At 50.3% G+C, this 130812-nt stretch overlaps 2 protein-coding genes across 5 annotated transcripts; one reads left to right on the top strand and one right to left on the bottom strand.

Moving 5' to 3' along the window:
- Window positions 1–66548: 66548 nt before the first annotated feature.
- On the top strand, window positions 66549–67430 carry Fam181a (family with sequence similarity 181 member A). Its single transcript, XM_052186703.1, has one exon. It carries the CDS (start codon window positions 66552–66554, stop codon window positions 67428–67430), a length of 879 nt encoding a protein of 292 aa, XP_052042663.1. The 5' UTR covers window positions 66549–66551.
- Window positions 67431–71676: 4246 nt separating this feature from the next.
- Window positions 71677–106352, bottom strand: Asb2 (ankyrin repeat and SOCS box containing 2). Of its 4 annotated transcripts, none has more exons than XM_052185177.1 (10): window positions 106070–106352; window positions 97862–98138; window positions 90642–90746; window positions 88401–88567; window positions 87048–87203; window positions 85317–85562; window positions 82177–82348; window positions 76403–76964; window positions 74527–74680; window positions 71677–72185 (listed from the first exon to the last, which is right to left on the bottom strand). In XM_052185177.1, exons 2-10 carry the CDS (start codon window positions 98065–98067, stop codon window positions 72049–72051), a joined length of 1905 nt encoding a protein of 634 aa, XP_052041137.1. In that variant the 5' UTR covers window positions 98068–98138; window positions 106070–106352; the 3' UTR covers window positions 71677–72048. The 4 variants fall into 4 exon arrangements, with proteins under 4 accessions (XP_052041137.1, XP_052041138.1, XP_052041139.1 ...); XM_052185178.1 differs by lacking the exon at window positions 106070–106352 and adding an exon at window positions 99371–99810; XM_052185179.1 differs by lacking the exons at window positions 97862–98138; window positions 106070–106352 and adding an exon at window positions 93626–93865.
- Between the last annotated feature and the right edge of the window lie 24460 nt (window positions 106353–130812).

Genomic DNA, 130812 nt, shown 5'->3' with positions numbered 1-130812 from the left:
CACCCTAGAGGCCGAGGACTCCCAGTGACAGTGGCAACCTGCTTCTGCTGTCCTTCTCTCAAGTTCATCCCCAGGCTGCGGGAAGGTGGTAATAAGGCCTGACTAGTGGGGACCCTGTCTGCCTCCCAGCCAACCTCACGGACTTCTCCTTTCCCCTCAGGCTCTGTGTGTGCTGAGCTGGGATGGTGCTGGCTAGCCCTCCAAAACAATGTGCCTAACCTCCCTCCTTTTGGCCTTCATGACCTCAAGACCTCTCTATTAACTAGAGGGAGTTGTGACATTTCAGGGAAAGCCTTTTCCCCAGGGCTTTCCCTCCACCACCTGCAAACTCCTGTTTGATGCAAGATTATCAACAAGTCTGTTCTTCAGGAAGGAGCTGGTTGCATCTATTCAAACAAGCTGCTTGCTGCTCCTACTTCACAGGAACCTTCCCAGGCGCCACAGAGGCGCCCTGCTCATCTGGTGATAGCGCTTTATTAAGCGCTCTGATTAATGTTCTCGGGAGGTGGGGGTGTGACAATTCCAGTCAAAGTCCCAAAGAGCTGGGCAATCCTGTCTGGTAAGAGAACCAAAGGCTTGTAGCAGAGGGTAGATACCACAGCGCACTGGTTAAGAAAGTTACTTAGTTCCCCTTGGCTGTCCCACACTCCAGGTAAACTCACACTTAAGTACAAAGTGATTTGCAAAGCAGGGTTCAGACCAATTCTCCAGCAGTTTCCTTCACCAGAGCACAGCAGCAAGGCCTCTCCTCTGTGCATGCCTAGTTGATGAACTCGTGAGCCCCACACATGCCCAGTTCTGCTAGAGATTGGTTCAGCAGCTGTGAATGAGGCCTTCCCCTACCAAGAGCCGTGGAAGGGGGACATCAGGGAACCATGTTAACATGTTGCCAACACTGTGATGTTCCGCTGTCATTGAGACAGGGGCCTACACTGATAAACAGAATTAAGACAAAGTGGCCTGGGGCTGTGGGAACACGCCAGCAAGTCTGGTAGCCCCTTGGATGAAAATACAGAGATCTTTGTCCCTTCGTTAATTCAGCCATTTGTTTTGTACAGTATTCACAAGCACCTAGTAGGAACCAGCAGAGTACTGGGTGCCGGGCACAGTAGAACAGTAACAAATCTTACATCTTTACAGCCAGGGAGAAGGGACAGAGACATGCTTGATGAGAGTGGAGCTTCCTAGAACAGTGACCAGGACAGTCTAGCAAAGGGCAAGGAGGTGTAGAACTGAGGACCGTGCATCAGCTGAGATTAAATAATGCTGAGTGCTTTCCTGTCTTTGTAGACTAAGCCAGTTGGAGTATTTTGCCCAGTACAGGGCTCCAGTCTTTAGCTAAGACAATAGCACCTGATTCCTGGAGCTCTTTGCTGACTTGAAAAAGCTACTTGAGTTACATTTTTGAATTCATTCTCATAGTCCTGGCTAAATCCTGCAAGTGTTCCAGTTGGGAAGTCCAGAGCTTTTTTCTAGCTGGGATCACACAGCTATTTCCCTAAGATTCACACATACTAACTTCCAATTGAAGGGGTAAGGCGTTCCGGGTTGGGGACGTAGCTCGGTTGTTAAGAGTGCTTGCCTACCACGCACAAAGCCCTGGGTCAGATCCCAAGTCCAGCATAAACTGGGTATGATAGTGCATATCTGGAGTCCTCGTACTCAGGAGGTACAGGTGGAGAAGGCCATCCTTAGCTACATAGCTAGTTGGAGGCAAGCCTGGTGGTTTGGGATGCTGCTATTCTGTTTTCTGATTCTGGACTGTGTGCTTCTGGAGAGTCGCCTGGTCCCCCACTTCCTGGCCTGTGAAACTGGGGAGTCTGACACTGGGAATGTCACAGCCTCCCTTAGAATGAAGATTATCCTCTGTAATAGGTCCTTCATGACATTGAAGGACCTGGACTGGTTCCTCAGCCTTTCCTGAGTCCCATGGCTTGTAATGTCTAATGGCGAAAATCACCAAGTGACTTTACACGGAGATAGTTCCCCCACCCCTTGGGAAAACACAGGCCAGCTAAAAACAGTAGTGAGGAATAGAGGCAGGCCTGGTGGCTCCATTTGGCCTATTCAGGGGTGTCCAGTAGGTGTGGCCGAGCACTGGACAGCCACTCTGAAGCTCTGGCCAGTTTGACAACACCTAATCGTGTGTTTGCCTCTGTCCGTTCCTTTCCACGGCACGCCACCACCACCTTATTGCTGCTCTAGGATTTTGTTCCTTGCCAAAGTGTATCTGACAGGTTTCTCCAGAGGAATGAAACAAACAGAACGGACTAATGAGAGGTGATTTATTTGACGGGTGTATACCATCAGAGGCCACATAGTCTCACAGGATCTGGCTGCAGGCTTCAGAGTCAGGAAATAAATTACCAAGTGCACAAAACTGGGAAGCTCAGAACAAGAGAGAACAACAACCCAGCCCCAGATGAAAGCAGGCAGTGGCTTGGAAGCTTAGAATGTCACAGATGCAAATCTGCAGTCAAATAGTAGAGAATCCAGAGGGTCTGATATCTGCAGGTGATAGTAACCGCCCTCCCCCAAACAACCACCTCTCGGTATGAGTAGCTGGTGCTCACTGGACTGAAAAACCCCCTTCAGCTTTTTCTCCAGTGTAGGCTCACAGCCCATTAGATCGTCCTTCTCACATTCAGGAAGTGTCTTTCCCAATCAGTTCTCTGATCCATCAATTATCTGTAGAGAAACTGTCACAAACACACCCAGGGTGTGCTTTCCCAGTCCTCTACACATCTCAATCTAGTCTATTAGACCTGCTGGGAGTGGCCTTGCTCACTGCAAGATCCAAGCCTGATGTCCCATGTAGGAAGTCTGTTTGGTAACACCACTTGTGGCACATGTAGGTTGTCTCTGCAAGCATGGCTGATCTTGGCTGTGAGTGAGACTAGATAGGTTCTTTTTGTAAATATTTAATTACATGTATGTGGGGGTGGGTGGATACCTGCACAGGAGAACTTTCAGAGGCCAGAAGAAGGCGTGGATTCCCTGAAGCTGGATTTACAAGCAATTGTAAATGACCCAGGGATGCTAAAAAGTGAACTAAATTCTTCTGGACAAGATGAAAAGCACAAAGCCAGCTCTCCAGCCCCGACATGGTAATTCCTAGAGCTTCGTCTGTGGCTAATGGGAATGAGGAACTGGTGGGAGACAGAGCCTTGAGGGATCAGAGGCTTCAGAGTGAGAGCGATGGTCCTTGTAAGGATGTGGGGTTGGTCAGGGACCCTTTTCTGGCATCATTGAACGTTGTAAGAATAAAATGATAGGCTTAGAGCATTGATTTTCCACTTAAGCTGTGCTTCCTAATAAAGCTTGAGGAACACTTACCAGCCACGAGACAGACTGAAAGCCAAGCCCGGGGTCTGGTTAGAAGGGTGACAAAAAATGGGACTAAATGCGCAGCTACTCCACCCCCAACCCCCACCCCCTCCCACCCCACTCCCCACCTCCAGTGTCTTGTGTCCAAACCCAGGCTCCTATAGGGAATAGGTTGGACCTTATAACCTTGCAGAGATGTTTGAATCAATAAGACTGAAAATGTTTAACAGTCAAAACCTCCCCTAATTTGTCTGGCATGTTGATGAATTATTCTTCCATTGCTAAAACAGAATTATTATACATATAAAGGTTTTGTGTCTTTTATTTGGGAACTAAATGATCTAAGGTGGAGTAGAAACCCCTCCCCCCATTAATGTTTATCACAACAAATGGCTATGCTCTAAAAGCTAGGAGCTGGACTCTATGTGGGTAGAAATTAACTCACTTGTATCAATGCAGGTCAGCGTGATGGCAAAGGCTGGGGGATATTCCAAGTCAGAAGACACAGCATGGGCATACTTATCACATGGGCACCAAGTCTCTCATGGCTGTGAGGATACCTCGAGCTATGAGGTCCATATAACTAGGACAGATTAAAAGCTAACAAGAGTGTTGATTGACAAATAACCCTTTCTGGATGAGTGTGGCCATGTATGTGTGAGGGTGTGCACGTGTAGGTGTGTGCACATGTTTGTGTAGTTCAGCCATCAGCCTCTGATGTTGTTTCTCGGGCGCCTTCCACTTTTATTTTTGAGACAGACTCTCGTGTTCCTTCCCTCCCTCCCTCCCTCCCTCCCTCCCTCCCTCCCTCCCTCCTTCCCTCTCTTCCTCTCCCTCTTTTTTCCTTACCCCTGCCTCCCTACCTCTCTTACACCTGGGGTTCACTGATTCCCTCTAGGCCACTGGCCAGTCACTGAGTCCCAGGGATCCTCCTGTCTCTGCCTCCCCAACACTAGAAATCTAAGTGTACAGCACCAGACCTGGATTTTCACATGAGTGTTGAGGACAGAGATTAGGGAACAGACATGTTTGTCTCCCCAGACCCATTGGTCCTTCAAAACAGCTCTGCCTTGATTTTGTTTTCTTTCAGAGTAGCTCATCTGTCTGTTTCTACGCTTAAAAATTATACATATCTGTGGACGATGGAGAGATGCCCCCCCTTGCCCTCTTCCTCCCCCTCCCCCCCTCCCCCCATCCCCCACCTATGGCAGGTGAGAGAGCTGGCCCAAAGTCCTGAGAACAGGAGAGCTGTCCCTGTCCCTCACTGGCTGAAACACTTAGGAGCGCCAGGCCCTGCACCTTGACTGGCACCACAGTAGAGATGACTCTGTTGGCATGGGCATGAGTGAGCTGGCCCTAAGGACAGGAGAGCAGGAGAGTTGCCAGCTGTGGCATTCGGTGAGCTCGCTGGAGCACTGCTGAAGTGCTCCCCCTGGTGGTGTGGGAGCAGGAGAGCTGGTGGGCTGACCAGTTCAGCTATCAACCAGGCCCACTCCAGGGCTTTGAGTTGGTCCACCCTAATATCTACCCTATGGATGAACTGCTGGAATGTTAGGGAATGTAAAGGGGCTGGGGGAAGATGAGTGGGATTGGGGTGAATGATGTGAAATTCACAAAGAGTCAATAAAAGGTTAAATAAAAAAAATATGCCTATCAGGGTCTGGGGACATGATTCAGTCAGTAAAGTGCTTGTCTTGTAGGCATGAGAATCTCGGATGCTCATGTGCATGTATACACAAATCATGTGTATACATGATTCATACACAAACCATGAACACATGCCTGCACATACACAAAAAGGAAAAGGAAGGACCACACAACTGGGCATCTGATGGACAGCAATAACACCAACCCAGCAATGTGTGACTTCAGGTCAGTCTTGAGTGGCTCCAGAAACAGCAGGTTAGCCGCTAGACAGTTGGCCCAGATTCTCACGTCAGAAATATCTCTTCTTCAGTTTGCAGCTCTACCTCAAGCAGGAGCGTCATCTCAAAGTCTAGTAATGGGGAGGAAAAAAAAAACAGACTTTCAATTATATACAGACTGATACATATTGGTGCTAGCTGGGAACAGACTATTGGTCCATACCATCTGTGATGGTCTAATGAAAATGGCCCCCAGTGCTCATAGAGAGTGTCACAATTAAGAGGTGTGGCCTTGCTGGAAGATGTGGTCACTTGGGGGCAGGGTTGAGGTCTCAGATGCTCAAGCCAGGCCTAGTGGCTCACTGTCTCTTCCTGCTCCCTGCAGATCCAGATGGAGAACTCTCAGCTACTTCTCTAGCACCATGTCTGCCTGCATGCTGCCTTGCTTTCTGATGGTAAAGGACTAATCTTCTGAACTGTAAGCCAGCCCCAATTAAATGTTTTCTTTATAAGAGTTGATATGGTCATGGTGTCTCAGCCCAAGGTGTAGACTTGAGTTGCTTTCTGTGAGGGAGGTAAATGGACAGTAGCTTAAGAATGTGCAAAACAGGCCAGGTGGTAGTGGTGCATGCCTTTAATCCCAGCACTCAGAAGGCAGAGGCAGGCAGATCTCTATGAGTTCAAGGCCAGACTGGTATACAGAATGAGTTCCAGGACAGTCATGGCACAGAGAAACATTGTCTCAACAACAACAACAGCAACAACAACAACAGCAACAACAACAACAACAACAAAAGAGGTGCAAATAATACAACTAAAGATCTAGTGGTGTACAGAGGCAGTGAATGAAAAGATTTATGGAGATAACGTGAAGTTATGGACATCTCTCACTCGAGGGCATCTATTGCCAACGTAGCTGTCAGAAATCAGTTAGGCAGAGTGGCAGGACCTCCCTCATTGGTCACCCTGTGCTTCCACAGACAACGGAACAGTCCGTGGAAGAATGAACTATGTCATCCAGCTTACAGATGAGATTTCCTGGACTAGAGGGCTGTTCTCAGGGAGATAATAAGAACCAGAAGATGTGACTGCACTAACGAAAATGTGCAAGTCAAGGAGGGGATGAGCAGCTCGGCCCATGAGTCCAGCTGCTGGAGAGAAACCTGCAAAGCTATTCCTTGTGTCTCAGCCATCTTGGACTGCAAAGAACTAATGGCCCTGGATTCCTAAGTGAGAAACATCTGCCGGTGGAGGGGTCCCACTAGACACTGACTGTGATCTGGCATCTTGGAAACCTCGTGCCAATGCAACAAGAGAAAGAGGGACTCCTGGGGGGTGGATGGCGGCTAGGATTGTTATCACACAGAAGAATATGCCTGGCACTGTGAGCTGATTCTCGTCTCCTCAAATGCATATAATGAAGCTCTAACTCTCGGTGTAGCTGTATTTGGAGATAGGGTTCTCAGGAGTAATTAAACTTTACTAAGGTTATGGATGGGGGTGGGGGCAATCACATCTTATTTTTAAAGGGTATGAAAATCCAGAGCATTGTTAGTTCTGTCTGTCACCCTAGAGGAAAGGTGAAAGGTCATGGTGAAAGCTGTTGACCTCTCTGGAGACTGACCGTGCTGAGTTTTGGTCTGGAACTTTCAGCCGTTGGAACTGTGAGAGAATCAGACCCTGTTGACTGAGCTGCCGAGCCTTGTTATGGCCCCTGGCAGTCAGAGATCTTAATTACAAGCAGCTCCAGAATCCAGACACCTTCAGGTTAAGAACTTCAGATGGAACCCTAGAATGGAGGATGGGGAAGGGAAAAATAATTGCTGTCAGTCATGGCCCCTGGACAGCTGCAGGAATAAAACGCCAGCCTAGCTTACTAATCCTTTCCATCATTTTTTAGGAAGTTGGAATTGACCACATCAAAGATTGGACTTTCTTAAATTTCAGATTGATGATAATTTTGTCCTTAAATTAGATGTAAATATCATAGGACAGAAGCTGCATCTGCCTCCGTCCATTTCCTGTCATAGAACCCTTAGGCCCAGAGAATTCTTAATGGAAGAATCTTGGTTCTGGCAGCCCAAGAATATGGTACCAGTACCTTCTCAGCCTCTATGCGAAGCCATGTGACAGGGAAGGCTGCTAAGGAAAGTAAACTTGCTTTCACAGGAAGCCACTCATGGGGACTCTCGAGCAACTCTCTAGATGGAAACTTCCTCCTTAACCCTTAAAGGCCTTACTTTGTCTTGATTCTTCCACATTGAGACAATAAGCTTCACAGTGAGTCTTAATGGGGACAAGAAAAAGTGAGCTAGACCATAGCAGATATCTGCCTCCTCCTCCGACTGCTAAGTGAAGGCCACCATTGTTGTCACCATTGTCCCATCTCCCAGATGCCTCCAGTGGTCCCATCCTTCCTCACATGGGCTTCTGAACACAGTTGCCATGGTACCCACCATGGGAGAGGCAACTGCAGCAATGGAGTCCAACCAGAGTGCGCTGGAATCAGAGAATCTTTGTCTCATCAACCTCACATGATGAGCTGAAGCAATTTCCCCTCAAGCTGTCACTATGGGCTGAGAAATAGGCCTAACGGTGTAAGAGAACTAACTCTCTAGGGGACAGAGTTTGATCAATGACAGGGTCCAGGAAGATCTGCGGATGATTTATCTCTCCTTCTTCATCTGCGGCTCCATATGGCTCAGTCCAGTATGTCTTGCGTAACTGAACAGCTGGCTGTTTTCCCTGGCAAGACTGACTGGCTCAGCATCACCCAGAAGTTTCCCTCCTTCCTAGCCTGTCTCCCTTGGGTTTCTCCTTCTTCCTGCCCTGGACTGCACACCCATGATGGGGTTAGTATGAGAAGTCTCTCCTCTAGCTCCTTGGGGGCACTTCATTTGATGTATACAGCCACAGTCTCTGGGGCACATAAAACTAAGAGGTTTATATGTGCCCCAGAGGTTGTGGCCATATATTTCAAATGAAGTAGAACACCGGAGCAGCCACGATAGTGTGTATCTGGGCCATCTGTGTCGCTGTGTGGAATCAAATGAAGCGGCTCCTTAAGTATGGAGATGATATTCTTTAGGTTCTCACCAGCCATTGCAGCATAGAGGAAGGATCACAAGTTTGAGGCTAGCCTGGCCTACACAGCAAAACTCTGTCTCCAAAACAAACAGAAAAACAAACAAATAGATCAGGACTCTGGAATTAGATACCTTGATTCTCACTGTATCAATCTTTGAAGAATTTTTAAAAACTTGACACCCGACTGCTCTCCCCATTGTGGATTAGAATGGTATTGAAATGTAATTAGTTCTTTTCGGAAGAGTTTTAACACAGATGATTCTTGAAGCTTATCAAACAGCAGCTGGTCGAAAGGGGACGCACTACCTGTAATGGTTTTAAAGGGTCAAGGGGAACCTGTTACAAGAGTGTGAATGGGCCTCCAGAATGTTCTTGAGCAAAACACAAAGAAAACAATGGAAACCGATTTGACTGGGAAGGAGGTGCTCATCATAGAGCTTGGAAATGAGGCAATCCTGTTTCTCTTTTAAACACTGCAAATAAACATGGTTATCTATAAAACCTTAGCCCAGCCGTTCACCACCTCTGGCTCAGTTAGCCTTGTGACTTCAACTGCACAACTGCTGTGCCTCCGGAGAGAGAGTGTCTCACCATTCGTGGGTCTGAGGGAGGGGCTCCATGTTTCTCCTGGGCTTTCTCAGAGACGTCATTGGGCCTTCTGTGGTTTGTCCCACCTTCTGTTAATGACCTAAAAGTGAAGCAGCAATCCATCCTCAGTGGTGTGTGGCAGATGGGTTTGCTCCACCTCAAAATGCAATTCTGTTCTTTTCCCAACACCATGTTTAGTCTAAATCTTGGAGGCTAGAAGTTTGCCTTCAAACGTGGGCATAAAGGAGCCAGGACAAAGCCTAGACTTTTAACCTTGGTTTAAAATTATTCATATCTTCCCTGTATGCACGCGCGCGCGCGCGCGCGCGCGCGCGCACACACACACACACACAGACACACACAGACACACACACACACTTTTTGGCAATGCTGAAAAACAAGCTCAGATCATCAAGAGCGGTAGGCAAACAGTCTACATGGAGTCACATCCCAAGCCTCCCCATTGCCCTTTCTTTACCACTAAGAAAGAGCGAAGAATTGGAGAAGTTTTCAGGTCTGGGCATAATGGATTGTCACTCTGGCCCAGTGCCATTTTCAACATCAAAGGGAAGTCCAAACGAGATCCAGAGAACATTTGGTTGGGCCCTTTTGGCTGACCAATCTTTTGGCCAGGGCAACTGAGTCTGAATGCCAGCCCGACAGGCAGAGCCAGCTCCAGCTCCTGGATTGAGCTGAGCACCAACATGTACTGTGGCAACTAGAAGACATCGAGTTCTATTCTCTGAGGTCTCACATTCTCATGCACAGCGCTAACCTGCAAATGGGACCATGCCTTCTCCCGGCTTAAAATGGTCCAGAAGACACCATAACAGAGCCTCTGAGAACCTTCCACCCCAGGCTCACTGCACCTTTATACTGTATGTCCCTTCTGCTCCCAGCACACACCTGCTGGCTTATGCCTCCTTGTCCTTGCTCACGATACTTCTTCTACCCATAATCCCTTTTCTTCCTGGGAACTGCACTAATTCCCATGGTGTCCTCCTCTCCCCTTCGCCCCATCTCAGGCATAGCACAGCACACCTCATAAGAGAGTCTAATTATATGATTGTGAGATGGGTTTAATATGGCTCATGTGTTTGGGCCTAGCCATCATTGTGATGATGCTAAGAGATGATGGGATCTTTAAGGGGTGGGACCTAGTGGGAAGTAGTTAGGTTATTGTGAGCACTGCCCTTAAAAGGGATCTGTGTGGCCTGCTCTGTATATGAGCACAGAGCTCATGAGACCTTGCATTAGTTCTTGTGAAAATGAGTTATCACGCAAAATGAGGAGTGCCTGCACTGGATCCCTGTGTTACATGAGTGTCCAATGTGATGATGTCTACCATTGGCCCTCACCAATCCTAATTTTAAATGTTTCAACCACTTGCAAGAGAAATGGTTCAGCAGTTAGTATCAAGTGCTGCTCTTGTAAAGAACTTGAGTAGTGATCCTAGAATCCGTGTGGAGGCTCACAGCCACCAACTCTCCAACTTTCCTAACTCTCTCTAACTCTCCAAAGGGATCTAACATCTCAGGCCCCCTCAGGAACTCACATGCCTATGGGTATACAGCCATTCCCCCACGCATGCTTAATTAAAAATAATCCCTTAGAAACATATTTAAAAAGAAAGTTTCCAACATCTGAAACTATAATCTAAATAAAACTCTTTTTTGCAAAGTACTCAGCCCCAGATATCTTCCTATAGCAACAGAAAATGGACTGGAAGAGTATAGCATGAGCTCAGAAAGTCTTCAGGGAGAAGTCTGATCTTGGTGTCACCTGACTCCAGGACAAATCTGGGAAGTTTTCTTAGATTTTCTGAACTTCTGTGTTGCTGACTATAAAATAAAGGAGGGGATAATGCCCTGCTTGCCTGTAATGAGAAATAATAAAAATTAATATCAGTAGGGTTTGTAACCCAGGTGCTACACAGAACAGGCCCACATCTAAGTCTTGGATCATTCAAGCTGCAGGCCTGCCCTCCTCTCCTAGCTGGGAATCTGCTATCCCTCTTTGAGTTTAGGAGCTTGGTGAACACATCCTAGAGGACTGGTGAGGCAGCATTACTACAAGCCCCATGTAGTGAGCCTATGGACCAGAGTCCCCCTCCCTCTCCCCCACAGCCTTTTCATGACCCCCTGTTGTGGAATGAATGAAGGTCTTTGTGCTCCTAGATAAGCAATAGGGGAAACTGAAATGCTAAGCACACAGATTGTTCCTTCAAGGGAAGGAATGGAATGTCAGTTATCCGCCCAGAAGTGCTGTGCACAGATATACTCACTACACCCATGACCATTGGCTCTCACTATGTAGTTGTTAAGGTCCAAGAATCACTGAAGAAAGACCCTAGACTCATATAGTGTGCAAAGACAAAGAGTGTTTATTCTGTAGAAATTACCAGCATGCAGGGGTCAACCATTCATCAAAAAGGCGACTACTTAGGGGCTCTTTTTAATGCAGGTCTAGGGGAATTTTCCAGAAGTGTTAGATATCCTCTAATGTGATCTTTAGGGGCTAAGCAGTGACCTTAATACACTTTTGATTGTACTACGGGTTCTGGGTTAGTTCTATTGTAATTGGTGAGACCTTGAAGAATTTTGGAAACCAGCTCAGTTCTGGTCTTGCTGTCTCTTCCACTCAACGTCCCTGAAGCTGACTTACCCTCCCTAAGTCGGGGCCATCACTAGCTAAAGACGTATTGCCAGCGGCTCCCTCTGAGTTGCCCAGGATACTCCCCAGTATGCTTCGATGGAGCCACGTCTGATTTGGAGTTAGTTTATTTTGTTCTTCAAGATTTATGTATGTTTTGTCGTGCACGGTGGGATTGAGTTATTTTCAGAAAGGTTTTCTGTGTGATGCTCTTAAATATGCCTGAAGTTTGCACCAACACCAGGTACTGGGTCCTGTTGAGATGAGCTGCCTTCTTGAACTCCCATGACCTGTTGAGGTCATAGACCCACGGCCCCTGTGACATGCCCACTGATGGTTCCAAGGGAGTTGAGGGGGATGCTTCTCTGTCTCTCATCCCCTAAATCCCTGCTGCAACACCTTGTTGTTTCTTTCCTGAAAGTCCAGTAAGCCTGTGTAGGAGGCCAAACCCCCATTCATGTGTTGGTGACACTTAGACTATAGAGCTACTTACACAACAGATCAGGATACTGTGAACATACCTAGACTCTCTACCTTACGCATTGGCTCTAAGATCACCTCTGCACTCCTATCTCGACAGCAATACCTTGACTCCTGCCCAGTCCTCTTGCCCCATCTTTCTTGCTTCTGGGCTAATTTCCCACCCCAAACCAGGAGCCCCCTGCCCATTCTCTGCTCTGCTTTGGGAGGACTTTGGGAGCTATGCTGCTATGTTCCTAAGATGGATTGGAGCTAGACTCACTGTAGCCTAACCTGTATTTGCTGAGTGAATGAATGGGAAGAGACAATTTGCAAACTTCTATATCACGTGCCTTGCTTTATGATTAAAGGTTTGGGTGACTCACTGAATTCTACAGCTTCTTGTTTACAGTGGGATTTTTCTGGGAATGGCTTCTGCCTGGAAACCTGTCTGGCTCCGGGCTTTGTAGATCTTTCAGGGAGGGAGGGCTTTGCCATTTACTTTAGTTAGAAATGTCAGAAGCCCCCAGGAGCTTGGAGACCTGCCGTTCACACCAGCACCAGCCAGCCGGGCACACAGCTTGTTCCTGACGACTTTTGGAAGTGCACAGTTTTCTCGGAGTCTGATGTAGAAAGATCAGTTGGGGTTCACAGCTCTTTAAATACTGTTACCACCTCCCTCGATTCACTTTCAAGCCTGCATTGAAGGCTCTGTACCATGCCTTGAGCCCCAGGGATCAGAATGGCTAAGCAAGGTCCCCCGCCTTCCAAGAGCTTCCATTGGGTGAGAAAGAAGGAACAGGAAAGCAACTGTCATAGTGTGGTGTGGCCACACATGACCACAAGCTGCAAAGCACTGGAAGAGCCTGGAGCTCTCAGCATCTGGGAGCCGATATGCTTTCCGCCTGGCACAGCCCACAGTGACTTCCTGTGCACATTCAGTTCTAACCTCAGCCTCACTCACATGTCGTACCCCTACCCAGAAGGTTTTACCCTTTACTTCCTAGCAGAGCCCTCAAAATCCTTTGGCTCCAACTCTGAGCTTCCCCTAGGTAGTGCTTCTCCCCAGTCCCATGTTGATTTTCCACCACCCCCCCTCCCGAGTTCTGTGCTTGAGCTGGGACTTACAGCTGCCCTTTACCCTCTATGAAGTTGAGGAAGATATTAAACAGCGGGGTGAAGTCCTAGGGTTGCTGTTCCCTGGGGCTGTGGCTTGAGTGTGGCATGCTCCCATGGCCTTATATGTTTGTTTGAGCACTTGGTCCCTGGCTGGTGCTGCTGTTTGGAAATTTGTGGAACCATTTGGACATAGGACCTAGGTGATAGCCCAGAATCACAGGGTGGGGACAGGGGGTTATGACCCCTGTAGGAGCCTAAGTTATCTGCTTCTGGTCTACCTCCAAGACGTGCAAAAGCAACTTCATAAACCCACTGTCATGGACAGGAGGTTCCCAGGGTTAGCTGTGCAGCCAGGAGCCAAAGCAAACCCTTCTTTCCCCAAGTTGATTTTGTTATGAACTTTGCCATAGGATGAGAAACGTAGCTAACATATCCAACTATGCTCTCTTGTGCGTGAGTAGAGAGAACGAGAAATGGAACTGGTAGAGGGAAAGATGACTGGGGGCAGGGGGACAGTGGCCTGATGAGTCTGGCTAGACTTTGGCAATGCCATGTAGAGCTAATGGTTTTTTAAAAAAAGAAATGGCCTCAGATATTGGTGATTTGGGAAGACCATGCTGGCAGTGTTGGCAGTAAGGATACAAAGATGCAGCTCCACATTGTCACCATCAGCCACTTCACACTGTCACCCTCAACTGCTTCACACTGTCACCCTCAGCAGCCACTTCACACTGTCACTCTCAGCAGCCACTTCACACTGTCACTCTCAGCAGCCACTTCACACTGTCACCCTCAGCAGCCACTTCACACTGTCACCTCAGCAGCCACTTCACACTGTCACCCTCAGCAACCACTTCACACTGTCACCCTCAGCAGCTTCACACTGTCACCCTCAGTAACTACTTCACACTGTCACTCTCAGCAGCTTCTTCACACTGTCACCCTCAGCAGCCACTTCACACTGTCACCCTCAGCAGCCACTTCACACTGTCACCTCAGCAGCCACTTCACACTGTCACCCTCAGCAACCACTTCACACTGTCACCCTCAGCAGCTTCACACTGTCACCCTCAGTAACTACTTCACACTGTCACTCTCAGCAGCTTCTTCACACTGTCACCCTCAGCAGCCACTTCACACTGTCACCCTCAGCAGCTTCACACTGTCACCCACAGTAACTACTTCACACTGTCACCCTCAGCAGCTTCACACTGTCACCCACAGTAACTACTTCACACTGTCACCCTCAGCAGCTTCACACTGTCACCCTCAGCAGCCACTTCACACTGTCACCCTCAGCAGCTTCACGCTGTCACCCTCAGCAGCCACTTCACACTGTCACCCTCAGCAGCTTCACACTGTCACCCTCAGTAACTACTTCACACTGTCACTCTCAGCAGCTTCTTCACACTGTCACCCTCAGCAGCCACTTCACACTGTCACCCTCAGCAGCTTCACGCTGTCACCCTCAGTAACTGCTTCACACTGTCACCCTCAGTAGCCACAGGAGGTTACCTTAATATTTTAGGGACTTTGACTCAGGTCAACCCAGGAATTGCAGATTTGGCACTGAAAAGAATTTCAGAACTTGGCAGTGGAAGAAGACAGAGGTAGGATTTCATTAAAGATGCTTTTTTAACTTTTATTTTACTTTATTCTGAGACAGGGTCTCATTATGTCGCCCTGCTTGGCCTGCATCTTAATGACTTTTCAAAACAATTGCCATGGCAGAGCACCATGATTGAGGCAAACGTATAGAGGAAAGCATTTGATTCAGAGCTCTTGGTTCCAGAGAGCTGGAGCCCATAACCACCTTGAAAGGAAGTATGGCAGCAACCAGGCGGTAGCTAGGAGCTTGTATCTGATCCACAAGCGTGAGGCAGGAAGAGCTAACTGGGAATGGTGTGGACTTTTGAAACCTCAAATAGTTAGACACACTCCTCCAACAAAGCCACACCTCCTAATCCTTCCCAAACAGTTCCTCCAACTAGGGCCCAACTGGTCAAATAAGTGAGTTTATGGGGCCATCCATGGTCAAACCACCACAGCCTAGAAGGCATTATGTAAATGGGGGCCTAGGTAGATCATGTTCCATATCCAGGGGCAGGGTCCTCCAGGGGAAATCACGACGGATTCTCTTAGCAGTGATCATATATATCATTTGGGTGGCTCTCTAGTTTCTAAGAAACCCTTTGACACATTTTCTCAAATTTTTTTGACAAGTGGAATTACAGATTGACTCTGGAGATGCCTTGGGTAGAGTTCTAATCTGACAGAGGATACAGGAGTTGCTAGGTTTACACAGGGGTTGTCAAATGTCCTTTCCCTGTACAGAGGATTTCTGGTGAGATTCCTAGAAAGCTAAAGCTTTGCTGTTGGGAAAGGAGACGGTCTTAAACAGTTGTTCCTTGTGCTACAGGTCTTGCTTCTAGCCAGATATCTGAATGAGGGGCTCCTTTCCCTTTCTCGTGTCCCCAAATTCTCCCTGCCATTCTCTCCTGTTTCAGTCATATCCAAGTGGGGGATTAAAGGATGGAAGTGAGGCTAGTGGGCTGAGTGGACCCTGTGTTGACGGGCAATTTGACCCAAGAGTCTCTTAGTTCAGGGTTTTGTCTAACACACTGATCTTGGGTTAACTCCCAAGCCTCTGTTTCTTCATCTGTAAAATGAGAACATAAATAACATCATTTGTTTTTCCTAGGAATATTATAAGAAAAAATAAATGAGAATAGATTTTGTGGATTTAAAAATACTATGTAAATTCAAGATGTGATCAGCAATGTCCAGAGAACCCTAGGCATGAATGAATTTTATTTTCTCTCTGGAAATAAAAGTGTGTGTGTGTGTGTGTGGTACAGTGTCTCAAGAAATAATATTTGTGTTCTCTCTTACTCAATGATTTGCCGTCTTTGGCATGTAGGAGTCTTCTTACCTTGTAGTTCAAGATGACTACTCAAAGTACAGCTGTCACATCCCCAGTCCTACCAGCAGGAAAAAAAGAAGAGAAAAAGGATACATCCTTCCTCCTAAAAGCCACTTTTGGAAGTCTCACATGACACTTCTGCATAGACTCTATTGCCCTGGACATAATCACATGACCATACCTAGCTGCAAGAGAAGCTGTTAACCAGGACAGCCATAAGTTCAAGGAGTCTCCAGTACTAATGAGCAATAGAGAAATGGGTATTGAAGGACTAGCAGGTGACTAAAATTTCTGTCAAATTTGTACTATGGTGTTCTGCCGGGTGTTTTTCATAAAGCATAGGTTCTCTGTAAGAGGTAGAACCTATTGGTAAGTCTTCTGGGTCCATGCTCTTGAAAGGACACAGGGACCACAGTCTTTTCCTCTTCCTCTCTTACATCCCACCATGAGTGGAATGGCTTTGCTACACATTCCTACCATACTGTGCTTCTGAGTCACAGGAACAGTCAGTCAGTCTTGAAAACTCTAAACCCAAGAGAAACACCCTCCCCCCTTTCTAAGATGGCTATCTCAGGTAGTTGGTGAAGTTACTAAGAGCTCTTGAGTAAACCTTTCTTTTTGATCCTTGGGTGCCATCCAGGCAGTGAGCGTGAAGACACCAGAACTCAGGGCCAATACGTAAGACAACAATGGCCAGCACTTGCTGTTAATAGAATTTGGGGCACGGCACTGATTCATAGTAGAGATTGTTACTGCACAGGTCTCTATAAGAAACTGGGGCTGAATTAGTGGTCCTGTGTGTATGTCCTGCTGTGTCTGATGTGGTTTGTCTCCAAGAAATTTATCTGCTAGAAACTTGGTGTCCAGATAAAGTTAGATATGGAGGTACCATGCCTTTTAGACGCAGGGCTCAGTAGAAGGTAAATGGTTTATGTTGAATCCTCCTTCAAAAGCTGATTTTCATGCTTCCAGATGAGTGGGATTCTGAAGGAATGAGGGATCCCTAGCAGAGGGGACTGTGACAAAGCCAGGGGAGCCTGTGTGTGTGGCCTGTTCTCCCCATGGTTCTCCCCCTTTCTCCTTCTCCACCAGGCAATGACTGCAAAGTGGAAATGTGTTCTTTCTTGTGACCAATCAGGACAGTGACTGTGCTCCACAAAGTTCTTAGGATTATGCAACATTCAGAGCATCTCCCATTCCTACCTCTTGATATGCAAGGCTTTAGATGCATACTCTGACCTCATGAAGCATGTTAGCCAACCAAAATATCTGATCTCTGAATTTCGCTCTTTAGCCTTTCAACTCAAATTCAGAAGCAGAATTAGAATCCAGGCCTTTGGTCTCCAGACCCAGAACACTTTAACTTTCAAAGCATCTGGTGACAAACCCATCCAGAGGCCTCTGGATCAAGTTGTTTCCAGGCCTCCCCTATCTTATCTTTCCCACGGAGGGTGATCACTTGTAGGATCACAGGGTGACTCACCCAAGTCTTCCTTCAATTCTCTGCCTCAGGCTATCTAAAACAAATTTGTGCTGCATGCCTTTGCAATAATTAACAAACTCTGGGCATTTAAGACGATTTATACTGGAGACAAGGACGGGTGTTTGCTCTCGAAGACTCTCACAATCTGGCCTTATAAGGAAAGAGAAATGGAATGGGAGAATTTGAGAGAAAACTCATTTCTTCCCCGAGTGTGTTAATGAGTTGAGCCACAGGAGGCTATGTGTGTAAGTCAGACTGCAAGCAGCTGTAAATTAAATTTATTACGCGCCAAGGGATTTTAATAAACATTACTTAAAAATAGCAACAGACAGTCATTTGTATTATATCATGTGACCTGGTTATGGAGACTTGTCGTGCCTCTGCTATTAATCAGAGTTACTTTGAGAGACAGTTGGTAAAGTCTTTTAGAGTTACTGGCACCTTCTACTTAATTAGGATTGTTCTGGAAGAGAGCAGGATGAATCAAAACTAGGCATAGTGTATATTACCGTGCCCTGGAGGCCCTCCTTGCTCATTAGATGAAGTTTATTAGGCTTTCCAAGAGACAGAAACTTAAGAGAAAATGTCACTTGCTTTAATGAAATCTCAGACCCTGGAAGGTTAGCACCAGAGGGCAGTTTCTTCACCAGGAGTGCTGAGCCTGCAGGGAGATGATAAAGGAAACCCTGCTGCCACTCCCACGCCACCCTCAAGGGGGCGCTGCTCGCTCTTCACCCCACTGACCAAGCAGTCAACTAGGTCTTTTCCTCTCCCACTACGGGACACTGGAGGGGCTATTGTAGCGATGTTCAGAATTCTGTTTAAAAATTTCTAAATCTGATCTAGTTGTCACCTTATTCAGACTTCTCTCATTTGTCCCTGCCAGTATCTGAGCGCCGTGGAGTCTTCTACACGACACTCCTGTCCCATTTACAGGTCCTGCAACTCAGACCTTCCAGTCTGGAAGCAAGGTGACCTATAGCTGCCGTTTTCATCTGGGTAACCACTCCTCCACATCTTCATCTGTAAAATGGAAGCAGTCACTGACAGTCCTTTGACAAACTCCGTGAACAAAGCAACTTAGCATAGAAAAGGGTTGTTTCTCCTTACAGGACCCAGGCCATCACAGAGAGAAAGCATAGCAGAACTCTGCTTCTAGATCACAGGCTCCTGGTCAGCTAGCTTCTTCATACAGCTCATGTCCACCTACCTAGGGATGGTACTACCCACTGTGGGCTGGGCCCTGCTACATCAATTATCAGTCAAAATCATCCCTCCACAGACATACCCACAGGCCAGTCTGACCTGGGAAATCTGCAGAGGCTCCCTTCTCAGATGGCTACATGTGTCAAGTTGACAATTAACTGAGGCAGTCACTCAGTCACTGACCCTCCACAAAGTTCTTAGGAGGATTATGTAAGAACAACTACTGGAAGGGCCAGAAACCTGAGAAAGGGTTTTAGAAATGTTCAAGGGAAGCTAGGAAGATGGCTCAGTGGTTAAAGCTCTTGTTGAACCCTGCAGAGGACCTGGGTTCAGTTCCCCGCACTTATGTGTTGGCTCACGGCCATCTGGTTCCAGGGGATCAGACATTCTCTTCCAACCCCTGTGGGCACCAGCCACATACATGGGTGTGTACATACATGCAAGCAAAACACTAACACATATAAAATAAATAAGTCTTAAAGATGTGCTAAGGGGGCAGGGCCTTACCCACTGAGCCATCTCCCCAGGCCTGAAAGCATGAGGGCCTGAGCTCAGCTCCCCTGAACCCACATAAAGAGCGGAGTGTGGTAGTTGGTGTCTAGAATCCCAGCAATGGTGAGATGGGGGAGGGGAGGGGAGGGAGGGAGGGAGAGATTCCTGGGCCCCACTCATGTGGCCAACAAGATAAAGCTGCAAGTTCACCGGAGACCTTGTCTGAAAAATCAGACAGTGGAAGGCACCTGAGGACCAACACCCAGAAGTTCTACTCTGACCTCCACAGGTGTGCATGGCGTGTGCATCCTCAGGAAGATGCACAAATACAAAATGGAGGGTAGGGGAGAGAAGGAAGAAAGAAGTTGGTAATGCACTTCCTTGGCCCAAAGCACCCTCAGACCTTTGTCTGTGGGGTGATTTTTTTTTCATCCCTGGTGCTTTGGCTGTGGCGGCATCTAAGATGCTTCAGCATCCTGTCTGCTTTCAAGGACCTTGCCCTGGGCCCCAGACACTGGGGCACAGGGACCTGGTGGCCCCCGCCTTTGTCTGGCCTGGCCATGCAGGCCACTGAAGGTCTTTGAGAGCTGAGATCATGTCTGGCCTCCCTTGCTTCCCGGTGTCAGCTGCAAGCACTCCTAAAGTGTCTGTGGAATAAAAAGAGGCCTTGGTGAAGATTATGAATCCAGACAACTGGGCCGAGAATGGATCTGAGGGGACCACTTACTCTTTTAGACAGGGTTCCCCTGACAGCAGATGGGGGACATTTTTCATCCAAACCACCACAGTGTAATAAGACATTTAGAGCATAGCAAATGAGTAGTAAACAAAAAAAATTCCACACTTTAGATAAAAACAAATGAATTTAATGAAATTGAAAGCAGGGGTTCAGATGCTTGGACACCGTTGCATTATTTACTGTAGCCAGAAGGTGGGAGCACCAAGAGTCTTTCAAGAGAGGACTAAGTAAACTGCAGGGTGTGCGGATCTGCAGAAGTTGCACAGCAGTTAAGAGCGCTTGCCGGGTTCTGTTCCCAGCACCCACGTTGAGGCTTGCAACTGTCTTCAGTTCCAGGTCCCGGGATCTTTTGGCCTCTGCAGGCACTGCACACACATGGAGCCCATACATACATGCATTTAAAACACTCGTACACACTTATTAGTTAGTTAATTCAATAACATCCTTATCTATATAATGAGCTCAAGGCTAGCCCAGGATTGCTCAGAAACATGCCTTCAATGTTCAGTAAACAGCCAGGGGGTGTGTTTAGACACATACATACACATAGCGACATATACACATACATGCATAGGCATGCACACACACACACACAATATTTAGACACACATACACAGGCACGCACAACGTGCAGATACACATACACAGGGGCATGCACATATACACAGAATGCAGAGAGACACATACACAGGCACATGCACACAGAGGCACATATACAGGCATGCACACACACACACAGCCTATAGAAACACACACCCTCATTCACCCATTCACGGAAACAGTTGGGTTGTTCGAGCTTTAGGAAGGCCCTGGGTTCACCAGAATTTTACTCAATGAGTTTCTAATGATACCATTTGTGGCAGGAAAGTCATGAATTAGTTATCAAACTTCTCAATAATTCATAGGTGCCACCACCAAGCTCCGTGGAGATATAACTGTGTGCCTTTCCTGATTGCCATGTGTGTGTGTGTGTGTGTGTGTGTGAGTACACGTAAACATGAGGCCACATCTCATTGCTACGTTAAATCGGCTTTAAATGTGCAGCACGTGAGAGCCACAAAGGTGTACGAACAATACACTGCATACGACATCAACTCAGTGCGCTGGCTTGTTCTGTTGTTGTTGGAAGGCAGGGTCGTTCCGTCGCTGAAATTACAAGCCACTACCTCTAGTTTATGCCAGCTGAGGTGGAGCCCACGGCGCCATGCAGGCTGGGCAAGAGAGCTCTACTAACCGGGTCACATCGCTAGCTCCTTCCAGCCGTTTGGTTTCTTGGTGTCATTGGAACTATGGAGCAAGCCGACCCCCCACACTTGTCTCCACCTTCCCTGGGCAGCCCGCATCGTTGCTGCACCCGAGACCCGCATCTCTGTTTCCAGCTTTGAGCCTGTGCCCTGGAAGAAGTGCTTAGATGTTTCCCAAGGCCAAGGGCAGCCACGGCTTCTTTCCCGGCCTGAGATGTGCAGCCTTGGGCTACCCAGACCCTGACCTTCACACTGGAAGCTCCTGACACCCCAGCCGCAAGGTTTAGAGGCCCCGCCTCCTGGTCCACAGCTACAGCCCTCTGGCTGTCACTCAGCCCCAATCCTGTATGCACACTGGGTTTTCCTTGAAAGGCCTGACAGACAGATGGCTTAGCCCTGTGCGGGGCAGCCATGATCCTGCATGCCCCGCTCCCCCGTCCCGACATCTGCTGCCAGGCGTGGCCAAGTGAAGTCCAAAGCACAGGGTGGAGGCAGCAGGTACGTGGTTAGATTAGTGTCAGCCAAAAGCTGGTCTCCAAGAGCCAGGGCGGAAAGGGGGCCCGGCATTTGTGTCAGACCCTCTTAGACTCTTAGACTCAGTCTCATCCCTGCCATCTGCAGGCTGAGACATCTTGGATGGGTGGGTTTGCTTCCCTGAGCTTTTCCTCCTGTGTTCAAAACCAGGATTCCATCCTCCTTCCTACTGGGCTGCAGGGAGGACTGACTGAGGAGATGGGGGGCACAGCCCACCTCAAAGAGGCTTGAGATGGAAGGGATTCTGTGGAACCTCCACTCCAGTGTGAGACCCAGGAGAAAGTACCTGGACACCAGGGGAGCATGTGACACACTTCCGGTGCAGGGAGGCTGGGATGAGGGGGGAGGGGTCAGGCCAGGGAGGCAGGGCAGGCAATCACTCCTCCAGAGCTACTGGGACTGTTGGCTGCTGTGGGTGAGGCTGCCTCTCTGGGGACAGTGACAGTGAAGGGCTTAGCGGCTCCTGACACAGCCTGGTATGGGAGAATCCTCTGTGAGGGGGGCCCAGGGAGGTTTGAGGGGCAGGACGCCTACTCTGGAGCAGCAGTGAGCTGGGTGGTGGGTGAGGTTTTGGTTTCCTTCTCAGCCTTTGGGTGCAGGAAGGAGACCCTGATCCTTGGAGTCTGAGGGATGTAGAAATGAAACCAACCAGGGGCTGGCTAGTTTTTATTTGTTGTTTTTTGTTTGCTTGTTTTATTGTTTTTGTTACTTTGTTTTGCTTTTTTTTGTTTATTCTGTTGGTCTTTGTTTTGTTGTGTTTGTTTTGTTGGTTTTTGTTTTGTTGTGTTTGTTTTGTTGTTTTTGTTTGTTTGTGTCTTTTGTCAACTTGACGCAAGCTAAAGTCGTCTGAGAGAAGGAAACTTCAACTGGAAAACAGGCCTCCACCAGCTTGGTCTGTGGGCAAGCCTGTGGTGCAGTTCCTTGACTGAAGATTGACGTGGGAGCGTCCAGCCCACTCTGGTGGTGCCAGCGCTGGATGTAAGACGCAGATTGTATGAAAACAAGTTAAAGAAGCCCAGAGGAGCAAGCCAGCGTCGTGGCCTCTGCTTTAGCTTCTGCCTTCAGGTTCCTGGCCTTCTGAGTTCCTGCCCTGACTTCCCTCAGTGTCAGAGTGTGAGCTGTAAGATGAAATCAGCCCTTTCCTCTACAAGTTTCTTTGAGCCGTGGTGTTCAACCACAGCAGTGGAAACCTTAACTAACACAAACACCTCGGATTCGGTTCTGCTCTGTGGACCCTGTGGCTTCATGGCTTCTTAACCGTAGGGGTAGAGGGAGCTGGGACAGGAACACTCTCTGACTCCAGAACTCTGCTTTGCCATCTCGAAGAGTTGGTGAGGATGCCGTCGGTTTTCTAGAGGAAAAGTTCTTAGCGCAGGACTGGGCACACAATAGGTGCTCAGTTGAGCCGGGTCTCCTCCCATCAGAGCTTCCATCATGGCTGCTAACCTAGATTTCCTTCAGGGATCGTCTGTTAAAACACTGTTAAAGGAACAAAAGGAAACTTCTAGAAACAAGTAAACAAGCAGGGCCTGGAGGGCTGTCCAATGGTCAACCACTAAAACACTGGGTGAGCTGCTGTCAAAGCTGGTGTTAGTAACCTTATTTTAGTCTGCATGCTTCTGCCATTCATGTGTCAGACACTGACCTGAGATGAACACCGTCTACAGATCAGGAAAGTGAGGTATGCAGAAAGGGCTCTTTGTGTGTCAAGCAGGGCTGCAGTTGGAAGTTATATGATTAGCACAAAGACTTGAGGTGATCTTTTAGGAGCATGTGTATGCGTAGGAGTGTGTGTGTGTGTGTGTGTGTGTGTGTGTGTGTGTGATACCTGCAGGTGTGTATGCATGTTCATGTGGGTGCAGTATGTAAAAGCCTCTGAGTCACGACTCAGCCTCCTGTGAGTGACAGGTCTCTAAGCATGTCCCGCCCACTTGCCTGAGCCTCCTTCTCCCCCTTCTGCAGTTTGCTTAACTTAGTCACTAAAGGCTTGGGGTAGAAGAAAAAATTTCATTATAAAATGACAGGCATCCTCCTGGACTGAACGCTTTTCTCTTAGAACTGATGATCAAGGCTGGGACTAAGGGACATTATCTCTATCCCTATCCCTATCCCTATCCCTATCCCTACCTCTACCTCTACCTCTACCTCTACCTCTACCTCTACCTCTACCTCTACCTCTATCTCTATCTCTATCTCTAACTCTATCTCTATCTCTTTATTTTGGATGTTACTTCTGTCCTGATCCTGAGTCACACATCCCCAACCCAGAATAATAGGGCATCAGTGGTCCAGGGCCTAGGTCTGCCTTCCTGTGTCTGTTACCATTGTTGCCTTGTGGTCAAGCTGCACACTCTCTCTGAGCTGCTTGCTTCCTCAGAGGAAGACAGAGCACATGTGCCTTACATACATCCTGCTACTACATACTTTGAACTATCTATGTCTCACGGTGCCTGGCGCCATGCACACGATGCATCAGAACTCCCACTGCGTGACTCAGGGAATGTCTGCAAAGCCCGGTACAGATACAGTCGGGGTTGTTTTCTCCAATATTTATAACCCACAAAGGCTAACCTCACAGTGTAACCAACCAAATTTATACCAAGTACCTGGTGGAGCCAATTTCTCGAAGCTGGATGCCAAATGGCATTTGAGGAGGGCTGGAGGAAGGGAGTTGGGGACTTTGAAGAATTAGAAGTGCCCAACTGGTGAGATGAAAAGTCTGATGTCCTGTGCAACTCTGCAGATGGATCTACCACGATTGTACTGTGCATTTTAAGATGGGGAAGAGGAGCTAGGAATGTGATTCAGTTGACAAAGTCATCTGGCATGCACAGAGCCCTGGGTTCAGTCTCCAGCCTAGAAACTACAAACTATAATCTAGGATTTGGGAGGTGGGGCAGGAGGACCAAGAGTTCAAGGCCAGCCTCAGCTGCATATCAAGTTTGGGACCAGCCTGATCTATGTGAAATTCTCTTTGGGGTGGGGGGGGAGGAAGAAAATAGCAAAGATGATAAATTTTACAACTTTTTGAAAATTGCTGTTTAAAATAAAAGTAGTAGAGGAAGCTTTCTTGAGACTGTGAGGCATCTGTGTGTCGTGAGTACTTGTCTTGGTGACTCCCTGCTGCGTGGACCTGTCAAATCCATCACACTGGACACCCAAAGCAAGGAGAACTGGCTGCATTCCTGACCATCATCAACCGACTTCAAAACAAAACAAAACAAAACAAAACAAAACAAAACAAAACAAAAGCAAACCCAAACATGCTCCAGTGCAGAAAAAGACGATGCGGCCTCTCAGTGTCTACTCCTTTTCTTTTAACCTTTTGTCTGCAGAGCTCAGGATGAAACCCAAGGCCCTGAGCCTGCCAGCCATGTGCTCCACCACTGAGCCACAGCCTCAGCCCTCTCTTCAACTTTCATTTTGAGACACTGTCTCACAACCTTGCCCAGCCTCTCCTTGAACTTGTAGATGAAGTTGAACTTTAAATCTTCCTGCCCAGCAGTCAGAGTGGCTGTAGTGGACAGGACTGTGCCTCGAGGCTCCGCTCAATAGATAGTTGTTAATTAATTATGTTAGACCACACCCTAATCTAAGTCCAGATGGTCCTGGGAAATTTACAGGTTTAAGAAGACATGATAAATCTACGTATCAGACAGGCTAATGGAATAAAAGAGACAGTCTAGATCTGTCTGTCTGTCTGTCTGATGCATCATCTATCTTGTCTACCTGTTAAATATCACCTGAGTTTAATAAAGGTTAAAGACAACACCACAAAATATAAAGGAAATCAAATTATGCCATAATTTTTAACATTATACTGTATCCCCAAATAAATTCCTTGCTTCAATGTAAAAATTACTTTGGGGAATATAAAAATCACAAAGAATGAATAAAATATAAATGTTTATGTAATTTTGGCCTGGGAAAGTAGCTTTCTAAGTATGAAACCAAAAGCAAACACATAAAAGAAAAGATTAATAGATTTGACCACTTCTAAATTGAACAGCCCGACACCAAAAACACCATAAATAAAACCCAATGTCAAGGCACAATGTGAAAATATTCCCCGCAGCCCGCGCTATACTGCAAGGATTAATATCCTTAATGTATAAAGCAGTGCTGAGAATTGATATGAAAAAGGCAAATGTTGTAATAAAAAATGGGCACGGGAGACATAAAATCTGACATCTTAATTATTTTAGCGTTGTGTTTCAACAACTCACAAAACAAGCAGGAGCTTCGAGGCCAGAAGCCATACACTCGCTGACCGGGGCTGAGGATGAACAAGGGGCAGAAGACAGAAGCTGGATCTTTTCTTGGCCAACTGAAAATGAGGCCATCCATAGGCTCTTTGAGATTCGGGGACTGGGAGAGACCCTGCACCCAGGGTCCTGTGGGGAGCAGCAGCAGTTCACTGCAGCTTTCTGTAAGGGGAGATGTATGCCAAACACCTTCAGAACAGTGTGAGTCACTGCTTTTCTACCGCCTCCACAACCACTCCCCTCCAGTCTATCATGCTAGCTAGAAGTCTGGAAGCTAATTTTTTTTTAATAAGATAAAAAAAAATCTGGCTTTTAGCCAGCTGGAGGGGAAGTTGGTCAAAGTAGAAGTCGAAGGGGAGCAAAACAGAGAAGGGACTCCCTACAACTTCTATCCAGGGTCTGCCTCCTGCCCACAGCGGTACAAGGCAGAATCCTTTGTTTCTAAGGTTCTCTAAGGCCTCTAAGCTACTGCCTTGGAGACCAGTGCAGGCCCCTCGCTCACAAGCCTGGCACCTGTGGCAGGTGCCCTCTGAGATGTCAGATGCTGGCCTTGAAATATCATCTAGGGGTCCAAGAGCAACTCCTAGTAGGGAGGGCCATAGGTGAACATCTGTCTCTCCAGTCCTTGAGTTGGAAACCTGATCCCTAAAGTTACAGCTCATAGCAGTGAAAGCTGTTAGGGGGAGTCTTTCAGATGCTGCAACAGATCTCTGACCAAAGCAGCTTAAACAAAGGGGGGCGTGTGTAAGAACAGCTCCAGGAGACACAGTCCATCTTTTTTTTAATTGTTGATATATATTTATTTAAATATGCTAATGAATGTTTGGACTAGATGCTTTTAAAATTCCGAGCATTATTTTTTTCTCTTTTTTTAATTTTTTAAATCTTTTTTTTTATTGAGTATCTTCTTCATTTATATTGCCAATGGTAAAACCTTTCCCAATTTCCCCCCTCCCAAAAGCCCCCTCCCCAATGATTCCCTACCCCTCCTCCCTTCCCCTGCCTCCATGTATATGCCCCTCTACCCAACACACTCCCCCCTTTCCCCCCAGCTCCCCCACCCCAGTCCGTTTCCCTTTGTTGGGGCCTTTATTGAGTCTTTACCTGACCAAAGACCACTCCTCCCACTGATGCCCAACAAGGCATTCTTCTGCCACATTTTTGGCTGGAACTAAGACACAGTCCATCTTGACCAGGCAGGTATGGCTGCAGGAACCTGGCTAGGCACGTGGCATCCACAGTCGGGAAGCAAAGAGAGGAAAGCTGGTACTGGCTGTCCTGGCTGGTTTTGCATGCCCACTTGACACAGGCTGGAGTTATCACAGGAAAGGAGCCTCCCTGGAGGAAATGCCTCCATGAGATCCAGCTGCAAGGCATTGTCTCAATTAGTGACCAAGGGTGGGAGGGCCCATTGTGGGTGGTACTATCCTTGGGCTGGTAGTCTTGGATTCTATAAGAAAGCAAGCTGAGCAAGCCAGGGGAAGCAAGCCAGTAAGGAACATCCCCCCATGGCTCCTGCTTCCTGACCTGCTTGAGTTCTAGTCCTGACTTCCTTATCCCTCCTACTTAATATCATCAAGACTATGAATACATATATATATTAATATATATGTTTGTTTTATATACATATATATTTTTTTTAGTGCCTTAATTTATGACTTTCTTTGTCGTGCTACTACAAAAACCTCATCAACACTCTACATGGTGCCGGGCAGTGGAGGCACATGCCTTTAATTCCAGTCCTTGGGAGGCAGAGGCAGGCAGATTTCTGAGTTTTAGACTAGCCTGGTCTACTGAGTGAGTTCCAGGACAGCCAAGGCTATACAGAGAAACCCTGTGTTAAAAAAAATAAATACCCCTTGTTCTGGAAAGACTCAATGAATCAGTATTCAGCAAAACCAGAATGGGGAAGTGGGAAGGGGTGGGTGGGAGGACAGGGGGAGAGAAGGGGGCTTACGGGACTTTCTGGGAGTGGGGGCCTAGGAAAGGGGAAATCATTTGAAATGTAAATAAAAAAATATATCGAAAAAGAAAAAAGAAAAATAAATAAATAAATAAATAAATAAACCTCTGCATGGAGTTTTGGGTAACCATACAGCCAAAGCTCTACAGTAAACTCTCAACCTATTTCAGGTGAGAGTAGAGATATTTTTTAAGACTTATTTATTTATTACATGTAAGTACACTGCAGCTGTCTTCAGACACTCCAAAAGAGGGTGCCAAATCTCATGGGTGGGTGTGAGCCACCATTTGGTGGGATTTTTTAACTGGCTAGTTTTATGTGTCAACTTGACACAGGCTGGAGTTATCACAGAGAAAGGAACTTCAATTGGGGAAGTGCCTCCATGAGATCTAGCTGTAAGGCATTTTCTCAATTAGTGATCAAGGGGTGAGAGATCCTTGTGGGTGGTACCATCTTTGGGCTGGTATTATTGGGTTCTATAAGAGAGCAGGCTGAGCAAGCCAAGGGAAGCAAGCCAGTAAGAAACATCCCTCCATGGCCTACACATCAGCTCCTGCTTCCTGACCTGCTTGAGTTCCAGTCCTGACTTCCTTTGGTGATGAACAGCAATGTGGAAGTGTAAGCTGAATAAACCCTTTCCTCCCCAACTTGCTTCTTGGTCATGATGTTTGTGCAGGAATAGAAACCCTGACTAAAACACTGGGTTCACTTTCTCTTTTACATTCTGTGTGAGCCCCCAGCCCCCAGAATAGTGCTACCCTCATTTAGGGTAGGTTTTCCCACTTTGATTATTCTAAGCTAGGTAAGCCTTCAAGGACATGCCCGGAGATTTGTTTCTATGGTGACTTTGAATCCCAGAACAGTGAGAAGATTAGCAGTCACATAGGAAGGGATACTGAGCCAGCCTCTCACCCTGCCTCACAATGTGAGCCCTTTTCTTTGTCCCTGGGTTAATGCTCCATGGTCCCATGCCATGGAGATATGTTACTATGACCAGGATAATAAAGGAGGAACAGAAGGTTCTAAGCTGTGAAGTTATCCATAGACTTAGGTTAATTTTATCAACTCTGCCATTCCAATGCATATCTCCTACGTAGCCAAGGCAGCGGGGCCAGCCACTAAGAAGGGTGGTCAAGGAAGTGCTGCGCTGTGCTGTTTAGGGAGATCACCTGGAGGATACATACAACATGATTTACAAGAATGAACTTAGTTACATGGCCATGCCTAGCTGCAAGGGAAGCCGAGAAATACTGGCTCCTTAGGGATTAAATTATGTTCCTCCCAATCCATATGTTGCCTAATGTCTAGTGCCTCTGAATGTGGCTGTATTTGGAGACTGGGCACTTTAAGAGGTAATTAAGGGGAAAGGAGAACATTTAGATAGCTTCAGATGCAATCATAGTGTCCTTATAAGATGAGACTAGAACCCAGACATGCACGGAGGGAGAAACACACAAATACCTGGGAAGAAAATGCCATCTCTAATCCGTAAGGGGCTTCTGAGAAACCACCTGTCTATGTCCTTGTTTGACTGTTAGTCTCCAACAATGAGGGAGTAAATCTGTTGTTGAATCAGTCCAGTCTGGGATTCTTTGTTATATGAGGACTCGTTCAGATAACAAGATCACACTCGGGCTCATGTACCTCAACAAACACTGGAGGAGGAGTGATAATTCTGTTCCTAACCAAAGAGATGGAAGAAAGGATACTGGAGACAGTTGACAACATCACAAAGTCTCACTGGTGAGCCTGATCTAGTGCACACTCTGACCTTCCAGTTCCTTCATGTCCGGTCCTGTGTGATATAGAGCTTCAACATATATCTTGGCCCATTGGCTTGAGTCTTTCCTGGGTCACAGATCAGTTGTGCTGTGATATCTTTCATAAATGCCAGGACTCGGTTCAGACAGCCATCACCAATCCTGTTTCTACTTCTTGAAGCAGGAATGGACCTGCTCCTTGGAGAAAGAGAAGTTGACCCCGCTGCAAATAAAACAGGGTAACTGAGGGCGTGGCTCAGAGGTACTTCAAGGATGCTAGGCAAATGCTTTACCACCCAGGAGTCCAGGCTAGCTCACTGGCTCTGCCATACAAATCTGTTCCTTTCTCCAATCCCTGGCCCCAGGGGTCCTGGGCTTCTGTACAGCTTCAGGTTAGAGGGTGGGGTGAGCAGAAACCATCTGTCTACCAGCAGGGAAGTCCACACCAGATGCTGTGCTGGGCTCGCACTTCATCTCTTCACTAGGCAGAAGCTAAGTCCCTCACAGCACACCATGTCCTGCATGGCCCACTGGTCATGCTCCTCCAGATGTTCCTGGGTCAGTTTCCCTGCAGCTGCTCCCCTGGGCTCTGGCCTCTGTCATTCACTTTCACTTAAAGGTGTTCTGAACCATTGCTGGGCTATGCCCACAACCCCCCAGCACCATGCAGTGAAAGCTACGGACCTCTTGCAGAGCAGTCTCAGTCCAAAATAAACACAGGGAATGAGGAAATAGAGTAACTCTGATGGAGCGTGATACAGTGTTGGACATTCCTCTTTTGCAGTTCATTGGTAACAATAAACAGCAATCTGTGTAAAATAAGAATTAAATCATGGAAGCAAAGTAAATGTGAACATGCATGATGATTACAGACATCAGTGACAAGTGTCATATGATGTGAAAATACCTGTAGCATTCAGAATCCCTGTTTTGTTAACAAGGATTTGGATATAGTTGTAATTTGCAGTCCAGCAGATCCTTACATCTCTCAAAGGTAAAGTGTACTCATATCCCAGCATATATATATATATATATATATATATATTATATATGTGTGTGATGTGTATATATGATGTATATGTATATGATGTATATGTATGCATATATGTATATGCATATGATATATATGTATGTGTATATGTATATATGTGCATTAACTACTATCCAACTATTTGTCTACCATCCCATCCATCTATTCACTCACCTTTCCATACACACACACACACACACACACACATTTAATTCATCTCTCCATCCACATATCATCCACCCATCTATTCTTGTAGTCATCCAACAAATATTTGAGAGTAATTCTGAGTTGGGCTCTGAGTTAAAAACTCAGTTCCCAGATTGTTGAAAGAGAAGCCCACATATACATTTGGACCTGATACTGTAAATGCTAACACAGAACAGAAACCAGTGAGTCAAAAGCACAGCTGGAGGCAGAAGGAAGTGCTCCTGCAAAAATCCAGAGGTGAGGAAGGGCCTTAAGTGGCAGAAGACGAGTAATACTGTAGAGATAATGAGTCTGGTTCAGCCATGAAGGATAAAGTGGATCAATTCACAGCATAGAACTCATGGTGTAGCTGCTTTCTGAGGCAAGGGTATAGAGTGGAAAGGGTAGACAGCCAGCAGGGAGGCGCTTTGGAACATTCGGTGCAGAAGGTAGAGAGCCCTATGTGAGGGAATAAAAAGATGACAGACATGAGAGCTGAACCACATCTGCAGCAAAAAGGACCAGTACTGACGACCTGGGGCATAGGGAGAGGGGCAGGGGACCAGGAAGACTCTCCACTCTCTGAACTGGAGGTGGGACACCATTGATATGGATTTGGGGACTGGAGACAGAGTTGGAGAGGGAAGGAGATCATGAGTTTGATTTTGAGTTTCGATTTTCCCAAGTTAAGCCAGGTCCTATAGAATGCTGAACTGGGAGGAGTCATGCTAGGGAGGCAGCTGGGGATTTGGGGATCATCTTGGTCTTCAGTCCCATTTCCCCAGAGTAGGGATGGGCAGTAGGAGGCAAGCAACCTCCCAAAGGAGCCTCCCTGTACTGAAGGTCATGTGAACAGGACTACAGTTGGTCAACTCAAGAGGCTGTTGAGTAAAATGGAGCATAGACAGATCAGGGGGAAAGGTGTGGCCCAGGGACAACCCAACTGTGAGTTACAGAGCTGAGCTGGCCAAGCAGAGTGCCACGCCCTCACAGAGGAATGATCCAGCATTTACTGGGAACAGGGAGACATCAGCCTAGAGAATGTGTCTGAGAGCACAGCTGGGGCAATGAAGAATTGTGCATGAATATCTCCCCAGGGCTGAAGGCAGACTGGGGGTGGGGGCAGGGCAGCAAACAGAAGTCACAGGAGGTATCTGAGAGCAGCTTGGGGAGGATCTCCATGAATCATGACACTCAGGTGAGTCAGCCAGTCCGGAACTAAGGAGGTAGAACAGATGTTTGACCACCATGAATCTCCTAGTATATTTCTCCAAGAGCAGAAATGCAGGCAGCCAAATAGATCTGCCCCAGAGAAGACTTGAGCATTTCCATAGAAGTCCCCTAGGACTGTGTACAACCTCAAGGCTCTGGCCCAAGGGGTTTGAAGGAGGTGTCAGACTGTGGGCTTGAGTCAGCATTAACACTGGTGAAATACAGCCTCAGGGTCCCCCCTCCAACCTTTCTGCTGGAAGGCTCTTGCTAAGCTGTAGAATTAATGGCAAATCATTTAAAAAAAACAGCTTGGTGCCTCCGAGAGCTTAATGCTAGCTTTGCCCCCGGAAGGTGAGCCGTGGCTGTGGTGGATAACCCGTGACGCATGTCTAGGGTGCACCAGAAGCTGATGGATGCTCAGACATGTGGCTGTTTGGTGGGGTGGGAGGGGCTTGGGTCCGCTACTTGGTGACAGATTTCCAGCCTTCCTCTGAGAGTTGCTTAATTTGTTTGTACTGCAGATTGAGTGTGTCTCCCCGGGGACTTTGTCCTCTGGCTTTGGCAGGCGCTATGTCTGCTAGAGAGGAGGTGTGTCTGGGCCAAGTGCTGGTCCTGCATTCCACCACAGGCCTGGGCCAGCGTCGTGGGTACTGAGTCAGGACACCCTGCTCCAAGGCTTTCTGTTTTTGGGGTGGGGCAGGGTCTCACTCACCTCCTGGGTTGTTCCGCCTCTCACTTTCTGCCCCTGCCTTCTCACACTAGTCTTCCTGCTGCTCTTTCCACTGAGTGTTCTCTCTCTCTCTCTCTCTCTCTCTCTCTCTCTCTCTCTCTCTCTCACACACACACACACACACACACACCTCCTGTGTCTCTCGTCTTCTGTCTCTTCCTCCAATCTTTTTATCTCACCTCTGATTTCTGTCTGTATAGCTTGCTCTTCTCCCTCCTATCTTTCTTGTCTCATCCCTGCCTCTTATTTCTTTCTGGTGTCTCTGCCTCTCTAGGCCTTTGGCTCCCCCATCTCCCTGCTTCCCTCAGAGCCCTGGTGTTTGGATTCTCCCTTTTGTCTTCTGTGGCAGCCACGCCAAGACTCCCCCCATTCGTGCTGGCCTGCCTCTGTGGAGAGATTGGGAAGTTCCTGTTTGACTCTAATTTCTTCCTTCCTCTGTTGACCACCCAAGTATCTTCCCTCACTCCCGGGTTCTGCCTCACTTCTGTGGAATGGCCCACAGAGGACTGCCATGATGGGAATTCTGCTTTGCCCACAGCCCTGCTCCCGTCTCTCCCTCCCAGAGCCTTCCTGCATCTTTAGGCCTCTCATCTCTCTCCCCAACTCTGCTCTGTCCATCTGCCTCCTGTCTCTCTGACTGCTCCTTGATCGCCCTGCTCCTCAGGACCGTGCTGGTGAGGGCTGTGGATGGGGAGGGGGGTCCTTGAGCATCCGAACACTGGATACTGTGCAGGGAAGAGTCAGTTAGCCAGGGACGGCAGTGCTGTCGCTACTGGTGTGCTTCCAAGTCCCGATGAGAGGTGCAATCAGAGGGACAGGGAGAGTCTGCCACAGAATGGAGGATGTGCTGAGTTCCACTGACTTCACCATTCACTGCCAGGGACCAGACTGGACACACCTCTTCCCTTGCCTCGACCTTTGGGGTGGGGTGGTCTTTTGTTTCTGTCCTCTGCACAGAGCCTGCTGGTGAAGCCTGACATTTGTCCTGTCTCTTTCACTCATAGCTGCAAGGACCCAGTAGAGAACAACCTTGTTCCCATGTCACAGGGGCACAAACCAAGACCAGGGAGGAGCAAGGGGTCTACCCAGCGTCCCACAGTAAATAAGCTGAACTCAATCGATGCCAGGACGACCGACCACTTGACCACCTTGTGGAGCCATGACGTACTTGGAGCAGGGCTGCCGCCCCAGCTAAAGTCATAGGTGCTGGGATTCAGACCAGGGCAGCTCCTGAGCAGACATCAGAATCACTGGTCTCTTAAGACACCTCGGGAATCCTTCCCAAAGCCCACATTGCATTGTCACTGTGCCAAGCGCCTGTGTGCCTTAGCCCTGGCAAAGCCTTTGCTGACCTGTCTTCTTTTCCTCCACCCTCTGCTCCACAGTGCCAGAAGGCTGGAGGGAGGGAGGAGGCACCAGTCCTTTTGGATCCTGGAGCAGACCGTCAGCAACTTTGGTGGCAGAAGGATTTCCAGTCCTGTCTTACATAAGGGCCCACTAAGTTCATATTTCAAAACACACCGAAAGACAGCTTCTCAGCTGGCACCAGAGAGGGCAGGATGCAGACAGTGAATCAAGCATCCAGGACCCGACAATAAGCCTGGCCAGAGGTGGGCCTGGTCAGAGGTGAGGTCCAGCAGCCTCCAGTGTAGTGGCTCCTGGGCAAGGCATCGGTAGTGATCAGGGCCAAGCAGTTCAGGGCTCTTGGCTTCATGATTTTGTGTTGCTGCTATTGTTTTAGGTCTTTTAGTGACTTCTCTTTTAAATATTTACTTCATTGTGTGTGTGTGTGTGTGTGTGTGTGTGTTCACAGAGTTCATAAAAGGGTGTCAGATCCCCTAGAGCTGAAATTATAGACATTTGCGGGTGCTGGAAACCAAACTTAGATCCTCTGCCAGAGCAACAAGTGCTCTTAGCTACTGAGCCATCTCTCCAGCCCCTGGTTCTTGGCCTCTTATCCAAAGTGTTGAAATAAGAGCATACATCGATTTTCAAAAGTAGCAAGGAGACTTTATTTGAAGCAAAGTAATACAAAATATCGACTATACTCCAAGAGAGAGAGCAGTGGTCACAGGAGTGAAGACACTCAGGGACCCTGTTCTTGCTGCGGTCCCTTTTAGGGGATTTAAGGAGTTTGTTTACCAAAGGGCATAGTGGGGGAGGTTCCCTGGTTTTGCTTGATAGGTGAACTTATGTAATTGTCTTTCTACTGTACATATTCTTACCCACAATGCTTTGAATTTTAGTCATATGCATGCTCCATTATACATATGCATAAGATGATAAATAGGGGATACTTCCTAAAAATTCACTTGAGGACAGTATTGTCTCACTGTGTGTGCCCCAAAACTAGTTCTGGACCAACCCTTCTTTGCTTGGGCCAGGATGTCTTGGGAATATGTTTGAATGGAAACTGTGCAAGCTTGACAGACATCAAGAGGAGGAGAAATGTATCCCACTGCTCAGAGAGGCACACACATGTGGCCAGACACAGGCAGGGGCCTAAGGTTACTGGGTATGCTGTTTAGAGAGGGACACATGTATACACCACATTCAGGTAAAGGAATCAGGCTGCCAAGCATGCCATTACATCCTATTCATAATCCAACCAAGTAGAGATCCAGGCTGCTAAACTCTTCCTTATCCTAGCTTGCCTTAAGGGGATATGTTGTTTCCTCAGCCACTATGGGATATCGATCTTTGGAGATCACTTCTGAAATCAGGGCTCTAAATCCTAAGGTGCCACACCAGAAGTGTGGTCTGAATATCCCCCACTTTGTTTACCACAAAGCCACTGGACAGTAATCAGATACTGTTGTGCTGCGGAGACAGTGAGCAGACACACAGATCCTGGGGACCTTGGGGAGTCATCAACAAGGCACAGAAGGGGGGTTGGATTTAGTGTCTTTGTTCTTTGGAACTTGAAGACTCAAAGGACTCTCAGATCAGATTCTGGTGTGGCTAGAGCTCAGGAGGCTGCTGGACGCTGGGCTGTGGGGGCGGAGAAATGGGGGGCGGGGAAATGGGGGGGGCGGGGAAATGGGGGGGGGAGACAGCAAGAATCATAAAAACCGAATGTCTGAAAGAGGGCTTTGCCATATCACCTGGCAGAGAGCACAGGACCCTCCCCTGGGTCAAGATGAGTCTCAGTAAAGAACAGCAGCTCTGTAGCTGTGAAGGCCTATGGACCACTAGAGACGAGGGAGCCCGAGAGCTTCCTGATGGGGATCAACAACGAGCCGCAACCAGGGGCTCATTTATAGGGAGGAGCGCTTGAGATAGTGAGCCTTCCACTTCCTCTGTAGATGGACCCATGGCTAATGGTCTGGAGAAGACACACAAACTGGTAACAGCACTCCCTCCAAAGGAAGGAGGGGAAAGATGGGAGCGTGCCAGGTGGGATCGGGATACAAGAGTTTGCTTTGATCTGTTGCATTTGAACTGGTTACAGCCCAGATGCAGCCACGTGCTTCTTGAGCAACAGTAAGTAGGTAGGTCATTAAGAAAAATGCTAGTCGGCTGTGTGGAGAGTAAACACATGGGTGTCAGAATCTCACCGGCTGACTGAGTCCCCACCCCGTAAAGCACTTGTACATTTATGGGACAAGCCCCGTGCTAGGGGTTGGAGCATCAAAGATGAAAGAGATCTGTTCCCAAGAACCTTAAGATCCGAACAGAAAGGTGAGCGGCAAGCACAGAATGGCAGTTGACGACTTGTAACTGCCCCTGGATTGTATACCTGGACTGCCTACAAGTAGCCTGGGATGTGCATCTAAAAGGTGGTTTGGGTAGGGCATAGTCCGGTAAGAGATAGGAAGAAACAACACAAACACATGACAGCCGGAGGCAGAACCCAGAGCCATCTCCTCTGGGCAGTGCCTTTCAACCCATGGGGGGGGGGGGGTGCTGGTGCCCTATAATCTCTCCAGCCTGTCTGGACGTCGGGAAGAGGGAATCATTCCTACTCAGCCAAGCTTCCAGGGTCATCTTGAAGATCATGATGCTTGGACATGTGTTTGCTGAAGCATGAAGGAATGATTTGGAGTCCAGTCTTATTAGAAGCTGGGCCAGCGGCCTCAACTGAGAAGATACATTTAGAAGATTTCTGAGTTCAGCCTATCTCATCCCAAGGTCCCCATCAAACCTCTTCACCCATCTCCCAGGGAGGATGGGGTTGGGGTGGGGGTGGTAAGAGCTATAGGGCTGTGGGTTGTGAGATAACCTTGTACCACCCAGAGCTGGGGGAGGGGATGGCCAATCTCAGGGCCAGGTATGAAGTTGGCAGCAGGATTTAGTTTTCTCTTTCAGACTCAGCTTTCCTCTTTTTCCTTTTCCTGTGCTTTGCCAAGGAGTCCAGGTGCTGGGAGATTCTATAACCCTTCGGTCCTGCAGAGGAGAATGCCAGTCCTGTCCTCAGGGTATATATGGGATTTGAACTGACATACCATGGCTACCTCTGACCCTATCCTTAGCCTAATACATCAACAGGAATGCTACGCAGAGTTCCCATGGGTCACCAGAAATGGATTTTCCTAAGTGCAGTAGCCAAGGCTCTGAGACTCTGGGGCTCTGAGGCTTCGAGTCTGCATTTCTGGAGGCAGGGAAGCAGGCACTAGGATCATAATGTTGCATCAGACTGGGGACTCTGGTGCTGAGCCAGGTGGGATGGGCCTGGCAGCCCCTCATACCTCCTGCTGGCAGAGCACGTGTTAACAAACCAGCCTCACCAGTGCTAAGACATCAATTTCACTTTAACAAGATCCAATTAGTGTCTTCTCTGTGCAGCCCTGAGCCCTTCCAGAAGAGAGATGTGAACAAGGGGCCGCCTCTTCCTGTAACTCAGGGGCACCTTCCCTGCTTCTGCCTCTCTTCCAGGAACAGGGCTGCCAACAATTATTTCCTTAAATCCTTTGTCTCGTGCACGTCTGCTTTCCGCAGTCCTCCTCCATGTGAGGCTTCCTCGTGGATTACTCTGAAGGGTAACATGGAACAGGTCTTCATCTTTTACCTATCTTCCCAGTCTCTTCGTGTAGACACACGTGAATATCAACTGTGATGGTTTGTAATGTGCCTGGCCCAGGGAGTGGCACTATTAGAAGGTGTGGCCCTGTTGGAGTAGGTGTGTCACTGTGGGGGTGGGCTTTAAGACCCTCACCCTAGCTGCCTTCAGTAGATGTAGAACTCTCAGCTCCTCCCACACCATGCTTTGCCTAGACGCTGCCATGTTCTCACCTTGATGATAATGAACTGAACCTCTGAACCTGTAAGTCAGCCTCAATTAAATGTTGCCCTTATAAGAGTTGCCTTGGTCATGGTGTCTGTTCACAGCAGTAAAATCCTAAGACATCATCCCACCCCCATTTCCATCCAAACAGCCATTCTTCATTCATTCACACGATCCCCCAAAGACACATCCACTCAAACATCCTTCTAGACACCAACCCATGTACCCACCATCTGTCCAGCTACTCATTCCATCCAATTATCCATCTGCTCATCCATCCACCTCATCACTACACTGCCCATTTCACCCAATATCCATCCATTCTTCTACCCAACCATTCATCCATCTGTCCATCCCATCCAGCTGTCTCTGAAACACATCTGAAAAAACAAAACAAAACAAACAAACAAACAAAAAAAACATTTCCTTGAGGATCTACTTTATGTGAAGGCCTTTTCCTGACTCCAGGAATACAGTCAGGAATAAGACTGGCTCTTTCCTCTAGAGATGTTTCCTGTGTAACAACTTCACTGTTCAGCATCTTAGGACCAGGGACAATCTGCAGGATCTCAGGCAAACTTAATAATTTGCATGTGCATGCAATGAATCTTTATTGGGTATCTACTGCATACCCTGCCCTGTGCTAATAAGCTCTCTCACCTTTAAGAATTGAGAATCTTGTATAGGTGAGGCATGAATGCTTTCAGAGGCTTGGCAGTATCAATAGCCACCAGCACGGCTGCAGTGGCTTCAGGTATTTACCTAGTGCTTCTGTGACAGGTGTTGGTTGTACCAAGAATCTTTCTACACTACTAACACCTCTAGCTAATTTCCAGTGTTTTTCCATTTTACAGATGAGAAAACCAGCCAAGGATGGGGTGAGTCCTATCCAACATCACAGCTGACACGTGGAACAACTGGGATTTGGGGCTTGCATTTTGGAACTGTGATGGGAAAACTCCAGAAGGTGGGCTGAGGAGAGGGTGAGCAATGGGGAAATGACTTCCCTCTGAGGAGGAGTAACTAACTGAGTCCTTCCCCTAGATATGGTTATGAAGTGGCTATAACAGATCCACGTGTCCTTAAGCCCTCAAGAGAGACCCACATCATCAAAAGTGCTGGAGGCAAGGCAACTCACACCCCCATTCTGTTTCCACTCATTAGTGCTTGGAGCCCTGCTCTGATATGACAAAAGCCTTCCTCAGTATCACCACCTACCCCACATGGGGTTCCATTTCCTTTCTAGAAAGCAGGAATGATGCTAGGCTCCTCTTGGTGAGGTAGGGTGCAATGACATGGTGTGCTCAGTCCTTGGTCTTCCGTCGGACAGCAGCCTGTCCTCAGTGCAGGAGAAACCCATGTCTTCAGTGTCTGAGGATCTCTGTATGCTTTATGTATCTGGGTCTTTGCTCTTCTGTGTTGTGTTGTGACAAATTTTCCCTGGGAAGATACAGCATACACATCTACTCACCCCAGATAGGGGACCCACTACATACCAAAGTATGGATACCATCAAAGTCCAACGTGGGTGGACCAATTAGTTTTATTGGAGTTACTGATAGGAATCTAGGTGAGAGGTCACTTACAGAAGCAGAATTGACTTAAAGACAGGTGTCTTATTGAAGTTCACCACAACATGGATGGCAGATGCCAAACCTGGGAACCTGGAGCACACTACACTGTACAGACTGCAGGCAGCTCAACCGATCGCAGAATGTCCTTTCCAGATGCCTCAGTTGGTCTAAACCTCTCTCAGACAGCTCTGCTGGTTTCTGCTTTTGACATGTACTCAGAGTCTTTGCAGCTGAGCTTCTTTTTACCTGAGACTCTCAGTTTCTGTAGCTTACTCTGGAAGGGAGGGGCCTAGTGATCAGGTCAGTTTCAGGAACTTCCTGAAGCTCTTTTGAGTTGTTTACCTTAGTGCTTAAGGAGCTTCCTATAGGATGGAATGTTTCAATCCTGGACTTGTCCTAGAATCTGACTGGGAAACAGAAACACTCAACCTTCTTCAACCAGGAGACTTGCCCAACGGCTTCATCAGTAACATTCTTCCAGAACAAATAATAGGCAGAGCATCAGAGTACTGTTGGTTTCTGACAAGGCATTTCCATGGGATCCCTGGAGAAGTCAGCCGGCCACATACATCCCAGAAAAGCCATGCTCCCTCTGGCTTTGTAAACAGCAGATCAGGCCATGTCAGGATTCAGTCTCTGCTCCTGCTGGGTGAGTGACAAGGTCGCCTCCTGAGAGGGCTCTCTTGGGTGGGTATAAACAAGGGTCACCGCAATGGCTGAGAGAGCAAAATCTATCCACCCACATGCCTGTCATTGTGACTGTCACTGTGAGTGAACCTCTTCACAGATCTGCCAGCCATTCCTGCTGGCAGTGACCTGCCTTTTAGACTCAGAATGGGTGGGGGCAATGCTAAGAAGGTGTCTGGCCCAGCAAGGTCTACAGACATGACATTTTGAAGTGGGTTTGTCTGGGTTGAGAAGACAAGGCAGTGGTACTGGCGGATACTGGGGAAGTGGGGTGAACAGGGTAGGGGACAGAGGACTAAAGGATGAACCAACTGCAGAGTTTATGCCTTGAAGGTCAGGGCATCCGGGGAAGCCAAGCAACCTGGTGAGGCAAATAGGTCCCAAGTCTCAGAAGCCCTGAAGCAAAGCATCATGGAAGGCTAGTGAGAAGAAAGCTACCTTCTAATCGTTGCAGGGGTTTCTCAAACTGACAATACATATGCCAGAGCTGTCCTAACAAAGCACTCCAGACTTGGCTTGCACACACGGGGGAGGCTAGAATATTGCGCCCCTCTAAAAGTCACATGGAAAGTTCAAGTCCCCAGGAAGTTATCTTGTCATGAGAGTGGACTAGGACCAACTGTGGCGTCAATCCCTCAGTCTCTGTCCTTCGCCCACAACACCCATCCCTTCTGTGGGATACAATTTTAAGTTGCCTCCTTGGCAGCAGAAGGCAGTACTCAGCAGACTACAAACCAACCTGCAGAACTTTTGTGTTGAGCATCTGCCCTTTCTCTAGAGCTGTGAGAAATAAATTTCTGTTCTTTATGAATTACCCTGTCCAGAATATTTTGTTACAGCAGCAGAAGGCAAACTAAGACTTCACCTCACACTTCCAGAGGCCAAACGTCCTCCAGAGTGCTTAGCTTCTGCTGTCTGACCACAATTTTTGACTGTCCTTGACCCCTTCCTGCATCTCTGTCCATGCCTGTCTGTGTAGAAATTCCCCCTTCACACAAGGACATCGGTTATATTATATGAGAGACCTGCACCATTGGTTATATTATATGAGAAACCCAGACCATTCGCTTGTGACAACATTGTACCTAAATAGACCCTCTTCCCATACAAGGTTTTGTTCTGAAGTACTGGTGGCTATGACGTATGTTTTAAATGGTCAAAATAGAACCTGTAACTGAAGGGAATCCTGGGAAACAGTTCCCAGCCTTCCCGGGGATGATGGTAATCTCTAGAGCTGGCCATGGTGTCTCCCCAGCCCATCTCAAGCAGTTCGCATGCACATCCCTCCCTGAGCTTGGGCCCTCCTCCAGCCCCCGTGTTTTCTGTCTCAGCCTTTTCCCTTCAGTTACCCTAGCCTTGAGCTGACAAACAGATCAATTATTGCTTATGACAGATGGGTCAGGGGTACACAGAATGTAGGCAGAGCAAAGCTGGTGGCCCTGAGGAGGAGACTTGCAAGAGAAGCGTGTCTCTGCTGGCACACCGAGGGGGCCCACGGAAGAATACAAGGGAGGAGGTGGAGACAGGATGTTCCACACCTCCATCTGGCACTGTCCTCCTTGTTTCCTCTTCAATATGAGGAAGCTGAGACCAGGAAGGAAGTATCCTCAGGAAGAGGCTGACCAGTGAGAATGGTCTCAATGGCTGGTTCATGTGCCTGGGGCCAGGGACTTGACCATGTGGTACCACCGAGTCCTTTCATGTTGTGGATGTATTTAGAGCTCTTCTTGGACTAAACTCAGTCCCGTGGCTTTATTTTGCCACCCATTTTGCCACTCTGGGACCCTGACACCTAGCCCAGCAAAATATGGGTGCTCAGGAAGATTGAAAACCAAGGGGCACACACACACAAAAGTGGCGTCTTCAGGAGATCTCACCTTGCTGCCCCAGCAAGGAGCCCGGAGACTTCTCTGCACATCCAGCCTCAGCCCTGATTCCAAGTCTTTGCATTAGTTCACCTTAAATCAGTTTATAGCCTTTATCTTATCTCAATGTCAGAAGAGCAGGTGGGGCCATGAGCAGGTGGCTCCCTCCGTGCTGCCGATAAATGCCTGTGTCTAGACAGGAAGAGGCCCTGTCTGAGTCCAGACTGCAGAACGCTATAGGACGCTCAGAGGTGTAAGATGTGGAAACACCAGGCTATAGGGGCCAAGGTGATCTTGAAAACTGACTTCTTACCAGGATGGCGGACTCTTTGGGTTCGAAACGTCATCCCACCTTTTCGACCAACTGGAGAAAAGAGGGAGTTTTCCCCACCCAAGGCTCCCATCATCCTGAGCAGAATGCTGTTTTCATCTTACCCTGTAAAAAGCCAAAATGGATGCAAACACCTTCAGCTGGTTCTTTGGTTTTGTCTACGCGGCCACCTCAACTCCCCTAGGGTGGGGGTGGGGGTATCGGTGTTTACCAAGTTGTTCTTTCTTCTCACTGCCATCTTACTCTCTGGGATCTCAGGACAGCTGGTGATGCTGAGCCCCACCCTCCCTGCCAAGGGTCCCAGGGGCTGGTAGGTGTCATTCTTGGGCTAGAGAGAGGCAAGATCTGGACGAGCAGGCTTTGTAGAAATGTCTGACTACTGGAGGGAGACCACCTTCAACCTTCGACATGGACAGCACCTTCCAGAGGTGGTGGCACTGGTATAACGAGGTCAGAGGCACAAACCATGTGCCTGCCTCCCCTCAGCTCTTCTTCCTGAGGGGGCGTGTCTACCGTGGTACTCCAAAGACACCATTTGGCCTCCTAGCAGGGACTTAATATGAGTGATGCCCCAGGGTTCTCCCTGGCATTCAGACCAGACTGGGAAGAAAGGAAGGAAGGAAGGAAGGAAGGAAGGAAGGAAGGAAGGAAGGAAGGAAGGAAGGAAGGAAGGAAGGAAGAAAGGAAGGAAGGGAGGGAACCAGGAAACCAGGGCACCAGTTAGTTGCTTATATTGAGAGAACATTCTATCCCAATCTGTAACAGAGTCCTGGGGCTGAACAATGACTGTTCATTTGTGACCCGCCCTTGGCAGAATTGCTCCCCTCTCTTTGCCCAGCCATCTAAATTCTGAAATAGTTAGCACTGAAAGCTTAAGGGGCTATGTGTATGGACTGAAGGATTCAGGACCAGATGTATAGACCGAGGGCACAACCTTGCTGAGGTCTGGTTAAGCAGACGGTTTTTATTATAGACATGCAGGGAGGGACCGCTGGAGGTATAGGAAGACTCCAGAGCAGAAAACACAATAGACTGAACATGGCTGGCAGACTGGGCTTAGCCATGAAAGAAGAGAGAGGGAGGAAGACAGAGAGGAAGAGAAAGGGTCAACGAAGAGAGAGGGAGTCAAGAGAGCATAAGTGGGTTATAAGGAGAAATGAGAAGCTGGGGGAGGGAAGCCCATGAGCTGGAGAAACTTAGGGGAAGGGGAAGGGTGGGGAGAACCGGAGGCCAGCCACATGGACTCGGACGTGTACAATAGGTGCTTGTGATGCTGAGGAAGTGCAGAGGCCAGCATAGACTCTGGTGTTCTAATAGGCACCAAATAGCCATTTGTCCCTTCTACCAAAGGTAAGGAAATGGCTCCTCTGGCAGAGGGGAACCAGATTCACAAGTTCCTGACGAATATTGGCTTTCATCTAACCACCAGAATTTGAACCAGGCAGTAGGGAGGTAGAGGCAGGGGTATCAGGGTACCCCGGCTAGCTACATAGTGAGTCTAGACTGTGTAGACTATATGAGACTTTGTACAAAGGAAAGAAGAGGATGCTAAGAAGCTAGCTGCTAAATAACTTTCATTTTCTAGAACCTGAAACATCTGGCACTGTTCATATGACTACCATTATTATATTATTATATGCCCTTCCTATTATTTAGTCCTGAGTGTCGGCTAACATACAACGTGCAAACTGCTGCAAGGTTTAGCGTGTAGGAAAGTGGTATGTTGAAGGAGTGATAGGAGCTAGCTTCAGAAGGCCAGAATGGACTGATGCTCAGGCCAGGAAAAGAAAAGGGGAAGCCTGAGTTCAAATCCCAACAACCACGTGGTGGCTCACAGCCATCTGTTATGAGATCTGGCGCTCTCTTCTGGTGTGTCTAAAGACAGCTACAGTGTACTTATTTATAATAATAAATCTTTTAAAAAAGGGGGGAAGGGCAGGCAGATTGTTCTGGTTAGGAACACTTCCTGCTCTTGTAGAGGACCAGAGTTGGACAGCTCATAACTTCCTGTAAGCCCAGTATCTTCTTCTGGCCTCTGAAGGCACCTGCACACACATACATAAAAATAAATCTTAGAAATAAAAAAGACACTGTACAGGACATGTGCCCCGGATGCTGTCTTCCCCTGTAAGGAGGTCTCGTGTCCAATGCCCTCTGTTTTCTCCCAACCAGTACAAGCCCTTTGACATATCCAAATCCTCGAGGAGATTTTGAGGGTATCAGGAGTCTACCCTCCCATCTTCCCAGGATGCTAGCCCTTGACTAAACCTTCCTAACTCTTCTTTCCTAAGCATTCAGGCTGTGAGCAGATGACTCAGGTAACAGGAGGAAGGTAAAATAGCAATTCCTTTTCCTTACTCACAGTTGAGGGAACTGAGGCTCAGAGCTGGGCTGTGACTCGTTGGAGATACAGGGAGGAAGATGGATCAGACCCATTGGCTCAGCATTGGGTCACACGGTGTTCCAGGGGGTTGGATGGAGGAAGGAGCTGGACAGAGGGATAACCTACCATGTTGTGCCCTGGGTTCTGAACTTTGGTGGGGGTTGGGTGCTCTGTCTCTGGAGAGATTGTTGTCTTTAACCCCCCCACCACTGTGGAGATGCTACGCACAGACCCAGGATCAGTATCAGAGTCCTGGGTGTTGATGCAGAAACACTTCAAAAGAGACACACAATCATTTATTCTAGAGCCAAGTGTGAGTGACTGCGGCTTGGGAAGACAGATGTTGATTGCTTCAAACTTCATATTCCCGTGCAGTACCAATTCCATGAACTTTTATGGAACAAAGAAATTATAAATCATGATAGTTTTCGAGTCTATTGCTAAAACATCAGGGTAAATTGAAATTAAGATCTGGGCTTGCAACATTCCAACCTCTCCATGGTCATTAGGGCTCTGATCAGTTAGTCTTGGAGGGGGTTCAGTGAAAGGTCTAAATCTTTCCTTGCAGGAACTTTTCTCCATGTAGATAAACCCCACCCCTAGAGCAGGTTGAATTGCTCAGATTACCTGGCCTCTCAGAACCTGTGTCTCTTCCTCTTAGATGGGAGGGACATCATGCTTGCCTCATAGGGGAACCAGCCTGAGGGCTACCAATGCGTGGCCGTCACAGGCAGAAGCTTGTGGTAAATTCCTTCTGTCAGACCCTCTGTGGACAATGGTCTCCATCCTCCTTCCAAGGGTCCTGTGCCCAGCAGGAGGACCGTGCTCCAAGCAACAGAGGAATCCTCAAAGCTTCCACAGAGCTAAAAGCAGACACCCTTACTCTTTCTTTCTAGTGAGACTTTTGAGTCCAAACTCCTGAGCCTCAGTTTCCCGAATCTGGACTTGAGAAAGTGACATTTTCTGGGCCCAAACTCAAGCCTTTCAAAAAGATGTTCTGGGCCAGGGCGCTTGCCTCTTGCAGGCCCTTGGGGGCTCATTTGCATTCTTGGAATGAAGTGTTGACTGTACTTCAGCTTCAGTCACACATTAAAATGCTCCTGAGGGTTTGTTTTGGAGAAGGAAGTCTGTGGTGCGGCAGGCTGGCAGGCAGGCCCTCCACCTCCCCTGAGAGAGCAATCAGCCCCCTGCCTAGGCTGAGGGGAGGAAGGCCTGGGCTGTGGCCCTGAGAGGCACTGACCAATGAGAGGCTCGCCCCAGGGGCTGTCTCATTTTTATATGTAAATAAATCATTTCCAGAGATTGCCCAGATCCCAGCAGGTTGCTGCTAAAATGTTTGAAGTGGATCCTTTGCCACTGTGAACGCTGTTGAGCATTATTACCAAGTTTGGATGTTTTTCTCTGCTGATTTCACAAAATCACCCTCCTCTTTCCGTGGGCCCTGGTCTCTCTGCCATCTATACATTCCTCTTAGGGCAGACTGCTCACCCCCTACAGGTCACCAGCAAGGACTCCTAAAGGATCCGGAATCCAAACTCTTTCTGTAGCTTCACAGTTTGTTCTAGTCTTCAGAGCATGCTTGCTTTCCCCACCTGTGACCCTTCTGTGCATTGGACTAGGTCTGCAATCTTTTTCCTAAGGTTTCCACATCCTCCAGCACCTAACCCTGACTTATATTTGAAGGACAGAAAACCAATAGAGCATAGCAGGGTCACAGCATAACAAGCAGGGGTGGGAGTGGGTGAGTGTGGAGAGGTGGGCAGGGACAAGACATCTGGGCGGGGCCAAGACACATGGGTAAGACTAAGGCACAGAGGCGGGGCCAAGGTACATGGGTGGGACCAAGGTAAAAGGGCGGGACCAAGGTACAAGGGCGGGGCGGGGTGCATGGGCAGGGCCAAGGTGCCCCTTTTCTTCAGGCTTTCTTGAATTCCCTACTCATTTCCTTTGGTTCTTTATTTCAGTCATCTGATAGTCAGACTGAGGAACGTAGGTGTCTCTTTAAAATACCTTCATTTCTGCCAAGCCAATGATAAAAAGGAATCAGTGAAACAGAAAGGAAACTGTCATATTCTAGGTTGTAAGAACACATTTATACTTTACATTGTGTCTTAGCTATTTTTCTAATGCTGTAATAAGACCTCATGAGCAAGGCAACTTATAAAGGAAAGAATCTAATTGAGCTCATGGTTCCAGAGGGGCAGAGTTTATAATGGTGGAACGAGGGTGTAGAGGTGCAGGTGGCAGTAACTGAGACCTGGCAACTTGATCCCTAAACACTAGGCAGAGAGAGCTAACTGGAATGACATGGGTATTTTGAAACCTCAAAACCCTTCCCCAGCAACACGCCTCCTCCAGTGAGGCCACACCTCCCGATCCTTCCCAAATAGTTCCAGTGACCAGAGACCAAGTATTTTAATATATGAATCTATGGGGGGGGGGCATTATCATTAAGTTCAGTGGCACGTGCTTCTACTTGCTGAGTCATATCACAGACCGATATAGTATGTTTTGAGTTACTTTTCCTTAAAGGTGTAAAGTCAAAGTCTAGATAATGGTGATGGTGATGGTGATGATGATAGAAATGATGGTGACCAGGACACAACTCTCAAACCAGCATGGAAAGGAGTGGCCCCAAAGATAACAGTTGGTGGGGGAGGAACTCTGAATATGAAGACATGGGAAGACCTTTATTTCAAGATAGGGTTTCTCTGTGTAGCCCTGACTGCCCTAGAACTCACTCTATAGACCAGGCTACACTTTACAGCATGCGCCACCACTGCTCAGAAATTTTAAAATCCCTTTGGCTCACATCTTTAATCCTAGCACTTGGGAGGCAGAGGCAGGCAGATTTCTGAGTTTGAGGCCAGCCTGGTCTACTGAGTGAGTTCCAGAACAGCCAGGGCTACACAGAGAAACCCTGTCTCAAAAAACCAAAAAAAAAAAAAAAAAAAAAAAGAGAGAGAGAGAGAAAGAAAGAAAGAAAGAAAAGAAAAGAGAAGAAAAGAAAAAAAGAGAAAAAAGAAAAAGTAACAGCGATGGGATTACTGAGAGAATGGCTCTGCAGTTAAATGCTTGCTTGACAATCTGTGAGGACCAGTGTTCAGCTCTGCTAACACCCCCCCCCCCCAGGCTGGAAGACATGGCAAACCCCCTGTAATTCTGGCCTCAGAAGACAGAGATAGGGTGAACTAGCTAGCAAGACTATCACTATCCATATCAGTGAGCTCTGGGTTTGTTTGAGAGACCCTGCCTCAAAGACTAGGGAAGGAGAGTGGCTGGCATGATAACTGTCCTCCACATTCAGGTGCACGCACGCACACACACACACACACACACACACACACACTCATGCAACTACATGCATGGGACTTCTCCACACAGAAAAGAAAAATCTAGAAAGGTTGGAAAATGGCAGGAAGCATGGTGGCACTGCTTAGGGTCCAGTTTGCCCATCCTTTGCAGCAGAGCGGCGTGTTATTCTTTCTTGAGACATGGAACAGTGTTGTCCCCGACATTGTGCTCATTCTGGAGCATTTATAGCATTTACAGAGGGGACTGCCACAGTGCTGTGTGTCTAGGTTTTAGGATACAGGCTGATGACGTCTCTTGGGACAGAAACAGGAGTGACCACCAACCTGAGAGTTCCAAAAGACAGCAAGCAGGCTGTTGGGGCTGCTGTCCCAAAGAGAAGGAGGCCAGAGATGAAATCCCAGCTTAACCTTCTAGAACCTTCCAGCTTTGTCCCCAGGTCTCCTGTGTGAGAGCCCCGGAGAGACAAAGGTCAAGGTTTCCTTGAGTGTCCATCGCAGAGACCTTCCTTCTGGGGCAGTATATGAAGGTTCATAGGGTAGAAGGGCAAGTGGGAACTCCTTGAGGCAGAGCCAGGGTCCCTGTGTGTACAACTCACCCCCATGCAGTGTGAGGAGGGCCCGGGTGTGTGAGGGCCATTGAGCATGCAGACAGGACCTGGAGCCCTATCTCTGTGAGAGACCAGTGAGACACCATCTGGGAGCCGACGCAGGGATTCAGCCTCTCATGGGCCTCCTCCTCTCATCCACAGGCACCTGATTCATAATATAGGTCTGCGTGAGAGCAGAGGGAGCCTCAGTTACATCCGGGACTTAGCTCCAGGATGCAGACATCCCTGGTGATGGACAGCAGGAGCTCAGGTTGTAACAGGATGTGCACTGGATGAGTTATGTATATTTCAGTCTTGGCCCAGTGCCTCAGGCCCAGTCAGCTGGCCTGGCTGCATCTGTCCTGATTTAGGTCTCTGGCCCTGCCAACTTGAGCTTTGGACCGAACTCTTCAATTTGCTGAGTCCGCAGCAGGTCTGGAGTCATAGGATCTGTCCATGTCTGCATTGGAGCTGGGTCTTCTGGATGTATAAGGGGAAACTGAGGCACGGGAAGTAAAGACGTGGGAAGATGTGCATTGCCAGCCATGGTGGGTATGAGAGACACAAAACTCCAGGAGCTTACAGAGTGCTGGAGTTATGTATGGAGCACTTATACAGTGGACAACACAGCAGTCCTGGCTGAAACTGACAAAATGAACTCTTGTGCCTCTATCGTGGGTGTATCCAGAAGTCAGCATGGCTCATACGAGGTAGAAATTGTCCCATGTCCTTATTAGCTTTATAATGGAGATATTCCTGTTGGATCATTCTGGAAGGCCCATAGAGGAAGGGACTCGTGGAGCCATCTTATCTGGACTCTTCTTTTATGGGACAAAGAAAGCAGCTAAGAAACTTCCACAGTTAGCTTTTTTGCACGAATATGGAGGACCCAATCTTGGGCCCCTGTGCGTGTGCAGCAGGTGCTTGGCCCACTGAGCCATCTCCCACACCCACAGGGAGCCATCTGGAGGGGAACCTATCCTACTAATGGTGATCCCAGAGCTTGCTCTCAGTGTTGGTTGAATCAGTCAGTGAAATGGAAAGGTCGCATAGACTGTGGGGTACGGGAGACATTAGACTGTGGGGTACAGGGGACTCTGTGGGGTACAGGGGACTTTAGACTGTGGGGTACAGAGGACATTAGACTGTGGGATACAGGAGACATTAGACTGTGGGGTACAGAGGGCATTAGACTGTGGGGTACAGGGGACTCTGGGGTAGAGGGGACTCTGTGGGGTACAGGGGACTTTAGACTGTGGGGTACAGGACACATTAGACTGTGGGTACAGGAGACATTAGACTGTGGGCTACAGGAAACTTTAGACTGTGGGGTACAGAGGACATTAGACTGTGGGATACACAGGACATTAGACTATGGGGTACAGGGGACATTAGATTGTGGGGTACAGGGGACATTAGACTGTGGGTACAGGAGACATTACACTGGGGTACAAAGGGCATTAGACTGTGGGTACAGGAGACATTAGACTGTGGGCTACAGGGGACTTTAGACTGTGGGGTACAGAGGACATTAGACTGTGGGATACACAGGACATTAGACTATGAGGTTCAGGGGACATTAGATTGTGGGGTACAGGGGACATTAGACTGTGGGTACAGGGGACATTAGACTGTGGGGTACAGGGGACATTAGATGTGGGATACAGGGGACATTAGACTGGGTACAGGGGACATTAGACTGTGGGGTACAGGGGACATAAGACTGTGGGTACAGGGGACTTTAGACTGTGGGTACAGGGGACATCAGACTGTGGGATACAGGGGACATTAGACTGTAGGATGCAGAGAATATTAGACTGTGGAGTATAGGGACATTAGACTGTGGGGTACAGGGGACATTAGACTGTGGGTACAGGGGACATTAGACTGTGGGTACAGGGGACATTAGACTGTGGGTACAGGGGACATTAGACTGTGGGGTACAGGGGACATAAGACTGTGGGTACAGGGGACTTTAGACTGTGGGTACAGGGGACATCAGACTGTGGGATACAGGGGACATTAGACTGTAGGATACACAGAACATTAGACTGTGGAGTACAGGGGACATTAGACTGTGGAGTACAGGGGACATTAGACTGTGGGTACAAGGGACTTTAGACTGTGGGTACAGGGGACATTAGACTAGGATACAGAGAACATTAGACTGTGGAGTACAGGGACATTAGACTATGGAGTACAGGGGACATTAGACTGTGGGGTACAGGGGACATTAGACTGTGGGGTACAGGGGACATTAGACTGTGGGGTACAGGGGACATTAGACTAGGATACAGAGAACATTAGACTGTGGAGTACAGGGACATTAGACTATGGAGTACAGGGGACATTAGACTGTGGGGTACAGGGGACATTAGACTGTGGGGTACAGAGGACATAAGACTGTGGGTACAAGGGACTTTAGACTGTGGGTACAGGGGACATTAGATGTGGGGTACAGGGGACTTTAGACTGTGGGTACAGGGGACATTAGACTGTGGGGTACAGGGGACATCAGACTGTGGGATACAGGGGACATTAGACTGTAGGATACACAGAACATTAGACTGTGGAGTACAGGGACATTAGACTATGGAGTACAGGGGACATTAGACTGTGGGGTACAGGGGACATTAGACTGTAGGATACAGAGAACATTAGACTGTGGAGTACAGGGACATTAGACTGTGGAGTACAGGGGACATTAGACTGTGGGTACAGGGGACATTAGACTGTGGGGTACAGAGGACATAAGACTGTGGGTACAAGGGACTTTAGACTGTGGGTACAGGGGACATTAGATGTGGGGTACAGGGGACATTAGACTGTGGGGTACAGGGGACTTTAGACTGTGGGTACAGGGGACATCAGACTGTGGGGTACAGGGGACATCAGACTGTGGGATACAGGAGACATTAGACTGTAGGATACACAGAACATTAGACTGTGGAGTACAGGGACATTAGACTATGGAGTACAGGGAACATTAGACTGTGGGGTACAGGGGACATTAGACTGTAGGATACAGAGAACATTAGACTGTGGAGTACAGGGACATTAGACTATGGAGTACAGGGGACATTAGACTGTGGGGTACAGGGGACATTAGACTCTAGGATACAGAGAACATTAGACTGTGGAGTACAGGGACATTAGACTGTGGGGTACAGGGAACATTAGACTGTGGGTACAGGGGACATTAGACTGTGGGTACAGGGGACATTAGACTGTGGGGTACAGGGGACATTAGACTCTAGGATACAGAGAACATTAGACTGTGGAGTACAGGGACATTAGGCTGTGGGGTACAGGGAACATTAGACTGTGGGTACAGGGGACTTTAGACTATGGGTACAGAGGACATTAGATGTGGGGTACAGGGGACATTAGATGTGGGGTACAGGGGACATTAGATGTGGGTACAGGGGACATTAGACTGTGGGTACAGGGGACATTAGATGTGGGTACAGGGGACATTAGACTGTGGGTACAGGGGACATTAGACTGTGGGTACAGGGACGTTAGATGTGGGGTACAGGGGACATTAGTTGTGGGTACAGGGGGCATTAGATGTGGGGTACAGGGGACATGCTGCTTGTTCTGTTGTTTCATGTCAGTAAGAGAGACCTGTCCCTTCCAGGATGATGACCCTCACCAGACTTGTCCATGGGACAGGGGATCCACCAGACGTATACTGCCCTGCCTGCCACATGCCAGGACAAATCCAACTTCTTCCTAGTGGGATTTAAAGAGACATCGATGGATTAACCAGGAACCATGCAGCTGTCAGCGGTGGTGTTTGGTCAGCCCGGCCAGACGCTTAATGCCGACCTGACATCTGAGTCTGTCATAAAGCTTGGGTCATGGCCACAGTTAAGAGGAAGCGGTTGATGCTGGGAATGAGTCTCCCGGGGATGCTGGGAGGACAAGAGCTGGACTGAGCCCAGCCACTTCTCATTTCTACCGCAGGCACTCATGGAGGACTTGCTGCGTTATGGAGAAAGCAAGAGAGAAGCAGGGGAGGGGGCGGGGGGGAGAGCACAGCAGAGCATCCCGGAGCTCTGGCACCTGGCTCCCCATCCTCCCATCACCTTCAGGTAGACATTGTCCCATGTCCTTATTAGTTCTATAAAGAATCTCTGTGATAGATCATTCTGGAAGGCCCACAGTAGAAGGGATGTGTGCAGCCATCTTACCTGGCCCCTTTCGTATGACAGAAAGAAGGCAACTAAGGCAGAGAGGACAGAGATCATGTGCAGAACTGGCTCCAGGACTGCTCCTTACTGGCACCTGTGTTGTCTGTGCCCCTGCTTGTGCTCCCCGTGGTCCAGCCATCGCCCTCCCCACCCCCATCATGGGCTGGCGTCCCCTTTTTCATCTCTCCCCTTCCGTCCACACACACATGCCAGTAGCTAACGGTTCCCACCAAGGCACATGTTCTCGTCCCCATCTGGATTCACCAAGACTGCATTCCAGAGTCCTGTGCCCTCAGCCCAAGCCCACAGAGGCTGTCTACCCTGCTCCCACTGATTTCTGTGTCCCAGGGACACCACACCCCAAGCACATCCGGCATCTGGTATTTCTTCCCACCTCTGCTGCCATCCCCTCTACTAGAGACCCCAGGGTGACAGCAATGGTCCCCCTGGGCATCTCTGAGCAAGCCTGCCCACTTAGTGGGGCTTGGAAAGTGCTCCGAAGTTCAGGTCCTTGACAACCCCCTGCACGTGACACCCTCCCTGCCAGCTGCCCACAGATCTGTTCTCCTCAGCCCTACAGCCTCTTCCCCCTGCCATCTTCACCTGGTGTCCTTTCCTCGCCCTTGAAGAGCCTCCTCCCCCACACCCTCCCCACACCCAAGAGCTGCTCCTTAAACCTTGGAGTAGTTTTAATACAAATAAAACACACAGCCCTTTCTGCTGTCCCAGGGCCATCCTAAGGGGACGTCTGCTCCCAGTTCTCTCTGGGATGGTTCCAAGTGCAGCCCAGAACATTCCAGAAAGATTGTCACCTGATGTTTACATAGGACCATCCTGAAGTCTCTTCTTCCATACATGAGCCACGGATAAGCATCGTCTTCTAGCTGAGAGTCTTCATAACAAGAACTTCATTACACACTCTTCCACAGCAGCCACGGCAGTCACTGTACCCAGTATGCCACACCCCTCCTCCCAGGCAGAGAGGTAACTGCAGACAGTGGGACCTTGGTGTGTGAGGTATCGCAGCAACATTGCCCCACCTCCCAGGGTAGGCAGATGACAAAGGCAGGATTTTGCCGGGCTGTGGCCTAGGACTCCTGTGTGGTTCCCCATGTCCTGCTCAAATGGCCGGGGGAAGCTTAGGTATCTCCTGTGTTGTTCCTTCCCTCACACTGTCAGTATTTGACTCCCTAGGGCTGCACCTGGGCAGTGCCTTGCTGATAAATGCCCAGAGCACCTGGGACCTGATGCTGCCTCAGAGACTCTTGCCAGCATCACAGATCTGTGAAGCATTGGGTCAAGGAGCTCTGAGGTGAATATGCCCGCTTGTGTCTGGGCTGAAAAGACACATCCCAGCCTCTCTGTCCAGCACCCGTTCATTACGACACCGAGTCCCTGGACTTTTAAGATGTGAATTTCCCTTGTTGTTCTGATTAAATTTGAATGGGAGTTAAGCAGACAAGGGTTCACTCCACTCCCTTAACGACTGGAAGAGGAGACAGCATCTTTGGACCAAAAGCCCAGTTTAGCAGTGCCTGGGCCACCTGGTGGATGTACTGGAAATTGCAGTCAGGTAGCCTTAGGCTAAAACCTGAGCCCTCTGACACAGCAAGCAGTCTGAGCCAAAAGGTAATCCCATTTTATTTATGGTAGACACAGACTCACAGATGTGTCAACGATCTTAGGGGTCTCTTCCATGTGATAATGTTTAGAAATCTAGAACTGTCCATTCAAAACTGATTGGCTTCAAGCAACTTAGGGCTTTTCTGGGTCTTGGTTTCCAAATGTAGACGTGGAATAGGAATTCAGTCTCTGGGGACCCTCTCGGCTCTGAAAACCTTTTGTGTTACAACAGGGACACACAACTACACTTTGCAAAGATAAGATCATTCTTTTGCAAGTCTGGGCTTTGCTGTCTCTTGTCCCCTGCTTCATAGGACAGGAAAGGTAGCGATAGTGAGCTGATTCTGGCTGGCATCTGCCAGGGCTTGAGAAGATAGTCACCAAATCATACTAGACACGAAAAGAGGCGTGGCCAGCGTGCGGCCCCGCCCAGTCAAGCTCCACATCTTCACTACCGTGATAACGGTCACGTTAGCCCATGAGCCCATCACCCGCTCAGCCGCGCAAGGGCAGAACCTCTTCTGTTCTGTTTGCCAGCACCAAAGAACGCCAGTTAGTTTCATCCTCCATTCCAAAAATGCCCTTGGAGGTGAGACCAGGACAGGGACCTTGGGTGACCTGGGATAAGTCGGCAACCTCATCCGCACTGAACTGCTCCGGAAAATGGCAAGGGCAAGTCTTGGTCCGCCCAAATGTCCGCGAGGCCAGGCTGGTAGTGCTCGGAGTCCTGTCTGCTTTTCGTCCTTATTCTCTTTTTGGGAAATTTAGTGACAATAGAGAAGCCCAGGTGGCAAATAATAGATCACACTGTTTTGAGTTAAACTGTTTGTGCAGAGCATTAGGATGTGTCCGTGGGCACCATTCTTTCCCAGGCTGGAGTCAGGACACCTTGGGGTCAGGAGCCTCCCTCAAGGATCAGAGGTGGGTGTGCTGCATACAACCACGTCAAGGCTGAGGCTTGCAAGGAGTGGGTGAAAGACCCGTTTTCCTTCTCCCTGCCCTTGACTCCATGAATGTGACATCAGAGCCCCAAAGCAGGGACAGTAAGCTAAGTCTTGTGAAGCTGATGCCTCATCTGTAAACTAAGAATGCTTTTTTTAAAGGGTGAAGAAGGAGAGGGGGGAGAAGAAAGACGACGCAAAAACCCCAAACATAGCCCTCAGAGAGTGTGCAGGCCCAGGAACCACATAGGGAAGGAACGGAATAGCCCTCCCTGGACAGCTGCTAGGGAAGAGGCAAGAACACCTTCGTGCTGTCCCCCTGGGCTGTAAAACTTCGTTTTTTTTGTTTTTTTTTTTTTTTTTCATTTCAGCCAGAGGGACAGGAGCATAATTTTGAGATCTAGGTACTGCAGCTTAGCCTGGTTGAACTAAGAGGACATTTTACCCTTACACTCCTGGGAATGAAAATCTCATTTTAACCCTTAAGCCTAACATGAGGTGAGGCAGGAATAGAATTGTGGTACTCCCAATGTGCCCTAGGATTTTAGCCTGTGGAGGTCTGGCATTGGGGAGAGTCAGGCAGGAGGCTGGTTCTGGGGACACTGAATTCTGGAGCCAGGCGTACCTGCAATCTACTCTACATTGGACTTCTTGGTGTTTAAAAGCCGATGAGGTCTCCCCTTTCTTCACCACAGGCTGAGACTGTTTCTGTTGCATGACATTAAAAAGATTCCTAAAATGTTTGCTCTTTAGATCAAAATAGCTTTAAATCTTTTGTTAATCATTCAGGGAGAAATGACTCACCACAGACTTTGATGACGGAGCGCTGCTCTTAACGATATGATACCTAACCTAACAAACAGACCCTTCCAGGTATTTAAAGTGACAGGGTCCAGAGGTGCCAAGAGCCTGTCTCTTTGAGTAATGGCCATTGATGGTCTGATTGACTGTGGGCATAAATTCAGGCAAGCCTGGCACGGAGTTGTGATCAGAAAAGTGTGCTCCACTGTGTGCAAGCATACACCAGCTGGGAGTCTCACCCTTCAGAGGCTTTCCCATTCTTCCTAGAAGGAGCCCCAGAGGTGGAATCAGGGGTTGCCTGCAGAGAAGAACCAGGTGGCTGGAGCAAAGTGGGAGGGGCTAACCTGCTAACCTGCTGTGCATCTGTAGTAGTGGGGTGGACATAGAGAAAACACCTCTTTGTGCGTGTGTGTGTGTGTGTGTGTGTGTGTGTCTGAGAGAGAGACAGACAGACAGACACAGAGAGAGACACAAAGAGAAATACAGAGACAGAAACAAAGAGACAGAGACAAAGAGGCAGAAATAGAAACAGAGATAGAGAGACAAAGTCACAGAGAGACAGACAGATGGACAGACAAAGACAGAGAAAGAGAGAGACAGAGACCCAGAGAGAGACAAAGAGGTAGAGATAGAAACAGAGAGGGAGAGGGGGGAACTGAGACACTTAAGACCAGGGATGCTGCTAGACGTCTAGGGCTCGTTATACTTGGGAGCCATCTTTTAGGCCAGGTGCACCATGAAGGACCAGCCCAGAAGTGACCTGGACCACCTGTCTCCATGTGTCTCTGCCAAACCCCAGGTCCTTTCCGATGAAACATTTGTATCCTGGTAAGCAGATATAAATGGCTGCTGTGACTCACAACACATCTAGATAGGCATGCCCTCAGCCTGGCATTACCCTGTTTGTTTGTTTTTAAAATTTTGTTTATTTTATGTATATGAGTACACTGTAGCAGGTTGTGAGCCATCATGTGGTTGCTGAGAATTGAACTCAGGACCTCTGTTTGCTCTGACCTAAAGATTTATTTATTGTTATATCTAAGTACACTGTATCTATCTTCAGACACCCAAGAAGAGAGCATCAGATCTCATTACAGATGGTTGTGGGCCACCATGTGGTTGCTGGGATTTGAACTCAGGACCTTCGGAAGAGCAGTTAGTGCTCTTAACTGCTGAGCCATCTCTCCAGCCCATTGCTGTGTTTGTGATAATCAAGATCCTTTCCAGCTGTTGAAATACTGGAGATGTGCTTCAGCCCTGTCTGAGGGCTTAACATGGTCCCTGTGTAACTCCTTTCTCCAGGGAATGTGATGGAGCTGGCGCAGGAACAGTCTGTTTAGGGCTGCTGTGGGAAAAGGAGATGATGCTCTGTCTTGTCTTCACAGACAATGCTGGTCCATTCTCGGGCATCCTATTTTGAACCCCGTTCTCTGCTTCATGAGCCCCATAATGCTGCCTCTGGGTCTCACTAACCCCAAGAGCTGTGTGCTTCCCGCCTTCCATGCTCAGCTTTCCAGCTTGGGGTCGGGAGAATGAGGCTCCCCTACCGGCAGGAGTATGGACTCCCTTTGACCCAGTCTGCAGCTGCCAGGCTGTGCTCAGAAAAGATCACAGCGCCCTCTACTGGCTTCTGTTGGTTGCTTAGAAACTGCAGATTCTACCTTCCTGACTGCTTGGCATCTCCTAAGGCTCATCTCAGGATCAGCAGTTTTCAGGACAGCCCCAAGCCTCAGCTCTCGGGTTTTCTTCCTGCTTCCAAGCAGCACATGGAAATAAGCCGTGTGGCTGTTCTGCTATTTTGTCTATTTTCTGGGGATCTCTCACATGCTAGGCAGGAACTCTCCCATTGTTATAACCAACTTCTTACATTTTATTTGGAGACAGGCAGATCTTGGACCTGAAACCCTCCTGACTCAGCCTTCCAAGCAGTTGGGATTATCAGTCTGTCGTACTGATCCAGCTGGTTATAACCATGTCATCTTCTGCCACCATGCTTGTCTGGGAAAGAACTGAGGGACTTGCTGGCCTGGCAAGCCAGGAGCTTGCAGGTGCCAGGAAAACTTGAGTGATCCCGTGGGCGCCGTCTTGTGGCTAGCCAAGGCTGAGCACACAGAAGAGAATTGTGAAGGTGGGTTCAGAAGAGAGGGAGTTGTTTTATTTTATTATTATTTAGATGAATGTTTTCTTTTTAAGGGGAGACAGAAAGGGTGTGGATTTGAGAGAGGATTTAGGAGGATTTGGGAGAGGGGAAATTGTAATCAGAATATATTATATGAAAAAATATATTTTCGAAAAAAAGAGAGAAGGAAGAAAAAAGACGGGGCGGGGGAGGGGAAGACACAGTAGGTCTTGAGAAGCAAGATTCTATCAGCCCACCGAGTTGCTTAATGAAAGTCGCTGTACAACTCAGCATGTTCCCTCATCAAATGAGATGGATTCGTGGATGGCTCTGACCGGTGCCAGAGATAATCCTGCCCGGAAACAAGCTCTCTGTGTGCCTTGCCTTCAAATCCTCCAAGAACAGGCTAGGGGACCACAGCCTGACAGGAAGAACTGAAGGGGCTCAGGGTGGCCACCCAGGTGGTGAGAGGCGGGGCTAAGACCGGAAGCCAGGCGTGTGACGTCAGAGGCCCACCCCCGCGTGACCTCAGAGGCCCCCTTCCTCGCCCCGTTTGACTTCAGAGGCCTCTTGTTCTGCCCTGTGTGACTTCAGAGGCCACTTGTCCCCTCCTGTGGTGCTTCTCGGTGCTTCTTCTCATCCTTCCATCCATTCATCCACCCACTCACCTATCTATCCATCTACTCATCCATCCATCCACCCATTCACCCATCCTTCTATCCTTCCATCTATCCATCAAGCCAGCCAGCCATCTATGCATCCACCCACTCATGCATCCTTCCATCCATCCACTCACTGACCCAACTCACCTATTCTTCCATCCACCTTTCCTTCCATCCATCTACTCATCTATCCACTCACCCACCCTTCCATCCATTCATCTATCCACTTACCCACCTACTCACCCATTGATCCATTCATTCATCCACTTACACATACATACATACATGCTTACCAATCTGTCCATCCATCTACACACCTACATGTCCCCTCAACTCTCTACACATTCATTCACATACCCCTCCATCCAACCTTGCCTAGAACTTGCACAGACACTTTTCCTTCTAATAAACAGAAAATTGTTAGAAGAGAGTCACTAAATCCCATGTCAAGGGGAAGGTCTTACTTCCCACTTCCCATAGTCAGGAGCATGGTGGGGTTTTGGGATCCACTTTACACCAGCACATGTGTGAAAGGGGTAGTGATGGAGGTGTTAAGAAAGGAGGATATAAAAACAAAGATGGGGGAGGAGGGAGGTGCCTAAATAAAAAGGAGCCTCTTCTTTAGGAACCCGTCTCAGGGTCACCTAATTCCAAGTAATGCTCAATATCCCGGGATCTATGACCCTTTAGGGTTAATGGTCCTCGGCTGGTTTCTCCGGTGTGTGTTTGGTGCCTGGTTGCAGGCTGCCACCTCTCTGCCAGATTGCAGTCTGGTTGGTACTTATTTGCCTCTGGAGACAGCAAGATTACCACACTGAAAACACTGGAAGCAGGTGTGTGGTCATTTCTACTATTGTTCCTTTTAAAACCCTACCACAGAATTTTAATCCAGGAGGCAAAGCCTTCTATAGAGATGGTAGCATGTGTTTGCAATGTGCCACTGAGGGGGATGGTATGCCCAGGGTTCAAGTCAGGGACCGAAGGGACACTCAGGAGACAGCTGATCATTTTACTTCATGTTCTGTCCTTTTTATGCAAGTATTCATTCAGGCACTCTACTAGCTGGTTTTGTGTGCCCACTTGACACAGGCTGGAGTTATCACAGGAAAGGAGCCTCCCTTGAGGAAATGCCTCCATGAGATCCAGCTGTGGGGCATTTTGTCAATTAGTGATCAAGGGTGGGAGAGCCCATTGTGGGTAGTACCATCTCTGGGCTGGTAGTCTTGGGTTCTATAAGAAAGCAAACTGAGCAAGTCAGAGGAAGCAAGCCAGTAAGTAGCATCCCTCCATGGCCTCTGCATCAGCTCCTGCTTCCTGATCTGCTTGAGTTCCAGTCCTGACTTCCTTTGGTGATGAACAGCAGTGTGGAAGTATAAGCTCAATAAACCCTTTCCTCCCCAACTTGCTTCTTGGTCCTGATGTTTGTGCAGGAATAGAAACCTTAACTAAGACAGCCACCCAGCATTTATTATGTGCCTCATGAATGCAAAACACAGGAGGAACTTAACATTTCTTTCCTACCTTATATCACCCCATTCCTGCAGTGACCTCCTCCCCTGTCCATGACACTAAACTTCTCACTGTCTCGGCCTCCCGAAGTGCCCACACTCTCTGGTCAGGGTCACTGGTGTGACACTCCAAAGCGATTAGAAATATGCAGCCAGGGAGGTGGGGCTCAAACCCTCCCTCGTTCCTCCTCTAACCAGTGGATAAGTCACCTCTTCTCCTTGAGAGAGTTTTGACTGCCAAGTGTGAGAAAGTAATGGAATCCATCCCACAGAGTAGTTGTGAGGATAAAATAGCATTGGACATGTGGGACTGGAGAGATGCTTCAGCAGTTGAGAGCACTGGATGCTCTTCCAGAGGACCCAAGTCTGGTTCTCAGCACCTACATGGCAGCTCACAACCATCTGTATGTCCAATCCCAGGTGATCCAACGCCACCTTCTGGCCTCCATGGGTACTGCACACATGTGGTACATGTGCAGGCAAGATAATCGTATCCATAAAATAAAAGCAAAGCTAATCTCAAAAGGAATTTTTGAATGCCATTAGATGTATATGATATTTACTCTGGGTAATTCCTGGCTGGGCTGATAGTAAGTGTGTAGTCAGGCATGGTCACTGAGCCTGTAGCTCCCGTCTTTGAGAGTCAGAGAGAGTAGAGAGAGTCGCATGCTTCAGGCCAGCCTGGGCTTTATGGCAAAACCTTATTTCAAGGAAAACAAAAATCTGTTGAATTGACTGGGTGCACTCTCCCTGGGAAGCAAGAGATCTGGGTCCTGCTTAAAGGAATGTGTGTATGGATAAGTCACTGCCCTCCTGCAGTGTTCTATTAAAACCGCTTGACTTAAAAGTGCTTGATTAAAATTGCAGGAGTTGGATTACTAAAACACCAAGCTTCGCATCCTATCATCTTCAGAGGGAATCAGGGACCTGGTACCCAGAGACCATCACCATCCATCCTCAGGGCAGACATCACTAGCTGATCAAAGCATTCCAAATTCCATGCTGGCCTTGGAATTGTCCCGCAAGGCTCTTTGGAGGCATCACCAATCAAATCCGAATTGACAGTTGAGATTAAACTGACTTCTCATTCCTGGCCAGTGCCCTGACTGGACAGGACACAGCACGAGAAGGGCAGGAGAGGACACAGCCGAGGTGAAGTGTCTGTCTGCGGCAGGTCTGAGGGTGAGAATATAGAACTGTACCAGGAATGTGGGGCCAGGATCCACTGGGGACAGAACCCTGGGGCACAAAGCCACAACGACCAATGTACACCAGCCCCAATGTGCAGAGCAAGCTTGATCCAGCTCTGTGGGGAAGCAAGGAGAAGGGATGGGTGTCGGCTAGGTACTAGGCAGCCTCTTCTTTTGGTGGGATTTTAATAGCAGTGTGAATCTTGCCAGGGACTGTGATTCCCCCACCTTCAAGGTGAGGAATCAGAGACCGCTCATTGCCATCGCCCCCAGCCACTCATTTCTCCAAGTTTCATAGCTCAAGTCTCAGCGACCTCTGTAAAGCATGAGCAATGGCCACGCCCACGTGCATGCCACCCACCTTAAACCTGACTGCTTCCCCAACACCAGAGAGCAAACGAGGCTTGCTGTGTACAGACTCGCGCCTGTCAAATTCCTTCCAGAAGCCGGCCTTCCTGAGGCCCTGTGTAATGGAGAGAGGACGGCCGTGCCATCTCGGCCTTTTGGCCTCAGACTCCATCTCTGACCTCTTGCCATACTAGGGATACAGCCTGTGAGGTTAAATCCACCCTGATCTATATTGGGAGAAATCAAAGCATTTACCAACTAGAGACTCCTAGTTAACACCCTGCCTCTGTTGCTACAGAGACTGTCCACACCAGGCTGTAACTACCCACGGTCACCTGAGGTCCCAGCAGTTCTGCGGGCACAGTCATACCGGGGGCCATCATTAACCACAAAGTTGGGCAGCCAGGGCAGGGAGCACTCATCCCAGCAGCCCAGGGAGCACTCATCCCAGCAGCCCAGGGAGCTTACTTCCGCCCAGCAGCCTCCCCGTCCCTGCTCCGGCTGATCGCGGCTGACACTTGCTGCAGGCTGGATTTTGATAGAAAGGCCGCCGTTACGTAAAGGATTGCATAAGTCACCCTGTGATGCGTGTCCCCTGTTAACAGAGCTTCCGGCAAGCTGCTGTACCTCAAGTAGCCTTTGCATGTGGCCCCCCAAGTCAGAGCAATTGGCCACACTCATCCCCAAAGTCAGGGTGGTCAGAGTAAGCCAGCCCTCTGGGCAGATATAGTTCCTGGGGAAATTAGGTCTGGCTCCAGTTGACAGCTGTCAGACCGAAGCATATTGGGATGTCACAACCAAAGACTGGGTTTTGCTGCCAGCAGGAATCTGTCATTCCCGCCTGCACATGGACAGTGGCTCTTCATTGGAGAGTAATTCTTGCATCTGGGGGACATTTAGCACAAGTTCCTTTATACTGTCAGGTCGAGTAGGATTTTTTTCATTGCTGAGATCTGAGGTACAGGTCTCGGAACTGGCAGTGGGGGGGTCCCCAGCACGCAGAGCTGGGGGAGAGGAAGGTTGGCTGGCACTCTGCTCTCTGGTTGACTTAGTCAATCTGCTCAGCTCACTCACCGTTGGCAGAGCTTGGCAGAGACTCCTACCTGGGTGCAACCCGGAGTTTGCCCCCTGCTTTAAGCGCCATCTCCCTGGGGAAACAAGACAGCCTCGTGGATCTACCCGCAGGAGCTCTAAGGGCCCTTTGTCAAGGAAGCCTCTGCTTCCACAGTCCGAGGACAAACCTGCAGCCAAACCCTCACGGCCCTTACCTTGCTAAAGTTGGGCTATGAGCAAACAGAGCAAATCATTCCCAGTCAAGATGCAGCTCTTCAGTGGAATGGACAGAGCAGTTGCTTTCAGAAAGAAGCAGCCTCCCGGTGCCAAGCCTTCATAGGACAGAGCCCATCAAGGACTCTGGAGGGTCTGATGTGTGCTCAGCTAGGGCTTCACCACTGAACTATCCTATCCCTTTCTACTGCAATCCTAGAAAGACATTTTAAGACCGGATGCCCACAGAGCCCACTACCGTGAGAAGCATGGAGAACACACTACCGTGAGGTGCCTAAAGGACTCAGGCATGTTGCCATCTCACGGGAAGCTGAACGGCCAACCGCAGCACCCCTGGGAGCCATCTTTTTCTAGGGACTAAGGCCCACAGGTGACAGACCAGGAGCAGACAAGACCAGAAACGGGCTGGATGTGTGAGGTGCTCTCCCAGCTCGCATGGGAGATAAAGGAGGTCGTCCCAGGCACATGGAATGCACACGACCCGGGCGTAGGCAGCCAGGGTTCTGAGAGGCGCTGGCAGGGGCCTAGCCCTGTGGCCACCGGACCCCAGAGTATATCTCCAGCAGAGTGTCCCAAGGACTTGGAGCATGTAGGATGGTGCCCTCTCTTACCTGTCAAGGTGGGCTGGGGCATTCTGCAGAATTTCCCCTTCCAAATCCCTGACAATTAAGATAGCAGCGGTGCAGCCCCCAGTGATTCAGAGGCCACCGCTGCAGAGGAAGCGGAAAAAAATGTGATGGTCGCCATGACAGGGGTCACGATGCCATCAGCACACCCTTGTCTGCGCTGCTCTGGTTCTGCACAGAGGACACAGGGAGCTCTTGGAGTTAGAGCTGCAGCAGCTCATGAGCCCCCCAGGCTGTCTCCTCAGGCTACTTTAGGCAAGTGTCCCATTCCCACAGCCAGTGTCTCTCTCGGTGCCGCTCCTAAGTGAGGGCGTGCAGCCATGCCTGCCTGGCATTTAGGCTGCGGTGTGAAGGTGCGGGCCACTATGCAGATGGGGACAGAAGAAAGTGGGAGAAAGATGCGGAAAGGGGAGGAGAAAGGGGTTTGTGGGGGTGGGGGTGTCCACTGAGCTGGCCTGCATGGAGACCCTGCCTGTGGGCACTTCCCAGACAGCCGTCTTCACCGGGCTGCTGGCCGCCTCACCTTCTTTCTGGGCGTTTGATGGGCAGGGCCACGGCAGCCTGGGTTTCCTCACTTGCTCCAACTGAGCGGCCCAGCTTGAAGGCCTGCCGGCGTTGGCACGGTGACAGTAGCCAAGTGTGCAAACTTGTGCCATTGTCCCTGGGCCAGGGGGAGCCATGGAGACTAGCTAATATGACACAGGAAAATGTTTGCTGATGGCAGTTCTATGGGCTTTGTCCACCTCTCTCTCCATCATGACGACTCGATTTAAGTCCCTAACTGTTTGACTACAAACGCAAGGGGACCGTGCAACGCCACCCTTTTGTCCGGCCGCACTGAATGGGCAATTCAGGCTTTGTGCAGCTCAATTGAGGAAGCAAACATAAAGACAAGATTCCTGAGAGCCTCGGCTCCCTTCCCATGGATATCCCAGCACCCCTCAGCCAGCCCGGCAGGCCGGGCTACCTTTCCCCACATCAGTGCACCTCACGATCATCCATCCCAGGGGACTCTTCAGGAAGGGTGGTTGAAAGAGGTGAGAGACACGAGGCCAGAGACAGAGTCAGCGAACGCACACTCAACACTCAAGGGCAGAGGGAAGGCAGCCCACCCCGGCTTACCCCATCCGATTGTCTGTCTGCACTGGAGCATGGCAGCTGGAGGCCTGAAGTATCTGGGGAAGGTTGGGTGCCTGTCTCACTGCACCCAGCCCTCCTTGATCCTGAATACTTTTTTGCACACACACACACACACACACACACACACACACACACACACACACACCTCAAGAAACCAGGGTACTGAGGTCAAGGGGAGGAGGGGGGTGTGGAGGCTGGAGAAGAGTGGAGCTGAAGGGTAGAAATTTACCGGGAAATGATTGCATTTGGGAGCTGTCTTTTTTTGTGATGGTCCCCATGGTGACAATTTGTGACGGCAAAGAATGTGGGACCGGGGCTCCGCCGCCTGATTGGGATGCTTTGTATCTGGAGAGGCGCTCCTGATTGGCCTGAGGGCCCCCCAGCTCCGGACTTGTCCTCCATTCAGCCCACTCAAGGGCCGTGCACAACTGCTTCTCATCCCGCAGGGAGCTCACTGCACTGCACACCCGCTCGTCAGGCTTGCCGGGGGTCTACGGTGGGGAACCTGCAGGCCACGTTGGCGGGGGCCCTGGCCTGCACCTTCGGTCAGTGTGGAGTCCCAAGTGGTTTGGCCTGGCTGGGTGGAGGGCAGGGCGTGAGCGGGCTAGAGCCTTGGGGGAGGGGCGAGTACTGTGGGTGGTGGCCGAGGAGGCATGAAATTGCTGCAGATGCTTCTACAGGGGAGTCCCCGCTGCCGGCCGGCAGCCGAGATGAGCCTGGAAGGCAGGTCTAGATTAAGTGCTAGACAGAGATCCTGCTTGGCCCTGTGTGATAGTGGGGGGCGGGGGGGGGGTGAGGAACTGCAGAGGGGGCGGGGTGGTGGGAGGGGAAGGCCACCCCCAAGGAGGGGGAAAGGGGCTTAGCCTTTAGAGAATTTCTTTGGCTTTGAAAATAAAAACTTGAATGGTGAGTTGTGGTGCAAACTGGCCTCACGATAATGTGGGAGATGGGACCAACTGGGAATGTAGCCCCAGCAATGCCACTTGTAGCTCGCTGGGTAGCTTTGAGCAACAGACCCCAGAAGACTGAATCGAATAGCTGCCACCTGTCTCATCTCAGATAGTCAAAAGTTGCTGAATGACTCAGCAGCCCCATGTGGATTCTGTTTGGGACAGAAAGATGCCTGGGCGGGGAGATTTGTGCATTGGGTCCTGGTGGCCCTGGGGAAGGTGTGACTGCCCTGGACAGACTCCAGCTGCCTATTGTGTCCCCTAGGTCCGCCCCGTGCTCTCCTCCAGAGCCCACACTCTTCATGGAAAGCCCTGCGCAGTTCCCATGGTGATGGCAGCTGACAGTGATGTGAAGATGCTTCTGAATTTTGTAAACCTGGCGTCCAGTGACATCAAGGCGGCCCTGGACAAGTCGGCACCCTGCCGCCGCTCTGTGGACCATCGCAAGTACCTGCAGAAACAACTCAAGCGCTTCTCTCAGAAGTACTCTCGGCTCCCTAGGGGCCTGCCTGGCAGGGTGACAGAGCCCCACCTGCAAAGGGGGCCTGAAGAGAGGCCTGGACGGCTACCCCTCCATCCCTGTCCCCAATCCAGCCCCGGTGGGGGTGGGAGCTGCACAGAAAAGGCCCTGGGGACCCCCTTCAGGGAGGAGTGCCTTTCTAGGGAGCAGAGCTTCCGGGGATTGAATCCAGAGGCTGCTAGGCCTGGCCAGGTACCCATGAGGAAGAGACAGCTGCCTGCTTCATTCTGGGAGGAGCCAAGGCCCACCCTCAGCTACCCAATGGGGCTGGAGGTGGGCCTGGGCCCCAGAGAGGCATCTCTGTATGAGAATAAGAAAAATTGCAAGGGTCTGGAGTCCCTGGGGCCTGAGACAGCACCATTGCCCATGTCCCCAAGGGTTCTAGCTGACGCAGAGCCACTCAAGATGTCGGGGGTATCCTTGGTAGGCGGTCTTGATGCTTGGAGCTGCTGCCCTTTCCAGTGCCATGGACAGCCCATCTTCCCCAGTCTTCCTGGGGTCCTGCCTCAAGGCCCAGTACCCAGTCTGGGCTTGTGGAGGAAAAGCCAGGCCTCACCTGTGGAGCTGGCCCACTTCTGCAAGGATGTGGACGTCCCAGGGCCGAAAGTGTACAGACCCGTAGTTCTGAAGCCTATTCCGACTAAGCCAGCCGTCCCTCCTCCCATCTTCAATGTCTTTGGCTACCTCTAGCCAAACACCCTCAGCCCTCTCTCCTCTGGCCTCCAGGATGGGGTTACTGACAAGCTCTCCATGTGAGGAGGGAGCTGGGCAGGGGTCTGGCCAGGCTGCCTCAGGGACAAGGCACCTCAGACAGGTACCTATTTGGAGCTTGCAGCTTGTGGACCAAGGCACAGGAAACTCTTTTCTCCAGGAGATCCATCTCCCTGTCCCTGTGGAGACCTTGGGCAGTGGGGCCCTAGTGTGGCAGCTGCCCATTACACACCTGTTCATCTGGCCATTCACCGGGGGTGAGGGGGCATCTCACTTGTTCATTCTGTTCTTTGTAAATATTGAGAAAGTTAAAAAAATAAAAATAAAGATTTCTTTTGCAGTTTTCACCTCTTGGGTGTCATGAAGGTGGGATAGTCCCGGATGCAGGGTCAGCATAGAGAACAGCTACGGGTGGGAGTGGGCAGAGGCTTCTGAGACGTCTGGAGGTGGGTGCTGGGGAACACAGCTCAATCCCTAGGGGGACAAAGGTGAAAAGGGATGCGGGAAGACCTTGGGGAAGGATGTTCCGTTCAGATGGCTGAAGGAAGAAGCAGGTCGTGTCTGGACCCTGGCTGTGCCAGAGTGGTCATGCACAGTCCTGACCAGGACAAATGGGATGCCAGTCTCATGTGACCAAGACAGGTGGTTTGACTAAACCGTTCATTTAAGCATGAGCACTGATTATATGTCCACGGTGAACCAAACCAAACCCCCAATTCCAGAACTCCCAAACCCCAAAGGCACAATCTTTTGACTAACCCAATCGTATTTTGATTTCTCTCAGTCACGTCAATGAAATGTTGCCTGTGGCTGGACAGAAGTGTGTGCTGGGGGAAAGGAACAGGCTTATCCTGATAGTTCCCACATTGCCAAGCTTCCTGACCAGCACGGGTGTGGCCATGCTCTAAAGAGGATGGGCTACACAGTTCATCAAACTATGCTCTTCACAGCCAAGTCTAGTGCTGGGCAAGCCTCTGCTCCCCCCCCCCAGGGGATTCTGTCAAGTATGCTGATGTCTTCCCTTCCGCACTGGCTGTCTCCCTCATGGCCTGACTCCAAGACGGTCCTTAGCTAACTGGGCATCCAGGACTAGAGGTTGCTTGTGGCTCTTCACTTCTATCCCACCTTTCCCCAAGACCCCCGCCCCCAGAACAGGGAGTCCACTGGAAGGGGCCATTGGCCAAGGAAATGTGGGCAGTGTTCTGGATCTTTCTGTCTAAAGGCATCAGAAGATTTCAGAGTCACAGATGCTGACGCAACACATGTCCTAAGTTGTTTTCTGGCATGTGGTAGGGGCAGGTCCTTAGGTTACATTCAGTCTCGGAGATCTCTGAGGGCTCAGAAGCAACTGTCTGCCCTCTTTTTTTTACCCCAAAGCACCATCACAGAGACCATCTAAGCCCACTGCAATGGTCCTCGGGCTCCTCCAGACTGTGTAACTGGGAGCTCAGCACCCCAGTCCTGCCACCTACTAGTCAAGATACTTGTCTTGAGATTGGGCACAGACTTGCTACATGGGCTGTTTGTAGAGAAGAGTCTGATCCCCCTATTACATGAAGTTGCCTTCCACACTCAGGCACCTGGAGGTCCTTCCACGCTGGCAGATTAGAAATAGTCATACTTCAAGCTGCTCACTTTCGCAGGTGCCTTGGACACGCCGCTGTCCCCCAACACCACTCCTACATCGGCCATCCTCCAGAGTCACATGTTTGCAGGTGCTTCTGAGTCCCAGAGTCCTGGTATACCTACGTTTTCCTGCTGGGGCTTGGCTTCCCAGTGGTACCTGGAGATCCATTCCTTCCAAAGTCAGAAGACTTCATTTAGAAGCAGAAACTGGGACTGGAGAGATGGTTCAGTAGTTAAGAGCGTTTACTACTCTTGCAAAAATCCCAGGTTTGGTTTCCAGCATCCACAGCAGAAGGCTTAGATGTCTATAATCTGACATCAAGTCATCTGACACTCTCTGGGCTCCATAGGAAACCGCACAGATGTACATAAACATGATTTCACATTCACAAATATAATAAACCTTAAATGCAGTGGCTCCTGACCTTCCTAACACTGTGATCCCTTCATTCAGGGTACCTCATGTTGTGGTAACCCTCATCCATAAAATTATTTTTGTTGCTACTTCATAACTGTAATTTTGCTAGTTATGAGTCATAATGTAAATACATGTTTTCTGGTGGTCTTGGAAGACCCTTTCTATCATCCCCCAAAGGGGCTGAGAACTGCTGCTTTAATGAGACATGACCCAACAGGAGCCCAGGGAACCAGTCCCTCATATAGGAAGCACACTGCGCATCTGGGGAGTTTGATGTTGGAGAGAGAACAGCAGCCTTAGCTGCAGCAGCAGATACACCCCCAACCAGAAAGCAAGATGGCAGCTGAGAATGTAACATAGGGTTTGGTAGAGTGATTGGCTACCACGCACAGAGCCCGGGGCTTGGTTTCCATCATTGCAAAATAAACTGATAGCAGGGAGAGGGAAAAGAAAAGAAGAAAAATACCAATTTGTATTGGTCTGGATCCCAAGTAAAACCCAAAGGCAGTCGAGGTTACCCCATTTGTCCAGTCTTCTGTTGTTACCACCACGGCATTCCCTAAGACACTGTTGGCGGCTCTATGTGGCATCTCTAAGGCTGGCACCCTTCCTGGGCTTGGCGACGCAATGACAGCACTGACCAATCACCACTGGCCCACTGGGGCAGGCCGCGGACCAGACTTAGCATCTGGGCTGTGAACAGAGGCAGGAATCTATGAGAGCTCAAGGTGGAATTTGGTGCTGTCCAGGCCAGGGTGTCTAACACCAGAGAGATGGTGATTGCCAAGTGTGGTAGCTGAACTCCCCTCCTGTCCCTCTGCCTAGAGCTTCCATGGGGAACCACCTGGCCCAACACCTGTGTTTCTCAGGCAGAAGGATGCGTACCTGCTGCCTGGTAGGACTCTAGATTGAATGGGGACCCTTGGAGTGTTGTAACCTATCCACCTGTCTATATCCCAAACAGCTCATAGACCAATGAGCCCGTGCCTTAGCTCAGCCCCTGCCTCCCTCTGATTGCTTTGCTCCCTGGTTAAATGTAAGCAGGGAGCCTTGACCTGAACCACGCTTAGCGGCCTCCTCTGTACCCTCGAGGGTAAGCATCGCCAGGAGAGAGGATGCAAGCTTCCCTCCTGACTTCCCCCAATAAAACATCAAGGGACAAAGCTGGAACGAACCCCACAGGGACTTTGTCGTGTGTGCTCAGGCAAGTTCCTCCCTTTCCTTCTGTCTTATCAGGACCTTGAAGGTGTGGACATGATGCTGCTTAGCCCTTCTGAGCCTAGAAGTCTTTCCCTTTTCTCATAAACATCAGAATCTACTTGTGAAAACTAGGTGACAAGGCCATCAGGAACCATACAGCCCACTATACAGATAAAGAAACTGAGTCTCAGAAGAGAAAGTCAGGGCTGGCCTGAGTCATCACGCCACTACTCATCCAGCTGCTTACATTCTGAAAGGTCAGAAACGGCCCTTGCTGAAGACCTTTGGAGAAAGAGGCTGGGCTGTGCTGGGCTGTGCTGGGCTGGGCTGGGAGCCTGCTCTGTTGGTGCTGAAGATCAACCCGGCCTGGGAGGCAGTTTCACTGCCAAGCAGGAAGAGCACTGAAGAGCTCCCAAGAGAAAACTGTGTATGGGGTCTCAGCTTCTGGGTCCCAGGGGCCCTCGAACAGCAGTAATGACAGCGCTGGGCCTCAGTGCTCACCCACACCTCCTGCCAACAGCACACCTGTGCCTGCCTTGCTTGTCTCGTAGGAACATGGCAGCCAGCCTGGGGTTCTGTACTTGTTCTGGTGATCTCCAGCTCTGGGCTGCTTTTCTTATTAGTTTAACTTCCATAGCGAGAGTGAGGAAGAGGGTCATGAAGGATGGAAGACAACGCAGGTATCAAAGTGACTTGCGAGCACAGCCCCTCCCCCACCCCCATGGTAGTGATGAAACTCTGGTTTCCATGGCGATTGAACCTGTAGAAGACACCAAGTCCTCTCTCCTGGCCCATGAAGGACACACCCTCAGGAGTCTTTCAGAGCCCAACAAAGGTGACACATTCAGGGATCTGCGTGTATTGTAACCCCTCCACACACACACCCCCACCACCACCACCTAACCCCTACTCTTGTCAGGAGCAGAGCTGAGAACCTCAAGTCCGGAGCATCTGAAGCACAGGACTTCACAGGGCAGAAAATTCCGTATACAACGTTTATTGTCAATGAAGTACTCGGGCTGGGGATGCCCCTCCCAGCCTGAAAACCCAGAGTCCAGTAAGGGATTCCTAGGTGAACTCATTCCTAGAAGTTCTCCAGCTGAAGGCCAGGATTCCTGCCTGGGCCACCTTGCCCAGACCAGCTCTTCCCTGGCCCCAGGTTGCCCCAGCTCTGCTATAGCCAGAAGCAGAGCGGGTCTGCGGTCCGCGGAACGGTTTGAAAGTAGGGGTTCCACATCCGCTCCACACACCCTGCTCTCAATTTGGGTGAAGCTCTAGCAGAGACCCAGCAAATCACACTTGTTCTGACCCCAGGGGGTCCTGGATGCAGGCCACATCTCCTCTCCCGGCTGGCTACTGTGTGTTCTCATATTTCAGGTATCTGATTAGCCTGCCAGGAAGTGGCAGTGTATCCAGGAGTTTTATCCGGTATTTTCCTATGGCCTTCCGTACCCGCAGCCTGCAGAGGTGAGCCAGAGGTCTCGGAGGTTCTAGGAAGAGGAGAAAGGGAACACACACACTTATCATAGGGGTGCTTGCTGCTCAGTCCCCAAAACTGGGACTGGAAAAGTACCTTTACACCTTCAACCTGCATGGATTTGCATGATCAGGGTAAAAGCCACATCCACTTTCCAGGCTCCTGCTGTCACTGGGGGCTCCCTGAAGGCTATAGACTGCTACTTGGTTGCTCCCAGACATCCCTGGAATACCTTATGCTATGGTGTTTGCTAGGCTAGGAGGTGGAGTAAACAGAGGCATTTGGTAGTAGGGTAATTTATTTGGGCACAGGAAGTAGTTTGTCAACTAAAACATGCCATTCATGGCATCCATGCATCCATGCATCATCCATCCATCCATCCATCTATCCATCCATCCATCCATTCATCCATCTATCCATCCATCCATCCATCCATCCATCTATCCATCCATCCATCCATTCATCCATCCATCCATCCATCTATCCACCCATGAATCCATGCATGCATGCATGCATGCACCCAAGCATCCATGCATGCATGCATCCATCCATGAATCCATGAATTCATCCATCCATCTATCCATGCATGCATCCATCCATGCATCCATGAATCCATCATCCATCCATCCATCCATCCATCCAACAAACACCTGCTGGACCACAGGTGATATAGAGAGGAGCCATGAGGAGTGCTCCTAGTGAGGGGTGAAGGAATTCCCAGTGCATTCCCAGTGAGGAGGATGGCAAGTGCCTGTCTAGCTTAAGAGGCCACAGCAAGGAAGTGAGAGGAAGGCAAAGGAGAGTGGAGAGCAGGGGAGACCACACCCTGATTGCACATCCACAGGAGAGCAGAGGAGGTGGCACCCCCAATCGCACACCCACAACTCGTGTTTCTGACCAACACCTGCTGTTCCTGCCACTCAGGCAGGAGGCCTTAGCCTCACTCCAGGAAAGGCCCTTTACTGGGGAGAGGGAATTAAAGACCGCTGGTCTGTAGCACAGGACACAGAGAGCCTGGGGACTGGCTAGCCTGCTTTCTCCCCAGAATAATAATGTCATCTTCAGAGCACCTAGTACAGGGAGCTGGTGATTTTAAAGCAGTGGCTTCTCAGCCTGTGAGCCATTTGATTCATAATAGTAGCAAAACCAAAGCTACGAAGTAACAATGAAAACAATGTTATGGTTTGGGGGTCACCACAACATAAGGGACTGTATTAAAGGGTCACGCCATTAGGAAGGTTGAGAACCTGTGCTTTAAAGAAATTAAGGTAGGCTTCAGAATGGTGTATTGTCTGTTCACCAGTACTTTCTGCAGTTCTCTGTCCTTGGGGTGGAGTCTAGTTGTGAGACATGACCCCTTTCTAAGGAAAGTAGGAGCAAGGACAGAACTGGTGGGACCCATATCTGGGCATGGACCGCTCCACCCTCTAGTGGCCAGGGACCATGGTAGCAGCAACCGATGACTGATCTGTTAGTGAAGGGTATTGATGTGCCTGAGTGGGTGGTAGATAGATGACCACTGCCCCCTGCTGCTGCCCACTGACTTTGTCAAAGGCATCAGCTGAGAATTGCTTACCCAGCTCTGTGCCAGGGGAAGATCTTGTAGTAGTTAGGGCTCAAGGGAACAGCTGGGATCAGAAAGAATTGGGAACATTGGAGTCAAGGTTCTATGTTGGCATGGTAATAACTCGCGGCAGGCCAGTCTTTGTGTTACGTGCCTGTTGAGCCAGAGCTAACCCTCTAAGTGCTGGAAGGGTTGGGGTGACGAGCCTGCCTTCTTTCTCTGTTCAGGGATGACAGGCCATCCTCACAGCCACCCCGAGTGTCCCTACAAATGTTGCACAGGTCTTGGGCTGCTCCAGGTGACCTGCTAAATCTGGTGGGGATGCAGACTCCAGGTCCGCACGGCACTGTGGAGTCAGGAGCTGTCCTCTGGGTGAGATATGGGTGCTTCATGAACACTCTTTAGCTGCAAATACCCTAGACCACCATCCACTCCTCCTCCTGCCGTTCCTCCTCTCAAGTGTCCCCATATGTCAGCAACCCCAAAATGTGGGCAGTGGATCCATAATTCCTTCAGGGAACCAGGATTATGTCAAACAGACTGAAGTAGGGACTAACATGTTGTCAGACCTGGGTGATACCTAGCCTGTGACCACCTGGCTATGTGACATTGGCCCAGATGACATGATCTCTCTGAGGCCTCATGGCTACCATCCCAGGAAGGATGATCGCGTTGCGAGAATACTTCACAGCAGGGCTGGGCAGAGCCTGTGCTAGTATGGGTCACACTGTCTGAGGTCTGGGTCTCCGTGGGGCAGAAGATACACTGGTAGCAGCAGCCACAGCCCTACCTGCCTTCTCCTTGATGACAGCCCAGTCCTCAAAGCTGTCGATGTGCTCCTTCAGCCGGGAGCACAGCTGGACGTTGCCGACGTAGTCCAGAAGGACGTCGATGATGGGTCCCGCCCAGCGGCTCACTTCTGGGGCCGACAGGAACTCACAGAACTGGAATAGAAGCACACCACTCTTTCAGGCGAGGTCAGAGAGGTGTGTGACAGGTGGCTAAGACCGGAAAGGTTCCCTTCTACAAACCCCTCCCCTCTGGGCACTGCCATCTACTACCTGACATGCAAGACGGGCAAGCTGGGCCAGCCCCATCACTTCTCCGAGCCTTGATTTCCTTGTCTATAAATTGGGCCTATGGCATTAACTCCAAGGAGAATTTTAGGAACATAAACTGTTTTGTACGCAGTAGACAAGCAGTGCATGCTGGTTGCTAGCCTCAAAAATGACCTTTACCAGCAAAGTGTTTTTAGTTTCTAGCTTCATTTTCATTTTAAATGCTGCCTCGTGTGTGTGTGTGTGTGTGTGTGTGTGTGTGTGTGTGTGTGTGGTTTTGTTTTTAGTTTTTTGTTTTATGTTTTTTTTTTTTTTTTTGAGACAGGGTTTCTCTGTATAGCACTGGCTGTCCTGGAACTCACTCTGTAGACCAGGCTGGCCTTGAACTCAGAATTCCACCTGCCTCTGCTTCCCAAGTGCTGGGGTTAAAGGTGTGTGCCACCACTGCCCCGCAACTGTTTTTAAACTAAGGATGAACGATGGCATCGTTAGGTGTTTTGTGATCCAAACCCTGGTCCTTTCATATATATGTGTATATATATGTGTGTGTGTGTGTATATATGTATATATGTATATATATATGTATGTATATATATGTATATATGTGTGTGTGGATGTATATGTATGTGATGTATATGTATATGTACATATATATACATATATATACATATATGTATTATATGTAAGTACACTGTAGCTGTCTCAAACACACCAGAAGAGGACATCAGATCTCATTACAGATGGTTGTGAGCCACCATGAAGTTGCTGGGATTTGAACTCAGATCTTCCTGAAGAGCAGTCAGTGTTCTTAACTGCTGAGCCATCTCTCCAGCCCCCTTTCTTATATTCTATTTTATTTAAAAGTTATTTTGTTTTTCAAACATCTGTATACATATTGTGTGGCTATATGCATGTGAATATGGGTGCCTCCACAGGCCAAGGGCAGGGGATTACGTTAGAGCTGGAGTCACAGGTAGTTATGAGTCAACCCTGGTATTGCTGGTATTGCTGAGAACCCAGAAACAGTTCTCTGTGAGAGAATACATGTTCTTCACTGGTGAGCTATCTCTTCAGGCTCTCTCTTGCTTTTTTTTTTTTTTTTTTTTTTTTTTTGAAACAGGGTCTCACTAAGTTGTTAAGGATGTCCTTTAACTTACTCCGTGGCCTGGGCTGACTTCAAACTTGCAACCCTTTTGCCTCCGTCTCTCCGGTACTAGGGTTACAACAGGCCTACATCACATGCCTGGTTGTCCTGTGTCCTAGGAGCCTCCCCGGCCTGCTCTGCTGTCCCCCACCCCCCACATACTTCCTGTCCACTGAAGATCCTGTTGCAGGCGACTGGCCCTGAAGTTTTGCAGAGTTCTTTCGTCTCCAGCCAATCTCTTACCCCACCGTGGGTTCCTTTAGGACCCCCAAATCAAAGTGAGGACTGCGTGGTTGGCATGAGCCATGGAGTCGGCCGCTGATGAAGGTGCTAGCCATGGGTTCATTCTCTACCAGGCAATATGCCCTCCTAGGCCATAACCACTCTCTCAACTTGCTTCTGATGTATGGTTGTCGTCCAACCTTCCCTTCCATGAAACCCTACTGCACCCTCCCTCCATGCACCTGCACCACGCTGGGTGCCTTGTCATCCACGGGCGCGTCGTGGAAGCGGCCAGGTCGCGGGGCAGGCGGGTGCGGCCCGTTGCCGTACAGGCAGGAGAAGCAGGGCTCGCCATCGCAGCCGAGGTCCATGAGGAACTTGAGTAAGGACAGGCACTTCATGGCAAACATGATGGTGGCCGGGAAGGCGGTGGGGTGAGTGGCGATGTAGGCGTCGATGTTGGCGCCGTGGTCCAACAGTAGCTGCATGGTGCGCAGGCAGCCGTGGCGGATGGCCACCAGCAAGGGGCTGATGACGTCGCGGTTGGGGTCGGCACCCGCCAGCAGCAACAGCTCGGTGGCATACACGTTGTTGTTGACCACAGCGAAGTAGAGCGCAGAGCTGCGGCGGTCCTCGTAGAGGCGCGCGCGCTCGGGAGCCAGAGGCGCGTTCACGTCGAAGCGCGCGGCCAGCAGCGCCTCCAGCACCGAGTCGTGGTTGCGCTCCGCCGCCAAGTGCAGCGGGCTGATGCCGCTACGGCGCACGCGCGTGCGGCTGGTCACAGGCAACAGCATCTGCACTATTCTGTAAGAGGACGAGCAGGCGCAGGTCAGGAGACGGGGCGCACGGGCAGGACGCGGCCAGCAGAGGGCGCCCAGGGGCCTGTCGTACTTAGGAAAAGGGTTGGAACTGTCTGGTGAGTTCTGAAAAACCTCAGCCAGATGGACTGTAGCTTCAAGCATCTTGCACGGGCTCACCCTAACGTAAATAAAGGATGCTTAGAGATAGAGAGATGGCTCGGAGGTCAATAACTCCGGGTGATCTTCCAGAGGACTCAGATTCCCAGCACCTACAGGGAGGCTCGCAACCGCCAGATTTTATAACTCAGGTTCCAGAGAATCTGAAGCCCTCTTCTAGCAACCCCCAAGCACACCCGTGGTGCATGGACATACATTCAGACAAAATACCGACTCACTAATGCTAAAGACTTCAGCTCTCAGTAATCTGGAGAAAGTAATCTGAAAGAAAGGAAGCTCTTTCTTTCAGACACTCAGTGAAGGCTCACGCTACACTCTGCAGGAGGGAGTAGATAGAGCTGGATACTGAAATCTAGTGCCAAACCTTGACCTATTAGGGAAGAAAACACTGGGGATTTGGTTTTGTTGTTACAGGAGTCCATAAAGCAAGTCTTGTTGCTCCCACTCTGCAGATGAGAACAACTGAGACTCGGAAAGGTTAAGGAACTTGCTGGGAGGGGCACTCTGGGGCTGAATTGTCTTTCCTCCCTCTCTGCTCTGGCATCTGGTAGGACCTCTAGGCATGGCGAGGGGAGGAAGAGAAACTGTCTCAAACACTCTTACCCTGACCACTGTGCCTATTCCGTTCCTTCTTTCCTCTCCTACAAGACACGGGGTTCCCCCTCCCCCCACCCCCACCCCCACCCCCACCGCCCCTCTGCCCAGTTTTGGCGTGGAGAGCTCAGGCAGCCACTGCTGAAGCTGGACTCCCACAGCCCTGGCTCCTGACTGTGGGACTGGGCGTTGATCTCAGCATTTCACCTATTAACCTTCCTAGTTCTCCGAGTGACTCTTTGGGGCTGTATTCGCCTTACAGGTGAGGAAGCCCAGGAAAGGTGCGTGACTCCCCGAGGATGTACAGCCTGGAATTGGGAACACCGAGATTCGAGCTCAGATTGCCCGATCCCTTTGCCATACTCTTAACTACTCTCCTACTTTCGGTGTGGCAATCAGGGTGACAGCTGATGGGTCATGGGGTTTTGCAATTTTCACAGTGTGTCAACTTGCCTGGCCCGTTTTGCCCTCGCTGCAGTCCCATGGTGTACCCAGAGCACACTGTGTCTGTCTTTTTAACAGACATGGCTTGGAAAAACAGTGACAAATCAGAGGTCGTAGAATAGCCTCAGGGGTTTGACCCCAGGACCCCGCATCTCAGCTCTTGACCCCAGGATTCCTGTCTTGGCTCTTGTCCCCTGGATCCCTGCTGCCTTCCAGAACAAGCGCTCGGCTCAAACTGTTGATTTCAGTCCCTAATCCATCCAAGCCCCGCTGACAGGTGACCTCACAGCCTCCTGTGGAGCTCTAAGGAGGAGGCCATATCAAGGAGGGAGGAGAGGGAAGCAGGTGCCACCCATGCCCAGTTCCCATGTCTCTTGATTCCTGGCACTCTTCTTGCCTCTGACTGGAATCGGGGTGCCCGCGGCCTCCTGCTGGAGTCTCTGGGGACAGCATTATTGCATTCAGGCGATGCTGAGTTTGGCTAAGATCTGCCTCTGAAACCTCAAAAGGAAATTCACACACCCAGGGGAGCTAATTGCCTCCTAATTTCTATTTGTGCAGGCTCCAGGGGCTTGACCTCCTCTTCGGAGGTGCTGGTCAAAGGCAGGGCTGGGGCCCCTGGACCACCGCCATGAGCAACAAATGCAGAGTAACGTCCGTGACGCTCTGAAGCAGGAGAAAGAACAGGGACAGGGGTGGGCTGGGCGGCTGGCCCGTGGGCTGGGATCTCTGCAGGCCCCAGCTGCTCTCCAGTGATTCCTTGGCCAGGCCATGGAAAGGGGCAGAAATGTGGGAATTTTGACAGGCTCTGCCCCAAATCCCAGAAGCGTAAAGGCAGCGACTTAGTGAGCCTTTGGACCGTTGCTTACTTCTTCTCTAGGATTTAGCCATCAAGGGTCAGTGTGCTGTGCTGGCCATCTCTGACAGACAGAGACAGTGCTGCCATTTTATAGAGGGTGAAACAGAGACCCAGGGGCAGAATGGCGAAGCAGCTGGCTCTGCATAAAGCAGGCAACAAGCCAGGGCAGAGTGGAGACACTGGGTTCCCGGGGCCAGGCCTTTTCAAGGTCTCACATCTCCTTTTACTCAATTCTTTTTTCTCTTATCTGTTTTGAGACATGAACTCTTGCAGTCCTGGGTGGCCTCAGACTCATATAGAGGCGTGGATGACCTTGAATTTCTGGTCTTCCTGTCTCTACCTCCCGAGAGCTGCCATTACAGGTGTATGCCACTGTGCCTGGCTTAGGTCCCTCACTTCTAGCCATGGAGAGTGTCCAAGCGAACAACCCACTATGCAGATGACTTTTTCCTAGCAGACCATTTTGTGGGTCAGGAAGTAAGCAGGGGACTTCGAGAAATAGGTTAGCAGGAGCTGACTTCCCCAAAAGCCAAATAGACCCAGCCTGGGATGGTAACTGGGAGGTCCCGTGCGGTATCTAGGAAGACATCGCAGACTGTTTGGCAGCTTCTGACTTGGGACATCACTCTAGATTTCCTCAGGTTTGAGAACCTGCTCTCCTGGCCGGTGAGCTGGGATCCCAGTGAAGATTCTAGTTACGCAAGCATACAGTAGTGCCATGCCGCCTGACTGGGGTGCTCATGCCTTGACTTAACCCAGCCCAGGAGTAGTGACTAGGCAGGTGTACAAGCTAGCTGTCATTAGTATGGAGACATGGGGGATCCTGGGGACAGCACCGGCAACGAGGAAAGATCAAATCTGGGCCATCTCAAGCATGCCACTAACCTCCCTGAACAACACGCACAACAGATACTAGTGACAATGACAATGAATTTGTCACTGAGCACTGACTGTATGCCAGGCGACCTTTAAAGTGCTCTTCACAGTCTCACAGTCACCCCTTTAATTCAAAAGTGACCCCACAAACTGAGCCTTTTATTCCTCATGTATTCTTCATACATCCCAGCAAGGGGGGTTTTGCACCCTCATGGCAAAGCAGAACCTCACCGGCTCTTTTGCCAAGCCTGCTTGTGAGGCTAACACCTCCCACTTTCATTGGATCAGCACACAGTAGGCTGTTTGAAAGCAGTTAGAAGTCCCCGCCATCCTGAGCAGTGTCAGCAGGCCCTACCCTGCTGCACCAAGCTGGAGGAGATCTTAGACAAGAGGTCATGGTGGCCTGACCCTTGGCCAAGAGAGAGGTGCTAAGTTCCTGGAACTCACTCAGGCACTGTGTGGAAATCCTGGCATCCTGCCCCAGGCCAGCCCAGTGCCATTATCTAAGGTGGAGCCTGAATGGGGCTTCTACAGCCAAGGCCGAGAGCCCCTAACTCCAAGGGTTCTTGGCCAAATTCTTATCCAGCTCACAGGGTCTTTGAAAACCTACCTGTTCTGCTATATAACCCTGGAAATGGATGCCTGAAAATATGCCTAAGGGATGACTATGTTCCTCTTTCAGCCACGCCCCAGCATACCCCACCCAGTGCGCGGAAGAGCAGACGCATCTGGCAAGCGGCCTCAGGCTCCAGGCGCTCGGCTCCAGGCCCTGGGTAGGCAGAGTGTTTTGGCAGGTGGCGGAATGCCTATGGAATGTCACATCAAATCCCTGCTCAGCCTGTGGGAGGCCAGCGTGGGGAGGACCTCTAATGCCACATGCCCAGGGTGTGAGCAATGGGCCCAGCCAGGTGGCAGGGGCTGCTGGGAATCCAACGTTAACCCTTCCCTGGGAAGCGCTCAGGAAATGGGTTCTGTGCGCTTACAGAAAGATCCGGGGCTCTGGGGAAGTGTAGGCTTCTGGGCCCTTTGCTAATCTGTTCTCTGACTTCTGAGAGTCTGAAAAGTTAGAGCACCTCCCAGTGCAGTGCCCAGGGCACATGACATGGGTTTTCTAGTAACTGTAAATTACTGCCTCACTATACCACGGTGGTGAATGTTTCCTTTGAAGACTATTTTAAGAAATTTAAAAAGGTTTATTTAAAAAAAAAATGCTTGCCAGGGTCCGTGGCTGGGAATTACCCAACCGGTAGAAAATGTCCTAGGCGTGGGGCTGGTTCCACCGAGGCATGGGGTTCTTAGCTACCTGGTCAGTTTCTTGTTCTGTAAAAGAGGCCATCCCATAGCTCAGCAATGAGTCCACACTTTAGGAATGACCAGTGTCTGTCTGCAAGGACAAACAGCATCCCTGACCCCCCCACCAAGCACCCTCTCCCACCCACAGTGTGGGTTATAAATTCTTAGCAATTGGCTCTGGGATGAGTGGGGTGTTGGAGGTGCCAGAGAGAAGCTTACTCCATGGGGTCTACGCTCCCACCGTGGCCAATGCTATGCTACTGAGGAGGAGAGTGAACGTGTTCCTGGGAGGGGGCGCGCAGTGGATGCATGACCTCATATAGACAGCCTCCAGTGTGTTCTGCTCTGACTCTTAACAGGTCCCTTCTACAGGGACCACCATGGACCTCAGATCTGGATGATCTTTTATGACATCACGAATGCGTGTTTGTGGGAGAAGGGAGCACATACGAATGCACACACCTTCCCTCCCACAGATTGCTTCCAGAGAGGCTGAACTTCTGCTCCCTGAGCATGAAGTGCAGGGAAGTGCCTGGTGACTGGTCCGTCTCCGTTGCTATAGGCATCCTCATCAACCAGCTAGTTGCCCTGCGATTGTCTACATCCAGCTAGTTGTCTACACTCTCTCACCCCACCAAATAAAAACAAAACAAGCAAGCAAAGAAAAAGCAGTCAGGAGTTCAGACTCCTCTCTGCTCCCCAAGTGGGATTTCTGTAGCCGGATTGTTGGAAGCAAATGACCCCACCACCTACAAGTGTGTGTGACCTTGGACCAGTCACTAACGCTCTGTTTATACTAACCTCATCTGAACAACAGGGGCCATCATGACCTCCACCGTCATGACCTCCACCACAACAAGCTCTTGAGAGGACTTTATGTGTTGGCCATGGAGAGCAAGTGCCCTGCCCCACCCTGCCCTTCTGGGGCATCCCTGGAGAGCCGTGCTGTGCATGGTGAGCGCTATGAACTGACCTATAATTGCCCTTCTTGGAGGCGACATGCAGCGGGAGCAGGCCGTCCTTGTTGGCTTTGTTAGCGTCCGCGCCCTGCGAGAGAAGAAACTCTACCACGTCCTCATGTTCGTTCTTGCAGGCCTCGTAGAGGGCCGATGCGCTGTCACTGGCCTGCGTGTTGATGTCTGCGCCTGGAGAGGGAGAAATGGAGCCACAAACGATCAGGGGTTCTGCCATAATTCAGTGCCACTGTGTGGTGAGCATCTCCAAGCTAACCACTGTGTGCCATGCCTACTGTCTGAATCCACATGGATCCCTCAGACGGCAGAGCTAGGGTAAGTTCCTTATCACAAAGACAGGCCTACCCTGTTTCTCTGAATCCATATGGAGCCCTGGGCGGTCAAGTTTTTCATCACAAACCAGGACACGGGACATGAAAGGACCCAGGATAATCCACTCATAGATGTGAAGCCAAACTATGGGCCCTAGGCTGTGTGCCCTGACAGCAACACCAGCTCCTTAGGAAACCCTACTGACTGTTACTGGATTTGGGGTTGATGGTTGGCCATTGGTTGTTGGGTTGGTCTGCAGCATCATCTCATGTAGCCTAGGCTTGCCCTGAATTCCATATGTAGCCCAGGATGGCACTGAGCTTTTGAACTGCCTGCCTCTAACTCTAGAGTGTGGGATTACAGGTGTGGACCACCACACTGCTTGATTCTGTGCTGGAGACTGGACCCAAGGCTGTGTGCATGCTAGGCAACAACTCTACCAACTGAGCCACACCCCCAGTCCTGGGTTTGCTTCCTTCTCCATCAGAAACAGCAAAGAACTGGCTTCTGTTATCCTCTTAAGGAACCACGGAGGGACTGGAGAGATGGCTCAGCGGTGAAGACCACATTCACATCTTACAGGGGACACAGCTTCAGTCCCCAGTCCCCACACAGTGGCTCACATCTACCTGTACTCCAGCTCCAGGGATATTTGTGGATACTTATACTCACATATACATGACACACATGCACGTATATGCACATACACATACACATATACACACAATACATATACACATACATGCACACACATATACACATACATGCATACACATTCACATACACGCATACACACATGCATACAGACCTATATATCACACATACATATATACACACATTCACATACACACATATACACATGCATACACACCTATATGTCACACATACATATATGCACACACCCATTCACATACACATACATATACACAAACACAATACACACACATACATACTCACACATATATACATACATACACACATACACACACAGGTGCATACATGCACACACACACACATACACACACACACACACACACACACACACGCACACGCACACGCACACGCACACACACACACACACACTAAACACTAAACTAAACACTGAGCCATGCCGGTAGGAAGTAGTTGAAGCCTGGTAGCAGCTTCCGGCCTTCATCTTATCCTCTACATCTTCTGCATCTCATGGAGTGAGAGAGAGGGTGTGCACATGATTTCTCTGCAGAGGGAAGTAGGCTTCCCGCTGCAGATGCAGATGAGCTGAGGTAGTTCGGTAAAGGCTGAGATCAAAGGCTTGTGTCACCCACAGCTCCTCTGTCAGAGCCATCTTCTCCTCTCACCCTTTCCGATGACTTCATTTTCAGGAGCAGTGGACTGGCCCGGCCTTCTGAGAAGAACCCAGGCCTTAAGGACCATTAGGACCAGTGAAGGTTTTGTTTCACGACTCCCAAGCTCTGGGGCCTTAGACAACTTTTAGAAGCCTCAGTTTACCTGTTTGTTAGTCAAGAATCATAGCCCTGCCCTCTCCTGTTTACAACAAGGTGTAAATAAGGTGATAGAAACCCAGTGCCAGGCTCAGGCTGTCTGGACAGAGCTCAGGGCAGAGACTGTCCCTTCCCTCAGAGGAACAGTATAGGGACACCTTTAGCAAGCCTCTGGGCCTCCTGCTCAGGCTCCACAGGTCTACTCTTGCCAGCAAAGCCGCCTGCTCACACACGGAAAATATTTGTATAGGAACTGGCTTTAGCCCCCCCCCCCCCCGAAGGAAGCGGCCCCTGCCTCAATATGAGCAGGGGTTAGGTTGACTGCCTGGAGGGGGTTCCCCTCCCCCACTGTGCCCTTGCCCTCAGCGTGGCCTGCTGGCCTGGACTCCAGGACTCCACTGGGTTGTCAGAGTGTTCATTGCAGTCATCCCTGGCTAAGAGCCTTAGTCAGGCCCAGGGTCGATCTCCTAGGCTGAGAGGCAGACACAGGTCAAACCCAGGCTGTCACAGTGATCAGCTGCTTACCCTGTGCAGGCCTCAATCCCCTCAACTCTACAGTGGGGTTAGTACGGCACCTGGGTCACACTCTACCTATCTGTCACAGGTCCGTGCTTAGTAGGAGGCCTGACACACAGCAGGTCCTCACTGACTTGTTGCAGCACAGCCCCAGCACCTCTGCATAGCATCAGCCTCTTCGGTGTTCAAAATGGACCATTGAGAGGGAAAGGCACTCGCAGGGTAGCGTGGAAGGGGGTTGTCAAAATACACAGGTTTTATTCGTGTTTCTGAGGTCTTTGCTACTTGAACGTCACAGTGCAAGCAGTGTGGTTTTAGTTTCTCCTGGTTTTTTTTTTTTTAAATGGGAAAATAGGGCAGAGTCCTGGGTTCAAATCCCATGTGTATCAACTACCTACTGTGTGATCTTGGACAAATCACTTTCCCATCCTGGTCCTTCCTTGGTTTTTATCACCTGCAAAACAAGGATGTGATCTCCATCTGAGGTCTTTCTGGCCCAGTAGTGTGAGGTGTAGCGGTTTGGGCATCAAGAGTCCAAGAATCTAGATAGCTCTATAGCTAATTCTGTAGATAAGTCACTTCCCCTTTCCAGGCCTCAGATTCCTCTTTTGCGAAAGGAGGATGTTGAGCTGGATCTGAGGTGCTAAAACAGGAAGCACACAGCAGCACCTCGCCATAGCTCTGTGGAACCTGGCCTCAGAATCCTCAACACGGCCCTGCGGGGCCCTGCCTCAGAGGATGCCCACAAGATGATCCCCAGCGCTCAACTTTCCTTCCCAGCAGACCTCTGAGGCCCTCTGAGGTGGCAGCTTTTCTGTGTGGCCACTCACCGTGCTTGGCCAGGAATCTCAGGGCCTCCAGCTGCCCGCTCTGGGCAGCCACAAACAAGGGGGTGATGCTGTAGACGTTCTTGGCCTCCACCTTGGCCCCGCCGCTCACTAGGATCTCCATGACCTCCAGGTCATTGCGTGAGACAGACTCATGCAGCGCTGTCCAGCCCCTGTTACAGCGGTGGTTGGCGTCTGCGTTGTACCGCACCAATATCCTCACCGCCTCTGCGTTCTTGCGCTCACAGGCTGGACCCAGGAGAAGTGAGACAGTCAGTGTGGCCCTGAGGGGTTGGTGATTGACGAGTTTAATCCTTCCAACTACCCTTGAAAAACGCAAGGTCAGTCAGTCCCTACATCTGTAAACGAGGCGGGTGGAACACAGAGATGGCGAGTGACTTGACCCAGAGTCACACCAGAGACTGAGTGTCAGAACTGGGATTCAAACCCAGGAAGTCATGTCCAGAGACTCTGTCTCCTAGAATGTGCTAGAGTGTCCCTAACTCATAATCCTTTTCAGTGTTACATCAGACACTAGGTGAAGATATCTACAGCGCGAAGGCTGCTCATTTACCTTGGCTTTATCTTCTGAGTACAACCTATCCTTCTTATCCTCCTGAAACCTCCTCTTCAACTTCCTCTGTCAAAAGACCACAGTTCTCACTAAGGAGCTCTAGAGGGCATTGGAATGTGAGCCAACCAATGGCTTTTGAAGCCTCCCTGAAGAGGGGACAGCAAGCAAGGGAAGCAGCTGTCTATGGAATTCCAAGGGGTTCCTTTCTCCACCTTATGAGTGCCAATCCTCTCTCTGTAAGCCACACAGCTTAGAGGAGGCTCCGGAGAGGGTCCACAGGAGGCCACACCCAGGAGCCGGGAGTTGGCGGCTTTGGTACCTAATGGACCCAAGGCCAAACCACTGGGGCTGGTATTTGGCTCTTCCTACAGCTCTCTTTGGGACAGCTGAGGTCTCAGGCAACAGCTAAGGGCCCCACAGAAGACACTTCCATGTTGAGTTCAGGTGCCTGCTCTCCGGCCCTCCATGCCTACAGAATACTCAATGTGCTGGATGCCAAATCACAGATGTGCCTTTGGTCCTTACATATGAAGCGAGAATCCTAGCAACACTTACGGGTGTGGAGATGCATCTGAGGGCTTAAGGAAAACACCCCTCCCAGCATATAGTACTCAGTAGTTGTCGGCTATCGTGACGGGTTATCTGTCCATTGACACTGGACCTGGCTTTTGCAACCAGTGCATACCTTTGAACTAGTGCTGAACTAGCCCAGAGGCTTTTGCTTACATAAACATAGCAGAGGTAGGCATGCCTTCTCCTGCCCTCTGGCCTTTGCCCGTGCTGTTGCAGAAGCTTAGCCAGCTGGTAAATCCCTTCCTGTTGGGGTCCAGCCCAGGCATCCCTCTGTGAGCATGCCCTCCACACATTCCCACCCAGCCCCTTGCCAAACCCTGCATGCTTGCAGTCTGAGTGTGTGCCCATGCCTAATGTAAGCCATGGACACATGCCCCATCTTTTCAACCCAAGGCTTCAGTGCCCACCTCCCCCCCCAGCATGTTGACCTGTGGGAAATGTTGGGTGATCCCATGTGTAAATGCAAGATCTAATTAGTATGCACCATGCATCTTGGAGGGGTTCCCTCTGGAAAGTGGACCCCTCAGAGCTGGGCGTTCATGGGTACAATCTTCCTGGCTCATGAGAAGGCCAGCCTAGGGACTTACCTTTGTAAAGTGGAGTCTCCCTGGATTTGTTAGAGATGTCAGGCTCTGCCCCTGCTTGGAGCAGAGACAGGAGGCAATCCAGGTGTTCTCTGCATGTGGCCAGGTATAACGCTGTCTCTTCCTGTAGTGTGCGTTGGTCAATGGTCCCTGGGTAGGCTGGGGGAGACCAGGAAATCTGTGATGGAAGGTACCACTCTACCAACACTTGTGTTCTGACTTCCTCCAAGTTCTAAGGATGCATGGAACTGCTTCCTCTGAATTCTATTAAGCCCCGACTATCTTCATCTCATCCCCCATTATGGGCTTGGGTTCTTGGCAATAGAAATGTAACTAGATGCACTTCCTCTGGGAAGCCTTCCCAGGTTGAGCCCCCAGCTCTAAAGTGTCTGTTTTTCTTTTGCCCTCTTAGTCACTGTTAGAATGGCCATATCAGCCATTAAAAGTGGTGCACACCTTTAATCCCAGCACTCTGGGAGGCAGAGGCAGGCTGATTTCTGAGTTCGAGGCCAGCCAAGGCTACACAGAGAAACCCTGTCTTGGAAAAAAGAAGAAGAAGAAGAAGAAGAAGAAGAAGAAGAAGAAGAAGAAGAAGAAGAAGAAGAAGAAGAAGAAGGAGGAGGAGGAGGAGGAGGAGGAGGAGGAGGAGGAGGAGGAGGAGGAGGAGGAGGAGGAGGAGGAGGAGGAGGAGGAGGAGGAGGAGGAGAAGGAGGAGAAGGAGGAGGAGGAGGAGAAGGAGGAGAAGGAGGAGAAGGAGGAGAAGGAGGAGAAGGAGGAGAAGGAGGAGAAGGAGGAGAAGGAGGAGAAGGAGGAGAAGGAGGAGAAGGAGGAGAAGGAGGAGAAGGAGGAGAAGGAGGAGAAGCTGGTGAGTTGGGACAGTTCCATGGCCAGAGCAATACCTGCCTGTTGATATTATTAATCCTAATCTGGCCTAAGAGAAAGATGGGGTTTGGAGATGAGGCAGAACTAGCCCAGGGTCCCACAGTCGGTGGGAACAGCCTTGGCAGTGCACAGGCACAGTTGTGCCTGAGCCTCTCCACACCAAATCAGCCCCTGGAACATTCTGGAACAAACTGGCAGTGGCCGTCCCAGAACTTAGCTCTTCCCTTGTCCTTTCCTAGGAATTAGGTTTTGCTGGCTGAAAGGCATGGAGAGACAGCAGCAAGAGGGAGGCAGGAGCAGGAACAGGGAGAGGCCTGCCCACCCCACCCCTACCCCAACCCCATTCTCCACCCGCCCACCCCCACTACAACACAGTGATTTGTTTAACTGTGTTTGTGGAGACCATTACATGGCCTGCTCTCTTCACCAAAAGAGAGCCCTGTGCCCTGCTGCCCCCTCAGAGACGGCCCTCACCTTGCTGCAGGACTTTCAGGCAGCCCAGCTGGCCATAGTAGGCAGCCTCGTGCAGCGGAAGCCAGCCCTCCTTGTTGGGCTCTGCAAGATTCTTCCCATCCTGGATCATGACCCTCAAGGCTTCTTCATCCCCTTCCTTGATGGCCTTCAGGACGGGGTCCATAGCCCTGCGAGAGCAAGCGGTAGGCAGAGGCAGGGCCAGGTGGCCTGGGTCCTGAGGGCAAGCAGGACCTGCTGGAGGGCAGGGGACACTGTCTGCTCTGGGGTCCCTCCTTCCTGCGCATTCAGTTTGTTCTGGGCCTAATGCTTGTGCTCTCCAGCTCGCTGGAGGCAAGAGCATTAGGGTGGGAACCCAGCTGCCCTGAGACTTTCAGTGGCTGAAGCTCAGGTCACACCCAAACTGTTTCTACCAGGGAAGACTCAGGCACAGAGGGCTAACGCAGGCTAACAACTGCGGAGGAATCTGCAGTCACTGGGGGGCCTTCCCCAAAGATGGCCCTCTGATTTGTACCCTACACAGCTACCTGCGGGGCTGAATGGTTGCTAGGGCTCCCAAAGGCGAGGCCCTGCCAAGGACCCTCCCTTCTCTGTTTCCCCAGCCTTCCTGCCTCTCTCTCTATCGCCCCATCGAATCCATTATCCCTACGCCCAGCTGCTGCAAAAAGACAAGACGTGAAGGATTAATAAATTAGAATCCTTCACAGTTTAAAACTTCTAAATGTCAAAAGATTTCAAGGCCACAGTGGCAGGGCATCTTTGGTTCATCCAAGGCAATTTTTTTTTTTATCCATTTACTTACTCATCTGTTTGCTCTCTGTAATCTGCTTCTCTTTGTCCCCTGCTACCAAGTCAGTAGGGACCAGGACTGCCTAGGATCTCGGGATGGGGGGCTAGGATGGGTTTAGGGGGAATCTCTAGGACCAGCCCCCAAATGCTCCCAGCTGCTTCCTCCAGCGTGTGACACTTCCTCCTGCGTCTCAGCCTCTGGGTTATTAATAGCAGATACGGGGTGAAGCCAGAGACCCAACAAGGACAAAAGACTGACCAGCTAGATCCTGAAAGTCCATCAACACCATCATAGACACCTGCTTGAGATCCTCTCAGGAGCAACAGGACCAACTCCCATCAGTCTCAGGGAGGGCCCCATGGGGTATGTGGTCACTGCTGAAAAGGAGGGGAATGGGCTGACTGGTCTCGTGGCCTCAGTGAGGGGAGGTTCCCACCATGTAATACTTGCTGTCAGGACCCCCAGCTGGGGTTCATAGATCCTGGGACCCTCAGTGTCACACACTAACAGCTTCCCCATGAGCTCAGTTAAAGTCCCCATCCCGAAGAGTGAAAGACTGCCAGGCATGTTAAACCAAGCTGCAAGCTGCACAGAATCTGGGAAGACAACTTTGTCTTCCCCAACCCTGCCCTGCAAAAAAAAAAAAAAAAAAAAAAAAAAAAAAGGAGACTGGGAGGCAGGGCCTCCTATGGCAGACATTCAAGATTCGAGGGTAGGTAGTTGTACTGAGATTAGAACTAGAATTTTCTTTTTTGTCAACCCCAAAGCCCCAAGGACAGTGTGAAGCTCATAGGGCTTGGGGAGGCTGAGAATGAGAACCAGCCAGCTGTATCCTCCTCTCTGTCACACAGAAATGGGGTACCAGCAAAGGGCCCCATTTTTTCTTTTAACTGCTTTTAGGGCCACTCTAAGCCAGAACAAGTGGGAAGGTACAGATAGATACTCCATTAGCTCCATACCCCAGGCACAACTCTCTCCTTTGGCCTCGGTTAATTGATTAGTTCTAGTGCTTTGGCACCTAGCCCTTAAATGAAGTGTTGTGGGTGGAGATTTAGATGTGCACAGATGAACCCCTGGAGGTGGCATGGGGAGACACAAGACAGGGATGAATAGGGGTGAAAGCCAACTCCTCAGCTTCCCCCTACACACACACACACACACACACACACCAGTCCTTTGAACCTCCCCCTCTTGCTGGAGCCCCAGATTCAGAGTTCCCCCTGGAACTCCTCCAGCAACAACGTCACAATCTCTGAGAATATCTGAGGAGCCAGTCCCATGCACAGCCAGAGTGCCACTCTTAGCGGGCATCAGGCTGCAGCCCCCCATGCCTAGCTCAGTAGAATCTAGACACGGCAGGAAGGGGATCTGGGGCTGCAAACCTGCCCTTCTCCCTGCTGCCTCAGCTGGAGGTGTGAGCTGGGTGGTCTTGGGGCCAGGTGGGGGTCACTTACGCCATCTGGGAGGTCTTGAATAGGCTGCTGCTGTACTTCTGCATGACCCCTTGGAACAGGCCCAGGGGTGCGCGGGCCGGTGGGCTCTCGGGAGACAAGGAGGACCTGGAAGGTGCAGAGCCAGAGTGAAACAGAGCAAAGTACTCTGCATAAGAGAAGCGGGTCATGCTGGAGCCGGTTAGGATGGAGGGCGCGAGCCGGGAGAAAGAATCTAAGTGACAGACAGACACAGGGCTCTGAACCAAAGCAGATGGCTGGGTCCTCTCTGTGTGCTGGACACAGCTGCTGTGTCTCTGGATTATTTTTGGCCCTTGGAGGAAGCCCTTGGAGATTTAAATGACCATATAAGACAACAATGAGGTTAACCTCACCCCCGCCCCCAACCCCCCCTCCCCAGCCAACCACAAGGGCGCAGATATGAAGCAAGGTGACATTCTTCACCAGGGAGGATGTAAGAAGTGGCCGGTTGGTGGCAGGCGTCAGGATGAAAGGCCATGCGGGGGCCTCAGTGGGGCTGGAGAAGAGATTCCAGGATGAGCAAAGAAACAGGAGAGCCAGTCTGAGAAGCCAAGACATGTGGACCTTCCGTCTCACCTTGCTGGATTCACAAAAGAGGACCGTGTACCCCACAGTCCTCTTGGGATCCAGTAGTCTAGAAGGTACAGTGAAAGGGTATGTAAGGAAGGTCAGGCAGGGATTTAAACCCAGACGCTGCCACTTGTGTGACCTGCAGACAAGCTCACTTTCCGTGTGTTTTGTTTTTCCTACCTGTGTAGTAGGAAGAGAGCAGCCCTGTCTCAAGAGCCAGTGTGGAATGCTTAGCTGTCTTGTAGAGCACAATGTCCCTCAAAGGTTCATGTGTTGAAGGCTTGCCCCCAGTTCAGTAGCATTCTATGGTGTGCCTTGGGGGAAGTGGCGGGGATCAAGAGGGCTCTGTTCTCAGCCTTGGATTCCGATCCATTGACTAGTTAAGAATCGGATGGTGTGACAGGTAGCTTTAATTGTCAACTTGGCACAGTCTGGAATCAGTTGGGAAGAGAATCTCAATTAGACTGGCTAAATTGGGTTGGCCTCTGGGCATGTCTGTGGGTATTGTCTTAAGTCATACTGATATGTGAAGACCAGATCTACTGTGGGTGGCACCAGTTCCTAGGCAAGGGGTCCTGAACTGTGTGTGAGTAGCAGAATCAATCTGAGTACGGGCAAGCATGCAGAGTCATTCATTTTCCTCTACTCTACAGTGCCAGACATTGTGATGTGACCGGATGTTTGGGGCTCCTGCTGCTGTGACTTTCCCCCAGTGATGGACTAGAACCTGGGATTGTAAGCTGGAGTAAACCCTTTTCCTACCAAGTTGCATTTTTTTTATGCAGTATTTTTATCATAGCAACGGAAATGGCAAGAGGATGGATGACATTGTAGAGAGGTGGTGGAAATAGAGGACATGAGACCCAGTCGTTGAAAGGAATGGGTTCTCTGCCCCTTTCCCTCTCTTTCATTGCTTCCTGGCTACTATGAGCAAGCAGCCTCCTATGGCACAAATTTCCACAGCCATGATGTTCTGCAGTACCCTGGGCTTATAACAATGGGCTACTGGCTGAAGCCTCTGGGACCGTAGGCCTGATTAAATCCTTTCTCCTTTAAGCCGTGTCCCTCAGGCTTTAGTGGAAGAAGAAAGCCAGTTACCACAGAGAGAGGACTTGACTTGAGCCAGGGTTTCATTTTGCTTTCATGATCCCACTCTACTAGAAGGCCTGATGGAGCTGGGGCAGCCAGTCCCCTGCTCTTGGCTGGAGATGCAGGGACAATAGACTTCACCCTTACCATCTCCTAGCAGGGCAGCCTGAATACCAAGCACCCTCTCCTTGCTGCCCAGACAGGGAGGCAGGTCACTGCCTGTGGAGTCTAGGATTTCATTCTGAGGCTGGCACCCCATGGGTACAGGTGCTGGAAAGAGGACCTTGGCAAGGATCCAGACCTTATAATGCAGGACAGGGTAGAGCCTCAGACTCTGTGGATCCCTCAGCAAAGCCAGGCTGTGGTGCAGAGTAGAGACCCTCCAGAGAGAAGCGAAGAGGAGGTGTGGTTAAAAACAGGCTGAGGCCCGGCCATTCTTGTCCTCCATGTCTGTTTTTCCCCTCTCCCAACTCATTACGTCCTTCTATACATATCTCCAAGCTGTGCAAGGCACTGATGCACGCAGTCAGTACTTTCCCGTCTGCTCTTATTAAGGTGGGCACGAGTATGGCTGCCTTTCACGGATGAGCAAGCCAGAGCGGTCCCTGTTCAGGATCCCACGGGGCAGGTGAACAGGCCCAAGATCAGAAAGCGCCTACGACTCCCCCATCCCCCAGGGCCTGGCTTCTTCTTGCCTTCTAACCCTCCCTTCCGCTCCATGCTCCCCACACTGGTTTGGTGCCTTTAGATATGTACAACTTTGTGCCTCAGTTTCTTTACTTGCAAAGTAGAACCAGGACCAAACAAGGTGTGTGTGTGTGTGTGTGTGTGTGTGTGCATACACACGCGCGCATCACTATGTGGCTGAAGAAACTCAGTGTGACACAGACCCAAGAGCCATCACCCAAGATAAGGGTGTACACAGCCTGTCTCCATGGCCTGTCTGCCCATGCCCAATGCTGCCCCTCTCTCCTCTTGTCTCTAGAAAAGCAGCTTTGGCCAGGGTATCTCTGCAATCAGCACGTTTGGACTCTCCATGAAGCCCTGGGATTCCCAGTCCATGTGGCTTCTAGTCTTTAGCTACCATTCAAATGTTTCAGCAAGATGATGCACACAGGTAAGAACAAAACCAAACCAAACCAACCAACAAACAAAAACCCTGCCACCTTCACCTAAAATGAGGACCATTCCATGTGAAGTGTTGACAGCAAGCATTGTAGCTAAGATTGATGTAATGCAAGGTCATGGTTGGGTCACCAGTATGCAAGACAAATTTCTCAGAGCCCTTCCAATCACCCTCCTTCTACCTTCCAAGGCAGCAGCGGTGTGGCATTCCCATTCTGGCAGACATGATGGGTTCTGCAATGTGGCCGCTCTGGTTCTGGTGTCAAGGACTGGAACTGCAAACCTCTGGGTCAAGTACTATGGATCCTTAGTTGCTCAGAGGCCATGGGTGCGTGACAAGGCCACACACCCACAGAACCACAGGGAGGGGTTGAGATCACGGCAGGAGAACTGGTTCTAGGAGCACTGAACTTGGGTTGCATGACCTTGGTCTGGGGGTCAGCAGTGTGGCTGCTCACAGTACCCGAGCTCTGAGTCTCAGGCTGGATGGGAAGTCAAGGGACTTTTGTGCTTTCAAAGCAAAGTAGAAGGCCCCCACTTCCCCTCTGCTGGCTGCGGCAGGGGAATTCCCAGCAGAGCTAACCGCTGGGCTGAGTCATCTGAGAGGAGCATGCTTCCGTGGGATGTGGCTATAGGTTACGACCTAAAAGGGGTCCAGGTAAGGCTTGTCTGCTCCTCCGTGAAACACAGCAAGCTCCACTATGGGGCCTGCCCTGCTGGGTTCCCAGGCACCCTTCAGCCTTTGCCTTTTCTAGGCTTCAAACTTAGGGGGGTGTGGTCAGGCACCAGGATGGACCCAGGACAGCCGGTGGGTTTGACTAGAGCCATCTGCAGCCATGCACCCCATCCCAAGCAAGTCCAGGTTTATGGTTCCCTCCTTGGTCTTCTGAGAAGAACAAGCATCAGTAAAATGCAGGCATTTGAAGGCTTTGAAGATCAGCTCGAGTTGCCTCGCCATAGTAACCCCAGGCTCTCTTGTTTGGGGGTATATGGACCCAAGTTCCCCACTGGAGAGGAAGCAAGGTCTGCCTCTTGGAAACTCTAGAGGCCCAGGCTTGGCAAGAGACTTTCATGACTGTTTCGCTTTGTCCCTTAACCTGACCATGAGGAGATGACCCTAAAAAGAGACTTTATGATTTATGGAGGGGTCCCTCCTATGGTTTCCTTTTCTAGGACCCTGCACTCCATCTTAAAGACAATGACAAAGTACATTCCCAAAGTGTGTCCTTGGCTTTGAAGCGTCTATTGGCCTAAAAATACCCATTAGGTACCTACAGTAACAAAGGCACAAATGAACAATATCCCCTAGTCCCCAAGACATCCTGTCACTGGGAAACTCATAGGAGACTCTCCTAGCCTGACACAGAAGCTACTCTGAGAAACTGAGGTAGTCATGGGGTTGAGGCCCCAGGGATCCCTCTCCTAGGGAATAGGGGCAGTGGATGCAGGATGCAGGGTGTAGGGAAGGCTCCATCCTTCTTCATGGGGTTTGTGCTAGAAGACTACATTGGAGGGAGGAGGTCTGAGGGTATGCAGCAGAGTTCCTGCCAAGCAAGGGCTTGGGTACCATTGAAGGAGGAGGAGGAGGGGGAGGAGGAGGAGGAGGAGGAGGAGGAGGAGGAGGAGGAGGAGGAGGAGGAGAAGAAGAAGAAGAAGAAGAAGAAGAAGAAGAAGAAGAAGAAGAAGAAGAAGAAGAAGAAGAAGAAGAAGAAGGAGAAGAAGAAGAAGAAACCTTGAGATGAGCAAGTTTCATTACCATTTTGGGAAGGGACAGTAAGGTTAGGTCAGGACTCTCTGAGATGGGGTGTCTAACCTAAAAAGTGGTTATTGCATACGCAGTAAACGACACGAAAGCATTGAACCTCCAAAGCCAGCTCCCTTCTCATGGCCTCTTCTATCCTTCTATCCACCCGTGTGCTTTTTTATACCTTTGCCATATGGTCAGGTCTAGGCTTCAGAAGGAAGACATTTGAGACCCCAAATGAATTTCACAGGTCCCTGGCAGAAGCAGGCAAATAAGTCTTCCAGGTAGCATCCAGGGCCATCCATGCAGGAGGCACCAGGACAGAGAAGAAGTGGTTAGGGCAGGACTCACTGAGAAAGAGAGGGCTAACCTGAGACCCAAAGGATGACAAGAAGCCCCCTGGAGCCCATAGGATATCCTGGAGCCTGTTTGGTGATATTGGTAACACCCAAAGATGGAGATGCACAGGCTCTTAGGTCCTGTACACTTTCTAGCTTCTGGTTCTGGTCATGGGTCTCGGGGACTCTAGACCTCTGCAGGGGGAGGGTGATGTAATAAGGCTAAAGCCCCATTTAAGGTGGAGAGAGAAAGAGGAAGCCTTTCTGCAGAATCAGCAGAACCTACAGACTGCCTGGCCCCAGGAGGGGCTCCTGAGCTGCGGAGGAGGCTGCAGGCCCTTGGCGATGTGCGACTCCTGTAACAGTCCTGTCTGTCTGTCTCTGTCTGCTCCTCTCCTGAGAAAGAGGAACCTGTGTTTGACTTCAGCCCAATCAGCCAAAACAGGAACCAGATGAGCTAGGTCCCTGCACAGGGTTTCTGAGGCCCCAGTGGGATGTGGTCAGGACTAGCTTAGAAACCTGAAGGCTGTGTTCTCCTCCCCACTGCCCAAGGAGTCTGCCTGACATTGCTGTGGAAAGGGCCTCTCAGAACAGGGCACCCAGTCCGCTGGATACAAGTTAACTAACATTAGCAGGGAACAGTGTGACTTGGTGTAAACATTAAACATTGATAGTTGTTAACCCAGGGACAGGACTGAGATGGTTCATTTCCCACTTAAGAGTCGTGTCTGCTGATGCTTACCTTAGCAAAAGCTACACATTTAAGTTGTTAGACAAGGAAGCAGAACTTCAGTGGGAGTGGGAGACTTTCCCAAGGTCAAGGCCACATAGGGGTCACTGAATGCTGGGAACACTGAGATTTACGGCCCATGGCCCACAGTCACAGAGATCCCGCCTGTTACAGCAATTTACTTGCCCCCCTCACATCCCCCCTCCAACACACACAACCTTGGCTGGGGGGTGAGATGGAGGGGGTGAGGACGGCAAAAGCACCTTCACAATTTATATATTTCTTTCCCAAAGGCACCTGAAGTGCAAAAGCCAAGTACCTTTCTGGCTGCCCTTGCAAAGACGGTGTCCCTAGATCAGTTCTGCCCCATCTGGTAGATGTTGGCCCCATGTAGCTGATAAACACTTGGAATGTGGCTTCCATGGATGTGAAATAAAAATTAAAAATCTTGACAAGAGGTAAATAAACATTATTTACCCTGTGCATGTGTGTGTGTGTGTGTGTGTTTGTGTGTGTGTGCACAGCCTGTGGAGGTCTAAAAACACTCACAGAAGCCGGCCCTCTCCTTTTTATTATAGATTTAGAAATAAAAAAATATATATAGTTTATGTGATATATATATATATATAGATATAGATATAGATATATATATATATATATAGAGAGAGAGTCATTCATGCTTGTACATGCCTGATTTCTCAGTAATGGGGAGACCAAGGCAGGGAGATTCAAAGTTTAAGGATAGCCTGGGCTGCACAATTAAGCTTCAGATCAGCTTGAGCTGTGTAGTTTGGCCTTGCCACAACTTTTATAAGATGATGTAAAACTTCACTTGTTTCTCCTACTACTTAAGTGGCACTGTGGACTATGTTGGTGGCTTTTCACGTGGCCTCAGGTCATAATATTAGAAAGCCCAGCAGCTGGGACGATGAGGTGGGGGAGGGGCAGGGGGAAGGGGAGGGAGGAGGAGCGTGGAGACCAGGCAGGAGGAGGATGCCAGGCAGATTGCCTTGCAGGTATGTTTCCTGTGGGCATGCTGCCCCACTGAGCAACAGTCCCCTGCATCCGAGCATCAGTCAGTCAGGCAAGGCTAAGCCTGGGCTTTGGAGCTAATCAGTTCCAAGTTCCTAGCCTTATGCTAGGGGGTCCTCAACATAGAGACCTTAGGGGTCCTCAAGAGAGTTGTTTAAAATGAAAGCACAGGGAATCCGCCCTGAGAGAGCAGAAGTTCCACACTTGTGGAGTCAGCCAACTTCAGATCAAAAATATTTGGAAAACCCATAGAGAGCTATACAGATGGTTGTAACGTTGCTAGCCATGTGCCATTTGTATTTGTAATAAAAAATGACCTAGTGATGAGTTAAAAATACTTAGTGGCATTACATAAGTTATAAGCAAATACAATATTTTATGTGAAAGACTTGGGCCACAGGCGTCCTGGGTCCCATCCCACTGTGATGCCAAACAGTGACGTTAGATGACAAATGTGGACCACTAAGGGGTCAGAGACCAGGATATTTTGGTTCAGGATGAAGAAACTGGTGCATCTGAAGTTTGAGGGGAGCCCAAGGGCCCGTTTACCCTCCGTTGGCTTCCCCTCACTCACCTGGTCCCTGGGTGGAAATGGCGTGGCTGGTGGTTGGTCTGAGAGGACACAGAGGTCTCAGCGGGGGCTGGGCCCCGAGTCTTGTCCGCCAGGCTCTGCTCGATGGCCATCTGAACCAGCTCCTCCTCACTCAGGCTGCTATAAAGGCTGTATTCCTCATGTCCAATGGCACGTTGTCTGCCCCGAGTGGAGATCTCAGTCGCCATCTTAGCCACCTCTCCTCCAGCTTCCAGAAGAGTGACTCAGCAGTAGCCAGCACACGGCAGGTGACAAATACCTGTGAGGAAACCGATCCCCGAGTCACGGAGTGTTTCACAAGGCAGCCATGTTTTCCCACAGGGCAGCTGCACATTTTTAAACATGTATGTGTGTGCCTGCACATTAGTATGTACACCTGACTGTGGATGCACATGGAGGCCAGATGCCAGCAGATCTCCTGCAGGTGGACTTACAGGTGGTTGTGTGCCACTTGATAAGAGTGTTGGGAACCAAACTGGGTCCTCTGCATGAGTAGCAAGTGTTCTTAACCACTGAACCATCTCTCCAGCTCACTCTTTTTTTAATTCATTCATTTGTCCATAGGATCTGTCTAAGCATCCACCCATCCTCATAGCCATCTATCTACTCAACTATTCAACAACCCCTCCTATTCAAACCATCATCCATTTATTCATCCTCTCATGCATCTGTCTAACCATCCAAGGCTATGCCTGCCCATCCTCCCACCCATTCTCCCACCCATCCTCCCACCCATCCTCCCTCCCATCCTCCCACCCATCCTCCCACCCATCCTCCCATCCACCCTCCCATCCATCCTCCCATTCACTCTCCCACCCATTCTACCACCCATCCTCCCTCCCATCCTCCTACCCATCCTCCCTCCCATCCTCCCACCCATCCTCCCATTCACTCTCCCACCCATCCTCCCACCCTTCATCACACCCATCCTCCCATCCACCTCCCACCCATCCTCCCATTCACTCTCCTACCCATCCTCCCATCCATCCTTCCACCCATCCTCCCATTCACTCTCCCACCCATCTCCCATTCACTCTCCCACTCATCTTCCCACCCATCCTCCCACCCATCCTCCCATCCATCCTCCCATTCACTCTCCCACCCATCTCCCATTCACTCTCCCACCCATCTCCCATTCACTCTCCCACTCATCTTCCCACCCATCCTCCCACCCTTCCTCCCACCCATCCTCCCATCCATCCTCCCACCCATCCTACCATTCACTCCCCCCTCCACCCGCATCCGACTATCATGCCCATCCATCCGTCCTCCTCCCCATTGTCCAGTAAGTGCACTCAGCCACCACCCCCTCAGCTCTTTCATCCGGCATCATTCGCCAGCCTATCTGACCTTCCATCCATCCATCTACTCACCGCTCCTCCCATCTGCCCATCATCCATCCTTCTGTCTGTCCACTTCCTCAGTCACATATCCCCCATGCTCCTACCCATTTCCCTTTAACCTTATCGATGCAGAGATCTACCCACTCACCATTTCCATTCCAGGAAGCCTATCTATCTCTACAGGTATGGCGGCATACATTATCAGAGAGATTATTTCTTGTGCAACTACTCTGGGTCAGGCACCCTTCTGGGGACACAAAGATCTCAACATCCTGACTCTTGCCTGTGTTGGGCACATTCCTCCCATCCAGTCACAGCTGAGTCCCAACACTGGCACATAAGACTGCTCTTCACTGTGGGAGGGCTGAGAAGGCCGCGGATGAGTCACACTTGGGCTCGGGCTGGGGGTCTCACGTTCTAGTTAAAACCAGCCATTACAGCAATTTCATTACAGGGACTCTCTTCGAAAAGATACAAATGCCTCGGAGAGAGCGGAGCAGGCGGAGCGAAGCTCTGTCAGCAAATGAAATCAAATCAGCCTGTCTGGTGATCTTTACTGGCTTGCAGCAAGCCGACCACAGGTCAATGGTTCTCAGCCCCGGCTGCGCACTCAAGTCACAAGAGGCCTTTGAACAACATCCCCCAAGTGCCGGCATTTGGCTCTGGAAAATATCCATGTCCTTTCCCCCAGAGACAGTCATCTTTCTTCTTCCCCTCAGATAGTGAGCCTACGTCCTTGTGACTTGCTCTCCCAAGGGGAAGCTAGTGGGGACGATACACCAGGCACATGAGAGATCTCTTCTAGCATGCCCAGGGGAACTAAGAATTTCCCACGAGACCTGCTTCCTTGCAGGAAGAAACCCAACAAGCTCCCGAGGGTAGGCAAGCTCCACCCATCAGGGAAATGCCTGTCTAGTCGATGAGACACGCCCCCTCAGCCAGTGGGAGGTCAACCCCTAACCCCACCCCGAACTCCCCACGTGTTCCCATTTCCAGAGTCTCCCACCTGCGGGTGTGGACCTTCGCTACCAGTGCTTGGTCTAAGGATCGCTTTGCTTGTGTGGCGTTCTTGTGACTCTGGCTAGCTAGTACCCAGGAGGCAGGCCCAGCACATACATCTCCAAGAGGACATCCAAATGACCTACCGCCAACACACCAAGAGGCAGTCACGTGATTAAGGTTGAGGGGTTCAAATTCAAAGCTAAAGCAAGACAACCTCCCCCCGCCCCACATGGCTCAAAGGAAAATAGGACGTGTAAGCGTCAGGGAGTGCGTGAGATCACCACGGAAAGTATGGGGTCACTGAGAGCTGTGATGAGGATTGAAACAGCACAGAAAGATGGGTGAGCTTTGGCTCCTACTAGTCCTGGGGCCTCCTGTGTGCGATTGTGGGGAGCGTTGGGGGTCACAGTGGGTGAAGACCATGCTCTGGAATGAAGAAACACAGCAGAGTGGGCGTGGCTGGAAAGCAGCTACCCTCTTGCACCCAGCGCCCCTGGCCAAGGACCTGGGTCAGGTGTGAAGGTGTTGTGTTCATAGAGGAGCACAGATTCTCGAGGGACCCTCAAGACTGCTTGCCGACTGGATTGCTTGCAATGGACTTAGCAGCCTACAGAATTCATCAAATAGTTTCACATTCCTGTCAAAACCCCAGGACCTAACCAAAGGTCAGGCACACAATAAGTACAGGAGAATAAACAGGAGAATCATAATAATGTTTAATTCCATGGAAGACTGGCTGGTTTCTGGACTGGGGACCCCGTGCTACCTGCTCTAGCCTTGCCCTGCCATCTGCTGGACGTATCGGGGACTGCAGCCTGGGAAGTAGATGCTATTAGCCTTGGTTCATAGTTGTGCTCCCAGGATGCCTGATATTATAGCATATGTTGAGACATCATCTGACACACAACGAGGGCCTGGAAAAATCTGAATATGACTTGAAGCTCCCTGAAGGGAGCCTCCACCTGCTCCTGTTCATTCAGGATCAGAGGGGAGTTTTCAGAGGGGCCGTATGACGGCCTTACCTTCTTCCTGGTTTTCCTCCATTTAAAACGAAGACAGGACAAAGAGGGAGAGATCCCGAGCCAGCCTTCTCTTTCTGTGACAAGGATGGTTGTCAGCACCTAAGCTGGCTCTATGTCCACTGAGAACTGTGTCATGGCAAGATCTGGTCCAGCCTGCTGCAGATCTCCACCCTCCCGTTGTTCTAGACCTCGGAGGGGGCGGGAGGAAGCACCCGCCTGGCCCTCCTCACAGTCCCAACTTCACTCTGTACAAGGTGACCATCTGTGCAGGAAGTGGGGTCCCTCAGGGGTTCTTGAGTTAGATAATGATGCAGGGCACAGGGCGGGCACAGTATGTGTTTTCAGTTTGGGGGTCATGTATGCAGCAGAGCACGCATGTAGAGGGCGGGCTGCTGTACTGGGCTCCTGAGCAAGGCCATGACTGTGCCAGGCGTCACCTCAGAGCTGCACTGCCAACCAAAGAGAAGACCCCTTGCCACCAGTGTGCACACTCACGTTTGCCGCCGTTTGGTCCGCATCAGGAGTGTACGTTAGAGGTGTTGTGTTTTTGCATGACAGTGGGTAAACTGAGTCACATCCAGGGAGGAGGTGACAAGAGTGGGGCTAGAAGGCAGCACAAGACTTCTCACAAGACTCTGGGCTCATGTAGCTTTTCTTTTTGTTTCTTGCATTTGTATGCAAGAAAGAGAGAGAGAGGCATGTGTGTGTGTGTGTGTATGTGTGGTGTACCTGTGTATGTGGGTTCACACGTGTGGGGTACAGGTGAAGTGAACATGTATGTGTGCATGTATGTAGACCTGAGGGTGGCATCGGGTGTCTCAGTTTAATTTATTCAAACAGGGTCCCTCACTGAACTCAGAGCTGGCTAGCTTGCCCGTGGGTCCCTGGCTCTGCCTTGTATATGTGCAGACGGCAGGCAGCTCCCATACCTGCTGGGATTTACGTGGGTTCTGGGGATCCCACGGCCAGTGCTCATGGTTGTGTAGCAGATACATTACTCACTGGGCTATTTCCCCAGCACACTCCCTTCTCCCCATCACCCCTGCCCCACTGCCTTTTAAGGTTTCAGGGGAGGCTGGGATCAAAAATGAAGACTTAGCAGGGCAGTGGTGGTGCACACCTGTAATCCCAGCACTCAGGGAGTCAGAGGCAGGCGGATTTCTGAGTTCAAGGTCAGCCTGATCTACAGAGCGAGTTACAGGACAGCCAGGGCTATACAGAGAAACCCTGTCTCAAAAAAACCAAATGCAAAAAAAAAAAAAAAAAAAAAAAAAAAAAAAAAAAAAAACAAGAAAAGAAAAGAAAAAAGAAAATGAAGACTTTGTTCTTTTAAAAGATTGTCTCTAAGTATATATTATATGTGCATGCATAATAAATCCATGCTTACAAATGTATTTGTAGTTTGGTCATATAATAAATCATGTAATATATACCATGTTATATACATATATGTATACATGTACAGCCAGCTCAGAATCTGTGAGTTCTGCATCTTTGACTTCAACTAACTGAAGTTCAAAAATATTCAGGAAAAATGTTCAAGTCATCATGAACACGTGTAGACATTATTACTTGAACATGTATAGACATTATTCCTGTCATTATTCCCTGAACAATATAGTGTAACGACCTCCTTTGTAGGGAGCCTTGGATAATCCAGGGATGGTTTCAATGAGCACACAGGCAGGTGTGCAGCCAAGCATCTTAGACTTAGCTATCTCCGGGTTTCAGGAACCCATCCCAGCAATGCCAAACAACAGCTGTGTATGTTAACATTCACACATATGTAGTGCCCATTAATTTGCTGTGAAAGTTTCAGGGTCTCCCGAATGTCCCAAGACCCTTAACCTCAGGTGATCTTAAAAACAAGCTGCTTGGGCTAGCCTGGGACTGAGTTGGAAGTAGGGTTACTCAGTGGTTACCTCCCCCAGCCCTTTATTCTTTGCAGTGGTCTGGTCTGCCAACCACCGTCTGTCTCCAGGAGCAGCTCATGGGAGACGTAGAGATCTGCTCTCCTTGCCTGGCCCTCCTGCTCTGAGACTTGAACATTACAAGCGTGCTTGTGCTTTGGACTGTTGTCAGAGGCTTATCTGGAGCGAGTGGACAGTTGTTGGTGTCTCTCCAGGAAAAGCACGTGGACCAGGCCTCACAGCTTCTAAGCACAACAGACTCAGCTGCTAGTCTCAGAGCCCTGATACTGGTCTCAGCCCAGCTCGTGACTCTGGGTGTCAACGCTCTGGGCTTTCTCAGGCTTGCTCAGTGGTTGTGTCTGTGTGGGGGGGGGAGGGGTGATATGATCTGCTCAGGGTTAGAGAATACAGTCAACACCGCCACATAGGACTCTTCTTGGTTTGTATGGAGGAGAAACTGAGGCACAGAGAGGTCACAATGGGAGTTGATCCTGCCCAACGTTAACTTTGCCCACACTCCACCACCACATCAGAAAATTATTATACAGAAAGGAAAAACTGAGGCTCCCTCTGGACTGGACCACCCTTCCTTCTCTGTCCAAAGCTGGGACACCCCCCCCCCCCCGCTCTCTCTCTCATCATCTGGAATCCTAGGTCTGGAATACATTGGGAAAAGTCACCTCATAAAGACAGTAAGGAAGAAGGTAAGAGAGGGGTCGTGGGGGGAGGGGGAAGGAAAGCAGGAAGAAAAAGAAATACTTTTCTGGGTTTTGTGGCAAATACTGTGTTCTAAGAAGACAGTCCCTCACAGAGCTAACGGCCGCCTGAGGTGTTGCCTGTGAGCAGTGGCTAAGAGGACTCCAGAAAGCCTGCTTTCCTCTTCTCCCCCCAGCCCCTCTACTGTTGCCTCTCTGGGACCGGTCACCTTTGTCTCAGAGTGAGGGCCTCTTCCCTGCCTACCGGCCCTGCAGGGACTGGCAGTGTTCCAGGCACTGAATCCAGACACATCAGTATGGCTCCATCCACAGGGCTAGACACAGGATTCCAGGGCCCTGACCCAGTTTCTGCCTAGTCTCTAGAATGCCGAGCTCTGCCATCTGCCAGCAGCCTGAGGTGACAGTGATGTGTGGGCACGGCTGGACACTCCTCCCCCTTCAGGCAGCCAAGGACTCTGCAGCTCAGAAGACGGAGGACTCTGGACAGGCTGGGGACAGTCTGTGTCCCCTGCAGGGGGCTTCTTAGATCTAGCCTGTGGTACCTAATGATACCATGGGGGTATCAGAGAGAGGTCCTGCTGGGTTCACAGAGATACTGACCACTAGTGTCAGCCTGAAGGCAGCGGCTGTGAACGCGAGCCCTTGTGGTCCAGAAGCTTAGCTCTGATTTCTAACTTCAGCAACTCATTGCTGCCCGGCCTCAGACAAGACCCTTAACCCCTCACAACCTCAGTTTCCATATCTTGAAAAAGAAGTCAACATTTACCTCATCCTCATTGTAGTCTTGAGAGGGATCAGGGAAATAAGTTACCCGTATTTGAGTCTTTGATGGATACCGGCTAACATGAACTGAATTGCTCTTCATTATAAAACCATTTCAGACTCCCACACAGAGGAGAAAGACGATGATCCTCCACTGAAATCTCTGCCTCAGGACTACTAAAACATTGGTGGTCAGGACATACCAGGTGTGCCTCCTTGTGCCAGGAGGGACCAGAAATATGAGCCGGTTCCTTCTGGTAAGCACACATCCGTGTTTTGAACAAGAATGAGCTAACAGCCACTGGTGGCTAAGGTCGGGCTGTGGCTGGGGGCTGGTCTGGCAGCCTGCCCGAGCCCCTCTGAATTCCCTCAGACCTTGCCTCACATGGACTCCTTGCAGAAGGAGAGTTTCCCTGCTCTAAGCAGGGTTTGGTGACATCCCTGCTATCCCTTCATGTCACTGGCCTGTTCGTGTCAGTCCACCTCCCTGACCACGCAAGATATCACCAGAGATAAATCCCTACCTGTTTCCCCTCTGATCACCCACTTTGTAAGTATGTTTCATCTTGCCCTGGTCCTGGAGAGAACACTCCTTCCTCCAGCCTCCACGGACGGCTTCCTTTCTCCCTCCCACCTCAGGGAGTCTTCCCCTTAGCAGCCCCGTCTTTCCCAATTCAGATCTCCCTTTGTCCCAGCTGTCCCGCCACCCAGAGACCCCTTGTTCACCATGAGGACATCCCAGCTGTCCTTTCCAAGACCATTGCCTCCTTAATTAAATAGGGCACGTGTGCATGCACATGTATGTATATATGAGATAGTTTTTGTGTCTCTGCATCCCATAATTTTTCTTTACTCCCATCTAGGTAACATTTCTCATTCCACACCCTCTCCTAAGCCTCCAGAAATGGCGTACAAAGCCCATGGCACCCAGGTCGTCATCAGCCACGCAATCCATGCATAGCCCTCTTCGTATAAAAGACACTGAGTACTCTTGCAGGAAAACACCCATCATTGGCTCAGTCTGGAAGCATTTCCAAAAGTCACCTGTCTGACGCAGACAACACCGGAGACCCTAGGCATCCAACAATAACATCAGTGCTCACTCTTTTCACATTTCCATGTTTTGAAACACACCACAGACTGGCATGCTAAGTCAGAGTCCTCTGGAAGAATAACTACCATGCATGCAGGGTGCTGGTTCCCTGCTTCCTGCCAGACCCGAAGTCTCCAGTATGCAGAGCTGAGGAGAAGGAAGAGAGAGAGAGAGAGACAGAGACAGAGACAGAGACAGAGACAGACAGACAGAGAGACAGAGACAGAGAAAGACATGGGCACAGTTTGGCTACAGGTCTCAGTGGGTCCTGAAGCTGCAGGTCCCAGCCCGCCCAGCAATTCTTTTCCAAGTCTCCATGACCAAGTCAAAAGCAAGCATTACCTGCAAAACTCTGCGGCAGGGGCACAGGTCTGGGCAACAAAGAGTTTTCTGGGCTGTCTGAATTCAGAACATGCTCTCTGGGTTTGCCTCCTGTGCTGGCCCTGAGCTTCTGGCTGTTGTGCCAGGCAGCTCTGAAACACTCTCCTTTGAAGCAGGGAGTTTATTTCGGGCCCACCGCATGACCACGGATGTCAAGCCAAGCTATAAGACGTTATGACTCTCAGATTTCCCTTCTGAAGATCGCACTAAGGAAGCCGCGATCCCGCCCTCCACTCCTCCCGGGGCACGAGAGACAGGCTCCTGCTTCGGAGAGCATCCCAGGCTTCGGCCCTCACGTGATGTCATCATCTGTGATCCTTGACATGGAGCCCATATATGGGTATGTTTCTAGAACTACTCAGGCGGGAGCTAGAGAGGAGGGAAATGCAGAAAGACAAGACGGGGAGGGCGCACAAAGAGACGCAGAAGTGAGAAAGAGAATAAACAGCGAGGGAGAAAGAAGGGGAGCCCTAAAGGAGAGGCAGGAAGAGGGCGGTGCATAAAGACCCTTGCATAATACCCTTGAGAAAATCCAAGGGTCGGTGTCGGGCATGCAGCAGGTGGCCAAGGCTAACGTTTGGAGACGCCAGCTGTCCAGAATTAGATGCTCTGGGGTGGAGCCAAGGAACACAGGTCAGAGCATAAGGCAATGGACCAAGGAGCAGAGCATCCTGCAGTCCCAGAAAGGCTCAGTCACAGAAGCGAGCTACCACCCCTGGTCCGGGAAAGAGTATCTCCATTTCTGGACTAGGTGATCTAAGAGAGTCTGTCCCCTCTTCTCCTTTGGATGTCGGTGTTCTTAGCCATGTACTTGGGATTAGAAGGCAGGGGGAGGCAGCGGACCATTTGTGGTTGCATGTCGGGAGAAAGTCCTTGCATACCACAACCAGGGTCTCAGGTAAAAGAGACACTGAGGGAGAAGGAAGATGGCAGGGAGGCTGATGGTTGCAAACCCTGAGCAAGGCACTGTTTAGAAGTGGGCCCTCCTCCATCCCCAACAGGTGCCCCAGACAATGGCAGAGATAAATCATCCAGCCTGACCCTACACACTCCTGACCCTCAAAACAATGAGGTGGGCCAGGTGGTTCCACACACCTTTAATCCTAGCACTCTAGAGGCAGAGGCAGAAGCATGTGGATCTTTATAAATTCAAGGCTAGCCTGGTCTACATAGCAAGTTATAGGACTGCCAGGGCTACCAAGTGAGACTCTCTAAAGCAAACAAATCACAGAATGGAATGAGGTCATAGTTTCATGTCTCTGGGGCCTGGGGCTGCCAATATGCAGGACCAACCTCAAATATCTTCTTAAAAGTCAGCCTCAAGCTTGAGAGATTTTCCTTCCTTGGTTTTGATAGCTTCATAGGTACGCACAATTACGTTGAGCCATCAAGATGGCTCGGCAGGTAAAGGCACTGTCTCCAGAAGGTAAGCAAACAAAAACCAGGACTCAACTTCATTCTCTCTTCCCGTTGCTGCTAGGATGCGGTCCTCAATCCGATCACAGTTTGTGACAGACCAGCAGCTCCCTGTTCTTAGGGAGTGTTATGACTTCTCCATCTAGAAGGACCCTGGGATATTCTTTCCAGACCCCTTGTTTTCCAACTGAGGCCCAGAGAGGTGCTGTGATGTCTCTGAGTCCAACAGCAAAGAAAGGCTGCATAACAATCTGCATGCTGAAGACCGTGGCCATGGGCTCAGATGCCAGTGTGTGCAGTAGAGACTCCTGTGACATAGGGAGGGACCTGGGCTTTGGATACCTGACTCAATGCGGAAGATGCGGAGTATCTTGAGCTATTGTCTAGTAGGAAGAAGTACGTCTCAGCAGTGCTGCTGCATCTCCACAACCCAGGGCTCCATAGGTCAGCTGACTTAGACCCCAAATGTTGGTTCCAGTCACTCCATGTTCAGCATGTGGGATTTCCCACCTCCGAGTATTATCCATTTTTTGATGGATTAATGGTATTCAGTAGTCACTTTAACTGCAAGTCCCCGATGACTAATCTTACTGAGCATCTGATGACCTGGACTAGTGATTTCAGGCCATTCCATAGTCAACACCATCAAGGAAGGTCAAAGAGCAGCTGAGCAACCATCTTCCAGAGACCAGGAAAGGGTGGAACGGGGACAGACACAAAAACCATAGGAGAGTCAGCCTGTAGAAGATCAGAAGGAAGGAATTTTCTAGAAGCCCCAGGAGCCCTATGGAACTGTGGGATCACTCCTGCAGGACCCAAAGGAGTGGTGATGTTTGAAACCCATCACCCCCTTGTTTTGACAGAGACCCCTATTCCAGGAAGGATTGAGGGGGCAAGCAAGCGGGGAAGAGCCAGGCAGAAGCCATGAAAACTGGTCCGGGGCAGTGCCAAGGCTCAGGGTGACGTCGGCCGGAGAGTGGAACATCACAGCTAAATTAAGCACCCTGTAGCCCGATGTCCTGGCTGGGGCCCTCACTACCTCGATAGAAATTTATTTTGGTTTCATATAACCCGAGATGAAGAGAAACAAACAAGAGTCCAAGGCTGGCTCTAGGAGCGTTTAGAAAGGAGGTCAGGCAAAAGTAGATGAAGGTTCTGTCCTGGGAGGCAGAAGGGGGCACCGTGAGAGGGCTTGCAGGAGGGGGTGCTAAGGTCCTCAGAGGTCAAGGAAAACTCCAGGGAGGGAGCTCACCTTCCCCATTGACAGGCTGCCAAAGTAGCACTATGGGGTCCCTCGGCTGCCCAAGAGTGTACTAGATTATCCTTGCACAGACAGGACCACCCTGTGATAGAAGACGCCCACTGCACCCCCAGTTTCTAACATAGGCCCTAGAGGCAGATAACCCCAACCCATCCTTAGCTCTGTCTTCTGAGAATAAAGGCGAGATGATCCCCATGGAGGTTGTGGGGATTCAGCCAGATCTCAGAGCTCAAGCTGTCCCCAAGAGCTGAGCAGGCAATGGTCTGAGAACATTTCTTCCTCCCACACCCACCTGCAGAAGAGAAGTCCCCTCCTGCTGCTCAGGGATCCGAGGGCCAGGGCAGCCAGGGAGCCTGGGACTGAGTTCTTTCAGGGGCTGCTGGTCCTTTCAGTTGGCCAAGACACTTGGCCCCCTGTGAGGTTGAGCTCATGATGCCTGAACCACCCTGGGGAACTCAGGGACTAAATTAAACCCAGTACAGCCCACAGGCCTGAGTTAGCTGCTGGGAACAGGTTTCCCACAAATATAAATACGTTCGGAGCAGAGCTGGGAGCCTTCCATTGCTTGCCAGCTGGAGGGAGGGCCCCAGGCAGGATCAGAATGTGCAGACCCAGCTCCTTCCCCTGGGACTAGCTAGGCTGTGTGGGACCCTACTCATCCTGCTGCACACAGCAACTCCTCATGTTTCTGATTGGCTATATGCGAGCATCCTCTGGACCTCCTGCATAACTCAGAGGGAGAGGGCAGGAAGACGGAGATCTAGCCAGCCATCATGGAGCCTTGCTTGCAGGGAACCGAGGTCTGGGCGTGCAGCTGTCACCCACTTGGCCTTCTGCAGGGACAGTCAGCCATAGGGCAGCTGCTGTGGGTTTCAGCTTTCACCCTCAGTCTTGCTCCCCAGGGAGCCTGAGGGGCCAGAGATACAGCATCCACCCACCGTAGAGTGCCAGACAGACATGGCCTTCTGGGAAAGGCCCTGGGCTTGCTGGGCTGTGGATGCTGGGTCATCCTGGGCTTAGGACATAAGGAAGGGCCAGGGATTTTGACGTCCCAAAAGTGGGCTGTATCCTTTTCTTTGCACACACAAAGGGATGGGGCGAAATGCTTCCATTTTGAACCTCCTCTGGTACTTTGAGGGAGATGTTGACATCTTGAAGACACAGGAGAGGAATCCAGGGAGGTTCTCTGAGGACCTTCCAGACCCAACCACGGTGAGCCCCAGGGTTGTAGCCTCCATTTCACAAGGAACCACACCCTTGTTCAGAGGAAGGGAAACTGTAAATCAGAGGAATGCTCAATCCTGGTAGGAACCTCAGGCCCTCTGCAGAATGCTCCCTAATTCTTAGATCATCCAGCTGCAGCCTCCAGGACCTGAGTTGAGCAGATGGGCAGGGCCCTTACTACACAGCAAGGTCAAGAGATAGGTTAGACTTCCACATCTGGGAGACCGGAGGTGCCCTCCCTTCTGAGCTGGAAACACTTGGTGGTGTCCAGGTTGGGATGGATAATAGTAGGCCCTAGGCTCACAAACAGCCGCTTTTAAGTACAAGAAACCTGAGTGTCAATGTTCTTTTGCATTGTGTCCCACACAGTCAGTCCTAAGGTTGTTGGTGTCCCTGTGAAGCACGGTGTCTCAGAGCCACAGCCCCACAGTTATCTGCCAGATACAGTAGTTCTTGCTTGCTGTGTGACCTCAAACAACTCATTTGCCCTCTCTGAGCCTTGGTTTCCTGATCTACAAAAAAGGAAGAAAATGATAGCACCTACAGCTTATGGAAAGATTGCAAGGTTTAAATTTTGCATATATATTATAATGCTACAAGCATCCTATATGTATTTTCACATATATAGTTATATTTACATATATGGAATGTATGCATATTAAATACACATATTGTTTATTATGATGTATATAATTATATATGTGTATAATGTATATATGTACATGTTTTCCCCTCAGAATGAAGACTTATAAACCTAAAGGCTCTCAGTAGCGCATGTTTCCTCACAAAGATAGAAGGCATGGCCAGTGTTAGAGACTGAGGACACTTTTCTGTAAGAGGACACTTGACATTCCTGAGGCCATCTTGGTTGTCACAATGGGGGGGGGCACAGATACGCCTTCAGTGACCAAAGACAAGGATGCTCCCAAAGACCCTCATTGTGTCCCACCTCCTGCACAGTGCCCTTGGTGTGCTCTGGGAGGAACCCAAGGGGGAGAGGGGCCTCTGCTCAAGGCAGAGTTGGCTGCTTGCATTTCCCAAGTCCTGTGACTGTTATATAACTGGGTTGTCTGTGGAAAGGCTCGTAAACCAGCTCTGAAGGTCACAAGGGTGTGAGCGCAACATGGAAGGACCAACCAGCAAGCCAGCGTTGATCATCACAAAGGTGGGGGGTCCTCAGAACAGGAAGGGACTCAAGTAGGTCTCAGCCTTGCCCGGCTCAGACCCCATTAGACCCACACCCACCAGTGCTAAGCATGCCTGGCTGACGTGCCTCAAGCGCACGTCATTCTTTAGATGAAGATCGCCAGAGCTGTAGTCTCCAGGAGATGGGATGAGGGGATGGGCTTCAAAATAGAAAGCCTCGGACCAAGTTCCTTAGTTTTCCCCTAAAATTATTATTCTGCATCTCTCTCCTGGTCCGTGTTGGGGGAGGGGTGTGCATGGGTGGTCTCCTGCATGCCAACATGGGATGTACAAACTTACAGCAGCATAGCATGTGAGGCACCTGACATGCATCGGAAAGTACCTGGGCCTAGCCTGGTGCCAGGGTTAGCTTTTCAGGAAAGTTCTGTGTGACTCTCTTCAGACCTTCTCCTATCAGGAGTCCTGAGGGTTGAGAGGAAGTCCACATGCTGCTGTCCAGAGTGTAAACTATGCAGGCCATGGTGATGAATTACATGCGTGTAGGCAAATGCTACAGAGACGGAGGCAGGAGGATGATGAGTTTAAAGCCAGCCAGGGTTATATCTTTCAGGACTAAACATGTGACCGGGTAGAAGAGTGCTTGCCCGCCATACTCAATCCCCAGCACCTCAGAACAAAGCCAGAATCGTTCCTGAACTCAGGGCCTCAGAGAACAGCTCAGCGGCTGCCTGTCGCTGTGCCCATGCTCACAACACTCAACATTCAAGTGTAAACCAGTTGGCGTTCGGATCAGGGCTCTGTAACGATTTGGAAAATGGAAACTAGAAGTCCAGAGTAACTGTTTTTAGAATATCACTTTTGAACGCTGGGACCACAGATGATGCTCCTCCTTCCACAACGGCCAATCGCCGGGCATCTCAGTTGGCCTTGTATGTGCCGTGTGCTCTCTCCATCCAGATGTTCTTGCCTGCTTGTGCACGTGTGGCCTCATACACGACCCAGTTAAAGTTCAGGAACCAGTGGCTGGAAAGAGAACTTGTATTGCTTCCTCTGTCCCTGGGGCAGAGGTGACATGTGTTCTTTACAGTTTATGCTCCCGCTACAGAGGCTCTGCCTCCCTGACTGTCCCCAGCTCAAGCAGCTAAAGGTGGGGTCTGAGCACTGCAGGTGTCTTTCTTTTTCTCTCCGCCCACCCTCCTGCCCTCCTTTCCCTTGCTTGCACTTTTCCTGACTGGCACAGAAGCCCCCAACCTCCCCTCCAAACTGCACTGTCATAGTTCCTGGCCTGGCCTGCAGAGCGTGTGACTGGGCATACAGGTCCTGGCCCGCTGACACCTGGGGCATATTTAAGAGGATGGCTGTCCTGATCTACAAGAGAACTGTCAAACAGGCTCCAGGGACCAGAGCTGACTCTGACTTGGTGCAGGGCCTGTTCTGAGACCTTCCTGGCTGGCCAGCTGGCTGCTTGTTCTATGTCCTGCTTGGGCCCCTGACCCTATATTTAGTGCCACTCCCGCCCCAGCAGGATCAGCTGTCTGTTGTGCCACACGCCCTGCCTGGATCATCTCTCGGCCGCTGCGTCCAGTGGCCTGGTTTCTGACCCAGGTATCTGTCAGGCTCAGGCAAAGGCTGTTCTCAGAAGCACATTCCAGCTGGTTTCAAGGGCCTTGGAGGCCTCTGGGTGGAAGCAGTGACTTCCTTTGAGCCTCTAGCCCTGCCCCTGACTGCCTATGGTCCCAGTGAGGATGTCCAGGGCGACGACTGCTTGAGGCGAACACCCAACGAATGCAGCTATTATTATGTTTGTCCCCGAAGCATAACTCAAATGTCACAAGCCCTACTGGGCGCCAGAAGCAGTGTCAGCTGCTGGGGTGTTGTCTCTACCCAGCCCTGCAGAGAGCAGAGGCAAATGGAGGGAGGGGTGGGGACAAAGAGAGGGAAGGAGGGGAGGAGAGAAGTCAACAAGAGGGATGAAGGGGATGCAGGTGGGGGGAAGAAGGGATGGGGGAAGGTGAGGAAGACGGAGAGGAGGTTCACGGAAGGACCAGGGAAAGGGGAGAAGGCTTCGGGAGAAGGTTTCTCACAGACCTTCCTAATCATGGCAGGTGTTTCTTGGCACCATCATATTATTCCAAGCTGTAGGCTATTCCTAGCGCTACTCCATGGAGTCCTTGGGTTCCTCATGGGAGTGGGTATAGCCAGAAGGCAGAGGAAAGGAGCCAGGGGTAGACAGGAGGAGTCTGGGCCATGTGGACAATGCAGTCATGCCTGGACCAAGGCTGCATCCCAGGGAGGCTGCTAGGGGTCCTAGGGGTTCTGCAGTCACACCCGGGTTAGGAGGCAGGGTGGAAACTAAGAACAGTTAACCTCTTCTCTACTTTCTGCTGCCCAGGACAAGGTTTTCCCAGACTCAGAGGCAAGGGGTGGCCTGCCTGCTGGGACCTGTTTGATAAAGGTTTGGGAACTTGTGCAGTGGGGGTGACAGCGGCTGGAGCAGAGGGCTTGGGTGAAGGAAGGCAGGTCCTGTGGGGGATGGGGGGGATGCTAGACTTTCAGAAGAAACTTTAGGGCAGAGGAACCAGAGAACCTGATCAGCTACGGGTGATTCAAGCGATGCCTTGAGGTGTGGAGACCCTCTGGCCACACCAGCCAGCATCCGGTAATATTTATGGGCCTTGACTCTGGCCTCTTGATGGGCAGAAGCATGAGGTGGGTGGGTAGGGATCACAGCTATAAGTGGCATCTGAGACCCTGTCCACACTCACCGTCCACACCCAGCCTGGCAGGGTCTGTCCTCTGTATCAGGGGACAGAACCCAAGGAGGATTAGGCAAGATGGCTTCCTCCATGCTGGTCCCCAAGAGCTAACTGCCAGGCCCAGGCTCTTTCTCTTCATCATCAGCCTTCTTGCTCTCCCAACCAGCAAGGCACTGGTAGGGGTGATGAGGCCAGGCCAGGGTGTTTCTTTCCTGTTCCTCCTCCTCTGAGCTGTGTTCATGGACCGGTCTGTCCTGGGTGCAGCTCCAGTCGGGCAGATTCTCCATAGACTGTCTCTCTATGACTCTATCCCAGGAACAGTGCCACCCTCTCTCAGAATCCTCCATCCTGCTCATACCTGGTTTTTTTTCCCCTGTGTAACTTCTCTTCTGTCGCTTGTGCCTACTAAGTCTTGAAGGTAGGACCGTCAGCTAAGATACAGAAAGCCTAGGTAAGATTTACTTCCAGAAAAGCACTATTGCAGCATAAGTATATCCCTGAAGTTGTATAGGGATATACTTATGCTAAACACTTACCTGCTATTTACTTGCAATCCTCCACACACACACCTGACTGTGTAGCTGATATTTTTCATTTGAAATCCTATTTTCTGGGGCCCTGACTGATGTGCCTTAGGTCACAGGGAACTGCTACAACTCTTGATTACCGAACAGGCAGGCTAAGAAGCCCAGATCCCCAAAGCATAGAGACAGTGTGGGTAACTTAATGAAACATGAAGACATGGCCGCTCCTAGGTATGGCTGAGCAGAAGCTCCTTATTGAGGGAAAGCACAGCTAAAGGCATCTAGCTGAACAGGACCATGAGAGAAAGGGGGTGGTGAGAGAAGAGGAGGAGGAGGAGGGGGGGAGAGAGAGAGAGAGAGAGAGAGAGAGAGAGAGAATTCATGAACAAAATGGCTACATTGTACAGGAACCAGAAGCTCAGGAAGGAAGCCCAGCCTCTGGGTTGGAAGGGTTTAGGACACAGCAGTGGAAGGCTTTCCTGGGGACAGGATAGCCTAATGGTAGGGGTGGGGACTAAGACAGAAGGGTAAGAAGACCAGCAAAGACATTCCTCTCCACAGCCTAGCTTCATCCCCCAGAATGCCAGGGGACAATAGGGCCAGACCCAGAAGCAGACACTGGCCGTTGGCAATGCTATGACGCACTAGGAAGCTAGAGAGGTGGGTTGGGAAGACCTGGAGCCCTTCTGTGGACAGTAAGCTGTCTCTGGAGTCACCTCCTAGGCATGTGACTCTAGGCCTCAGTTTCTCACCCTATACAGTGCTCAGCCTGCTGACGACACCCAGAGAGTGGCTGTCAGAGGCAGACAGAACCAAAGACCCTGCTTTTGAACTCATCAGGACAGGTCGCTGGGACAGATGAACTCCGTGACACATCACGGTGCAAGCACCACGGAAGGCTAAACTCTGGAAAGTTTCCGCACACTGGCTCTCCTTCCACGGAATCTAAGTCCAGGCTGCTCCTGTGGATGCTTCTGCTGTCTGACAGATGTGGGTATCCCGCAGCTGTGACATCCATCTGCTAAACTGGAAGAGTCTGGAGAAGGCATTGCAGGGCCATTTTCTCACCAACCCTCACTCCACATAAGCCACGTCAGGTAGGCTGGGAGCGGCTTTCTAGCTCTGTTCCCAGGAAGAAAGGACAACAGCTTGATGGCAGCCACAGGGCTCCCTCACACTCCTGTGCCATCTCCAGCAATACCCAACAACATGTGGGAGGAAGCCCTAGAAGGATACTCCTCGGTCCCTTAGATGACCCCGTGACAGAGAGCTGTCAGATAGCCTCTTAGCTCCCTCAGAAACAGACCCCGGGACAAGGACCCTGTGCGTATTAGTCTGCTTTCCATTACTGGGGCACGATAGCCAAGGCTGGGTGGTCTGTAACGAGATTTACTTACCTCACGTGGCTGTCAGTTGGCTGTCCCCGATTGGGCAGCCCGATAGGCTAGCCTTTAGTGAGGACACTCAGTTGGGTCTCTTCATGGCCAATGGCATCATGACGGGCATACATTCCAGAGGGAGAGATTACTTTGTGAGATAGAAAGTCAGAGAGGGGAGGGGCACAGCAAAGGGAACGTTCATTCTTTTCCAGCAGCTCACTTTGATCAAGGATCCCATGAGACTCATGTCAATCTCTTGGGGGCAGTGTCTAATGACCTAACTGCTTACACTAGGCTCTACCACTTAAAGGGCACGCTACCTCACGATTACTATTTATTACTATTGCTATTGCTACTACTACTATTACCACAGAGCTTGTCTCTGACACATGAAGTTAAACTGTGTCCAAACTACCTTACAATCTCACAAAATGCTATAGAGGAAGAAGGTAAGAGAGGTCACACAAGCCAGGTCCCCATAGGTCCAGCACCTTAGATGTGACATTGAAGATGGAGCTGAGTCTTGGGACTGAGTTTTCTCTCTGGTACTTCAGGAAGGCAAGGACTGACAGATGAAGGGCTGGATGTGTGCACCCAGTGGTCAAGGAGAGGGGACAAGGACAGACACCTAATATCTGCTATGCTTACCAGACATACAGGAGACACTCACATCCCTCTCTGGATCGCTCCATGAGGAGAGAGAGCAAGAATCAGTTCTTAACCTGTGGGCCTGTGTTCATGCCCTGTGCCTCTGGTCTCATGGTTGCTTCATGTCCAGGGAACCTTGATGCAGGACTATAGTTTGTCCCAGTTCATCTGGAGAGTGGGGTGAAGGGGGGTAGTGGGCTGAGGGTAGCTGCTGTAAACTACTAACTGTGTGCAGAGCACAGCTCCATCCTCAGACAGACAGAGGTCTAGCAGCAGATGCCAGGGAGTCAGATAGAATGTTCTCTGAAGAGTGAGCTAGCCCCTTGGCCTTGGCTGAGGCCCAGCACCATGTCCCCAGGTCAGTCGGGGACACTGGCAGCTTCACACTCATAATAGGAGTCACGGGCTGGACAGAAACAGTAAGCAGATAAGCAATACACGGTCATGTCCAGTACTGGGAATGCCATCAGGCAGAAGAACAGCAGCCAAGGGCGTCAGTCTCGGGGTCCCGCAGCCTCTCCCCGGGATGAATGCTGCTCGGAGAGTGGAGATCCTAAGCACACAGCTTCCCGTGCCCTGTGTTCTCAGCTGGGCATGTGGGTGGCCCACCTGTCTCCCACCGCCCCCAGGAAGCCGCGGGAGTTTAGCCAGATCTGAATGTTCTCCTGGCTCTGGAAGGTTTGGAATTGAGACAGGTTAGATGATAGCCTCGCAACTCACCTTGACCTTGCTTCTTACGCAACCACTGAGTTTCTTGAGACACGAAGCTCTAGGCTTGGAATTCATAGTGTGTCCCACAGGACTCTCCTAGACCGAGTGTGTGTGCCACAAGTCCACGGTCTGGGAGGGCTTGATGCTGGCCACTTCTCAGGGCCTCATAAGGCCAAGGTCACGGCTGGAACTCCTATCTAGAGGCTCTAGGGAGACACTGTCCAAAATTCTCCAGCGTGTTGACAGAGCTCTGGTCCTTTGTCCTGCCCGCCATTGGCAGGGGCCATTCTCAGCTGCTGTGGCTGCCGCGGTCTTTGCCCATCACCCCCTGCTCTCTCAGCATGAGAAACCCATTCTCCATCCTCACTGACTCCCCTCTATCCCTTGGGCCAGATCTTGGAAGCCAGCCAAGAAAAGGGGCTCAGTTGCTCAAGGATCCTGTGTGCTCAGGTAAACCCGGGGAGACTTCTCTATCTCAAATCGACAGATCTGTGTCCTTCATCACACTTAAGAAATCCCTGGTCCCATGGGAAGCACGTGTAGGTATCCACAGCCTCAGGATAACTGCCTGCCCTCCTTGGTTCCCAGAATGCCCTGCTCTCCCTCCTTCCTGACCAGAGTTCCCACCTGACCTCCTCGCTGTCTCTCCCCACAATTAGGCTTTCGGAGTACATCAGGAGCCCTAAACGTGATAATAAAAAGGAGGCCTGGATCTAGACCACCCAGGGAGCTGGTAAAAGCCACCCAGGCCGGGATTCTCATCCAAGCTCCAAGCAGCATATTTCCCAGGACTAGGGAGCTGCTTCCCAGCCCAGTGGAAGGCATTGCTGTCCTCGCCTGGGTGGGTATCCTGCGGGGATCTGGGAAAGCGTGCAGGCGCCCTCTTGTGGACTCTTTGGAGTTTGCGCTAATGGAATGGGTAAAAGTAAGTGGGTGCTCTCAAACAGCCCTGGCTTTTCTCCAGTGTGACAAGAAAACATTGTAGGCAGGGCCCCGTCTTCACCAGGGAACCACCACGGTACTAGAGGTAGGTGTGTGCGCACACCAGCAACTCCTTTTTATCATGAAGCCAGGCAGCGTCAGCAAGACTGAGTGGAAATGTCTGCAATGTACCGTCTTCCAGGCTTGGCCGCCATGATCGGGGCTCCAGGCGGCCTTGTTCTGATCTCCACCCCCCCAACACCACCCCCGGGATCCTAGGCTCCTCGGGAGCTCACGGTGTGGTGCAAGGGATGAGCATTGCGTGGGTGGGTGCCAAAGACAGAGACAATGGAGTCTGGCTGCTCTCTGGACTAATTTGCTCTCAATCTGAGATCCTTATCTTACTTTTCTTGGAAGCCACCTCCTATTAGAAGTCCCCTAGGCACTTTGGTGCTGCAGTTGGGACTGATAGGGCAATTCGCAGGGAGAGCAGTTAATGCCATGACAGTGTGGCACACCCAGCCCATCCTGAGGCTGGAGTTCACCTCAGAGGTCCTTGACTTGGGTTTAGTGAGCCCTGAGTCCAGACTCAACCCTGTTGTAGCCTTGGGCTGGTGACTGCCCCTCTCTGAGTGTCTGCTTCCCCTTCTGTGAAGGAGAAATGCTAGCCCAGGCTCCCAAAGGCAGCTAGGAGGACCCAGAGAGGAAGTCACGGCTGTCATTGCTCCAATTAGGTCTCTATGGCTTCTGCTTGGCTTCAGCAGTGTCTGGGGTCGTAAGGCACACTGCTGATGGCCACCGTAGCCCAGGGAGCTGGCCTCAGTAATCCTGAAGATGAGGAGGCAGACACATAGATGCTGTGGCAGGAACTTAGCTGGTTACAAGCCAAGAACGCGCTGCTCTGACCTGCCCCTGTCCTTGCTCTGTCCCTGCTTCTGCCCTCCTCCTGCTGTGGCGATAACAAGCCCCTGCCCTGCCCCTGCCCCTGCCCCTGCCCCTGCCCCTGCCCCTGCCCTGCCCTGCACCCACCCTGCACCTGCCCCTAACTTTCCTTGCCCCTGCTGTGCCCCTGCCTTATACCTGGTCCTTCTACCCTGGTTTTGGTCCTGTCCTGCCCTGTCCTGTCCTGTCCTGTCCTGTCCTGTCCTGTCCTGTCCTGACCAAACCTTGTCCTAGTACTTTCCCTAAGTTTTTCCCCAGGGAAAAACTGTCCAAGGAAGCTGAGCCAAGGAAAGGACTGAATCTCAAAGTAAATCAAGATGTGGGGGAGTCAAAGGGAGAGACAAGGGCACACTCCCTTATTCTCAGCCCTGCTTTGATCACAGAACTTGGCTTTATTTTGAGATACTATAGCCAAAGCTAGTCCCATCTCACTGTGTAGTTAGTCCAGGCTAGCCTTGAACCCATACTGTCACCCTGTCTCATCCTCTCAAGTGCCAGGATTTAGGTAGGGGCCACCACCTCCTAGCTGTAAGCAGTGTTCCAAAGCAAAGATCCATCTCGGTCACCAGCACCTCTGCGGCCTTGGGAGTCCCAAAGGGACTGGATCTATGGCGGCTTGCGGGTTTCACTGTGGGATTTTTCTCTCCTTTTCCAGGTTCAAGTGAATAAGAGAGCAGAGACCACGGTGGCTCATGTGGTTTTTCTAGTAGTCCCTCAGGGATTGTACCCCAGCCACCGTGAGCACAAGTCAGACATTATGCAGCCCTCAACCCTTGAACACTGGCCTGCCTATTGGAATGGTACCTGGCTTGGATGTTCCCTGAGGAGTGAAGACTGAGCCTCATGCTGTACTGGGTGCCCACGTTTGGTCCTGGCCAGCCATGGGACCCTGAGTGTGTCTGTGTGAGCAGCCAGCTGCTCAGCTCTGAGTGGGGACACACAAATGCCGATGTCACCATGAATGCCATAGAGGAAGGGGCCCAGGTGCCTGGGTTGGGCTGCCTGGTGGCAATAGCTTGCAACCTCTGGCAAGGTTGGTCCCGGGCTCTTGATTTCTCTTTCTATGTGTCAAGGAGGTTATAGGTATATGATAAGGGGAGTTGTAACCACACACACACACACACACACACATGCACCTTATATACACACATATATAGCTATACAAATAATGCACATAAAACTCATATTTATATAATTACTCTAACATCATCAAAAATAAGAATTGTTGCTGTGATGGCTAGCTATAATTGTCAACTTGATGCCACCTCAGATCACTTGGTAAGACAGCTTCAGCTGATAAATTGTCTGCTGTGTTAGGTTGGCCAGCCGACATCTCTGTCAGAGGTTGTCTTGATCGTTTTAATCGATGTAAGAAAGTGAAGCCCACTGTGGGCAGCATCATTCCCTAGGCAGGAAGTAGAGAAAGCTAACTAAGTTCAAGTGAGTAGGCACGGAAGGAGCCGTGCGTGAGTCCACCTCTCCCTGCTCCTGGCTGTGGATAGGCTGTGACTGGTTTAAGGTCCTGTCGCCTTGACTTGGCCACAAGATGAACTGTAACTTGTTGGGGTTTTTTGTTTGTTTTGTTTTAGTTTTGGCATTTTGACCAGAATGCTTATCACAGCAACAGAAACAAATAACAGAACATATAAAATATTTATGCCATGTTAATTAGACTCTCAAATCTCCTCACAGGCTCTGAGGCACAAAGAGGGTAGGTAAGGACCTTGTCTAAGGTCAGCCAACCAGGCTGCCGGGTGTGGGCTGGGACTCCAACCTCCATCTGATTTTATAGCCACAGTGAAGGTTCTGATGTGGGGAAGGGACTCTGAAAGCCCAACTCTTCCCTGGAGGTGACAGGGTGTCACAGATGACCTTTAGTGGAGCTCAGCAGAGAAATGGCTTTGGCAGGCAGATGGGGTCAGATGGGGGTGCTATAGCACTGCATACCAGGCTCATGGTGGAAAGTTTCCGAATCCAAGGCTTAGTGGGCGATATGGACAGGACTGGGGAGTGCTGAACCAAGACCATGGGTCTCCTTGTAACAGACACCTGTTGCACCTGCTGAACCTGCTCCTTAAAGCAGAAAGTTCCTGTGCTCATCTTTTAGGGTCCCTGAGTCTGCTGATCCTCCTCAGTCATCTCCTGATTGTACGATGTCATGTTTCCACGGTGTCCTTGGCCACCAAGTGGCATGTCCTGTGCCCAGGCTTCTGTTGAGAAATCAGGAGGTAGAAGGTGCAGTCAGAGAGCCATTGCTCTGCCCCACGGTCCTGGAGTAAGCAGGGCCTGTCTGTCTAGCACCATTCAGTGACAGCGCTCTATGTTCTGACTGTGTAGTTGCAGAAGGTGCGTCTGTCCATCTACTTGGATCCATCTCCACAGGTTGCAGAGATGGGGAGGAATCCCAGGTAGCCCTGGTGGACACCATGGTAGATCACCATGGCAAGCTCTTCACAGCCATCCAGGACGCCCAGCAGCACCAGGAGCTCTTCTCTCAGATGGAACGGGGTTATCTTCTAGAGCCTGGAGTCTCTAGCAATGACCCACAGAACCATTCTGCCGTCAGTGATATCTAAAGCTAAACCACTTCCCCTAGACCAGAGAAAGGGAGACCTCTTTTATAGGCGAGTCTAGATGAGGCTGTCTTCTTAGATCTTTGCAGTTTTGGGTCAAAGACCAGTTTCTAACTGTCTATGTCGCTCATTTGTACCCTCCCTGAGCCTCAGTTTCCTTATGTGTCAAATGGGGACACACAGTAGGGTGAAGGATCTTGGGAGATGCCAAATAGCAACCGCCTCCAAAGAGTTAAAATACACTGCTTCCCCAGTTTCTCCTTTCTGCTTATCTCATAGCGAGGAGAATTGTTGCCAGAATGAGGTGGCAGCAGGTGAAAGACACTGGCCAGTTACACTGCCCCCAGGAGCCAGAAGAAAGGTTGGCAGATTGCTTAGTTCAAGACTAGTACAATGGGATAGTTGCAGAGCTTCTGCCCCCTAGTGGTAGTGATCTGGAACTGCGCCACCTGGTAGCTTTTCTCTGGAGAGCATCCTGTGTCCACACCAGCATTTCCCACAGTACTTAAGATTATATTTATCTTTACCAAAAGTCTGATTGTTTAGTGCCTTATGGTTCCTCCTCACTCCTGATTGTGAGTTAAGAACTTCATGTGAAAGTATGGCTTGTTACCAAGTTTTAGGGAACCCCTTAGCCAGACTATTCTTCTCATTTGCAAGTTAGCATCAGGGGAAGGAAGCCACTTGGTCAGCCCTGCGTCTCCCCAATTCACATCCTATTGTCTGTCTGTCTAGTAGAACCCCAAACCCAGTGTGCCTGAGCCTCAGTCAGTCCTGAGGCTGTAACTCCGACCTTGTCCCTCACCTCCCAGGGCCCTGAGTGTCCACACACTCACACAATAGCAGTACGGAGCTCCTCTGGGCAGGACCAAGCTGAGTGGATGCCCTAGAGAGTCTGCTGAGCCAAGATGACCCCATCCCTCTCACCCCAGAGCCTGAAGATCTGACGGTGCCCGCTGCAGAAGACGTCAAGGAGAGAGGTGGCGGAGACAGCTACTGGAAGCCAGAGTCCCCTTCCAGAAGGGACATTTGATATTCCTTTGATATAAAATCCAACTTTGATATTTGATGCATACTCATATGCTGGAAGCTACAATGTGGGTCCAGTCAGCCGGCAACCAGCATCACTCCAATATACCATCACGCACGCGTGCATGTGCGCGCATGCACACACACACACACACACACAGAGAGAGAGAGAGAGAGGCAGAGAGACAGAGAGAAACCTAGAGACATGGATATATAAATACAGATGTGAACACACACATGTACACGTGTGTATAAGCTCATGGAAATGCAGACAGGTCTAATCAGACAAACAGACACAGACAGACAGCAGACACAGAGCCTGCACATTCCACTTATCTCTTCTTGGTGGACATCGGCTTTCACAGGTGTCCTTTGGGGTGGGCAGATGGGAGGACTGAGGTCAGCACTGCTAATACCTGTAGCTAGGACCCACCTGTCCCATCCTAAAGCCTGGTATCTCACTAGGTCTTTACTCAAACCTGTGCCACCTTTGTGGTGGGCACAGTAAGTTTTGAGTGTCTCTGTGAGCTATTCTGGTCATCCCGGTGTCCTTCTGGTCATGACCTGGCTGTGCTCAGCACAGGGATTTAATCCTGGACCTGGGATTTTGGCATTTCAAGGCCCCTCCTGGTGTAAGAAATGTATTCTGGCTTTCTCCCTTCATCACCCACGATCCACAAAGCCCCACATCTCTGCCTTTCAGCTCCAAAGTCAGCCAGGAGAGCCCTCAGAATCACTGCATGGGGATCAGTCTGTGCCAAGTTGCGAGGGCAGAGCCTTTCCAAGACAGAGCTGGCATGCCCTTGGGGCTCTGTGATTAAAAGACACCAGGGTTGAAGTCCAGTCTGGAAGCTTCTGTTTTCCAAACAAAGGGCAGTGAGGGGAGCTGGGTGCCAGAGTAGAGACCCTCTGCCTGCCCTCCTCACCTGTTTTTTAAGACAGGGCCTCAGTATGCAGCCCAGGCTGACTTGGCTTCACCAACCTCCTGCCTTGCTGACTGAGTGCTGGGCTGGCAAACGTGCACCATTACATCCAGCTGTGCAACTGTCTCTCAAAGCTGAGAGGCAAAGCCATTGCATCTGGGCCATGACCTTAGAGGACCAAGTCCCAGGCCCAGCCTGCCAGGATGAGGTCACTGGGCTCCTCCATCTCACCCAACCCTGCACCCATCACCCAGGGAAGAGCTGACGGCACCATTCAAGAGGCCATACTGAGAGGGTCCACCCAGGCTCTCTTGCAAGGACAGCTTAGGATATGTAGTGGGAGGAGCTCCCACAAGCCCTCAGAGTGACTCAGATGTTGTCCCAGGCTGAGGACACTATGACTGGAGTGATGCGATGTGGGTCATGGCGGGGGCTGCTGAAAGATGGAAGATGGGTTGAGCTTTGTCCTCCCACACAACCTGTTGCTTAGCTAACTGCAACGGCCCATCAACAGCATGACCCGTGCTGATCTGATCAGGCAAGGACTGACAGATGCCCACATAGCGTGCCTTCCCATGGTTACTGAAGCAGCAGCATCTAGGGTCTCTGTGCAGGCTAATTTTAGGCCCACTTGGCATGGGCCCCAGTTATCTAAGAATAGGGAACCCCAATGAAGAAAATGCCTCTCTGAGATTGGGCTGTAGGCAAGCTTGTAAAACATTGTCTTAATTAGTGATTGATGGGGGAGGGCCCAGCCCATTGTAGGTGGGGCTTTCTCTGAGCTGGTGGTCCTGGGTTCTAGAAGAAAGCAGGCTGAGGGGCTGGAGAGATGGCTCAGAGGTTAAGAGCACCGACTGCTCTTCCAGAGATCCTGAGTTCAAATCCCCGTAGTTACATAGTGGCTCACAACCATCTGTAACGAAATCTGAGGGTCTCTTCTGGTGTGTCTGAAGACAGCTACAGTGTACTTATATGTAATAAATAAATACATCTTTTTTTTAAATAAAAAGCAGACTGAATAAGCCAAGGGGAGTGTACTGGCTAGTTTCCTGTGTCAACTTGACACAGGCTGGAGTTATCACAGAGAAAGGAGTTTCAGTTGGGGAAGTGCCTCCATGAGATCCAACTGTGGGGCATTTTCTCAATTAGTGATGGGGGGGGAGGGCCCCTTGTAAGTGGTACCACCTTTGGGCTGGTGGTCTTGGGTTCTATAAGAGAGCAGGCTGAGCAAGCCAGGGGAAGCAAGCCAGTAAGAAACATCCCTCCATGGCTTCTGCATCAGCTCCTGCTTCCTGACCTGTTTGAGTTCCAGTCCTGACTTCCTTTAGTGATGAACAGCAGCATGGAAGTGTAAGCTCAATAAACCCTTTCCTCCCCAACTTGCTTCTTGGTCATGATGTTTGTGCAGGAATAGAAACCCTGACTAAGACAGGGAGCAAGCCAGTAAAAAACATCCCTCCATGGCTTCTGCATCAGCTCCTGCCTCCAGGTTCCTGCCCTGCTTGAGTTCCTACCCTCGAGACTTTTGATGATAAACTGCTATATGGAACTGTAAGTGAAATAAACTCTTTCCTCCCCAACTTACTGGTCATGGTATTTTATCATAATGATAGTAATCCTGATGCTACATTTTCTGTTAGTCTCTCAACAAACCCAAGCACCACATAAGCGAAGGGGATTGGGTGGGGATGCACAGATGCATTTCTACCTTTGTTGGTGCTTATATGGAGACCACCCTGGCCAACACCACATCTCCCACACCTCATTTAACTTGCTGAATGCACACCCCTAACACACGTGAGGCACACACACATACTGCAAATGAGCACACAGCATCACCCTGCACACAGCAGGACACACAGGTGCACACATGGGACTGTGCTAGAGTTGAGCACTCTAGTGACTGGAGGAGCCTTGACTCCATCATCTGGGGCTCAGCCAAGTACCCTGTGCTGTGTCACTCCCCACCCCCACTGAGGTACTGTCACTACAGCAATGAAAAATGTCAGACCGGCTTCAACCAATGGCAGAACGGCAGAGCTTGGCTTTCTTTCTTTCTTTCTTTCTTTCTTTCTTTCTTTCTTTCTTTCTTTCTTTCTTTCTTTCTTTCTTTCTTAAAAAAACTTTAATGTATGAATGCTCTGCTGCATATACATGCGCCTGCCTGAAGAGGGCAGCATATCCCCCTTATAGATGGTTGCAAGCCACCATGTGGTTGCTGGGAATTGAACTCATGATCTCTGGAACAGCAGCAGCCTGTGCTCTTAAATCCAGCCCAGATTTATTTCTTTAAAGCTTTCGAGATAAAATCCACATATGTTAAAAATGCACCTCCCTTAAGTATGCCTTTACTGCTGCCCATCAAAATTGTACTATTTAATACAAGATCATCCCATCGCCTCTGAAAGATGTGCGGTGCTAAGCCCCCCTCTGCTAACCCAGCCTCTGGATGCTGTTCCTGAGTTGTCTGACTCCTCTTGCACCAAAAACATGCCGTCTTGACTGCTGCCATTCTGTAGTGAAGTCAAGGTTGGGACATGCTTGGCTCCTCCACCAACACAAGTCTGGTGTCAAGAGTGGGTTTTAGGCGCAGTGTGACCCAGCGCTCAGCGGCACTCGGAAGGACCTGTCTCATCTGCCATCACCAGCACAGGCTCACCTCAGGTAATGCAAGCTCAATAGAGACATTCAAGCCAGAATCCTGAGTCCCTCTGCACATCTGGGGTGCACAGGAGCAGCCGTAGCCCTGAGCAAGACTTGCCTGGTGAAGAAGGCTCAGCTCCGGGGCAGCCATTCCTTCTGACGTTCATGTAATTGTCGGCCCCTGGGATTTTGCGACGCCTTCACATTATAGCCAGGATGTTGTGACTTCTGGGTAAGATGCACATGTCTAAATGGCTGCCGCGGGTTCATTTCATCAGTTCTCCATCAGTTCCTCAACCAACACTAGTCCATCCAGTCACCCAAATGCACCCAGCATTGAGTTAGCTGTAGCCTGGGATGGGGCAATCGATACGAATGCTCCTCAGAGAGGGAAGCTCGGTGCTGGGCAGCAATACTCAGTGCAGTTGGGATTTTTGAAGAAGCACAGGAAGGGGCAGGCTGACTCTCCTGGTCTTCTAGCTAACACTAACAGGCGGTGCAACTTCTGATAAGACACTTGACCCCTCTGAACTTCTTCTTTTTGCTCTTGCCTGGGGATGCTGATGCCCTGTCCTTGGCACATCCCCTCCCCCTTTGTTGTTGCTGTGGCCCCTGGGAAGGGGTGTCAGGGCCAAAGGACAAACAGTTGAGAGGTTTATTTTCCTTCTCAGGAATTTATAATGGGCAAAGTGGAGACTGTGAGAATGGACTTGCAACTCTTGGAGCTCAAGGATGTTGTCAGGGCACAGTCTCAAAGACCAGAGGCTCACACCATACAACACAGTCTCAAAGACCAGAGGCTTACACCATACAGCACACCCTTGAGGACAACAAGGGGTGAGTTCCAGCACCCCATTTCCCAGCATCCAGTCCTCAGAGCTCCCATGTGCATTGGCCTAGGTCCCAGGCATCACAACAAGCCCCTCACTCTGTCTTCTCTTCCCATTGTTCCTCTCAGGAGGAAGGGAGGGGAGGAGGAGTAGGAAGAGGAGGAAGAGGAGGAGGAGGAGGAGGAGGAGGAGGAGGAGGAGGAGGAGGAGGAAGCCATATGAAGTTTTCAGGAAGTGGGGAAACTCAAGGGCAGGCAAGGTTCTGGAGCCTGTTGGATGCGCGGTGCTGTCACACATACTGGGGTGACTGGAAGAATTGGTGGCATCAGCCGGGCGGGGCCTCTCTATTTGTGTGGCCTGTCACCTCTGGGCTTGCTGTGACTGTAGCGTCTTGATGCAAGATGGTTCTGACAGTTCATCTGTTAGGAATTTCAGTCTGGGGAATGTGAAGGAGTCTCCACATCACCGGATTCCTGGGGTTGTGCTGAGCCACAACGGCCAGGGAGCTAACAGGGGACTAGGTTTGTAGGTGCGCTCTCTGATCATGGGTCCCCCAGAAGCTGCCCACACTGAATGTCTTCCCAGGGCTTGGAATACATCAGCCCTCAGAAGGCCTGGCAGAAGAAGGCCCTTCTCTGAGCTGGTTTTCCTGCCCTAAAGTTGGGTGGGGAGGTGAGTCACCCACACACACACACACAGAACCTGAAATGTCTCCTTCAGAGTAGGGGACATGTGTCCCCAGGAAGCCACAGGCGGCTGTGGGTACAGGCTGTGAGTACTGCTGCCGTGCTGTTCCCTCCACAGGCCTGTTGGTGGGGGAGGGGGGTGAAGAGCAGCTGGGAGCGAGCTGCTGGCAGCAGAGAGCTGTGCACGGTGGTGGGTGGGTGGTGAATAGCAGCGGGCTGTCCCCGGAGGGTGGCAGGCTCCACTGGGCAGAACAGGGAGGGAGTTCTGTGGCAGCGGGAGGGGGAGGCTGTGTGTATCCGTCAAGAAAGGGGACAGTAGAGGAGGCTGGGTGTCCAAAGGAGGCCACCATCCTCTTGCGTGAATTTCAGAAGGAAGAAGTTGGGGAGGAGCTGAAAAAGTGGCCAAGACACTGGGGCAGATACTAAGGGCCAAAGCCATCGTGGCGAGAAGAGGGCAAACTGCGAACAAGAACCCCAACGGCGGGCTAAGGACAAGGTTTAGACTTGGGTCCCAGGGTCTTGGTGGGCAGTGTTGGTTGCTTCTCTTGTTTCTTGACAAAATACTTATGGAAAGTTGGGTGTGCAGGGGGTTCGCTGCGGGGCTGCAGGCCATCGCAGAAAGGAAGCGTGGAGCAGCGGGTCACAGCGTGTCTGCTGTGGGGAAGCGGAGGGAGGAGGATCCTGGCGTCTACTCTGCTCACAGTCTTCATTTCTCACTCAGCCCAGGACCCCAGACTCGCAAAATAAAATAAAACTGGCACGGATGGTTCTCAGTCAAGCAAATCAATAATTAAGAACGGCCTAGAAACGTGCCAGGTGCTTCAACCATATAAAATCCAAATTGAGCTACTGTGTGAATGTTTCTGAGATGAGTTCTCTGACAAGGTGGTTCTGTTTCCATAATCCTCTGGAGCACAGTTTGAGCTGAGGTCCTAGCGTTAGGTAGCTAATCGGCTATCAACGGAGATTGAAGTAGTCGGGCCCCTGAATGGGGTCTGAGGGACCAATGAGTCCATCAGGTAAAGACGCTGTGATGCTCAACTCTGTGGTCAACTTGATACAGCGGGGAAGAGGGACCTTCCAGCGAAGAATGGCCTCTATCAGACTGGCCTGCGGGCTTGCCTTTGGGGCATTTTCTTGACCATTAATTGATATAGGAGGGCCCAGCCCACTGTGAGAGCTACCATCCTCTGTGAGAGCAGGTGAATCAGGGCTGTGGAAGAAAGGAAGCCGAGCTTGAGCCTGGGGAGGAAACCGATCAGAGGGGTGGGTGGTCTCTGCTTCAGTCCCTGCCCCGCCTTTCCTCAGCGGTGAACTGTGACATGGAAGTGTAACCCAAAAGAACCATTTCCTCCCCAGGTTCCTTTGGTCATAGTATTTATCACAGCATCAGAAGTCAAACTTGAACAGGTTACTTGCTACCAAGCTGGATGCCCTGAATTCTCTCGCCTGGACCCACCTGGTGGCTCAGGAGGCTTGGCTCTTGTATGTTGTCCTTCGACCTCATGTATACCATGGCACACACACATGCTCCCACCTGAATAAAAATGGAACCTGAAGCCAGGCAGTGGTGGCCACGCCTTTAATCCCAGCACTTGGAAGGCAGAGGCAGGCGGATTTCTGAGTTCGAAGCCAGCCTGGACTACAGAGTGAGTTCCAGGATTGCCAGAGCTATACAGAGAAATCCTGTCTCGAAAAAGCAAAAACAAAAAACCAAACAAAAAAAGGAACCTGAGTTGTATCTCTGACTCTGACTGGAGAGAGCATTCTAAACAGTAAAAAAAAAAAAATGCTGTGTACCCATAGGTTTTCTGATAAAAACCAAGACAGCTGTCCCCTCCCCCTTTGAAAGTTAATCCAATGGTCCTGTCAATCACCTGGACAGGAACCCCCTCCCGGGAAGCTGTGCGTTCCACGGAGTTTAAAAACCAGTTATGGAGCCTGCTCAGCCGTGCCGGTTGGCACTGAGGGCAGTCTCTGGCCCTGGCCCCCATTTCTCTTCTCCCCAGTTTCCAATTTTGGTTCCTCAAAATGCTTCGAAGCATTTTCCAAAATGTGTCTTCATCTTTCCTCCTTAACTTGGGACCTCAGACTAAGCGTGCACGAGTACGTGCCCCTTAGAGGCCCACCCTCACCAGCTTCCTGTGGTTGAGGATGGCATTGCTTCAGAAATAATTCCTGTGCTCTGCAAACCTGCTACAGGCAATGTGTCTTTTTCTGGATGCTCTTAGTTCTTGGCATGCCTTTCATTGGCCTGCACTGAGAGGCTGGGTTTAGGATTAAACCCACCTCACATGATAGATTGCATTATTGGCCCAGGTTGCAATGTTCCCGTGGCCATGTGTAAATCCATGCTTTGACCCAAACTCCCTGGTAGACAGTCTGTTTTCCCAACTCGGAATTTGGTTTAACAATGCAACTCCCTTTGTCCAATAAGATGTTACTGGGTTTTGACTCTAGCAGAGAATTAATACATGATCGTGCAGGGCCCATGAGCTTGACCATGTTGAGAACATGCCTCAGGGAGACCCCTGGTTCCAGGAGGATGTGCACCGGATGGAACAGACTTTCATCCACATAAACCATTTGGTCCTTAGCCAACTCGCAGGTCCATGCATGACCAATAAATGGTCAGAGTATGAGCCAATGAGTGTGTGTGCGTGTGTGCGTGTGTGCGTGTGTGTGTGTGTGTGTGTGTGTGTGTGTGTGTGTCTGCTTGTTACCTGGCACTAGCTGACTGATATACCTATACACTAACTAGGTCTAATACACACCAAACCAGACTCATCTACTTTTTAAATGGGAGAGGGGTTGGGCAGGAGAGCACGTACTACTCTTGCAGAGGACCCTGGTTCAATTCCCTGCACCCTCCTAGCAGCTCACAATCATCTGTAACTCCAATTCCAGAGAATCCAGTGCCCTCTTGTGACTTCTCTGGGCTCCTTACACAAGTGAAGCACATATGTATGCTAAGATGTGCGTGCATACAGATAAAAATTCTGTGTTTTAAGGTGGCAGAGGGCTGGACAGAAGGCTCAATGGTTATGAGTACTTGCCGCTCAATCAGAAGTAGAGTCCTGATCCTAGCGCAC

Source organism: Apodemus sylvaticus, chromosome 6, assembly GCF_947179515.1.
Source record: "Apodemus sylvaticus chromosome 6, mApoSyl1.1, whole genome shotgun sequence".
In the NCBI taxonomy this organism is placed as follows: Eukaryota; Metazoa; Chordata; class Mammalia; order Rodentia; family Muridae; genus Apodemus; species Apodemus sylvaticus.
Note: the sequence above shows the minus strand (reverse complement) of the source record. Positions and strands in the feature narration are given on the sequence as shown.

Excerpts from the sequence above, each read along its gene's own strand:
- Fam181a (XM_052186703.1), top strand. The coding sequence starts at position 66,552 with ATGGCAGCTGACAGTGATGTGAAGATGCTTCTGAATTTTGTAAACCTG.
- Asb2 (XM_052185177.1), bottom strand. The coding sequence starts at position 98,067 with ATGGCGACTGAGATCTCCACTCGGGGCAGACAACGTGCCATTGGACAT. Across the intron at positions 74,681-76,402 it reads AGGCACCCAGCGTGGTGCAG|TTCTGTGAGTTCCTGTCGGC; the intron begins GTGCATGGAGGG and ends CTTCTATTCCAG. Across the intron at positions 72,186-74,526 it reads TGTCATCAAGGAGAAGGCAG|AACCTCCGAGACCTCTGGCT; the intron begins GTAGGGCTGTGG and ends TCCTCTTCCTAG.